This window comes from Myotis daubentonii, chromosome 6 (assembly GCF_963259705.1).
Source record: "Myotis daubentonii chromosome 6, mMyoDau2.1, whole genome shotgun sequence".
Classification (NCBI taxonomy): domain Eukaryota; kingdom Metazoa; phylum Chordata; class Mammalia; order Chiroptera; family Vespertilionidae; genus Myotis; species Myotis daubentonii.
Window position 1 is genome coordinate 92,351,152 of NC_081845.1, and position 140,455 is coordinate 92,491,606.

At 53.9% G+C, this 140,455-nt stretch overlaps 3 protein-coding genes across 10 annotated transcripts; 1 reads left to right on the plus strand and 2 right to left on the minus strand.

The window, feature by feature from the left end:
• Positions 1-4,619: 4,619 nt before the first annotated feature.
• BNIP5 (BCL2 interacting protein 5) lies at positions 4,620-21,537 on the plus strand. Of its 4 annotated transcripts, none has more exons than XM_059701857.1 (12): positions 4,620-4,970; positions 8,134-8,726; positions 9,619-9,744; positions 11,138-11,202; positions 11,541-11,820; positions 12,714-12,845; positions 13,843-13,904; positions 14,229-14,469; positions 15,252-15,383; positions 16,315-16,379; positions 18,151-18,393; positions 20,722-21,537. In XM_059701857.1, exons 2-12 carry the CDS (start codon positions 8,138-8,140, stop codon positions 20,755-20,757), a joined length of 1,971 nt encoding a protein of 656 aa, XP_059557840.1. In that variant the 5' UTR covers positions 4,620-4,970; positions 8,134-8,137; the 3' UTR covers positions 20,758-21,537. The 4 variants fall into 4 exon arrangements, with proteins under 4 accessions (XP_059557840.1, XP_059557842.1, XP_059557841.1 ...); XM_059701858.1 differs by lacking the exon at positions 4,620-4,970 and adding an exon at positions 7,350-7,675; XM_059701856.1 differs by lacking the exon at positions 4,620-4,970 and adding an exon at positions 7,351-7,688.
• Positions 21,538-24,499: 2,962 nt separating this feature from the next.
• PNPLA1 (patatin like phospholipase domain containing 1) lies at positions 24,500-63,671 on the minus strand. The gene is made up of 10 exons (XM_059701882.1): positions 63,086-63,671; positions 44,295-44,527; positions 42,966-43,031; positions 41,916-42,125; positions 40,568-40,628; positions 34,067-34,639; positions 31,047-31,128; positions 29,214-29,339; positions 26,157-26,262; positions 24,500-25,489 (listed from the first exon to the last, which is right to left on the minus strand). Exons 1-10 carry the CDS (start codon positions 63,288-63,290, stop codon positions 25,439-25,441), a joined length of 1,713 nt encoding a protein of 570 aa, XP_059557865.1. The 5' UTR covers positions 63,291-63,671; the 3' UTR covers positions 24,500-25,438.
• A 34,487-nt stretch (positions 63,672-98,158) lies between these two features.
• BRPF3 (bromodomain and PHD finger containing 3) lies at positions 98,159-136,867 on the minus strand. Of its 5 annotated transcripts, none has more exons than XM_059701851.1 (13): positions 136,843-136,865; positions 130,793-132,269; positions 127,910-128,066; positions 125,107-125,238; positions 121,742-121,870; positions 121,138-121,450; positions 120,101-120,403; positions 117,582-118,088; positions 114,748-114,841; positions 110,789-110,886; positions 107,444-107,541; positions 103,542-103,696; positions 98,159-100,366 (listed from the first exon to the last, which is right to left on the minus strand). In XM_059701851.1, the coding sequence occupies exons 2-13, from the start codon at positions 132,241-132,243 to the stop codon at positions 100,183-100,185; spliced, it is 3,621 nt and encodes a 1,206-aa protein (XP_059557834.1). In that variant the 5' UTR covers positions 132,244-132,269; positions 136,843-136,865; the 3' UTR covers positions 98,159-100,182. The 5 variants fall into 5 exon arrangements, with proteins under 5 accessions (XP_059557834.1, XP_059557836.1, XP_059557835.1 ...); XM_059701853.1 differs by lacking the exon at positions 136,843-136,865 and adding an exon at positions 135,528-135,720 and having other exon boundaries at positions 130,793-132,248; XM_059701852.1 differs by lacking the exon at positions 136,843-136,865 and adding an exon at positions 135,528-135,720.
• Between the last annotated feature and the right edge of the window lie 3,588 nt (positions 136,868-140,455).

Below are 140,455 nucleotides of genomic sequence, written 5' to 3' on the forward strand. Positions count from 1 at the left end.
ACCTCTGTCCCCTTACGTAAAAGCGTTGCCTTTCACCCCTGGTATGAGTGATCCAATCAACAAATGGTTATGGAGAACCTGCTAGTGAAGGGCGTGATCTTCTGGTTCCCCTGGGAGTTTAATGTCCTGCGAGGGAGACAGTCACAACCCAGGGTGACAAGTGCTAGGATGGGGGATCAGGAGGACAAGCAGAGGCCTCTGAGCCACACTGGGCGATCAGGGACAGCTGCTCTGAGGCGGTGACGTCGAAGCAGAGACCTGGAGAGTGAGAAGGAGCTGGCATGTGCAAATGGGTGAGGGAGGTTGGAGGTGGCAGGAAGAATGTTCTGGGGCAGGAAGGATGTTCTAGCCAGTTTGGCTCAATGGATAGAGTGTTGGCCTGTGAACTGAAGGGTCATGAGTTCGATTCCAGGCAAGGGCACGTACCTTGGCTGCAAGCTCAATCCCGGGCCCTGAGCCCTGGGGCATGTGCAGGAGGCAACCGATCTATGTGTCTCTCTCACATCAATGTTTCTCTGTCTCTGCCCCTCCCTTTCATGCTCTCTAAAAAGCAATGGAAAAATAGTCTCAGGGGGGGATTAACATAAGAAAGAATGTTCTAGGCAAAGAGAACAGCATGTCTAATGGCCAGAGGTACCAGAGTTGTTGGAGGAACTGGGAGATGTTTGCATTATGGTTTGCATTATAGGGTTATTTGTAGATAACTCAAGCTTAGTTTGCATAGGAATAAATAATTGCCTATATAAGGGCTCTTGGTGGTATGAGCAAGGAGGGGGAAGGTTAAATATTGATTGATTCACTTCCTCTTCATTCAATCTTTATTTATTCAGTCATTCAGTGAGAATTTATTGAGCACCTTCTGAGTGCTGAGCGCTGGGTTACGGATACAGAGGTCCCTGTCCTGCAGGTTCTCACGGTCTAGTGAGGAAAACAGAAACACGATTTCCACAGTGTGAGGACCGCCCACACTGCATGGCAGGGAGGATGCACTCCTCTAACCCCCTTCTCCCTGGCCACCGAATCATTTTCCAGCCTCCCTTGCAGCTAGTGGTGACCTGTAACCAGTTTTATCCAATACGACAGGACAGATCTGCTGAGAAATGTCTGGGGAAACTCTTCAGATGAAAGGTAAAGCCACCCAGGACTCCATCACTTTGCCCCTCTTGCTGCCTTTGAACAGGGTTGTGATGGTGACAGGGAACTGGGCAGCCATCTGTGCTCATGAGGAGATGAGCATCAGCACAAGACTGGTTCTTCTTGGCCTCATCGGGCTGCTTCCCCCAACCTGGAGCTACCTACCTTCAGGGCCTCCTATAGGCGGAGACCATTACATGTCGTTATTACATAAGTTCTCAGCTGGGGAGGAGGTCACCCTCCAGGGAACATTTGGCAATGTCTGCAGACATTTTTGGTTTCCACTACTGGCATCTGGTGGACAGAGGCCAGGGATGATGCTAAACATCCTAAACTACACAGGCCAGGCCACATCCTATATAATAAAAGGCTAATATGCAAATCAACCAAATGGCTGAACGACCGGTCGCTGTGATGTGCACTAACCACCAGGGGTCAGATGCTCAATGCAGGAGCAGCCCCCTGGTGGTCAGTGTGCTCCCATAGGGGGAGTGCCACTCAGCCAGAAGCCCTGAGCTGGGCTCATGCTGGCGAGTGCAGCAGCAGTGGCAGGAGCCTCTCCCACCTCCGCGGCAGCGTTAAGGATGTCCGACTGACTGCTTAGGCCCGCTCCCCGTGGGCATCCCCTAAGGGGTCCCGGACTGGGAGAGGTCACAAGCCAGGCTGAGAAACACCCCCCACACACACACACTTGTGCACCAATTTCATGCACTGGGCCTCTAGTAATGAATAATTATCTGGTCTAAAATGTCAATAGAGCCAATGTGAGACACCCCGGCTTCAGCCATTGCTGACCAAGTGCTGTCTCTACTCAGACAGTGTGAGAGCCTGGCCTGAGCCCTGCAGGGTGAGCAGACCAGTGTCCTTCTTGGGGCACAGGGATTATTCCAGCTGGTCTTACTCCTGCAACACTGTGCGGCTTGGACCAAGTTTCGTGGGCCCCAGCCCCTCAGGTGAGACCTAAGTGTGGGCTCCTCTAAACCTGATGCTGCCACTGCCCGCACGCCTCATATGTGCCTGAGGATGGTGTTCATGAGACTTGCCTCCTAGAAGTTTCCTAGCAACCCTGCAAGGCCGGTATCATTTGTTCCCATTGTACAGCTGCGAAAACTGAGGTCCAGATGAACAATGGAGTGCGTGCTTAATGACGTGCCGTGGAGACTGACTGACAGGTCTTCATCTGCCATTTAGCAGTGCCACTTAAGCATTTTATTTTACCTTTTTGAACATCACTTTCCAAATCTGAGGAATAAAACAATATCTACTTTATAAACATTATTATGAGATAACAATAGAGAATGCATGTAAAAGCTCGCAGGACAGGGCCTGGAATAAACACTTCGCAAATGGCTGTTGTTGTCACACTATAACTAGTGTGCCCGCTGCGGGGAGGCGCTGGGGGCAGTCAGCTCTGGCCAATGTCAAAGCTGCCAGCTCTCAGGACGGCCACTGAGTGGCCCACTTGCCATGGGGCCCGGGAACTCCTGAGAGAGGGGGGCTGCTGGGAGCCACCGGCGAGATGGGAAGAGTCGCTGAGACAGGAGAGCCTGGACGGGAATTGAGATTCATTGATCACTTTGGGCGCGAGACCTAAATTCAGTCATCGGGCACGGGAACCGGAATGTCTGAGACGCCCTTCTGGCCAGACAGCTCTCCAGGCGGCCCAGCGGGTGGGAAGGCCGCACACAGGGTCGGGTTGGACCTTGAATTGGTGGATTCCAAGCAGAGGGTGTGGCCCTGGGAAGGACGTCTCTTCTACTTGCTCTTTGCTCCCGGGAGTCACCGAGGAGGTGAGCTAATTTCCATAATACAAATGATCTGGCTAGAACGCAGGCAGACTTCTGGGAAATGGGCTCCAGCCTCAGAGGGGTCGAGTGTCTCTGGGAAAATTCTCCCTCTCTCAGATATATCACTGACAAGTGCCCACCATGGCGCCTGAGACGGGGCCTTCTCTTAAACTGACGCCTTCATTTCCACTCAAGACCAAGTTAACCTCTGTGTCCCCCTGTTGCACACCCAGGGCACCCAAGAGGGTGAACAGTCTTTCTAAACAAACAGACAGACCCTGAGGGAAAAAACTTCTCCGTTTTGTGAACATAGCACCGTTTGCTCAACGTGTCGTTACTGGCCATTTGAGTAGTTTCAAGTGTCTGGGTGTGGGCCTATGATAAACAGTGCTGATCGGCTGCTCCCATAAACGTTGTTTTGGGGGCGTGCGCATGCGTTTCGGTCTGTGCGTGTCCAGGAGTGAAACGCTGGCTGGTGGGTGGGTGTCTGCTCAGCCTCAGCAGATGTTGCCCCTCCATCTTCCAGCGTGTCTGCGCCCCCTGCACGCCCACTAGCGGGGGCCTTCTGTCGCCCCACATCCCCTCCTACAGTTGGTATTGTCATCTGAGAATTTACAACAACAGGCCACACGGATCTCATAAACATGAAATATAGTGGGGGGAGGGAGGGCAGACATGGAAGAAAACAGTCCGATTCCCATCTGTATACAACCTGGAACGGGAACAATAACCCCCCGCGTTCAGAAGCCAGGAGAGCGGGGCCGCGAGGAGCGCTGGGTCTGTGGCGCACGGGCGCCAGGGACGCGGGTTTATGTATTCCCTTTGTGGGAATCCACCAGGCTGTGTGCTTACCACTTGTGCACTTTTGTATGTCATGCTTAACTTAAATTTTTAAAAAGATGTTTTTTTCAGTCTTTCTCTCGCCCTTCTGTGGCCCTTCCCACCGACCTGGTTGGGAACCATCAGTCCGCGCCCTGGCGGCCCGGGGACCTGCACAAGCTGCGCGGGCGCCCTCAGCAGGGCCTGTGGCTGGTTCCGTGCTCCGCTGCTGCCTTGAAAGCCTTCACACCTTCTGAAAAGGGCCCTTCGTTTTTTTTGGCCCCAGGCTGCACGCATCACGCAGCCGGCCCTGGCCACAGGCCACGCGTGTCTCCGCAGATCCCTGCCCAGCTTGGTCTTTGAGGGGCACGGCGGACAGGGCCAGGCGGCCCCTCTGCCTGGTGAGAGAGGGCGCCCAGTGGCCACCACACTCAGGATGCATTAGCCCAAGAGCCATGACGGGACTTAGAAAGAGCCTGGCTCTCGGTACATGTTCTTCTTTTCTTTCGAATATAATGCATCGATATGTATCTTTATCATATAAACAAGAGGAGGCAGGGCTTTTTGGTTAGTCCTCACCAGAGGATATTTTTTCCATTGATTTTTAGGGAGAGTGGATTTGGGAAACTTGCCCCTTATCAACTCCTTCGTCTGAATTCCGTCTCCAGGTCAAAGAATGTATGTGTTCCATCCAGCGGCCTTTCTCTCAGATCCTTCTTTCTTTGGGGTGCTTCCGAGGGGGGTGGAGGTGATAGAACCGCAGCCTCCTGCTTCCCCGTGACCTGTGCTTCCTATAAGCGCTTGTTTTTCACTCCGAGGATTGGCCTCTGGCCAGGCAGGGCTGTGTTCTGAGCGCTGGTTTCTGGTTGGGTTTGAGTGTAATGAGGAAGTTGTCAGGCAAAACTGTTTTCCAGGGTGGCTGAGGTAAGCCTCCTATCTCCACTGAGCGGGAAGCCGCCTGGGACGGGATGGGACGGGACAGGGCGGCGTAGTGGGCGGCCCCTGGCCCGGGGGCCGTGAGCTCAGCTATATATGACTGTGCCCGAGCATCTCTGAGACACTCGGGAGTTTGGGGGCGGCAGCAGCAGCCCCAGCAGCAGCATCCTCTCCCCGGGAAGCTGGGCCTACCATCCCCCATTGGATACAACTTCTGGCAGACGGGGCGGTGCTTCTCAGCGGTCCCTCCAGAGCCCTCTGGTCGGGGAGACAGGGGTGACTTCGTGGCCCAAGGTTGGTTGGACGATACTCTCTCCTTAGGGGCTGGAGCGGTGGGTGGGTTTCTTGGGGTTCTGAAAGGAGTATAAGCCCAGAAGGCAGACGCTGAGGCCAGGTCCAATATGGCCTCTACTTGCTGGGCCTCCCTGGGCCCCAGTTTCTTCATCTCTGAGGGTTAGCAGGGCTCGGTGATGCGATCCCAACCCAGTGCCTGCGAAGAGCTCTGGACTAACTTGGCCCGATGAGCTCTGACCCCAGCCAAGGGACTTCCCTTTCTTGGGCCTCAGTTCCTCATTTGCAGAATAGACGGTGCTCGCACTCCACTGACTTTACGTGAAGACGCGGAGTAAAGGGAAGCTCCCCATCAGAGGGAGGTGATGCTATCACCTGCGGTTGGACTAAGGGTTAGATGTTGAGGATTTTGGAAGTTGGTCCAAGAACAGGGACATCTTCTGCTGCCCTGACTGGGATTGGAGGGGGGCCATCTAACACCTGGGAGCAGGGCCTGGGAGCCGGGCGGGTCCTGAGGGGAGAGGAGACCACCTTGGCCCCCCGGAGACTCAGGCCAGGGGAGGCTGAGTGTCTCCCCAGCAGGCCCCCCTCCTTCCCCTGTGGGGGGTGTGACCTGTGATGGACCAGCACTGCTGAGGGAGCCCAGGTTGAAGGCTTTGAGCTCGGACGAGAGTGGCTTTCATCGAGGGGCTGGGAGTGCCCATGGGCTGCCTGTGCTAAGAAGTAAAGTTCCGGGTGCAGCCCTTGACCCTCTAGCCCACTGACCGGCTTCCTGCCCAGAGTCTGTGCGCCCCGCCCGGAGTTGACCATCTCCGCCTCTGGCGCATAAGTGTGTGTGGGTCACGGTGGGTGTGGGCAGATGTGGTGGTCTCCCTCGGTGTGAAGCGGCACCGCTGCGCACCTCTCAGGCCCTGTGGGCGCATCTGCATTCGCTGGGGGCCCCTTGGCGAAGGAGAGAGAAGAAGTTAGAATCCAGAAACATGGATCCAAGCCCCCATTCTCTCTGATTCCCAGTGAGCGGGGGGGGGGGGGGGGGGGGGGGGGGTGGGGGGGGTGGGGGTGGGGTGGGGAGCGCTTGGGCAAGTCTCTTAGCCCTTTGGAGCTCCGTTCCCCTCGCAGCCAGTCTGATTGACAGGCACGGCCGGCCGGGAGGACTGAGATGTGTAGATGAGAGGCTTTCTGGATGCCCTACGGCTGCACCCAGGGCGCTGGCCATGCCTGTGCCTGTCTGAGTATCATTCATTCATTCCCCAAACCCCAAGGGTCTGCAGGCAGTGTGGGCGCTGGCCATGCCTGTGCCTGTCTGAGTATCATTCATTCATTCCCCAAACCCCAAGGGTCTGCAGGCAGTGTGGGCGCTGGCCATGCCTGTGCCTGTCTGAGTATCATTCATTCATTCCCCAAACCCCAAGGGTCTGCAGGCAGTGTGGGCGCTGGCCATGCCTGTGCCTGTCTGAGTATCATTCATTCATTCCCCAAACCCCAAGGGTCTGCAGGCAGTGTGGGCGCTGGCCATGCCTGTGCCTGTCTGAGTATCATTCATTCATTCCCCAAACCCCAAGGGTCTGCAGGGAGTGTGGGCGCTGGCCATGCCTGTGCCTGTCTGAGTATCATTCATTCATTCCCCAAACCCCAAGGGCCTCCAGGCAGTGTGGGCGCTGCGGGAACCACGCAGCTCCATCCTCTCCGGGACTTGGAGTTTAGTGGGGCAGACGGCACACAGATGCTCAGATAATTACTCCGTGCACTTGGGTCGGGGGAAATGCAAGGGGCTCTGAGTCCCTGTAGGTTTGCGGTGCGTGTGCGTGTTTCTGTGACACACGAGTGTCTGAGCCGTTCGGGCTGCTGTAGCACAGGAACTTCTTTCTCACGGTTCTGGAGGCGGGAAGGCTGAGGTTGAGGTGCTGGCAGGTTCAGTGTTTCCTGGTTCGTAGACAGTCTCCTGCCCTCTGTGCCCCCACGTGACGGGAGCGGCAAGGGAGCCCCCGGTGTCCTTTGTAAGGGGCACTAACCTGGTTCATGAGGGCTGTGCTCTTGTGGCCTAATCACCGCCCAGAGGCCCCGCCTCCTCATACCATCACCTGGGGCCTTAGGATCAACAATGAATCTGGGGGCACAGACGTTCAGTCTACAGCAGTGAGCGTCTGTGGGTGCTGGCTCCGGCCCACACGCGTGTGCCACACACACCGTGGCGGCTATTGGTTAAATTCTATTGTGTGGCGTCCAGGGTGGAGAGGGCAGGGCAAAAGGGGTCTGGGAAACAGTGCCCGGCGCCCGAGCAGTGACAGAGCCCCCAGCGGGTGAGTAGGCGAGGGACGGCCTATAGAGGAGGCCATTGTACGCTCAGGTAACCCACCAGAGGCGGCAGCCGCTCGGGGGACGTGCAGACTCCACTCCGGCTCCGCAGTAGCTCGCGTCAGCTGTGCCCTCCCTGGTGCGTGGGTGTGTGTCACCTCTGAGCCGAGGTCCCGTGACCAGCAGGTCACTTGGGTGTTTCCGAGCAGGCTGGACTTTGCTCTGAAACCACTCTCCGCCAAGGCGATAAACACGTTTACAGGAGCGGCTGGGTTCCGTGCAGTGAGGGGGTGCTGTGTCTCGGGGGGACTGGCTGGAAGCAGGTTCCCCTGAGCGGCCAGGCTGCCTGGGACGGAGAGGACAGAGGGGAGCAGGCGAGCAGCGAGGAATGGTCCAGCTGAGCAGAGAAGAGGGTGAGGAGGCTCGGTGGGTTGAGGCCCGGCCATGGTTGAAAGGGCAGCCGGGGGCCGTGCTGGTGGGTGGATGTGGGGACTGAGCGAGACGCGGAGACGGGGCGACTTCACGTTTCTGTCTTAAGCAACTGGAAGAACGCAGCTGCCATTTACTGAGCTGTCCGGTGCAATATTCTTAACAGCCTCTGGGGTGGATAGGCAGGTGTTGGCCCAGTTCAGATGAGAGCACTGAGCTGTCCGGGGGCGGGCGGGGGGCGGGGGGCACGGTGAGATCTGGGGCACGACCTCCTGGGCCTCAGCTTCCTCCTCTGGAAAGTGGGGCCAGGACACCGCTTCCTCTCAGGGTTGTTGAGGAATGAAAGTGGGAGGAGCTTTGAGAGCTGAGGCCGCTGGCGTTCGCGGGGGGTGGCCCTGGGCGGCAGGCGGCCTCTCCTAGGAGCCGTTGGTCTTGGTTGCAGCACCATGGAGCTTCCGCAGGGCCCGAGGAAGCCTCTCTCACAGAGAAGAGCCCGGTCCTGGGACAGGTCGCAGAAGCCCAGGAAGGACCCGGAGTCCCGGGAAGGCCAGTACCTCTCCCTGCCCGCCACGCCCCCCAGACGGGCGCCTGCGGGGAGGGCCCGCGACGGCAGCCGGCACCTCGGCGGCCCAGGGTCCCCGGAGGCTCCGGGCCCCGAGGCCCTCAGCCTGGAGACGGCCAGGGAGTGGCTCACCAGCGAGCAGAGGCCTCCGCGGGACAGGAAGGACAAGGCCCAGGGTCGCAGCCAGCAGGGATGGCTGAAGACGATGCTGAACTTCTTCCTGAGGACAGGCCCCGAGGAGGCCAGGGACAAGGCCGCCAGGAGGGCCAGGGCGAAGGAGGGCCTGCCCCCGCCCGCGGACGCCTCGGAGCCCAGGAAGAAAGCCCACGACAAGAAGGCCGGCCGCAAGAAGCATGGCCACAGGAAGCACGGGGATGGGGACGCCAACGGGCCCCCAGGCCAGGAAGCCGGAGGCCAGGACACAGCTGCTGCCTGGCGCTCCCAGGAGGCCAGCCTGGGCCCAGGACCCAGAGGTGAGCAGACCTACCCGTTTCTATGGTAACCCCATTGCCCACCCCAGGACTAGGGTGCTCTAAGCGGCTCCTCCAACTGCTCAACAGAGGGGACGGACGGAAGGTGGGACAGCTGGCAGGAGCCCCACCCCTGGGAGCTCCCTCAGACTGGCTCCACCGCCAACCAGCTGTGTGGTTGAGCCTTGATCTTTTCCATCGATAAAGTGGAGATGATGACAGTTGCTGTGTCACGGGGTGGCCACAGCCCAGCACTGGCCCGGGAAAGTGCTCCACAATGATCGCTGTTCCTGTGAAGTGCTCTTGTTCGAGGAGCATGGGCCAGGGAGGAATGGGAGGCCGGGAGGGAGGCGAGGGTGGACGCCCGCCCTCCCCACTAGTCCTCAGCTGAGCACTGGGGGTGTCTGGGAAGTGGCAGGCCAGTGCTGGGGGCTGGGTCTGACGTGGCGCCAGCAGGAAGAGGTGGGCTGTGTCACCTTGAGCCGGTCGCTGCCCCCTTTGGAGCCTTTGACTCCTCATTTGTAAAATGAGGGAGCGGGTCCGAGGTGCCTTCCTTTCCTGACTCCGGCTCCTGGAGTCGAGGGCCCCCCTCCCCCGCCCCGGGCACCTGGAGGGGAGGGCTCTGCCCAAAGTCCCCATGTTTCCTGGGGAGAAGAGACGCAGGGAGGCCCAGGGTGGGTTGGGGCGGGGGAAGGAGGTCTGGGTTGAGGCGGCCTCTTCGAATGGAAGCCTCATGGGGTTCCTGGTTCTCTGGTGAGGCCAGAGCGGGCTGCAGCAGCGCCCACCTGCGGCGAATGCTGAGCTGTTTCCTTGTGTCCATTAACGAAGTCAGGAGAACGGCACTGACATGCCCCCGCCACACACACACCCTCCCTTGCTTCTGCCTTCATTCCAGGCGGGGCGGACCCTGGCCCCCACCAGCCGGTGCTCATGGAGGGCCAGGGTGCTGGGGCCTCGGAGCCGTCTTCCCAAGCCACGGGCCGCCGGCCGGAGGAGCCCCAGAAGCTTGACCAGCTTGACCGTGAGTGAGAATCTGCTGTCCTCTGGCCGCAGCTGGGGACTGCCGGGGGGTGGGGGGGGGACAGCGTAGGCCTGCCCCCTGGGCTCCTGGCCACACTTACTCTAGGGTGCCACGAAGGGCGTCACAGGAATTATGTGCTAATGAGCATGGGACTCTTTGCTATTCTCTTTAAACTTATAAGAGGAATTTAGAAGAGAGGAAGATAGAATTTATGTATATATTTATGTATATAGTTGGCCATATTTGCTTTGTGTGTATGTGTGTGTGTGTGTGTGTGTGTGTGTGTGTGTGTGTGTACTTTCGTTGCTGAACCATTTTAAGTAAAATAATGCTTCATCCTTAAATACTCGGCCCAGGTCCCCAGGAAATAAGGACCGTCTCACACACACCCACACGCCTGGCATTGGCCATAGTAAAATCAGTGCTGCCCCATTAATCTACTTGCCTGTACAGAATGGGCATGTTTTTAAAGCTATGAAACAGGAGCTCTCCGCCCATCCAAGGATGAGTAAAAGGCATCCAGCTGGCCATTGTGCCAGGTGTTTATTTTACATGCTAACTGGTTCTCACCTGAGGGGGAATCAGCAGGTAGACAGAGTCCGGGAGTGAAAGCCAAGCAGGGTTTCTAACTGAGAGCGAAGAGAGGGGCGGGGTTGGGGGGAGGGGAAGAGTCTGCAGACATCCTGGGACCAGCTGGCAGCTAGCAGGGGCCGCTGTGGGCTCGCTGTCCTTGCAGAGTGGCCGGGGCTGATGTTGCTTGTGGCTTCTCTGCAAAGACTGGGTAGCGTGGTGATGCATCAATCGGCCGGCTGTCTGTCTTGTGGGCGGGAGTCCCTCCGTCCTCCAACCCCACCCGAGGCCAGGCCGGCACCCTTTCAGCCATTTCTCCGACGGCATTTTGCAGGTGGGAAGGTCAGCGTTAGCCTTGAAAAGTATTTCCAGGCGCAGCCCGTCATTTGATGGCCTGACAGCCTTCGGAGGGAAGCAGAGCAGGGATTACGATCCACATTTCACAGGGAAAGAGAGGAAGGCCCAGAGAGATTAGGAAATGTACCCAAGGTCACACAGCTTGCTCAACCCGAGGCAGATATTCTCAGATCTGTGCGTTCTGAGGAAACAGCAGGGCACCAGGTGAACGTCTGAAGGACTGACCTGCAATGTCTTGCATGAAATCTCATGCCTTGGCCCAGTGCCCTTCCCCCGTGGACCTCCCAGCCTCTCAGAGGAGCAGCCCTGGGATCTGGTGCTTCCCCCCACGTCTGAGGCCTCAGGAGATGCTCTAGGGCACCCCATTCAACACAGGAGGCCCATGCTGGTCTCAGAGTCCAGCACAGTCATTAGGGAGCGCGCTCTGTGCATCTAGAAAGATTCACCGGAATCCGCTCTCTTCCAGAGGACACTATCATTCAGATGATAGTGCAGCTGCTCCGAGACGTGGGAGATGAGTGGGATGAAGAGGTGAGGAGCCAAGGAGAGGACGAGGTCCCCGGGGCTTGATGCTTCTTCCCCCTCCTCCCCCCTCCTCCCCCTCCTCCTCTCCCACCTCCTTCCCCTCCCCCTCCTCCTCTCCCACCTCCTTCCCCTCCCCCCTCCTCTCCCTCCCACTCTTCCTCTCACTCACTCTCTCCTCCCCCTTCTCCCCCTTCCCCCCCTTCTCCTCCTTCTACCTGCCCTACCTGCCCTCCAGGCCCCCCAGCCCCCCTGCTCTGGACTCTGTCACCCCCTCGCCTGGGGACACCCCCTAGCACATGGCTGCCATTGAGTTGCTTCTCAGGGAGCTCTCCTCTCTCCTCAAGGTCAGGGACCTGGCCCAGTTTTTCCCATGCCCCCTACAACTTCAAGGCTCTCAGCGAGAAGTGGCCCCACAAAACCCGGCCCCAGCCGCCGTCAGGAAGAAATCCCAGGAGAGAAAGCCCAGCCTCAGGAGAGCCTCTTCTCATAAGAAGCAGGGCTCCGAGGAGCCCAGGAGAGCGGGGGCTGCGGATGCTCCCAGCCCGGAGTCCCGGCCGGCCAAGAGGCCCAGCTTCCTGTACATGTGCGTCGGGGGCCACCGGGCCTCCATCTCCAGCAGCATTGGTGAGCAGGCTCACGGTTACCATAGCAACACTGCGGCTGCCTCCAGCTCTGGACGCTTCCCCAGGGCCGGAGCTGGCTGTGAAGAGCAGCCAGCCCCGTTGACCTTTGCTCTTCCCTGAGCAACGTGGGGAGGGGAGGGGTCCAGCAGGCCACCCCCACACACCAGACCTCCCCGCCGAGGCCACCGGCGAAGCCCCCACTGGGAATTGTATTCAGGGACCCCCAGCGTCCTCATCTCTGCACCTCAGCCTCCACACCTGGCGGCGGGGAGCTGTGCAGGATGGAGGAGACTGGGAGGCGGGAGGCCTGGGTTCTGAGCTGTGCTTCCTATGTCGTTCTCCATCTCCGTGCCTCACTCTCCTCGCCTGTAAACTAGGACACCTGCCCACTGTGGACCTAGATCAGTGAGCCCTCGGCCTTTTATCACCTCTATTTTACAGATGAGGGAACTGATCATTTGGGAGGCAAAACAGTGGCCAAGGTCATGGCCCATCAATGATGGAGCCAGAGCCAGAGGGAGAAGGATCTCCTGGGTGTCAGCGGGAGCAGCCTATTTAAAAAGGAGGGGCAATGCTTTGAACCAAAGAGTGGGTTTTCCTGAAGGGGATTCTGGCCCGGAGTGCTGACTCAGTCTATGTACCTACTCTAGTGGATCAAGCCAGGCTGGTGGAGGGGTGAGGTCGCTAGGGGAGGGAGGCGAGGGAGTAAGCCCAGGAAGCCAGGTGTCCACGTGCAAGGCCCTGCCCAGCAGCTCACGTCCACCCCGGCTCACTCCCCAGCTCACTCCACGGCGATCTGGCCACAGAGCGAACGGTGGAGGCTCTGTCGCATCTGTGCAGTAGGTAACACCTCGCACTAACAAAACACACTCACCATTTCATTTTGCTTCTCAGACTTGGAAGAACCTGAAGTCCAAGAGGCCTCGTCCACAGATTGTGGGGGTCCAAGTCCCTTCGAGCCTCCCATCCACACAGGAAGCCGGGCGCCCGGAGAGGACTTGCAGCCGGACAAAGCCTCGGAGTGCAGTCAGTACCCCTCGCCTTCCCCCCGGGTCCCTTCAGAACGCCTGGCCTGACCCCTCCACTTGCAGAAGGGACACTGAACCAGAGAGGCAGACACTTGTCCTGACCCCTGAGTGCGGCGGGCGCCCAGCCACACCGGGTCACCCCCGTCTGGGCCTCCGCTGCGAACCGCCCTCCTTGGGGGGCGGCCATAGGCGCTTCGAGGGAGCCATTGGCTCACGGCAAAGGCTGGGTAGACGGTGTGATTTAGGGCCTGGGTTTGAGTTTGGGCTCTGACCTCTTGCAGCCGCATCAACTTGGACACGTTGCTCCTTCTCTGGCCTCAGTTTCCTCATCAGTGTAATGGGGACAATAATAGTGCCGGCCGCATAGAGCCGTTGGGCGCACTAAAGGAGTGGATGCCCGTGCAGCATTGAGAGCAGTGCCCTTCGCAGCTGATAAACGTTAGCTGTCATTTGTTGTTGTCACTATTGTTGAGGCTGGTCAGAGCCGCAGGGGAAGCAAAGAGGATGGGAAGGGGGAAGGGCCCCAGGAGAGGAGCTCAGCAAGTGGCAGCTGCCCTCACGACCATTACTGTTTCATGGGGGGGTTGTGGGGAGGGGACTGGGGAGGGTGAGCTTGGAATCAGAATCCCTGTCAGCTCTGGGTGCTGAGGATACTCCGAAAGGCCTGCTCCCACCCCCTCTGCCTTGTCTGCTTTTCACAAAAATGTGCCTGGAAGGGGAATGGAGAGGGGCCCAGTGCCTTTTCCTGTTTTCCTCTCACCTAATGGGGGGGGCACCCCTAGGTCCTCCCTGGGGAATGGTCATGACTGTGTCCCCTTGAAGCTGCCTCTGCCCTCGGCCCCGCCTGAGGGATCTGTGAGTCCCTCGGGTCAGGACTGGGACGGCGCAAATGCAAGCTCCTTCGCACCTAGGAGACCGGAGAACCGCCCACCCGGGGCCTTAGGAAATGAAGACTGACCCACACTTTCTTCTGCACTTTCTTTGTCCTTTTTTAGAAGAATTTATCCAGAAGATCGTGGCCCTACTCCAAGATGCAGAGGAGCAGGAGGGGGAGAAGGTGAGGAGGACGTTCCCCGCCTAGGCCCTGACCCTCACTATGGACCCGGATCCCTGCCTGGCACCATCACTTCCCTGCCCTCCCCAGCTCCACATCCTGCCAGAGCCCTGCTCCGGCCCCTCCTTCCCCGTCGCTGCAGGCTCCCGCTTCCCCCCCCCCCCCCCCCCCCGCCCCCAGCATCAGCGGCTCTTCCCTCTGGGCTGCACACACCCTCTGGTCCGCATGGGTCTCCCTTCGTTCCAGGGGGTGCTGGTCTTTCCCCAGCTCACTTGCAGTTTCCTCCAAGTCCAGGCCCTGACTCGATCTCTCTCGTCTCACCTGCAGCAGCTCCAAGCCCAGGAGCCAGAGGTGGCCTCGGAAAACCCGGCCCCACCCTGCAGGAAGAAATCCCAAGAGAAGAAGTCGAGCTTCCGCAAAGCCTTTTCCCATAAGAAGCATGGCTCCAAGGAGCCCAAGAGAGCGGGGGCTGCAGGTGCCGCCAGCCCGGAGTCCCGGCGGCCCAGGAGGCCCACCCATCTTCCCCTGTGTGGGGGGGCCCGTCGGCCCTCCATCTCCAGCAGCGTTGGTGAGTGGGCCTGCTGCTGTCATGGTAGCAGAGGCAGCCTCTGACCCCTGGCTTCCTCCAGGGCAGGGGCTGGCCAGCTGCATGGCCTCTGGTTCAGTCTTGACTTTTGCTCTCTGCTCTGAACAGAGCGGGAGGTGCGGGAGGACCGTGGGGAAGGAGAGGGCGGGCTGCTGGCAGGACCCACCACTCCCCACACTCCCGCATCCCCCACACACACTCCAGCATTTGAAAGCAAAGGTGGAAGGAGAACAGTGCCTCTGTGCGTTAGGCGAGTGCACCCGCTAAGGGAGGAGCCCAGGCCGAGGGCTGAGGGAGGAGGATAGGCCGGGGCTGTCTTTCGCTGCTCCCAGTGAGGACCGCTGGTGCCCAGTGATCCCCTGACCGCTGGAGTGATTCTCCGTGCCACGCGCACACATAGTATCTCATTTAACCAGCTCACAACCTGCGAGGCCCGTCTTGTTACTCCCATCGGACAGATGGAGAAAGTGAGGTTCCCACAGGCTAAGGGACTGCAGGGTTACAGGGAAAGTGAGCTCGCCTGGCGGGACCTGTTGGCAGGCCTGCTTGTTTCCCTCCAGAGCAGAGAGGAGGCCGAGGGATTTCGGGAGGGGGCAGGTAGAGTCCCATGAACTCCTCTGACGTGAGCCCATGGGGCGGGGCTTACCTAGGAACAGCAGGCCCCACTCCTGCCAGTGCCTGTGGACACTGCTGTCAGCCCTGGGCGCAGTGACACGCTTGAGGACTTGGTGCAAACACATTCACACCAGCTCCTTTTGCCCCAGATCCGGAGGATCCTGAGTTCCGGGAGTCTTCGCCCGCAGAAGGGGGACGAGTCGGATCCTCAGCATCACCCTCCGAGGCCAGAAGCCACGAGCCAGAAGGGAGACCTCCGCCGGGCGGAGCGTGTGAATCTAGTTAGTACCACCTGCCCTCACCTGGGACGGTGCCCCGTGGACTTACCAGGCTGAGCCCGAGTAGGGAACCGGGGGGCAGCTGGCAAGTGCCCAGGAGACTAGAAGGCAGGGAGGGGAGGGGAGCCTTTCAGCTGGGGCTGCCGGGGCCGAGTTGGAGACAGAGCCTTCTTTAGGCAGAGAGCACCGTCTATTCTAAGGGATGTAACTTCACCCCCCCCCACCCCACCCACCCCACCCACCCCACCCCACCCACTCCACCCACCCCACCCCACCCACCCCACACCACCCACCCCACCCCACCCACTCCACCCACCCCACCCCACCCACCCCACACCATGGGTTTGCTCGAAGATTTCATTAATTCCTAGCTTGCTCTGGGTCCCCTAAGGAGAGGTGTGCTGGCAAGCAGGCTGGGCGGAGGGCAGGGGCGGTGTCACGCAGGGAAGCCGGAGCTGCAGCCTTTGCAGATTTCTGTGGTACAAATATCCCCACTGTGGCCAATTTCAACTGCTAGCAGTTGATGACCAGGGCCCACAGCCTCCCCGACCATTTGCAATGAGCCCTTGGTCTGAGCAGCCCCCGCACACCGCTGCTTACAGCCTGGCCGGTGGGGACAATCCCGCTCCATCCGTAGCCAGGACGTCCCCCTCCCCCTTTCTGGTCCCAGCTCCATTCCTGACCCTGCTGCTCTGAAGCCTGGGTGGGGACATCGAGGGCTCAGCTTTTGTATTTGTCAAGTGGCTGTGGGGGAAGCGTGGCCGCCCAAAGTCCCTTCTATTTCCGTAAAGCAACCAGGCCCAGCGCTCAGGCTCAGCGCTAGCTCGGGGAAGGCGCCCCTCTGCCCTTCACGACCAGCCTGTGCTGTGTTAGACACAGTCGTGTGTAAGCCATGTGTGACGGCACCCTGAGCCCACTCTCCTTTATCTTCCAGAGGAGCTGGTCATCCAGCAGCTGGTGGCGCTCCTCCCAGCAGTGGACGGCCGTTTGGGGGAGCAGGTAAGAGCACTCAGTCCCCCCGAGGCCCACTCCGGGGCCTCAGCAACCCCCATCTGTGTCTGGGTGACCTTGGGCGTGTCCCTTAGCCTCTCTGAGCCTCACTTTCCTCTTTTGCAAACTGGGGGATAAATACCTACTTAGCAAAGTTTAGTGCATAGATAGAAAGTGCCACACAGCTAGCAGATGAGATACAGGTTAGTTCAAAATAATATAAAGCTCGTGTGGCTCCCTGCCAGCCCGACCACCCCATCCGAGTCCTCCCTGAAGCTCAGCTCAAGTCCCACCTCCCGGGAGCCTCCTTCCGAGTCCGGATGGACTTGGCTGGGGGAGGTCCTGGCACACCCTCAGCACCTATGTGACCTCCAGCTCGTTCAGGCTTTTATTTTTTTTTATTTTTTTTAAAAATATATTTTATTGATTTTTTACAGAAAGGAAGGGAGAGAGATAGAGAGTTAGAAACATCAATGAGAGAGAAACATCGATCAGCTGCCTCCTGCACATCTCCTCCTGGGGAGGTGCCCGCAACCCAGGTACATGCCCTTGACCGGAATCGAACCTGGGACCTTTCAGTCCGCAGGCCGACGCTCTATCCACTGAGCCAAACCGGTTTCGGCGTCATTCAGGCTTTTAGATGTCCCTCCCCTGCTAGACAGCCTCTCTGGACGGTTCCCTGCCCTGGAAACCTCCGTCTCCTCAGAGAGACACACAGATCGCTCATGAAGTGTCACTGGTGGGAGTGCAGGTCGCAGATGGATGAGTCGTGCGGCAGACCTGTAGGTACCTGTAGTAGCCTGGCCCAAAGCGCCTGCATCCTTTGCCTGAGGACTGGCCCCAGACCCACTTTGCCACCCACGTGGTAGGTTAGAATGAACACCCGCCACCTCCCAGGAGCTGTCCTCCACCAATGGCTGATGGGAGCTGGTGGGTGCACACCCCAGCCCCTCGCTCCGCGGCTTGTTTCTTGAGTGCCCGAGGGGACTGTGTGGCTGCTCTCCCATCCGGCCCCAGCTCCTCATTTCCCATCAGGGTTTCCCCGGGGTCATTTCCCCATAAGAGAGCTGCACCCCCGACCTGTCTCTGCTCACCCTAAGGCGAGGGGTGGGGGGGGGGGGGGGAAGGAATGACCCAACCTAAGACATTTAGGTAGTAAGAGGAGGAGGCGTAGGGTGGGAACTAAAATTCATCAACATCTAGGCCGACACAACATTTTACATAAACCACCTCATCAACCCCTCGCCCGGAAATCAGGGCGGGGCATCCGCCTCCCGTTTCTACAGACCTAACAGAGGCTCCGAGAGCTCACAGCGTAGGTGTGGTTAACCCAGCTGTGGGCAAACTACAGCCCGCGGGCTGGACCGGATCCGGCCCGTTTGAAATGAATAAAACTAAAAAAAAAAAAGACCGTACCCTTTTATGTAATGATGTTTACTTTGAATTTATATTAGTTCACACAAACACTCCATCCATGCTTTTGTTCCGGCCCTCCGGTCCAGTTTAAGAACCCACTGTGGCCCTCGAGTCAAAAAGTTTGCCCACCCCTGGCCTAGACCCAGCTGTCCCGCTCCACACGCCTGCCCCTCACCCCCAGGTTGTCCTGCTGTTTGCAGCGGGACCTCAGAACAGATTCTGAGCGGTGAGGGGAGGAATGGAACCGGGAGCTTATCCCAGGGACAATGAGGCCCGGCCGGGCTGCCTGGAGTTGAGGGAGAGGCGGTGGGTGGGAGGGTCGCCTGCCAGCAACACTGATGGCTGCCTTCACTTCTGCTTCCAGATCAGGCGACACCCCAGCCTTAAGAAGTTTTTCTACCAGCTCCCAGACTCGTCCCTCAGAAAGCTGGCGGCCAACCTGCGCAGACGGGGCGCCTGCTCCCCTGAGCCCGGCAGGGGCCTCACGGAGAGGCCCTACCAGTTTGCCTTCGACTTGGCCAACAAGTACGCTGGCAGGAATGGGCACACCGCCCTCAGCCTGATGGGCCTGCGCTACCCCCGGCTCCCACACACGGAGGCCCCGCAGGTGAGACACGCGATGTGGCGCGAGTGACGAAAAGGGTTGACAAGGTCGGGGTCCCGACGGGATCTACTCACTGTCCCCTCCCTCTCTGCCTAGTTCAGGACTTTTGGGGTCCAGCTGAAGTGCCACCCCCTTGCTGAGGCCTTCTGAGGCAGTTCTACGCCACAGTGACCTTTTTCTTTCCCCAAACCCTCACGGGCTTTACTTGATAATTAACATCTTCATTTGGCTCTGGTCTCAACTGTGTGCGTTTCCATACTTTTTGTTAAAGGAATTCATCTTTTTTTAAAAATATTTTTTAAAATAGATTTTTATTGATTTCAGAAAGGAAGCGAGGGGGAGAGAGAGATAGAAGCATCCATGATGAGAAAGAATCATTGATTGGCTGCCTCCTACTGGGGATCATGCCCGCAACCCGGGGAAGGTGCCCTTGGCTGGAATCGAACCCGAGACCTTCAGTCCGCAGGCCAATGCCCTATCCACTGAGCCAAACTGGCTAGGGCTTTAAATATGTTTTTATTGACTTTAGAGAGAGAGGAAGGGAGAGAGAGATAGGAACATCAATGAGAGAGAAACATCCATGACCAGCTGCCTCCTGCACGTCCCCTACTGGAGATGGAGCCCGCAGCCCAGACACGTGCCCTGCCCGGGAATCAAACGGCAACTTGGTGCACGGGACAGCACTCAACCAGCTGAGCCACACTGGCCGGGCCACTTTCATGCTTTTTGATATCAGCACGGGATATGGGACTGGCTGCTGTCTTAGCTCACCCTCTTATCGCTCCATGGGTTCTGCTGCGTGGCTTCCCAATGTGAGACCGCCATAAAACTGAAATAACGAAGCAGCGTAAGGTTGCATATCAAACAAGGGCTGGAGGAGTGAGCACCCCGGGTGCTCCTTCACAGGCCTGGGTCCTTGGTGAAGACCCTCCCCTGCCCCACGCTCACTCTTCTGATTGCCTCATGCTGCCCCCTCCCCTGAGACTCTGAGATTCCCATTTAGAAAGAACACTCACCACGGATGTTTTTGAAAATCTGAGCTTTCACATGTACTCTGGAAGACTCAGATAAACAGTTTCCCCCACTCCTTTCAAATCCACTTAACATAACCTGCTTACAAACACTGGGCCCAGATCCGCAGAGCAGAAGCCACTGAATGAGGGTGTGACTTTAGAGCAGCGGTTCTCAACCTTCCTCATGCCGCGACCCTTTCATACAGTTCCTCATGTTGTGGTGACCCCCAACCATAAGACCATTTTCGTTGCTGCTTCATAACTGTAATGTTGCTACTGTTATGAATCGTCATGTAAATATCTGATATGCAGGATGTATTTTCATTATTACAAATTGAACATAATTAAAGCATAGTGATTCATCACAAAAACAATATGTAATTATATATGTGTTTTCCGAGGGTCTTAGGCGACCCCTGTGAAAGGGTCATTTGACCCCAAAGGGGTCGCGACCCACACGTTGAGAACCGCTGCTTTAAAGGAAAGAAGTGTTCTGTTTGTTGATGTTGGACACACAGAACCAGAACTTCTACATCCTAATGGCCCCCTGGGAAATGGGAGGTCATTGCAATGTCGTTACCATCACTCAAACACTCTGTCTTCCTCTCCTGGAATGAACTACCCTTGGAAGCCGTGTGCTCAGTCTTACAAGCTACACATATCTGCTGCTTGTTATTCAAATGCTCTGCCCAACAGTGGCTTGTTCTCCTGGTGAGAACACCTTGTGACCTCACACCTCTCCTTTCTCAGCCTTACCGTCTTCTCCCGAGAATGGGGATGTTACAGGCCACTTGCCCTGTAGGTCATAGTTTATAGAGCGATCTGAGTTCTTTGTGGAAGATATTGGAAACATCAGTTCTGACATCCTCAGTAGCCCTAATTCCTTCCTCTGGTTCTATCATTCCTTCACTCATTCATTCATCCACTTACTCATTCAACCAGTAGATAGTGTGCAAGGTGCTGTGAGGGCCTGTGGAAGGTTCTGCTAGTGGAAAAGACAGACTGATCCCTGCTGACAGAGTTAAATATCGATTACATGCCAAATTACTGGCAACTGAGGTCAAGAAAGCAAGTTGGCTCTGGGAGACTTCCAGGAGGTGGCAGGCATTGATTTTCACTTTCGAGGCCGGAGAGGCTGTAGATGGGGAGAAGGGACCAGGAGGGCACTGTGGGCAGAAGGCACTGTGTGAGCAGAAGGCACTGTGTGGGCAGAGACCCGGAGGGGGAGCTGGTGTGGTGTGGTGATGAGCGAAGGAGACGTCTATTGTTATCAGACGCCTTGGGCTCTGGCTAACACCTATGTTCCTTTTCTCCTCAGAACATCACAAGTCTTGACATCCAGAGTCCAGATTGAAAGCTGTGCCTTGCACTCAAGTGCCCTTGAACTAGCCAAGCAATTGGTGGCTTTGCCAGGAGACCCCGAAGATGCTCCATGATTGTCCCAATCCACTGCTTCCCAGACACGACTGCAGACAGAGGACAGCCTTCCGTGTCCTCACATCGCCGTGGGCGTGAGACTGAGAACGCAGGACGCATTCTCCCACAGAGCGAGAGGCGGACACACCCTGTTGGGAGAAATAGCACTGGACTGGGACTTAGGAGACGCCGGGCTTCAACTGCTGACCTGCGTCAAACTTGCTGCAAGACCCTGCATGTCCCTGGCCCCGCAGACCTTGGATTCTGGGTGGAGGGGACCCACTGTGTCCCTTCGGGTCCTGTGCTCCGAAATCTGTCTAAAGAGGGGCGGTGAGTGCTTTTACGCTGCGGCTAAACATAGCCTCCCCCCTGAGCTGGAGGCACTCGCCAAATGAATGAATGAATGAATGAATGAATGAACAGAAAGTTGGAGAACTCCTGAGATTCAGGCAGCTTGGCAGGCATCCCTAGAGGCCTTGCTCCTCAGCTGGAATTGTACAACAAGGGGTTCTGTCTCTGCGCTGTGGGGTGGGGAGGAAGTGGGGGAGCCACCTCGACAAGCACTGGACCAAACTCTACATTCTGGGACAGCCCTGGTGCCGACTTGTGCCCTTGAGTGTCTCCTGGTTTTCACTTTCATGTAAGAGTTACCAAGTCCTTAATCTTATTTTTTTTTTTTTTACCGGAATGTATTTTATTGATCCACAGGGAACACCTGCTGACATTTTTTCAGGTGCTAGTTTTAGATGAGTCCTTCAATCCTTAGTCTGAGTACATTGAACCTCTCGCCAGAACATCCACATGCATTTGAACAGGTGCGCCTCTATGTGCGACACATCATTTATTCAGTTGACAGGGTCCACAGGGACTTGTAGACGCCGCCCAGGAACTCTGCAGGCCAGAGAGGAAAGACCTACGCACTGGGGCTCGCTGTCTCAGACCTTGCAGCCCTGCGTCCTGTAATTCTATGGGCAGAGAAAGGAAGCCGGTGCCTTGCAGCCTCGCATGGGCGTTTGCCGAGAGCGAGTGAGGAGTGAGTGTGAAGGTTCTGAAGATGGCATAGTGCCTTGTCCACTGTGTCATCGTCAGATAGTGTTATTATAGCCACAGTGCCGTAGTTTTCAGGAAATGGGGAGGGTTCCAGCTGGCTCACCATGGGCTGCACGGCGCGCTGCTCAGGGGCACCTGGCCCAGGAAGTGCTGGTCACCTCTGGGCGTTGTGCATTTGTAGATTTCTGACGACAATTTCCCAGATCATGCAGCGTCTCATTTGTGTCCAAAGATGAAGTGTGGGCCGTCAGGGGCTCTGCCGTCTACCCAACTGAACAGTTTCAACAGCTTGGCCCCAGGGAACCATTCCCACTGCCATCACCTACATGCACGCCCGCAGGGCTGGGACCACAGCCTGGCCACAGGGGAGGGTGCTGACACCTGGCTGGCAAACTCAGTCTTGTCAATGAGCACCATGGGGTGGGGCTGGGGAGGGGAAGCCCCGGGCAGAGAGGCCTTGGGTGTTCAGATGGGACTGACCTCAAACCTGAGGCAAAGTTTAGGAATCGCAACTAATCACATTCTGAAAGTCATTTAGTGTTATTGCTGCTAAGAAGGGTGTGTGTGTGTGTGGGGGGGGTGCTATTTATGGGTGTATCTTAGGTGGTGTGTAGGAACACAGCGCCAAATGTGAAGGATGGGAACCAGTTTTAAATGGGGGTCAGGAACCTTCCGTGCGTGGTTTCTCATTCGGAATGATGCTTTTTAAGCTGCATGCGTGTTTGGTATGAGCTCCCGATGCTGGCATCTGTCTCATTTTTGTACTGTGTTATTTGGACAAATAAACAATTTGCACAGAGGCCTCAGGTGGGTCATTCACAGTGGAGACAAGACGGGGACCCACAGCCACATTCAGGCCGGTCATGTGCCCGCAAGGCTGCGGGGTCAGCCCCCTCGTCCAGCTGGGGTCCCTGTCTGGACGCTTTCCCGGTGTCCCCTCCTTGGGTGCCACCTTGCTGAGGCAGTGACAAAGGTGCTCCGGGCTGGGCCTCGGGCGGGAGAGGCTGCCCACAGGCTGACGACCTTGGAGACAGACACTTGCCCTCCAGACCTGGCATCCTGCACCTCTGCGGCTCTTAGGGTGACTGTTCCTTGTTACGTCCAGCAAAATGTGGGCCCGGCCTCATTCTCAATCATCTGTTTTATCCGTCCTTAAATCCTGACGCCCAAACTGTCGCTCAGAAGCCAGTGCCTGGTTTGGGTCTGGAAATGTGGTCTCCACCCGAAGGCATCGCAGGCCTCCTTTCCCCACTCAGATCACAAGGGAGTTCTGCCGTGGCTCCTGTGGGAGGCGACCCTGTTGTGTGGTGGCTTGTGTTCTTTTCAAACCACATTTCCGTTCCCCGAGCCCGGATGCTCACGGGAATGCTCTGTGGAGGGAGGAGCGGGCAGCGCTAGTATCCTCACCTCCCAGACGAGGAAGCTAAGGCTCAGAGTGGGCGGTGCCTTGTTCAAGATCACAGAACCCCTGTTATAATGCCCCCTCCTTAATGTCTAATCCAGCGGTCCTCACGGACCTTTAACCCATTAACTCCTATATCAAACCAGCATTTATCGAGCACTTACCACGTGCCAGGGCTGATGTAAAAGACACAATCCTGCCCTCAGGATGCTAATGGACCTCAGTGGTTATGGGACTTTCGTGCCATTGGGAATACAGGGTGGGGGACACCGTATGAGGGTGAGCCTCCCTCGATTCAGACCAGGGAGGTTTGCAAGTGCCCTGCAGTGCACGCGACCGCGCTGCTTTGAAGGCTTTGAAAGGCGGGCAAGTAACATCAGGACATAATTAAGCTAATTTCTCACCCTGAGCAGTCAGGAGGCTAAGCGGGTGAGTCTGAGACAACGGGGTCAGCAGAGAACTGGTGAGGTGGGGGTGTTAGCTGGTCACAGAGGGCCGCACCGCCGCTGTCATTCAGATTCGCTTGTTTGGAAAACCAGTGTGTTCTGGCCTTGGCCCCAGTGAGGCCTCCCCGTTTCAAAGCAGGTGACTGGCTTCAAAAACAATCCATTCGTGTGTTTTTTGTTGTTTTTGTTTTTAAGAGCATAACAAGGAGAAAGGAACTACTTAGGGTTAACAAATTTAGCAAGTAAAAATATGGTGGTCCTGTTAAATTTGAATTTCAGATATACAAAAAAATAATAATAATTGCAATATTGGGGACATACTTATACTAAATAAATACTCATTATTCACCTGAAACGCAAATTTAACAAAGCTTCCAGTATCTTATCTGGCAGCCCTGAAACTAATGCAAGAACAATTCTCTTGATTACCTCAAATGGGGGAAAAGGAAATTAAGGAAAATGAAGGAAAAGATATAAGGGAACTTACTGATACTTATAACTACAGCATGAGAGCAGCTGGGCTCTGAGCTAGACAGCAGGTACTACCCTGTGCAGCTCTCCCCTGCACACCAGGGGACACGCACTCCTGAGCTGGGCAAACTGACCCTCCCTCCCCCTCCCCATGGCTCGGGCCTCCGGGCACAGCCATCTGCACAAGGAGAGGCCTGCAGCGGAGGCCCGGCCCGGAACCAGGCGCTCCCTGGGCCACAGAACCAGGCAGGCAGGGGTCCAAGTACACCCGAGGCTTGACTCTGCTCAGGCCTCTCCCAGGCACATCCGGGTCTTGGTCTCCTTACGCGCAGGCTCCACCAGGGCCCCCTTCCTTACGGCCCCCTCCCTCCGTGGCTAAATCTGCTCCGTCCTCCTGGTGCCCAGCCCCGTTCAGGGCCGCCTCCCACCCCGCCCCTGGGTGTGGGGTCCGAGGGCTTGTTAGGCAAATGCATCTGAGGCCTTGCCCAGCCTGGGCACCCTCACTGGGCCGGTGGGGCTGGAGGGGCTCCTTTCCCGGGACAGGCTGGGGAAACTGAGGCTGGAGGTGTCCTTCTTGTGGCACATTTCACTTCGTTTCGGTGTGAACAGCGGAGTCTGCCCTCTCTCGGGCTGGGGGAGGGGGTGACGTCTGGCCCCATTTCCTCTACAGCCACAGGACTCAGGGAGGCCAGAGCCGCCAGCCCCGCTCGCTGCCCCCAGTTCCCGGAGCCGGAGCCGGGGAGGCTGCCGCCGCCTCAGCTCCATCAGGGGCTCCAGAGGCGGCCGAGGCGGCGGCCAGTCCACGTGGAGCCTCAGTGAACGGAAAACAAAACTCAAGAACTTGGTCTCTTGACCCCACAGGAAACGGGAGCACGTCCATGGCTCAGCCCTGCCGGACCCTCCAGAGTTTTGCCCCGTGGACTAGATCCCGCGGCTGGGACCCATCTGGCCCACGCTGGGGCTGGGGCTGGGGCTGGGGCTGGGGCTGGGGCTGGGGGGGAGCAAGGCCCCCCGGGCCCGCCAGCAGGAGGGCTGTGCTGCGTGCTCCTCAGTTCCCGTCCTTGTCCGCCCGTCCGTCCAGAGCAGGGGAGTGGAAGCTGAGAGGATGTGAAGACAGGAAGGTGCTCGCCCGGGGAAGCAGGACCCTCTACACCAACAGGCTTGATAGTGGGTGTCACCCTGGTCCCCCAAAGGCCAAGGGCGAGGGGACAGCTTCCGAGGACAGTGGGGAGAAGGCTCGGCTGGGCTCGTCAGGTTCTCTCCCGTTCCAGCTCGAGTTCTCGCTCTCGGCTCACAGCTTCCTGGAGAAAGGACACAGACTCATCATTGCTAAGTCCCTCGCCTCGGACTTCCCTCCACGACTCCCAGGGAGAACATTCTCACAGCTGCGTACCCTGGGGCGTCCTGGGCACGTGCCAGGCCCCACCATGGCCGCCTGACGCGTCCAAATCGGAACTCTCCATTTACACCAAAAGACAGAAGTTCACTTCGTTACTAAGAGTGCTTGAAACGTTACAAAAGTCCGGTAATACGTGGGTTTTCAGGAAGGGGAAGAGGCGGGGGCCCGCACGCTGGCCAAGGATACACTGCCAGCACAGGCGTAGGCCCCGCGCGAGCCGTATGGCACATGTTATTGTACGGCTTCCCACGCTATTTACACAGCTCTGTCGCTGTGTGTCACTCATACAGATTTCTGCAGTTAGCAGGCAATTGTCCTGACAAAAGCAGTGCATAGGGCAACCTTCCACAGCTGGCAGCCAAGTTCTCAGGGAAGGGGTGCTGTTTTCTTCGTGCACGGGCAGTGCATGGGCTAGTGTTGGCCTTGACTGTGACCAGGAAGAGGCCAGCGGGCGGGGGGCGGGGAGGGGCAGGAAGGAAGCTGGGTTGAGGGTGCTCAGGGGTCACCACAGCATCCCGGGACAGGGCAGCCGTGTCTGGCCCCCAGGGACACCCTGGGGAGTGCCGCACCTCGGGGCTGCTGCATTCCTGGGTCCCGCTGGGGCGAGGCCTGTAGGTGACCCACACAGTCTTGGAAGCGGAGAGCGCAGAGAAGTCGAGTGGGCAGGGAGCAGACCTGGGTGTGAGGAGAAAGGAGACAAAAATGGGGGATGGGAAGACCTGAGTTCCAAATGCTCCTCTACCTGCTGTGTGACCCTGGGCAAGTCACTTGCCCTCTCTGGGACACTGCAGAAAGGGACCTGCCGAGCCCCTTGGAGAAATGCTGGATGTGAATGTGCATGTTCCTGGATACTTTCCAGTCTGACTGTGTTATTCTAGTGTTTAAACCAGCCGTGGGCAAACTACGGCCCGCGGACCGGATCCGGCCCGTTTGAAATGAATAAAACTAAAAAAAAAAAAAAAAGACCGTACCCTTTTATGTAATGATGTTTACTTTGAATTTATATTAGTTCACACAAACACTCCATCCATGCTTTTGTTCCGGCCCTCCGGTCCAGTTTAAGAACCCATTGTGGCCCTCGAGTCAAAAAGTTTGCCCACCCCTGGTTTAAACCCTGTGATGACTCCTCAGCACCACAGGCAAAGCCCAACCTCCTTAGCAAGGCACCCTGCCCCGCCACATCTTCTGTGCACCTCCAGGCCTCTCCCTGCCCAAACAGAGAAACAGGACTAGACCCTGCGACTTCCGACTCTGACTCCAGCTCTGGTGGCTACCATGGGTGGCCAACACCTGGTGACAGACCCCTGGATTTGGATCCTGCCTCTGCCACCATCCAACTGTGTGACTTTGAGGATGTCCCTTAACCTCTCGGCACCTCAGTGCTTAGAACCTAATAACTGCTATATAAATTTTAGCTGTAATTTCTACACTCACATTCAAACAGGTGGAAATTCCATAATGACTCAAAGGAGAGGCTCTCCAGTGTGGAAATTGGGGGAGTCTGACAGACTTGGTAGCAATTAGGGAAATCTGAGGAGCAGGTAGCAAGATGGACCTCTTCCCGTTCCACTTGCAGCCTGCAGGCAGTCTCTCAATTTATCCTCTTTCCACTTGGAGGCCAGTTACACAACCCGAGTGAGATGACAGACAAGGTGAGCAGAGGAAAACTATGCTGACACATATATCTGGCCATGCTCAGAGAAGGACAGTTGGAGCAAAAACTGCTGGTCCTGGGACGAAAGGGCCAGGGAGCAGGCTTGACCCCAGCCTGTGGCCCAAGTAGAGCTAGTCCATCCAACCCATAGGCCCAGAAAGAGAAACACGAACGTTTGCTTTGTAACGCATTGAGATCTGGGGTGGGTTGTTTGTTATGCAGCATTATCATAGCAGCAATAACTGACTAATACAACTGCATCATAGTATGTGTGGAACACCCACACTGTGGCTTTCATTCTAGCCTCTCTCGTTTTTTGGGGGAAGAATATCAGCTGGGGACCAGGAGTTTACACAGGACTAGCCCGTGGATGAGACGTGTCCCTGGGATTGTAGTTTGGAAGACAATGAGCAGCTCGCGCCTTCTTCTCTAGGCCTAGCATTTTTGAGCTTCTCTTTTCTGCACCCTACCCTGGTCTTTGAAGCTCAGAGCAGTGGAATTACTTCAGCTCAATTGGTGAATTGCCTCCAGGCAGTTTCATAACCTGATCTGGAAAGGAGCATTGCAGACAGAGCAGCACATGTGACCACCGACCACAGAGTCTCCCACAACGTTGTTGTCTGTCTGACCCCAGCCCGCTTCTTCCTAAAGCACCTGGGTTCCTAGGAATTTGTCACCAAGCAGCTCTGGCTGAACTGCAGAGTTCCCGCTGCTCTGACGTGTGGGGAGAGGCCTGGCCCGAGAATCAAGGGCCTGAGTCGGGGCTGGCTCCCAGATGGCACTCCCACGCCCCCGACAGACCTGCCCCCATGCTCCTGGCCTGAGCTGCTAGGGAGAGAGATGTAGACACTCAAGGTCAGGGAAGTCTTGGAGTTGGATACCAAGGTGCAGAGTGAGAATAATCCCAGGCTGCACTGACCCAGTGGCCACCAGGGGCCGCCAACGGCTTGCTGGGTCCTGAAGCCTCCCTGCCCATCCCGAAGGTGCCTGGGGGTCTGCCCTGGTTCCGGTGGCAGTTCTGAGAACCTCCTCCCCACCATACCGCTTCCCACCACCCACCAGGTACCTCCCCGCCCCAATCCCTCTGCCTACCCAGGGACCCCTCCCCGGACAGGAGCACCCTGGAAGGATGTCCCTTAGAATGATTTAGGGATTTTTTCTCTGAGCAATAAACGCTTGAAGAAAATTAAATAGCAGCGCAGGTCTGTTCCTTCAGAGAATACTTTGATAATCCAGCAAAGTAATTACAGGTGATACCAGCTTGGTTTGTGTTTGAGGCTGGTGTTCTGGGTTTGCCAGTGTGTATGTGTGGCTCCATGTGACTAAAACAGAAGCTTGGTTAAAAAAAAAAAAAAAAAAAAAGGCTTGGTTTCTATGGGGCTCATAGTTCGTCAGATCAGTAGGTTTTATTCTTGTCTTTGGCCTGAAGTTCAAAGTTCAAGAGAAACTCTTGGAAGTTGGGATTGAGTTTAATTCACCTTTGATTTCCCCGGAGCCTGGAAGAGTGCTGGGCACTTACTGGGTGCTCGGTCAATGTTGATCAGTGAAATCAATGACAATATAATATAGTCAAAGAGCTCTAAGCAGCCGGCCTAGCCTGGCGAGGGCTTTTCGCTGTAGGGTGGGAACCGTCAGGCGCTCTACGTGTTGAGGGCCACGTGGGCATCGACCTGCCTAGTTTGTTTTCTAGTGCAGTTCTACCCAGGAGCTGAGAGGCGCTGGCCCACCTCCGGGAGTTTATAACCTTGGCCTCTGCTAGTTGTTGGCTGCTGCTGCACACCTTGCTCCCTGCGAAGCAACGTACATAGCTGACGTCACTAAACCCTCACTGAGTGAGACCGTGCTGATCGTGGATCTCATGTCGGGCGCGTCCTATTCCAAAGCCCAGCTCCTAGCCCCACCCGGTAATCTTCCTGCAGCCCATGCCCACGCCGCTCCTGCCCGCGGATGTAAGAACGTTAGCCATGCTCACTGCACTTTGCTGCCTGGCTTTTTGGGTCGCGGATGTCTCGGGAAGCCTTTTCTGGTGCCGCTTGTCTTTGGTTTGTTCTTCTTGAACGCCTTGTTCACCCAGTTGGAGTCTCCGGGAGGGCTCACCCTGGGCAGAGAGAGGCGGTAGTGGTTTGTTAGTGACCGTCCCGTGTCCCCCCGCCAGGGCCCTGCTCCAGCTGAGGAGGTGTCAGACACACCAGAGCGTGACTCTGGGCCCGGGAGCGTTGGAGTTCCCCGCTGCCTTTATTTTGTAATCAATGAATATTTGTCTGAGGAACATGCCAACTAGTCAACAGAAACTCTAACTTTTATATGGTTATATGTCAATGCAATAAAGTGTAAATCATGTGAACAAAATGCATACTTTATGCCCAAGCACAAAATTATTAAATGTATGCAAACTCTGCCCTGGCCAGTTTGGCTCAGTGGATAGAGCAGCCGTGGGCAAACTACGGCCCGCGGGCCAGATCCGGCCCGTTTGAAATGAATAAAACTAAAAAAAAAAAAAAAGACCGTACCCTTTTATGTAATGATGTTTACTTTGAATTTATATTAGTTCACACAAACACTCCATCCATGCTTTTGTTCCGGCCCTCCGGTCCAGTTTAAGAACCCATTGTGGCCCTCGAGTCAAAAAGTTTGCCCACCCCTGGGATAGAGTGTCAGCCTGCAGACTGAGGGGTCCCGGGTTCAATTCTGGTCAAGGGCACATGCTCGAGTTGTGGGTTCCATCCCCTGGAGGGGGCATGCAGGAGGCAGCCAATCAATGATTCACTCTCATCATTGATGTTTCTGTCTCTCTCTCCCTCTCCTTTCCACTTTGAAATCAATCTATAATAATAAAAGGGTAATATGCTAATTAGACTGGATGTCATTCCAGAGGAGTTTCTGGATGAAGGGGGGGGGGGTGGTTGGAGGGAAGTCCGGGTCCCAGGTGCCAGAGGGAAGCCGGTGCCGGCAGCTGGGGGAGGGAAGGCCGACTCTTGCACGAATTTTGTGCATCGGGCCTCTAGTAAAAATATATTTTAAAAAATTTATGCAAACTCATTCAAAAAGTTTTATATTGAAATTATACTGGGAGAAGGAATCGACTCTGTTTTAATGTATTTGCTATGACGTGATATGGAGGGGCAGCATGAAAAGTAGGGGGCCCTGCTCTCCCAACCGCTGCAGCTGTGGCCAGAGAGGAGCCCAGCTACCACCAGAGCTGCCCAGCGGCAGGGGGGGTGAGGCTGGGGAGGAGGTGCCCGGTCCACCCTCTGACCTCCTGCTGGTGCCTTGCACTGGCTCGCCCACTGCTTTCCAGCCAGTGAGGGAGCCTGGGAGCTTAAAATCATAGAGGTCCCCAGACCCCCTTGGAACGGCGGCAAAGATAATCACGGAGCACGTGTGGCACGACCCCGACCGCTGACGTGTACCATGAGAAAGGTTTTTCTGGGGACCGCCCACAACACAGGCATGTTAGCCTCTTATCGTGCTGGCAGCAATGAACTGGGTGAAGGGAGGCCCTCAACTCATCGGCGCAGCGGCCGCTAGGGCTGGGGTGCTCTCGTGAGCCGTCACCAGTGTCCCTCTGCACTTGAAGGTGCTGCCCAGTGCGCGGAGCAGGGAGCTGAGGAGAAGGGCACCGTCGGCGTGAAAGGCCCCTTTCCCGCGCAGGGTCCCCACTGAAGAAGACAGAAGAGGGTGGCGGTCTGTAACCACACGGACTGGAAAGGGATCCCAGTGTCCCCGGGCGGGAACGAGGCGGAAGTGCCCCTTAGCTTTCCCGCATCACAGGCGAGAACCCCGTCCCGGCGGAGGGGAAACTCACGCGGCGCCCGGCGTGCTGCTGCTGGTGTCCTGCACGGCCGCCGGGGGCGCGGTGCTCTGGGGACTCGAAGAGGCCAGAGGAGCTGCAGCCAAAAGGAAAACCGCAGGAGACAGGAGTCAGACGGCGCGGGGGAGGGTGCTTAGTCTTTTTATTTATTTGTTTGTTTGTTTAATTTTTTTTGTCACCCATCACGTCACCGGCATGCTGCTCAGCCAATAGGAGGCAGGCCATTTCATAAACAGCGCAAAGGCGGGGGAACTTTCCCATCATGCAAAAGCTACCGTCTGTACCGTATTGTGTAGGTTACAAAGCGTTTTCATCTACATTACCTCATTCAGGGCAGGCCTGCCTGTCCCCTCCCTTCCCCTGTTTTTAAGAAAGACACAGTGAAATGATATGACCAAGTTCTAGACAGGACCGAGGAAAGACCAAACCCCTCTCTAACCCCCAAAGTAGATAAGGGGGCCCTAAATCTTAAAACATGAAAAACAAGTCTGTCTCCATTTCTACTTTACCTTTTTTTAAAAAAAATACATATATATATTTATTGATTTCAGAGAGGAAGGGAGAGAGAGAAATATCACTGATCAGAGAGAATCATTGATTGGCTGCCTCCTGCACGCCCCCTACTGGGGATGGAGCCCGCAACTCGGGCATGTGCCCTTGACTGGAATCAAACCTGGGACCCTTCAGCCCGCAGGCCGATGCTCTATCCACTGAGCCAAACCGGCCAGGGCCATTTTGCTTTTTGCCAAAGTTTTCCTCTTTTGTCCTGAACTACCTGGGCAGTTGTGTCTTCCTCGTTTTTTTGTTAGTGTGAACCTGGAAATTGACGAGGTGCTCGGTAGTGCTGCCCAGTGGTTAACAGCGTGACATCGGAAATCTTTAGTCTTTTCTGATATTACAATCGGAAGTAAGCGAGAGTGTTCAGAAAGAACAGCGAACTGTCGGTTCTCAAATTCTCGTCTGTGGGACCAAAATCTTATTGCAGCCTTGACCACGATGCAGTGGAAGGACTGAGGCTGACCCTCCATGCAACATCATAACGTCCCTCACAGAGCAGCCGTGCGAGGGAAAGTGCCAGAAAAACCCACAGGGTCCCCGACCTTCCATCACCGGCTCCGTGGACTGCTTTTCTCATTTTTTTAAATAAAAAATATTAATACTTTATGACTATGCTCTTAAGTGCATTGCATGTTTTCAGGGTCTGGGGATATATAAAATACGAAGATTAATATGTAATTATGTAACTAAAAATAACATGGACTCTATTTAGATTCCCCTACCTGAAGTTCTTTCATTTGGGGGCCTGGTGGATATCACAAATCTACTTGCAGTTCCTTTGTTGGGGGATTTTCCCAGGGCTTCTTGCAGCACCCCACCCCCTGCCACATGGCCCTCACTGTAGGACTGACAGCGCTGAGCCTGGGGGGTTCCTCCCTGCCCACCCCCCACAGCTGGCTTGGAATGCCACAGCGGCTCGGCCGGGGCCTACACAGGGGTCCCGCCTCAGCAGACTGAGTCGAGGGCGGTGCTGGGCACTGTAGGGTGCTCAGCAGCATCTGGCCTCCAGGCATGGCCAACGCCTCCGGGGTAATCGCCCCTAGCTGAGAACCGCTGGGCTGTCTGCACCTCTGTCCACCCCAGGGGGCGTGAGGAAGCCCGGGATGGCTCCGGCACCTGAGGATGGCTACCTATAGGCACCGGTGTGATATAAAAATACATGCATTTTATTTCACAGGAAATAGAGAGCGCGTGAAACACTTGGACCAATTTTCTGACTTTTACTATCCTTAGACTTTTTCTCATTGCTAATCTGTGCTACTTTTTGCCCTAATAATATGGAAGTTTGGCTGCTGGACTGTAAGGACCCTTCATCCCATCATCTGGGCCCTGTCCCTTTGCCCCACCCTGACCATCCTCTTCATCCTGAATGTACTCTGCACTTTCCTGCTTTGCACCTGAGCTTCTCGAATAAACAAAACCTGACCTGCTCTTTTCATTCAGTCCAATCCATCCCACAGACCAGGATGGTCAATATCGCGCCTTGTCAACCCGCCTGTCATCTCCCAGAGGCCTTCCTTCCTCCCCCGAGAGCAGGGATCACATCCTCCATAAGCACCCCCACCAGGTTTAGAACCGAATCACGTATCTTGTATTGTTGAGTTGGTTTCCCGCCACCCCCTCTGCCGGAGGGGAGACTCCCCGAGGCGAGGACGTGAGAACTGCTCCTCTTTGCAGCCCCAAGAACGTGCTTCTCAAACAATCTGCAGCAAAGAGCCCGTTTTTAAAATCTTATTTACGACCCATGGACTCGTGCTTCGGTGGAATGCAATCAAATGGAGGAGGGAAGCCCTTCCTCGCCATGGCTCTATCTTATTGCCACCGGGGGTGGGGAACGTCCACCGAGGGCCTTACACGGCCGAGAAATCAGTGGGTCTGGCCCTGCCAGGGCATTGATTAAATGTTTGACCAAACATGGCAGGCTAATTTTTAAGTTATAATTTTGAATGGCCTGCGAATGCTGTGATAAATACCCAAGTGGCCGTTGGCAGAAAAAAGGTTCCCCACCCGACCCGCTACACATTCCTAAATGCTTCTCTCAGTTCCCGTGCCCATTTCATCGTGAACTAGTGACAGATAGTAAGGGGACCGGCAGGGTCCACAGACCACCCTTTGAGGAGCACCGTCCTGGACTCAATAGCACTTACCAGGACAGCAGTCCCAGAGGTAAGCGGGCAAGAGAGCCACCTGGAGGGCTTGTAGAAAGGACAGCTGGCCCCACCCCCCGAGTCTACAGCTTAGCAGGTCTGTGGTGGGGCCTGCAAATTCCCGTTGCTGCTGGTTGGAAACCTCACTTGGAGACTCACTGGGCTGCAGAAACGAACAACTATCGGGTACACTGCCCTGATGTGGCTGCCTGCCCTCGCAAGCCATGGTTTGGGCCACCATGTTGTCAAGCTGAAGGGCTGCAGACAAGAGGAAACCCCGCGAAGCCGTGAGAAGCCAGAGGCCCCTACCTTGGGGCTGTGCCGAGCCCGGCTCCTCCGCAGCTGGCTGAGCAGGCGACGTCGAAGAACATCGAGGCAACGAGTGAGGTGCCCCCGCAGCTGAAGGCCCCGGAGGTGGCTGGGAGGGTGGGGACTCGGGTGGTGATCCAGGCAGCTGTACCTGCTGCTGTGGTGACACAGGTGACGGGCCAGGTGAGGAGCTGGGCGGCGAGGGCACAGCTGGGAGTGATACAGGTGGCAAGTCAGCTGGAGAACGCGACGATGAAGAGCCGAGGGTCGATGCAGGTGACTGCTCAGATGAAGAGGCAGGTGGTGAAGCGGGTGACTCCACAGGCCGCTCGTGTGTGGATGCAGGCGCCTGTACAGGTGGGGACACAAGTGGGCCGCGGCCACCGCTTTCTTGCTCTTTGCGATCGCATTGTGTGGGAAGTTGCGTGGATTCTTCCAGACTGGCCTGCTCTGATGGGAGGCTTGGCTCACTGTGTGCCGGGCACGCGTTGCCAAGGGCGAGTTCTATCTGGCAGTACACTTCCACCCGGGGGAAAATCACCCTCTTGGAGGGAGAATTAAGGTAAGCAGCGTCTAGGAAACACAAGCATGGGTCACAGGTGGCATTTCTAACCTCCGACATCAGCATGGTGTTTGCAAAAAACGCGTTTCCAAGTTACTGTCATAAACAGGATTATTTCTCACCAGTGGCCTTTCATTACATTGATTATTTGTGGATTAATCCATGTATTCAGTGGATATTTATTGAGCATCTCTGTGCAGCAGGCACTGTGCCTGGCACTGAGGAGGCGAAGGAGACAGAAACAGGTGTGATGGTTTCTCCCTCCGGAGCTTACAGCCCAGGGTGGGGGCAGGCCCTGATCTCAAGTTTTAATCAAGACAAGTGTTAGGCGGGGGAGGAACCTGGCCCTAGCAGAGAGGGACGCAGGGAGGACTTAACTGGGAGGCTTCCCCGAGGGGGGGGGGGGCATTTAAGCTGAGATCTGAAGGCTGAGTGAGTGGTCCAGGGGATGGTCAGGCAGGATGGGGAGGAGAGGTCAGGCAGAGGGAGCAGCATGCACAAAGGTCACAGGCCCGAAGGAGCACCAGACGTGGGGTCCTGAAAGGTAGTGTGGCTGGAGCCTGGAGCGCAGGGGGGGGGGGGGGGTCTGAGGAGCAGGGACCAGGTCGCTCAAGGGCTGGTAGGCAGCACTGAGGACTCTTAATTTTCATGGGGACTGTGAAGCCTTCTAGGCAGGGAGGCGCCACCCTGACTCTGGCTTTGACAAGGTCGCTGTGGCTGGGTGTGGAGACTCACTGACAAGGGCACAGGGGGCCGGGGAAACCTGTCGGTGGCTGCGGAGCTGCGCGGGGCTTGCGCCTGGAAGAAGGTGAAGGAAGTAGATGTTCTGTTTGGGAGGTAAGAGGGTGAGGATCGGTGAGGGACTGATGGGGGCTGCGGGGGGATAGGTGGCGTGTACAATCGGATGGATGCTGGTGCTATCGGCTGAGATTAGACCATGGGAGGGATGCGGGGGGCGGTGGGGAAGGGGGGAAGAGAGCTCAGGTTAGGAGCTTGTTTTGGGACACGTTGAGTTTAGGGGCCTTGGAGATACCCAAGGAGAGACCAGTGGGCAGTGTGCGTGTGGATTTGGATTCTAGAGACGAGAGTTAGAGATACATATGTATCAGGAGCCCATCCAGGTGGGAGGGTTAGAGGTTCGTATGTATTGGGAGCCCACCGGGCAGTCACTGGGGCTGTGGTGGTGGCTGCGCAGGAGACTCCTAGGGAGGGAAGGCAGGTGAGAGGAGGCGCCGGGATTAAGGCAGACAAGCAGAGGGGCCCAGGGCAAGTTTCCTAAAACACGCAAAACTGGGAAGATTCCAAAGCCGCTGGGAAGAGGACCCGCACGCAGCCCAGGAGAAAACATTTACAAATAGTATTCCTGACAAAGGGCGTTTATCTAGAATTCGTTAAAGCTCTTAAATGAGAAACAAACAATTCCGTGTTTCAGATGGGCAATGAGCCAACTGCAAGAGCTCCCTCTGGCCAAAGCTGGGACAGTTTGAGTAAAAACTTAGCATTGAATAATAACCCAGAGAATAAGATACGTGCCCAGGAGTTCACACATAAACAAACAAGACGGCTGCCTACGTGATGCAGACGAGACCCATCGTCCACGCAGAAGCAGCCCACATGCTTTATGGGGCGTCCTGACCTTAAGGACATGGAGGAGGGTTCCTCGCCTTTTCCGTGTGCGCTCTGCATAGACTTCCTCCCGGAAAGCACAGGGTGGGAAGAGGAGAAGGGGTGACTTCACCAGGAGAACCTGACCGGCACCGCTGCAGCCAGGTGACCGCGGTCACAGCATCCGTGACCGTCAGGTGGGCGGCAGGGCCCTTGGTGGAATGTGCTGAGGCGGCACTTTGCCTCTTCGGTCTTCCTTCCTCCAACCCATGTCCCCGTCTACTCATGGGGCAAACACCAGACGGACCCCAACTGAGGGGCAGTCTACAACGTCTCTGGCCAGGACTAAACCCTGCCAGTCACTAAAAACAGGGGGAGTCTGAGGGGGCATGACAACGGCACGCGGCGTGCTCTCCTGGGTGGCGTCCTGGGTCAGAGTGAGGTCCTCAGGCAGCAACTCAGGAAGTCTGAGCAGAGTGCAGCCTTGGTTCCGAGGCACACTGTAACACCTAACAAAGGGAAGCCTGGGTGCGGGACGTACGGAAACGCTGTACTGTTTTTATATTTTCCTGTAAATCTAAAACCGTTTTAAAAACAAAGCTTATGAAAGGTGTAGGGGGAAATGGGCAAAAGAGTTGAACAGACACGTCCAAGGAAGCTCTTTGGATGACTAATAAGCAAATGAAAAGATGCTCAGCCTCATCAGCCACTAGGAAGAGGCGACTTCAAGCCAGTGAGACGCCGCTGCACGCCGCTCAGGACAGCTCAGATGGAAAAGACCTGCCACACCAGTGTCGGTGAACACGGGGGGGGGGGGGGCGGGAAGGGGGGGGGACCTGGAGCTCTCCTCACAGCCGGAGGGGATGGAGAATGAGACAGCGCTTTGGAGGACCGCGGGGTGGTCTCCTAACAAGCTAAATCCGCATTCTGGGAATATGCCTCAATCTGCACATGTCCAAACGAACTGAACCTCGAATCTCAAAGAGATATTTGCACACCCATCCATTGCAGCATTATTTACAATAGCCAAGAGGTAGAAGCAGCCATATGTTCACTGATGAACAAATGGCTAAATAAAATGAGGTATATACACACGTTGGAATATTATTCAGCCTTAGAAATGAAGAAAGTCCTGTCACACGCTACAACATAGATAAACCTTGAGAACATTGTAAGTGAACTAAAAGGCAAATACTGTGTGCTTCCCTTATGTGAGGGATGTAAAGTAATCAAACCCGTAGAAATAGAAAGAGGAGCGGTGGTTGCCAGGGCCTGGGGGAGGGAGAAATGGGGAGTTTGGGGCCAGTGGGTATAGTTTCAGTTTTGCAAGATAAAAATTTCTGGAGGTTAGCTGCACAACAAAGTCAACATGCTTAGCACTACTGAGCTGTCCACTTACAAGTGGTTGAGATGGTACATTTATGTTATGTGTTCTTATCACAATTTTATATATGCAAATTATATATAATTATATTATATAACGTAATTATCATAATTATATATATAACACATCTACCATGTGATCTAATCATTCCACTCCTGGGTATGATCAGAGAAGTAAGAGCATATGTCCATACCAGGACATATATATGAGTATTTATAGCAGCTTTATTCATAATAGCCTGAGGTGCATACAACTTAAATGTCCATTAACAGGTGAATGGCTAAATGATCGGTGGTGTAGTCATACAAAGGAATGGAACGTAAAAAGGAATGAACTATTTATATCACGCAATGACATGGGTGAATCTTTGAATAATTACGCTGAGGGAGAGAATGCAGCCAAAAATAAGGTTTCACAGTATAAGATTCCATTTATCAAAAACTCTAGAAAATGCAATTGATCTGTAATGACAGAAAGTAGATCAGAAGTTGGGGTGGGTGAGGGGAGGTGGGAGGAATCACTGAGGGGCACGAGGAGACTGGGCGTGATAGATTGTTCGCCATTCTGATGGGGAGCTGTTTCACAGGTGTGTGTGAGTGTGTGTGAGTGTGTGTGTGTGTGTGTGTGTGTGTGTGTGTGTGTGTCCTCAAGCACACGGCAAGCAGGAGGCTGCTGCAGGGAGGCAGATGGAGGGAGACTTGCCGGCAGCAGGAATAGTGAGGTGGAGGTGAGCCCTTAGGAGAGAGGGGGGTGACACCTGTGGGTGCAGCTTCCTGTGGAGCTGACCACCCTCCAGTGGGGCGGGAGGCTGGAGTGGACTCGCCTTTTCCGTTCCCGATGGCGGGTGGGGATTAAAACCGCACTTACTCAGGCTGGGTGGGTCCCTCCGCGCTCCCTGTGAAGGAGGCGGATCCAGCCTGTCTAAACCCCAGGGCCTTGGGGTGGGGGCGCTGAACCCTAAGCTGAGAAAGCCGCACTGGCAGATGGAAGCGGAAGGAACCCTGGCCGGTGGCCAGCAGGAGACAGCAGCGTCTCCTTTAGCGTCTTTCCTACTGGGGGTGGTTCCAGGGCCCCTGGGAAATCCCGCCACCCTCCATATACTGCCCGGGTCGGGAGTGGATGCTGAAATGTAGGGTTTCAGCCTTGTGCTTAGGGCACCATTCACACCAGCTAAGGGGGAGGGGTGGGGGGAGGGCGCTGGGTTCCTCCCGCAGGTGGAAGGGTGGGAGAAGGTGCTACTGAAAAATGGAAAAGAAGGGAAAGTTCTAGAGGAGAGGCAGGTATGGAGTAGCCTGGTAGCCAGGCTGCAATGGGTGTAGAGGGGTCTCCTGGGGCAGGGAATTGGTGTCTGCTCCAAGATCTGAGCCCCAAATCCGGGGGTCTCCCTAAGCCCCAAGTCCCCAGCCTACACCATCATTGAGGAGAGTGGAGGGGCTCCCCAGCTGGTAGCAGAAAGGACCCTTGGCCCCAGCCAGCCCCTCCTATTCCTGAGGCCCCATCTCTACCCCCCATGACACCCTCATGTTGTTCACCTTTTGGATACTTGGGGCTCACTTTTCACAGCTGTCGCCTGTGTAAATGAGGATGGGGGGTTGTCAGAGGAGGCAGGGCCAGGAGGAGTCTGTCCTGCCAGGGGTGAGAGGAGGGGCCTGTTTCTGGGCTCTGAGGGGGCAGAGACTGGATTGGCCCCGGCAGGGACATGGGACTCTGCTGTCCTCAGTAAGAACCGCCAGCTATTGGAGAATGGTGCTGAGGGCTCTGTGGCTTTGCTCCTCTGATCTTCACGATAACCTCTGAGGAGGGTCCATAATCAGCCCCTTATACAGATGAGAAAACCGAGGCCCCAGGAGGTTATCGACCTGCTCAAGATCACACAGCGGGGGGGTGTCAGGAATGGGGATCTAAACCCTTCTCACTGACTAGGAAACCAAGACTCGGGAGGGGGAGTGGGTTCCCTGAGCTCACGCAGCTGGAGGGAAGGAACCCTGGCCCAGGCCGTGTGCCTCGGGGCCCCCATTCTCTCCCACCCCCACCCTTGTTGGGAGAGAGGACCCAGGAGAACGTAGAGTCAGGACAGTGGGAGCTTGGGAAAGCAGGAAGCAACTGTGAAGGGGAAAAGTGACTATATGCTGGGGGGAAAAACCTCATTCAACACCTTAATCTCACTCTCAAAGTATTTAAATCTGTACACACAACAAGCACAACACAGCATTGCTGATCACAGTGAACGTTTGGAAACGCAAAGGGATGATCAGTTTTCTGCACAACCCACTGCCCAGAGGACAATCGTGAAGACCCTGGGGCACTATGGGAAACACTTACGGTTTTTACGGGGAACGCCCTTTGAGCCAGGAATCCCTTCTTTTGGAAATTAACTCTAAATATGGAAAAGCTTCTTTCTTTCCACTTAACAGAGACGTTTGCCATGACCTTCCTCATGTTAAAGCGTGTTATACATGTCACCGGAGTCCTCCTCCTACCAGATCACGGAGGACACACAGGTGCGGGGCCACGACCTCCACACCAGCACAGGCCAGGGCGCCTCTCTCGCCTGTGCTGAGCCGCACGCCCTTCAGAGCCTCAGATAAACATCAACCTGTCGCATGTAGTTTCTACATTAACAATACGGCCCTTTTGGAAAGAGAATGAAATGACACGAAAATGGAAGATACGAGCTATGTATTTCCTACATATAGTTTTTCTATCCAGAATTATATCTGTGCAAAGCCCCAGACACTGTCCCCTCAGGTAACCGAAATGCGGCCTTTGCACGGAGATCCTCATTTCTGGCCGCAGTGGCCTGTCCTGGACAAGGCAGCGGTCAGGCCTGCACCCATATCCGGCTCTCCAGGTCTCCAACGTGGGGGATGCTCCCCTACTCAGCTCTCCTACTTCCTGTCTTTGCCCACCCTCCGGGCCTCCCTTCATCGGGGCTCCACGTGGTACTTACTCAGCCGCCTCAAGTACAGAACGGCGTCTTCGTAGCCTCGGTAGTAGTAATTGTGCAGGACCTGCAAGGGGGGCACACCGGGAAGAGACTCAGGCTGCAGCAGCAGCGACAGCGCGGTCCCCGCCCCAGAGCAGCTGTTTTCGCCTTTTATTTGACGGGCTCTTCAAATGTGCCTGTCCGGTTCCCCTCCCTCGCTCTCTGCCAAGGACTGGGAGCAGTTCCTGTGTCCATAGCGACACTACACCAGTGTGCTAGACCTTGCGCAGCTGCCCACCAGCTTCCCCTGGTGGGAGACGCCGAGCTGCTTGTAGCAGAAGCAGGGAAAGTGCATTTGGACCATATGAACAGCCAAGTTTGGAGACTGGGTTCGAACCCCAGTGCTGCCACTTACTGGCTGTGGGGCTCTGTGGGTGTAACCTCTCACAGCCTCAGCTTCTTCATCTGTAAAATGGGGTAATAATAGCATCTATCACAGAGGATGCTGAGGGATCACATGAGATATTGCCCGCAAAGTCTTTTCTGTAAAAGGCCAGGTAGCAAATATTTGGGGCTTTGCAGGCCATACATGGTCTGCCATTTCTTCTTCTTCTTCTTCTTCTTCTTCTTCTTCTTCTTCTTCTTCTTCTTCTTCTTCTTCTTCTTCTTCTTCTTCTTCCTCTTCCTCTTCCTCTTCCTCTTCCTCTTCCTCTTCCTCTTCCTCTTCCTCTTCCTCTTCCTCTTCCTCTTCTTCTTCTTCTTCTTCTTCTTCTCCTTCCTTCTTCTTCTTTCTTCTTCTTCTTCTTCTTCTTCTTCTTCTTCTTCTTCTTCTTCTTCTTCTTCTTCCTCTTCTTTTTTTTACAGTCATTTGTTTTATTTTATGTTTTATTTTTACTGAATGTATTGGGGTGACACTGGTTAACAAAATTATATAGGTTTCAGGTGCACAACTCTACACACATCATCTGTACACTGTGTTGTGTGTTCACCGCCCATTTTACAGCCTTTAACGGTAGAAAGCCCACACTTAGCTCACAGGCTGTACAAAAACAAGGCGGGGGGGGGGGGGAATCTAGCCCCCGGGCCACAGTTTGCTGACCTGACATCGCACATCAGAGTGGAAGAGCTCAGTTACCATCCCATCAGCGATTCTGACATCACCTTATTTACAGGGGAGGACATTAAGGCTGGGACCCCTTAGGGGACTTGTTCAAGGTCACACAGCTCATTAGCGAAAAGGCCAGGACGCAGGTCTAGGAGGAAGTTTAAGGGAACATTCGAGAGGAGGAAACATGGGAACTGAGTGGGCCCCACTGGCTTCCCCATTGCACCCCCACCCCCACCCCAGCCCCTCCAGGCCCCTCTCTCTCACCATCAGGTCTGGGGGGAACAGGGCGTGGGTCATCCTGGCGATGTTCTCCAGGGAGAACTGGAAGGAGCAGTTAAACATGCGGAAGTCGTGGAAGATGGCGGGGCAGTCCCGGGGGCAGATGTCCTGCTGGCCGCTGAAGGTGGAGATGGTGATGGAGTCGGTCCAGAAGGCGCAGGGCTGCATGCCCGTGAAGCCGCCGTCGATGTACCGCTGTGGGGCAGAGTGAGAAATGCACGCCTGGCCAGAGGGCCTCTCCCCACGCGGAGGACACGAGGACAAGCCCTACACTGAGGCCCAGGGGCTGGGTGATGGGCTCAAGGTCACTCGGGTCCAAGCTGCCCTTCGGCCGAGCCAGGCACCCTGACCGGCCACGTGTCCACCCTCCAGGCCCTTCCCCTCTGGGGTTTCGGTTCCTCAGCTGAGAACAAAGGCGCCGACCCTCTCGGGGTCACTGAGAACTACACCGACGTGCAAGCTGGGCTCTATCTAGAGCTGAGCCTTGTCCGGACCTCATTTTCTCCGTAAGATGAGGAGGGGGTGGGCTAGACCCTCTGACTCGGAGTGTGGTCTGGGGACCAGCAGCGCCGGCTCAGCGGAAGCCCGTTCCAGGCGCAGTCTCGGGCCCTGCCCCTGACCTACTGGGGCAGGATTTGCATTATTTTACAAGATCCCTGAGCGATTCGTGGGCACGTGGAAGTTGGCGAGGCACTAGCCTAGGTGACCTCAAAGGTCCCCATCACTCAAGGTTCCAGGTCCCCACGGTGCAGGGCCTGGGAAAGTCTGTAAAGTCGGAGGCATCTTGATTTGCTGGGCTCAGGAACGGGTTGGTGCATCCAGAGAGAAGCCCAGCCTCATTGGAAAAGTTCCTCTTAAGGCCCCAGAAGTCCATCTACTATATGGGGGGATTCTGAGTAGGAAAACATGAGAACCTTCCCAACTCCTGGTCTTCCCGCTGAATTCTGAGACCACCCCCTGCTGTCCCAGCTGTGGTCTCAGGGGCCGAGGCACCCCTGGGCCCCGGCTCAGCCCCGCCCACGCTTCAGCACTCACCACACCGCGGTAGGTCGGGGGGATGAGGCCGCAGTACACGGGGACAAAGCAGCTGCAGTACAGGGCCTGCGGGGGAGAACAGGGCTGAGACGCCTGAGGCCCTGGGGCCCTGGGGCTGGGGGTACCTGCAAGCCCCCGGGACGCGGCCAGCCACGCTTTCCTTAAACCCAAGGTGGAGGCCCTGCCTTCCTCCCAGTTCAGTCCCTGTCCTGGCCCTGACTAGCTGGGTCCTTGGTGACAACTTGGTCACAGCTTTAAAGGCAGAGGGTGACCTCAGTGATCTCCAGGGTCCCTTCTGGGTCCAAAGTTCCATAAAGCCAATGGGATTCAACCACCATCGCTGTGCATCTGGCTTGGGCCAGGTCCTGGCATCAAAGGAGGGTGAGATACCCACCCTTGGGAATGCTGCAAGAGGGGAGTAAGCAAGCAGGTGACAATACAGGGTGACAGGTGCTGTGGGGGAGGTGAGCAGGGGCATTGTGGCCCCAAAGGAGGAGCACCCAGCTCAGGGGGGTGTGGGGCAGGCAGATGGAGGAGAGGCATGACTGGAGTCTTCTACGGCAGAGTGAGAAATGGGAGAACGAGAGAAGGGCATCCCTGGTGGAGGGCACAGCAGGTGCACAGGCATGAAGACCTGCTTGGTGTGTGGTCTGTGCTGGTTGGCCCGGGTAGAGGAGGAAGGTGGTAGGAGGCTGGAGAGGAAAGTCTTGAAGAGCTGGTGCCAACAAACCCAGGGACACGAGGTGGCGGAGGAGTATCAACGTGCATTGCCTATTCACCCTCCACCCCAGGATCATGGCCAGGCCAGTGTGGGGATGAGAGGATGGGTGGCAAGGGCCTTGTCGTCAGAGGAGGGGAGGGGACTAGAAATGTGGGACAGAGTCATGCAGCACAACCCCTTTGTCAGGAAAGAAAATTGGGTCCACTCCCAGCCCTCCCCAGCAAGAGCAACTCAAGTAGGAGCTCTGCTAATGAGGCTACAACAGTGCAGCTTTGTGTGTGGTTTGCTCTGGTTGGCACAGGTAGACGAGGAAGGTGGTAGAAGGCTGGGGAAGCAGGACCAGCCTGCCCTCCAACCTGCCCTTCCGCACCGCACTCCACAGTCCCGCCCCCACAACACAGCCCCGCCCCAATCCACAGCCCCGCCCTACTCCAGGCCCCGCCCCCACCCACAGCCACGCCCCACCCACAGCCACGCCCCTCACCCCACAGCCACGCCCCCACCCACAGCTCTGCCCTACTCCAGGCCCCGCCCCCACTCCACGGCCCCGCCCTACTCCAGGCCCCGCCCCCACACCCACCCAGCCCCATGCCGGCCCGCCCTCTTGCCTCGATGAGCTCCTCTTTGGACGTGTACTCAGAAACCACTACGCTCTCTCCATCGGTGAAGCGGGTGAGGCTCACGTGCAGCCTCCCGGTGGCGGCCTTGTAGGAGTCCTCAGGCAGGGCCTGGTACAGGAACTGCCGCATCATCTGCACCATCCTGCAGGAGGGCGCCAGGGGCCCCAGGAAGGACTTCTTCACCTCGGCCACGCCCACGTTGAGGACCCGGAGGTACTCATCTGTGGAGGAGGCAGAGAGGAGCGGGAGCTCAGCGTGGCCCAGGCAGGTCAAGGCATCTCATCCTGCCGCCAGCCAATGGGAAGACCTAGAATTCTGAGGCAGGGAGGGGACCCACCTGTCATCTGCTCAGGAGGAAAGCAGACATGGTGGGTCCGAGTCGCTGGCCGCCGAGATCCCAGGGCAGAAGAGACCCAAGCACCCCAACTCTGCTCACTGAGACAAAGGACCACTTTCCGACCCCAAGGAGCTTTCCCAGCTCCCTCACATGCCTGCTGTCCCCCAGCAGACGGCATTCTTTTGGAGTCTTAGAGACTTTTTGTCCTGAGATTCCCATCAAAACACACACACACCCACCACTGACACAGTGGAAAGCCTTCACCAAGTGACACCTGGGACACGGGCATAGTGCCAGCTGCGTCTGTGTGCAGGGAGGGCGTGTTGGCCTTGGGGCAGATGAATTACAGGGAGGGGTGAACTTTGTCCTGAAACTATTGCATCATCTTCCCTTCCTGGCCCCCCGATAGGCTGGAAAGGGAAGATCCTGAACCCTGGAGATGGCTGTGCCAGGCTGTCCTGCAGGCGCCCAGGAGGGGGACACCTCCTCTTCCTTTTGAGAGGAGCACAGCCCGGGCACTGGGGCCAGACGGGCTCGGAGGGCAGGTGTGCTGCTCAGGAGGTGGCAGCGGGAGGTATAAGTTGCCTCCCGGGCCCTGAGAATCCCACCAGGGAAGTTGGGTTGTAGACTTGCTAAGACGTGCGATGGTGCTGGAGCCGCACAGCATTACTCTGAGGCAGGTATTTCTCTCCTCATCCCGCTGGTCAGGAAGCGGAGGCTCGGAGAGGTGATATAATTTGCCCCGGATCAACTATGTGGCACGTGGACCAAGTGGGCTTTTAACCTCGAGTGCCCCCAGAACCCGTACTCCTTCCACTAAGCTAAGCTGCAGGCTCCCAGAGTCCGGCCTGTACCTGCTTCCTGCCCATTGTTGCTGTTTTCTACCTGGTGGAAGCTCCCTGGGAAAATCAGGAGTGGAAATGGCTCTGAAAAGGGCTGCTAAAGCTTTAAACAAACATTTAATTGTAAAACCTCCCGTACAGAAAAGCGTCCTCACAACCAGCTATCAGGCAGCAATGGCTATTTGGGAGGTTGTGTGGTCATGAGCTCTCTGCCACTGGAGGTAATCAAGCAGAGGCAGGAGAAGCTCCCCAGCCAGAGAGCTAGCTCATCAAAGGGGTTCCTGGGTGGACCATTAGGGCTAAGATCCGGTCTCATGATGAGATTCCGGGACTCTCACCAGAGCCCGACCACGTCTCCGGGGAGGCATGGCGGTGAACCTGTTCTCCGTTATAAATAGAGCAGCTGAGGCACAGGGACCTTCAGTGATTTGCAGCAATCGGGGGACAAACCAAAGCTGGGGATGCGCTCCTCCTCCTGTGGTTTACAGGCCCCAGGCAGGTCCTCCCTAATCCTGGAGGCGGACAGGATAAGGAGCGTCCGCCTCATTCCTCAGATCCAGAAACCGAATCAGGGAAACCCTACGTGTCCTCCCTGAGGTGAGAGCGCCTGGCGGTGTTTGCTCTGACTCCCGCCCACCGTCTGTCCCTGGGTGTTGGACTGATCCCAGAGGCTGGGGAGCCTGGGTTGCCATGGCGACAGCCTTTTCTCACCAACGTGTAGAATCCCAGCTGCGTATGTGCCGTAGGGACGGGCCTGCGCAGCAGAGCACCTCAGCTATCACCCTTTAGGGGGGAGGCCCTGCCGTGGTGGCGAGGTTAGCGTTCCGTGTGCCGGCTGATACAAACAGCCTTTCCCTGAAGGGAGGTGGCAGCCAACCCACCAGCAGGTCATGAAACAACTGGGCATTCGGATACCAAGGTTTTGGGTCACTGAGCTCTCTCCTACAAGACCAGCAGGATGGGGAGTCGAACCGGGGTGGGGATGTGCTGTTTTGGGAAATGTTTTTCAATCCTCACTTGAGGATACGTTTTTATTGGCTTTAGAGAGAGAGGAAGGGAGAGGGAGGGAGAGAGAGGGAGAAACATTGATCTGTTGCCTCCTGCATGCGCCCCGAATGGGGATCAAACCCGCAGCCTGGGTATGCGCCCTGATCGGGAACCGGATCTGCAGCCTTTCAGTGTACCTGACCGTGCTCCAACCACTGAGCCACCGGCCAGGCTGCTTTTGGAATTCTTAATGAGCAACCTGAAGTGGCCACAAGGAGTTGGTGGCCTTCCCACATGCCTGGGAGCCAGGAGCACCCAGCTCTGTTTGCCCAAACGCTCCTTGGGCGCCCAGCAAGAGGAGCTCGCTGGGACGGACGGGAGGACGTTTGTGCTTATGGCACAAGAAATACGTGTTCACGGTGGGAAATTGCTTTAAATGCAGATAAGCAAAAGGAAAAGATTAAAACGACTTGGAACCCCTCCACCCAGAGATCCGCATTTGGTTTATGTCTCCCTACACTATATATTTCATATTTATTCTTACTTACAAAATACTTTAATGGGGTCAATCTATTTACATTATTTTGTAACTTGCCTTTTTCACCTCGTAAATCAGGTCTTTCCCACCAATAAGTACCCACTTAGAACCTCATTTACAAGCAGCAGGGAAAGCTACTGGAAGGCTATGAGATTATTTATTGGGCGGGTCCCCTGGAGGAGTTGAATATTTAGTTTGTTTCCTTGCTTTTATAAACAATGCTGCGATTGATAATCTCATGCTAAATTCTTTGCCCGTGTCCTTCCTTATTTTCCTCAGGATGGGGACAGAGGTGGGGGTGCTAAGTCAAAGGCCTGTGTACATTTGGCCTCATAATGCTTATTTTGATCATGGCTTTTGTGTATTATCCATTTAGAGGCAACGCGGCTGTTCAGGGGGTGGTGGTGACGGGGACTGAGCAGTGGCCAAGATAATAGAAACAGTATCGACATCTCCAATATAGCAGTTACACCTGGAAGCTAGCAACACTCTACCAGGGGTCCTCATACTTTTTAAACAGGGGGCCAGTTCACTGTCCCTCAGACCGTTGGAGGGCCGGACTATAGTTTTAAAAAAAAAAAAAACTATGAACAAATTCCTATGCACACTGCACATATCTTATTTTGAAGTAAAAAAAAACAAAACGGGAACAAATACAATATTTGTATTTGCATGTGGCCCGCGGGCCGTAGTTTGAGGACCCCTGCTCTAGCCAGTATCTCATATCCAGGGAGGGAGGGGACAGGAGATTGTCTGATTTCTCCCACTCAGGTGCCTAGTTTAATATTCTTTCCTGCTGCTCACCTGGGATTCGTACCAAGGATGCCTTTATCTCCGCTTCTCCTTGCTTCTCTTCAGGTCCGTCTGTGTGTCTCTGTCTTCAGAGCCTCTCTCTCCCCCCCTCCCAACCCCCTTCTCTCTCTTCCTAGCTGAGGCAAAAGCAACTAATCTGGTTAACAAGTCTCTGTTGGGAGAAAGTCAGATGCTAAGCATAGCAAGTGCTGGGTGCTGTGAGGGGGGTAAATTTAGTTTGCTTCTCTACGCATCTGTCCTTTCCAGCGACGTCTCCCATTGAAAGGGCTCCTGCCAGGCTGCCGGGCTCGGAGACACGGTGTCCCACACAGACCGCAGCCAGGCGGGATTTGCAAGCAGCACAGCAGGAAACTCAAGGTTGGCTGCTCTCACCCCGGCCCACACTCGCACGTCCTTTCACAACTTTGTGTTATCTAAGGGTGGTGACTGCCTCCCAAGCCAAGAAGGAGATTCTCTGAGGGCCGGTCCTTCCCTCCCTCTGTGGCCGGCCTGGCGCTCTGCCCATAGAAGGCCCTGGAGCAGCCTGTGTTATAAGCTGGGAGCCCCGCAAGGGCAGGGACGGGCCATACTCACCTACAGCCACCAGGCCTCCCACGACACTTGGTGGCCCAGTGATTGTTCAGTGTGCGAACAAAGGAAAAATAAGAGCCGACAGGGAGGAAAAGCGAATGATGGAGATGCTCGCAAGGAAGGGCTTCCTGACTTAATGACCCAATAAAAGCTTGGAAGCAAGATCATCCCAGACAGACGGCCAGATAGCAGAGTTAGCATCGGCAAGTGTGGCCCATTCCGCAGGTTTTATGAATCCACGGTCCTAAAAACTTCAGTAGAGAAATAAATAACCCAGATCCTGGGACTGGGAGGCTTTGAGGCCATTTGGACGCTGCTCTGAATCTGAGTCACTCTTCTCTAAGACCAGGTCCATGTCTTGGAAAGAGCTCAGACTGAAGCCAGACAGATTTGGTTCACACCCCAGCTTTGCCGCATGCTATCTGGGCAGTCACAGAACTCCTTCCAGCCTCAATGTGCCGTCTATGAAATGGGACTAATGATACGTTACTGGGTTGCTATGAGGCAGGCATGTTGAAAGTCCCGCACACAGAAGCGCTCGGTATCAGCCTGCCAGCTGCTCCCCAGGCGGCCATGGAAAAGCCGCGGCCTGTTCCTGCCTTTCAGCGTTCCCATCTGAATGGGGCCGTGATCCCTGCCCCGCGCCTTCCCCAGGTGTGCACAGGCTCAGGGTGGGTGCAGAAGAGCAGGGTAAAAGCACTGAGCAGAGGAGGGCTGCACCGGCCTCAGGGCTTGGGGAGGGATGGTGTGAAGTACGATAGGCACAGATGGCCACAGCACTCCTCCCTGTCAACTTGGGGGGCCCTACAGAGCCAGTTGGTAAAGGGGGAGGTAGAAAAACCATGGAAGGGAAGGATGTGAATGATTAGATGTGCGTTTATCTTATGTACCTGCTTAAGTGCCTAAAGTTTCCCCTCTTCGTGAGAGCAAGGATGGTCTCTGTCTGGCTCATCCCTTTGTCCCTAGCACCTGCTATGGTGCCGGAACATGATGGCACTTAATAAACACGAATACATACGTGAATAGTGAATAAATGAGTGAACCCCACAATCGAAAGAGGACACTCAGGTCCAGGCAGAGAAGCAGCTACTCAAGGTGACTCAGACTAGAAGCGGCTTCTCTTCCCATCCTCCACAGGCCTCTCGCTAAGCGGAAAATCCTAGAAAGACAGGCGCTTGTCAGCTGACAATTAAAATAGCTGGGGATCCCGTTCAGGGGGTGCCCGAATTAGGTCTCTGCGGAGGAGGATGGGACTGCGCGGGGTAGCCTAGCAACAACCTCCGGCTCAGCCAATCACTGTGAGGCGCCTCCCGCTGTGAGCAGCAGGGACCACGATGGGCGCGGGAGCCCGGAGCAGCAACCTGGGGAGGCGCCTGCAGCAGAGCCGGGTCCCAGGGAAGCCCTGCGAGTCTCCGCCTCTGCCTCCGTTTCAGGCCTAGAAGTCTGCTGCTCCCACCTGGTCCCTATCGTAACCTGGATTATAGGCTGCATGTCCCTGTGGGTAACAATTATTGTCTGAACAGCAGTCGTTCGCTAGAGCAGGTTTTCACACTTATCATCTCAGTTTATCCTCACAGTGACGGGTGCGGCCCCCTGCAGGGGCATTGACGGAAAACAATGGCTTCAGGCTGCCGTGTGGCCCCTGGACGGCCCACAGAGACCCCCTGGGCAGTGGTTCTTCAGTGTGTGTGGGGGGAACCTTTGTTCAAAAGAAAATCCCAGTGGAAACCCATGCACAGAACAGCTCATCACAGGCTGCTCTGGTGGAAGCTGACAGAGTCTCAGACCCGCCGGGATGCCCACCGCACCCCAGAGGGAAGCCCCTGAGTGCTCAGCCCTGAACCCCCTAAGACTCTAGGAGCCTCGGTCACACCGAAAATACAAGCCGAGGCTAATTCTCTCAACTTACGGGCAAGAAGACCAGCTCAGGATGGAGGTTACGCCCCATGACGGTGGCCGAGTGGCTGGAGAAGTGAGTAAAGGCTGGGCATACCCTGGGTCCCACAGTCCGTCAGCGTGAGCCAGAATTAGAACGTCTAGAAAACTCCTCTTTCTACTCGGTCTGAATGCACTGTAGGCTTTGGCCAGAAGCAAAACAACCGTGACCTAGTAAGCACGGAAAACACAAACTAAAACCCCCAGTACTTCTTTATGGCTAATCGTCACCTGCCACGCGCACCTTTTTCTAACCCTAAGAGTTCACTAAAGATCTGGCTTTAAAAGTTCAGATTGTTGCCTATCGTGTTGTCATGGAAACAGCAGTGCCTCCCACTGGGTCATCACCAGGATTCCCATCAGGGCGCCTTGGCTGCTCTCCCCCAGGCCCCGGGCCCTCACGCTGCCCCTGCGAACCTCTCCCCCGGGATCCAGGCACGCTCTCCCCCGCCTCCCACCGAAGGATCCAGGAACCACCTTGAGAAACAGGCAGCGAGGAAAAGTGGCCAGAAAGTTCTCTGGACCCTCACGGTGTTCTCGGGGGCATTGCCCGGCTCCGTTCTCTCTGACTGTCTTCTGTGGTGGACCCCAGGATTCCCTTTGAGATTCTGCTTCAAGGTGGAAACCACACCCCCTTCCAGGCTGTGGCCCGTCCCACCGTCCGACCACCCCACAGACGCCCCTGCATTCCTGAGGGGACGCGGGGCTGGCGCAGAGCTGAGCTAGTCACCCTCCAGTCTTCCGTCTTAAGAGTTGTTTTGGGGGTGTGTGTGGGGACCTCCAGGTGAGGCTCTGCTACACAGAACAAAGGCCATCTCAGGCACCTCCTCATTTGGGACTTCCCAAATCAGGACACCTCTGCAAAGGAACCCCGCCCCCTCTCCCAGAACCACGGTCACTGAATTCATTTCTGCTGACGAAGTGGTTCACTGTTCCATCTGCCCAAGACTTCAGTCAGTTGGGTCTTTTAACCGTGTCTCTCGCCATCTGTGTTACATGAGTCTTGAGGTTCCCATGAAACCACCGCGCCGTTCCTGCTCTTACAAGCTACCACCGTTTGGGTCCTCCGTGGTGCTGGGCGCTGGGCCAGGCTCGGAGGCCTCACTGTCTATTTCATCTTCACGATCGCCTTTGAGGTACGCTATGTCCTCTCCTCTCTACAGATGGGGAAACTGAGACTCAGCCAGTAACTTGCTCGAGGTCACCCAGCTGGGAACAGCAGGGCCAGGCTCGAAGTCCTGAGGGTCCCAAAGTCCTGAGGGTCCCAGACTAAGGTTCTTTGCACCACGGTTCTCTGCTCCACCAGAGAGGACACCCTGTCCATCCCTCAGAGCTCTGGCCCCACTGTGAGGCCGGGGCTGGTCTGTCTAGGACAGCGATGGCGAACCTTTTGAGCTCGGCGTGTCAGCATTTTGAAAAACCCTAACTGAACTCTGGTGCCGTGTCACGTATAGAAATTTTTTTATCTTTGCAACCATAGTAAAACAAAGACTTATATTTTTGATATTTATTTTATATATTTAAATGCCATTTAACAAAGAAAAATCAACCCAAAAAATGAGTTCGCGTGTCACCTCTGACACACGTGTCATAGGTTCGCCATCACTGGCCTAGGATTTAGTACAGGCCACCTCCTACGGCTCAGGTGTCACCGGGGGACAGGAGGACTCCCTTTAGAGCAACAGAATCCAAATTGCACCTTCACACACATCACATGCTTCTCTACCTCCGACCCAAAGCCCCTCCTCAAGCCAGGTCAGTCTCTTCTTTCACAGTAAACACACCGTTCGCAATCCTGCTTTTCTGCCCTTACTCACGCGTTGTGGTTGTTGTTGTTAATCCTCACTTGAGGATATTTTTTCCATTGAGAGAGAGTGGAAGGGGCGGGGGCAGGGGGGAGGCGGAGAGAGAGAGAGAGAGAGAAACATCAATGTGAGAGAGACACATAGATTGGTTGCCTGCTGCACACACCCCGACCGGATCCGGGGGACGAACCCACAACCCAGGTACGTGCTCCTGATGGGAATCGAACCTGAGACCCTTGGGTGCAGAGGCCGATGCTCTAACCACTTAGCAACACTGTCCAGGGCTCACTTTTTTTTTTTTAACCATCTGTGCAGCCCTCACCCTAAAACCCAGCTTAAGATCTGGGCCTCCTCCTGAAAGCCTTCCCCATCACCTCGCTGTTAGCTTCTTCTGACCCCTCCAGTGGGCACCAGTCACCTCAGGCTCTGGCCAGCTGCATGCCTTGAGGACTGGGGGCCCCTTTAACAGGAACACCCTTCTCCCCTATTATTGCCTAGCTCAGTGTCGAACTGAGCAGGTATTCTTAGTCGGTATTCAAGAATGAATAAATGAGCCCTGGCTGGTTTGGCTCAGTGGATAGAGCGTCAGACTGTGGATTGAAGGGTCCCAGGTGCGATCTGGTCACATGCCCAGGTTGCAGGCTTGATCCCTGGTCGGGGGGCGGCGGCAGGGGGGCGTTGCAGGAGGCAGATGATCAATGATTCTCTCATTATTGATGTTTCTATCTCCCTCTCCCTTCCTCTCTGAAATCAATAAACATATATTTTTTAAAAAGAATGAATAAATGAACTGCAGGGACTATTTCTTTTTTGTTCCCACAGGGATGGACACAGGCCCTGGGCTGTGTCTCTCTCATGTTGATGTTTCTCTCTCTTTCTCTCTCTCCCCATCCCCCTTCTCCCTCCCTTCCACTCTCTCTAAAAATCAATGGAAAAATACCTTCACTCCTCAGGTGAGGGTTAAAAATAATACTAATTTTTTAAAAAAGACCAAGAAAATTGAAAAAGAAAATAAAATAAAAACCAAATCCTTGTTCCAATTAAAGCCCACATTAATCAGACCCGGTCAGAGTCCATTGGTCTTTGTTTTAATAAGCTTGGTAAGTTCCACAGGACATTCTTTAATTAAATGAAAAATGCTGCTTTCCCTACCTATGCTTTTCTATTTCAAGGTGATTTTTTTTTTCCACTTACTCATCCACTCATTCAACATTCATTCATCAGACTTATTTTGTGACTGCCATTTGCCAGGCACTGTGCCAGGAACACCCATGGCTCCTTTTGTCCCTCACCATAATGACCAAGGGGTGTGGGCCCACCCCAGGTTGAAGGCGGGAAAAATGGGGGTGCGGCAGGTCACTGGCTGGTCGGGGACCCACGCTGACAAGTGGCAGAGCCATCTCCTTCCTGAGATCGCGGGCACAATACTCCGCAGGGATGTCACACCTACTCCTCCATCAGCCCTGGCGTGGCTTATTCCTTGCCTGAGTGACAAAGGCAGGCACACGGGTGACCGAGGGAAAGAATTCCCAAGCCACGGTTCTGGCAGAGGTCGCCTTGTCCTCCCAGCGCTGGCTCAGGAGTCCCAGTGGGCCCACTGCCCAGGCACACCTGACCGCCTGCCAATGACAATAACTCCAGCTGCCGTGGCTCCGGGGCCCAGCAAGCCTTTGGCCCCTGAACGACAGCAGCTGCCGGAGGCAGCACCTGACCAGGTGTGTGAGGCCAACAAAACACCTGTGGCCTCCTCCACCCCAGAGGAGGCGTCGGGCTGGGTCCTGCGGCGCCCTCCCGGGTGCTTGGCCAGGTCCTTTAGAGGCCCGGTTCCCGCCCACGACAAGGCAGGCAGGGTGGTGCCCAGGGGAGCCGCCTCCGCTGGTCTCAGCCTGGAACTCGCTTCTCGCAGAGCTCACCTGCTGTCCCCTCCTGCCCCGCCGGGAGGCCATCCTTCGCCGCCCAGCACGCCTCCTCCTGCCGGTTCCCTTTGTGCGTGCATGCTGACACTGTTCTATACGTTTGGTTATTTGTGGCTTGATTTCCCCAGGAGAATGTCAGCGCCACGAGGGCAGGCCGCGGCCTTGGCCACCACGGCTCCCGGGACCTAGAATGGACTGACGGCGTCTGTCTGATCTCTGTCAGCCCGCCGGAACCTGGCCCTCGACTCCTTTGTCTGCACGCTGAGGGGATTAGGCTCAAACCGTGGCTTCCAAATTCAAATGAAAAATCCCTGCAGCACTTCTTTTTAAATGAAATTTCAGACAATAACTCATGTGTAAGGTGGACAGCAGCCCGATGGACTTGCCGGCCCCAGGCCTTCGGTGTGTGGCCTCTCCCCGCTCCCCTGCTCCTGCTCCTCCTGCCCCACGGAACCCTGGGGCTCCTGGGAACCCAGTTTGGAAACCACTGGCCCGAGTTCCGCCTCCAACCGGTCACTTCCTCTCCCAAAGACTAAACACAATTATTTGTAAAACGAAGGCGTTGGACTCACTGACCTTCCTTCTGCGACGTTCTAGTATTAGAGTCAGATCCATAACAGCAGAAAACTGTCTGAGAGCCAGGTAAACCCCAAAACAGAAATGGCAAAGACGTTCAGTGGCATGCCTGCCAACAGCCAGCAACTGTCAGGAGTTTGTCAAGTGCCCTTATTTGAAGAGCACGTTGTGGCAGCCATGGGCCCGTAAGATCTCCGATGGCTCAGCCCATCTAGCTGATGAGATGAGCAGCGAGTCTGAAGCAACCAGGCAGCACGGCATCGGGCGCTAGAGACCACGGAGAGAGCGAGGGGGCGAGACGGGGGGCTGCTCGGGAGGAGGTGCCATCTCTGGAGAAGAGAACAGAAGGTCGTTCCTGGGAGGGGGCACCCTGGTGCTGTGGCCACTGCCCAGGCCCCTGCAGGACGGGGGCGCCTGCCGATGGCTCAGAGCCCAGCCCTCCCAGCCAGCAGACTGGACTTGGCCTTGGGGATATGGGGTCACGCGTTCGGTCCCGCATCACATCTGTCCATCATCATCACGTCACCAGTTACAGTTACTGTGGCAGAGCCTGCTAGTCGTCCCCAATACCCATCCTTTCCTCTTCCTTAGCAATTGAACTCCCAACACAAAGTCTGCATCCACGCCCCAGCCTCCCCTGCAGTCAGGCGTGGCCATGTGACTAAGTTCTGATCCATGGGACGTAAGGTGACGAGATGTGTGTCACCTCCAAGGCTGCCCTTGAGAGAGGTGTGCTCTCCCCCCCCACCCCCTCCCTTCTGACTGGCTGGAATGCAGACATGGCGGGAGTCCCTTGAGCAACAGGATGGGAGGGCCCAGTCCTAACTGTGGGGCCACCACACAGCCGGGGGGGGGGGGGGGCGGGGGGGGGGCTGGTGCACGGCCACATGGGCCAGCAGTGCTCCTCTGTCTTGGTGACACCAGTGCAGTGACAGCATCACCTTGCAGCTTACAACGCACTCCCCGGGCCCCTGTGGCTCCCAGGCCGCACCGGGGACGGGGACAGGGAGGCATCCTCCTCTCGCCCTGCACAGGGCTGGGCTGAGGCTGCCGGGTTGGTCCAAGGTCACTCGCTGCTGAGTGGGTTCCCAGGACCAGCTTGGTGGAACCCCACTGCCCTCCTTCCTCAGCCCCACTGGGCAGGGCCACTGAGGAGACTGACTGGAGGGCAAGTCCGTAGCCTTTGTTCCCAGGAGCCTGCTTCCTGGTCGGGGCTCTTTCTCACGGGGATTCTGGTCTCTGTGGCGAGGGAGGCGGGGGGGTGGGGGTGGGTGGCAGCAAGGATTTAGCGCCTGCTGGGAGTCAGGAGAGGCTCTCAGGGGAGGTGAGGTCTGAGGTTGGCCTTGGAGAATGGGGGGGGGGGGCATAACAGAGGGAGAGGGAGCGCTGGTGCAAAGACACAGGGAGCGGGCACATCTGCACAGGGAGGAGAGCGCCCGATCCCCGCCTACCCCGCAGCCCTGCCCTTGTATGATTGGCTTGGTGGTTTGGGTGTTTGTCGGAGGAGGTTGAGGTCGGTGTTGTTGAGAGGGCAGGGTGGGAGCTATAGGAGAATAATGACAGTTAGAGGTCTACACAGAGTCACCTGATGAGCTCAGCTGAGGGTCAGCTCAGTCCCTCTGTCCCCCTCACCCAGCAGGTCCTGTCTGTGAGGTCGGCCAGCCTGCCCCCCGGCTCTCGGCTCTCAGACTCAGTCCTCATCCGCAGAGAGATGCCCGCCTGACCCTCCCGCTAAACAAGGCCAGTGAGCCTGCCCGCACCGTCAGTGGGAGTTGAAATATTTCCAAATAAAAATCATAAGAGAAAACCAAGCAGGGTGGGGAGTGTACAGATGAAACCCAGTAGGTAAATGCTGTCATTGTTTGTTAGATGATGGGTTCTTGCAGGTTCATTATGTTATTCTTTCCAACATGTTTATATGTTCCCATTAAAAAGCTATTATGAAGTTTTAAAAATGTACACAGATGTTCAGAGCAGCATTATTCAGAATGGCCCCGACTCTCATCTGAAGAGTGATAAACAGAATGTGACCTGCCCACGCAATGGACTAGGACTCGCAGCAAGGAGTGAGCCGCCAGGCAAACCGGGAAGCAAGCTGAGTGAGAGGTCAGGGTTAAGGACCTCGCGTGTGCGGCCCTTTCTACAGGGAAGGCGCGGAGGAGGCAACTCGATAGATAGAAAGTGCTAAGGGGCACGGGGTTCCTTTGAGGGTAATTGAAATGTTCTATAATTGATGGTGATGTTGGAGGGACAACTGTGAACATATTAGAAGCCATTGAATTGTATGCTTCAAATGGTGAACTGTCTGATATGTGAAGGACATCTCAGAAAGCTGTTCTAAAAAACTGAAAAGCAGAGGGTGGGGGAGAAAACCACCCGGGAGAGGCCGTGGGCCCAGGGCCGTCACCCTTCTCTGAAAGGCGGGCTGGGTGTGGGGATCGGCCACGGGGAAGAGATAGACCAGCCCTAGCCGGGTCAGTCTTCCTGATTTATGGCCCAGCCAGAGGCCTTCATAGGAACGAATCCAGCCTACAGCCCCCGCGGTGAAACTTCTCTCCGCCCCGGAAAAAGCCGTTCCCCGTGGACAATCAGATCCGGAGTTTTCGTTAGCACCGTCCGTGATGGGCATGTTGCAGGTTTGCATGTGAGATGCCGGACCCGTTTGTTTCCGCTGCCTAGGCACACAGCGTGGCCTCTGAGGTGGCACTGCCTCTTCGTTTTCCAAAGGGCCCTGCGTCTCAACCAGGGCTGCCCCCGAAATTCCCTGGGTGCCCCGGCTCCGCCCCAGAAATCCTGACAACGTGTTTGGGGAGAAGCCTGGGCAATGAACATTTTAAAGCTCCCCAGGTGATGTGACCGTGCAACGGAGATTAAGGACCTTTAGCTTAATGAAGTTGTTTTTTTCTAACAACTAGAAGAAAATATAGAAATTATGGCAGAGCAAGGGTAGCAGAGTCATTTTTCTGCCAAGCCCATTTGGATATTTATAACATCATTTGCGGGCCATACACAATTGTCAACTTAAAAATGAGCCTGCTGCACTTAATTAACGCACCCCTAACGCCTTGGCAGGGCCGGTCCAAATGACTTCTTGGTCCTTACACAGCCCGCTGGCCGAGCGCTTCGTACCCCGGGCATAGAATGAGTAAGTATTCTATCACAAGACTTTCCACATCGACCCCTGACACCAGTGGGCCGCACTCTTCACGCCCTCTGGAGGCGTCACGCCCCCGTGTGACTGTGTTTGTTGTCATGTCTGACCTCAGCAGAGGCCAGGCTCCTGCCCAACCTGTCCCCGCCTGTCGGACGTCTACTCAGCTTTCCAGCACCAGCTCAAATGCCACTTCCATGGGGCCTTCCATGATTGCAGGCATTTGCTCCCTCCCTCTGCACTTCTGTGCCTTTTCATTTGCGAGCATTCAGTGGGAGCTTTCTGGTGTTATGATCACCTGGCTGCCTTGCAGTCTGAGCAGAATGGACGCTTCTGGAGGCCAAGGGCAGAGTTGCCTTTTGAATGCTACCTCTGTGTTTTCTACAGGACCTAGTATGTGCTCAGCAAACATGCTGAATGAATGAATGGATGGATGATTGGATGAATATGAATGACTGCCTTGCCATGAAGTTTTTATAGAGAGGAAAGTGCCTACTAACTTAAGTGGCGATGGGGTTTTAAGTCCACCAAATCCCCATTCTTTGATAAGAAAAATTTTATTTTTCAAAATTATGCAAATGCCCATCCCCACTTCTGCCAGATTGGAAATCCCAGATCCCCACTGGTTGTCATGGAGAGCACCTCTCCTTGGACGAGTGAATCCGTCAACAAACGTTTACTGCAGCTAATAAAAAACCAGGCACTGCGCTGGTTTCAGCATTTTCATGCGGCCTCACATCGGCCTGTCACAGAGCGAGGCACACATCTCCAGATGAGCCCACTGCTGCTGGTGTCCGCAGAACAAAACCCAATCTCAGGACAGGGGGGCCCAGGCTGGGAGTGAGAGGAGGAGGCCCTGGGACCCACGCGCTGAAGAATATTGTTAAAAAGAGGCAAACCTCTGATTCTATGCAGATGGTCTGATGGTTTACGCATGAACTATGAGATAGACTGCCAACAAACTTTTAGCGCTAGTAAGAAGTTCAACAAGGTTGCTCAAAACAAAATTAATACCCAAGAGTCAACATTCTTTATATCAGCAATAATCAGATTAGAAAATGCCATAGAAAAAAAGATCCCATTGCCCATAGCAACAAAAACTAACACATCTAATAAAAGACGGACACAACCTTTATTAAAAGGCAAAAAAGGCCAGAAGAAATAGAGAGATAGATGTCAGTTCGATCAAAATCCCAACAGAGCTTTTCAATGAGGGGAGAGGGGGAGATAGGGTCAAGAATAACAGAGTCAGTATTTGAAGAAGAAATTGAAGAGGAGGAAGAGGCGGAGGAGGAGGAGGAGAGGGATCGCTATATAAGGCTCCAGTGATGGGAACTGAGGGTGGTGCAGAGGTAGACAAGTTAGCCAGAGGAAGAGGGAGAGACTCAGGGGCAGACTGAGAACCCAGGAGCTGGAATAAGCTGGAGGCAGCATGCCAAACAGGTGCGCAAAGGGCTGCTGATAAATGGGGTGGGACGATTGGTTCACTTAGCACTTGGCAAAATCATTAAAATGTGGGTTTCTACCTCAAACTAGCCACGACATAAATTCCAGCCTAAATATGAAAGAGCAAAACTTAAAAACCTTTGAAAGAAACTAGAGGAGAAATCATTATAACAAAGTCAAGATACTAAAAAAAACACAAGTTGTAAGAGGAAACGACTGGTACATTTGACTCATTAAAATTTTCTGAAGGACAAGAGCCCTCATCATCAAAATAACAACAAACCATGGAGTGGAATAAGACGGCCGCAGTGTCTGTAACTGACAAATGGTTAACGTGCAGACGATGGAAAGAACATCTACAAATTAAAGAGAAAAAGCTAACCCCGTAGAAAAAAAAAACAGGAAAAGGTCACCAGCAGGCAAGTCACACAAGAGCAAACACGAGCGATCAATGAACACAGAGATGCTTAGCCTCACTAGTAATCAGGATATGCAGATTAGATAAAGTGAGACATCATTTACATTCATTAAATTGAATTAATACTTTGCAGTCTGACAGCACCAAGGGCTGATGACATCGTGGGGAAATTAGTGGTTAAATTGGTACAACCACGTGGGAGAGTAATTAAGCCACGTCCGGCATGGTTAATGCGATGCATACCAGGGGGAAACATTCCACGTGGGCATGGCCGACACAAACATGGACGCTCGGTGCGGTGCTGTTTATAACGACAGAATGGCGGGAGGGACCCTGAGAGAGGCCGAGAGCCTCAAAGAAGTCAGGAGACCAAGTCCCGGCTCCTGGTGTGCTTCTAACTGGTGACCGATGTTACACACGTCACTGGTCCCTTTGAGTAGAGACTATCTCCCCCCACCCCAGGTCTGAGTTCAAATCCCACCTGCTCAGAGAGACCTCCCTGACCTCACTAGTGACACCACCAGCATCCGCAGAGCAGTTTAGAAGGTGAGCGCGGAGACGCTGGCCAATCGGGGTTCAAACCCCAGCTGTAGCAAGCGCTGTCTGTGTGCCCGCAGGCGAGCTAGCTAAGCTGTCTGTGACTCAGTTCCCTCCCCTGTAAATGGAGATGATCATAGTTTCCCCTCAGAGGGCTGTTGTGAGGGCTGAATGAGTTGAGACCCCGAGGCCTGAGCACCGCCTGAAATAAGGAAGTGCTGGGTAGTAGGAAACGCCGTGGCGGGAAGCCGGGGGAAGTGGGCTGGAGTGACGTGGCTCAGCGCGTGAACAGGCTGCTGAGCAGAAGCGCGAGCCCCCTGCATCTCACCCCTCCCTGGACTGCCCTCCCCGTCAGGGCAGCACGCGGCCCAGCCCCGGTCCAGCCAGCTGCCCCTCTCCCGGCCCCGTTCCTCTCCCTGCTGTCCGGGCCCGTCACAGCCTGGCCAGGTGGGTTTGGGGCAGTGTTCATGAAGTCGATCGAATTGGGTTAATTCTGTAAAGTCCTTGAGTGCCAGAGGATGCAGCCATCTCTGATTCCCTCAGATGGTCATTTTAAGTGGAGACACGACACGAGGGGGCGGGCGCAGTGGCCCAGGTGAGCGGCACAGACACCGGAAAGGGAGGAAATCTGAGGCAGGGATTCTGTGAGCCCAGGTCAGGGAGAGGGGCGGCCCTGCCCCGCTCTGGAGGCCTGTCCAGGGCCCGTTGTGTGACTGAAGCACTAGCTGCCTCACGCGCAGGATCCTGTGTGAAGAAAGATCCAGAGCAGCGGTTCCCAACCTTTCTTTGGCCAGGCCCCCCCCAAGCATCTCTAAACCCTGATGCCCCCGCCCCGTGACATATAATTCTTATTATTCAAAAAGTGAGCTCCTGTTCACGTGGAGGACGCCTAACGGCCATCAACTTGGTCTAAACAAGCTTCCAAAGAACACGGCACCCATGAAAGAGAAAAATAAAAGAACGGAAGGACAGTTGAAGTTCTGAGGAAGAAATCACTAAGAAAGTGTTAAAAAATAATAATATCCTGAAATGATATGAAAAACATAACAAATAAAGTTTCAAAACATATAATAGAAAACTGAAATGCATAAATATGTCACAATATATATTTATATACTGTATATGAGGCCCCTAGAACCATAAGAAATGTAAAACATTCACTGTTAATAACTCATTCTCGAATGCCCCCCTTAAAAATCAAATTGCTCCCCTGTGGGGTGTGTGCCCCACACTGGGAACCACTGATCTAGAAGGATCCGGGCAGAGCCCTTAGCACTGGCTACAGGAGGGAGAGCGGATTGTGGTGAGTGTGGGGATAAGGGTGGAGGTCAGTGGAGGATTTTTTTACTCTATATACTTTTACTCCATATACTTTGGCATTGCTTGAATTCTGTACAGTGAGGGAGAATTTGTTTATTGCATGTGAAATATTCAAAAGAAAAATTAACGTTGCCCAGAGGAGGTACTCAATGAAGGGCATTTATTATCCTTTAAAAAGAGACGAAGACCTCCTGCCCAGCACGCAGGATGGAGCCCGGGGCATCTCCTCCTCACACACCGGCCCCTCAGCCAGGCTCACCGGCTCCAGCTTCAAAGTGCATCCCGAATCCAGCCACCCAGGCACTTCTCTCCGCCCTCCCCTCCACGCTTCCTGTTCCCACCCCGGGAGCTGGGTACTGGTAGAATGCCCACTTTACAGGTGCAGACACGGAGGCACAGAGCATGCAGTGATTTCCCCAGGTCCACGTTGTGAAATGGCAGGGCTGGGTCCACCCCTCAGGTGTGTGTGCCCTTAGCCGCCCCCACATCGCCTCCCTCACAGCCTCTGTGCCTCGCCTCTCAGGGAGGGATCAGAGCTTGTCCTCTGTCTCAGGCTGGAGGAGATCTGGTCCCTGCTGGCCTCTCAGCCTCCCCCACCCCTCACCCTCTCCTCCCCCACCCTCCAGCTCCACCAACTCCCTGGCTGCTCCTCGCCTAGAACATTCTTTCCTGCCTGACCTTCGTATGGCTTCTTCTCTCAGTCTCTGCTTGAATGCCGCCTCCTCCAAGAGGGCCTCCCTGATCACTCTTTCTGAAATAGTCCCCACTTTATTCTCCAACCTCTTCCTGCCGTCATTTTATTCATGGATCTTGCGCTTCCTGTGGTGACACCAGGTTACTGTGTGGCTGTCTATCATGTGTCTCCTTCCCTAGAATTTCTGTTCCATGAGGACGGGGACTCTGTCCCTTGTGCCTGAGCAGAGCTGGGCACAGAGCAGGAGCTCAGTACATGAAACACTGCGCCCAGGGTCCCGTATGGATGGACTCTGGGCCTCCAGTGCCCGGTGGAGGTCTGCTGTCAGGGCTGCTGGGAGCGTGCCCCCCTGCACGGACAGGGCTTTCGCCCTGGGGTCAGCGATGTGGCCCATCCTTCTCTCTGGGCCCTGGACTGGCGGCGAAAGGTGAAATGAGAGCGTCCACACTCCTTCCCAGTTCCTCCCATCCTGCCTGCACCCACTGCAGCCCCCAGGCGCCCCCTCTCCGCACCTGGAAGGTGGCCTGGCCACCCCATCCCCTCCCAGGCGGTACAGACATGGGCCGTTCACACGTGACAGGCAGGGACGCTTCCCCGACGTCTGACTGTGCCCCCTGTAAGTCCCCAGACCAGGATGTCGGGGGGACCTCCTGCCTCAAACTGAGGGAGACGGGGCCTCACAGGTGAGAGCAGAAGCGAGAGAGAGAGATGGGGCCAAGCTCCCGTGGGTCAGAGACTGGCACCCGGCAGACTCCAGCCTCAAACATCACAGCCGCCGCCAACCCACTCGACCCACCTCCTCCCCCTGTCTCCCGGGAGCCCTGGCTTTTCTCCCCTAAGCATACCTTGGGGCACCCCCTCCCCGAAGCTCCGGGAGCAGAACCGAGGCCTTACCCATCTCAATGCCGCAGATGACCAGGGCGGCGATCACGGCGCCCGCCGACGTCCCGGCGAAGCGATGGGCGGTCTCCAGCATCCGGGGGGCCAGGTCCCGCAGGGCGTCCACTGCCCCAGCCTGGTAGAAGGAGAGGAAGCCGCTGCCCGAGAAGGAGATGGAGTGAGGGGTGTCCGGGTCCCCCTTGAACACCTGTTCTTCCATCTCCTCGGCCTGGGGCTCCGGGTGGGGAGGAGGCACCCCTCAGCTGGCCTGTCCGAGCCCGAGCCGGGGCGGCCCTGCCGTGGGAACCGGCTGCCAAGCTTCCCTGGTGGCCCCGCGCCTGGAATGGGGCGGCTCTCGGGGCGGCAGGGTCCCCTGGGCGGTGCGCCTGGGCCTGCTGCGCTGCGCTGAGCCAGGACGGGGCGAAGGAGGCCCAGGTGTGAGCAGGTGCCCAGGCCCCCTGGTTTCATGGCGCGGCTACTTCATCTCCGGCAGAGTCCTGGCCTCTGCCCGGCTGGTGTGCCTGGGAGCCTGCCAGCTGCCAGGCAGGGCCGTGCCCACGGGGCGGGCACCGCTCAGCCCTCGGCCCAGAAGGCTTGGCACCCTGAGTTGCAAAACTTCCGTGATGGTATCAGAGGGCCGCCCCCCCAGGCTGCGAGGCCACGGGGCTGGGGCAGCCAAGGAATTCAACGCTGGCTCCCTCCCGGGACGGGCCCCTCCCACTGCAGCCTGGCAGCTGGCTCTGCTTTTGGGGGGGTGGGGGACACACTCCCACCACCCCTGCCCCCACCGTGACCCCGCCCCGGCTGCCTTGCCAGACCCCCGTGGTGCGCGGTGTGTGGTGTGTTGCTCACTTGTTTTCATTGTTCCTCTTACATAAGCTCCCTGTGCCTATTCGCTGTTTGTCCCCCTGTGAGGCCTGGCTGCGGGCAGAACCCTGAAGGAAGACAAGCTGAGCTTCGGGCCCACCCATCGCCCGCTCCATCCTCACCACCTCTTCTCTCCGGCCCTTCGCTGACCCGCTGACCCCTTGCCACCCTCTCACCAAACCCAACCCTTCATGCCGTCTCCAAGGCGTCCAGGGAAAAACTCCGCTGAAGCCGAGAGCATTCTAAGTGTTGGGCTTGGACCCGCCTCTCCCCACTCTGGGATGAGAAGTTGGAGATGCACCATTTGGCCCCAGGATGAACCGGGTGGAGGACAGACATGGCATCGGACCAGGCCCGAGACGGTTTGAAGCCCAGGAAGTGGGGCCCGGGGCCGGGGGAGTTGGGGGGGGCGGAGGGGGGGGCCGGGGGTGACCCCCGCTGTTCACTCCCCTGGAGCCGTGCCCACGGCTCTGGAGAGCAGAGTCTTCCTCACAACCTGACATTTTCACAGCCCCCCCCCCCCGCGGGTCCCCAGACCCTCCAGAGGCAGGACCAGAATTAGAACTGAGACACCAACTACCCCGCCCCACGTGGCCAGTCCAGCTCCCGCTCCGTGGGGGTGTGACAGCCATGCCTCAGGTCCCGGGGGCCCCCAGCACCTCTGCACCTCACTGAGCGATGGATTTCCGCAGCGAGGGCAGCGCCCGGGGCTCAGGGAGCAAGGGGTTCCCTCACTTGGGTAGGTAGCTCCACGTATGGAACTGCCTCCTCTGGAAGGAGACTTTGGATTAAATGTGTGTATAAACAGAGAACATGTGTGTGCATGTGTGTGTGCATGTGTGTGTATGTGTGTATGTGTGCGTGCATGTGTATGTGTGTGTATGTGTGCACACCTGTGTATGTGTGCGTGTGTGTGTGTGCGTGTGTGTGTGTGTACACGCAGAGATTCAGGCTTGCTGCTGGGGGGAGGGGGAGCCCGTCAGCATTGGGCATCGCCCGGCCTCCTTCCTGGGAAAGCAGGTCAGCCCCGCTGAGCACGGCACACCCCGCTCCGCCGGGGCCTGGGGGACAGGAGTGTGTGGAAGTGCCATCCTGAACTCAGACACTTCCGGTTTCTTGGGAACAAAACAGGTAGATGTGAAGCAACCAGAGAGCCAGGCGAGGCGGCCTGTGATCCGGCACCGAGCTGTGCGGCTGCGGCTCCTGCCACAAGGCTGAGGGCGAGCCGCGTGGCTGGAGCCCCGGGAGCGCGTGGCAGGGCTGCGGGCTGCGGGTCTGAAGGAGCCGAGGGGAGGGGGTGGGTGCTGTGGCAGGGAGCACCGGCTCCTCACGGAGGGCGGCGGGCAGGATGGGGGCGGTAGCACGGGTGAGACAGACACAGGTTGGATCCCAGCCCTGCCATTCACAGGCAGTGTGACCTGTGTGACCGCTCTGGGCCTCAGCGTTCCTCATCTGTAGAAGGGACAATAATGCCTCAGCTGCGCGGCAGTTTAAAGGCTGCAGATGTGGCTGTAAAATGCCTGGCAAGGGGTTTCTATTGTTATCCACGCGGAGGAGGGCAAGGCTTCCGGAAAGGTGGGCCAGGGGCTGAGGTGGAACAGAAGGGTGCCCTGTGGACACTGGGGAGGGGCTGGGCGAGTTGGCAGTGGGAGAGCCCCGCAATGAGGCCGCTGGAGGCTGGGGGAGGACCGTGCTGCGTCCTCCCGGGGGTGCGGCTGCCCGGCCAGGGCGGTGGCTGAGGGAGGCGGCAGTGAAGCCGTTGCCGCTGAGACTGGCGGGTCTGGCTGGGCAGGATGGGCCCAGGCGACGCCTTGGGGGCTGGGAGGAGCAGGCTGCCTTCTGCTGACTTGAGGAAAGCGGGTGGAGGGTGAGTGACGTGAAGACGAGTCGGAGAGGACAGCGAGACATGAGCCGAACGCCAGCCGCCTCCGGCTCGGGCTCCCGCCGAAGGGGAAGGGTGAGTACAGGGGTCTCTACCAGGGCCCCCTACACGCCCGGACCAACCAGGCGTCAAGCCCCGGCAGCAGCTCGAGCGGGCGAGTGCGCCCTGTACTGGAGGGGTGAGGAAACCTCACCCTCACGGGCCTGGGCCTGGGCGCTGGGTGAAATTACACTGCACTTTCCCGCAAGCTTCCCTCCCAGCGTCTGGTGTGAGAAACTGCTCAGGACTTCGAACCAGGTCTGCCTTCCAGGTCTGCAGCTGTTGGGGCTCTGCAGGAGGCAGGGCCCGTCTGGTTGGCCTTTGGGACGACCCAACCCGTGTGCTATCCACCCCAACGGGCGACAACTACGCCAAAGACACCCAGCTAGCACGCCACGCCGCAGAGCAGTGCTCCAGAATCCGCTGTGATGGGGACATTTCATTCTTTAAAAAGTGTGTATTTCTTACCAGGCTGGTGTGGCTCAGTGGTTGAGCGTCAACCTAGGAACCAAGAGGTCACATGCCCAGGTTGCAGGCTTGATCCCCAGCATGGGAGACGGCCAATCAATGGTTCTCTTTCATCATTGATGTTTCTATTGCTCTCTCTCCCTCTCTGAAATCAATTTTAAATTTTTTTAAAAAATATTTCTCTTCTTGTTATTGGTAGTTCTGGACATTAAAATTTTTTCCATGGGGTCAAGAGGTACCTGAGTATATGATTGCAAGTGGAAAACAGGGGACAGAAATCAGATATTGGCAGTTTTTCCATTTTCATTTGTGTGTGAATTTTTTAACATAAATGCGGGGACATGAAGCATTAATGCAAGTCAAACTGTTTCAGGAACAAGTTGCAGCGGTTCCACTTTATCACAATATAAATAAACCTGTTCATTTTTTCTGGACGGTGCCAGCATTTGGATTTTTAAAAAAATAAATGTCTTACTGGTGGCAGCCGCATGGTGTCTGTAGCATTCTCGGCACAGGGCAGAGTCCCCCACTCACTGTGCGCTCCAGCTGAGCTGTCCTGCAGGAAGGCACGCGGCCGTCATGTTGTCTGTCTTCCCTGCTGTTACTGAATGTTTGCTATTAAGATACAAAGACGAAAAAATAGACATTGGAGCTGGGAGGTGGGGGGAGGGGGGCTCCAGAGAGAGGAGCTGCAGAGAAGGGTGAGCAGCTGGAGGCTTCTAAGAAAGGCTTCCTCCGTGGTAAGAGGAGGAAGGAACATGAGGGGCGCCCCTTTTCCCCGCCACACTTTCTTCCTGACTGAGAGGCTGTTGGGTGAGAACCCGGTGCTGGGAGCTAGGGCGGTCATCTTGAGGGGAACATGGCAGACCCCAAGGGCATTGGTTACTATGCTGTGCCACAAATTACCCAAACGCTCAGGCCTTAAAACAGCAAACATTTCGCATCGCACACAGCTTCTGTGGATTGGGACCCGGAAGTGGCTTAGCCGGTAGTCCGGCTCAGGGTGTCTGACTCAGCAGGCACGCTGGCAGCAAGGGTTGCAGACATGTCAAGGTCACTGGGGTGGAAGAAGCCACTTCCAGACACACTGTCGTCACTGTGGGTGGGCATCAGTGCTCAGCTGGCTGCGGACGCGAGCTTCAGTGCCTCCCCCTGTGGGCCGCAAGATGACAGCGTGTTTTTCCCAGAATAGGCGATGCGAGGGGGTGGGGGGGAGAGGGGGGCGAGGGACATAGAGAGAGGAACAAGAGGCAGTGTGAACTCAGGGTGAAGCCATAGTCTTTGTATAACTTAATCTCAGAAGCGATGCCACCCCTTCTGCCATATCCACAGCCTCCCACATTTCACCAGGGCCAAGGCCACGCAGCCCAGCCCTGGTAAGCGGTGGAGGGTGAATGCCAGAAGGTGGAGACCATCAAGGGCCAATTGGGAGAGTGGCTGCAAACTCCTGGAAGAGCGGGCCTGGGTCCTGGAGAGATGGTTGAGCGGCCACACCAGGCCCCACACCATTTGTCCTCTCCTGCTGTATCAGCTCATCGAATGTCCTTGTTGTTTAAGCCGCTGTGCATTTGATATTTGCTGCTGCAAACCTCAGGACTAGTGCAAGGGCTATGAAATATTTCTAGGGATGTGTACGAATAGTGAGAGGAACAAATAAAATATGCCCTCTGCTTTTGGTAAAAACAAAAGAAGTACTTTAAGGTATAGATAGCTTGTTGTTATAGGTGAAGTAACTCTGATTCATGCAGATTCTGAAAAACTTAATCAGAAAAGTTGTATTAGACCTTTTGGAGATTGTTAAACAGCTATTGCTTCTGTGAGAAGAGAAAGAATACGTCTCTCTTTCTTATTCCTCCCGGGAAATAAAGCGGGGTCCTGCTATGAATCGGGCTTCCCTTTGAGCTGTGCGACGTCATTTTTTAATTCTTGACCAGCATAAGGGCATATCCTCTGTGCGGTGCGAGCGTTCACCCCTTTCCTAAAAAGTCTGCAATTCAAAAAGAATAAGACGGCTCTAGCTGGTTTGGCTCAGTGGATGGAGCGTCGACCTGTGGACCAAAGGGTCCCAGGTTCGATTCCGGTTAAGGGCACAGGCCCGGGGTTGCGGGCTCGATCCCCAGTGGGGGGCGTGCAGGAGGCAGCTGATCAATGATGCTCTCTCATCATTGATGGTTCTATCTCTCTGTCCCTCTCCCTTCCTCTCTGAAATCAATAAAAATATATTAAATAAATAAATAAATAAATAAATAAATAAATAAATAAATAAATAGAAAGAATAAGACGTCAGGGGAGAGGAGGAAACTGGACAGGCCGACGTGGGGACAGAGCTGGCTGGCACCCTTTCCTGTCATCCTTGTATAGGACCTCGAGGTCATTCCTGCAGCCTAAGTCATGTCTTCTTCTCATTATGAAATGGCTCAAATATGCAGGAAAGTGTCAAAAAAAAGAACAGCAAACATCCACGTACCTACCAGGCAGACCAAACAAATCTCAACATTTCACTGCCTCTCAGTCAAACATTTGTTTGATTTTAAAGAAATAAAACATCACAAGTAAAGGCGGAAAAGAAATGCAACATCGCGGATGCAGGTGAAACCTCCTTTGAATCCTCTCCTAACCCCTTCCCCCTGCCCCCCGCCCCCCGCCCCCCCCGGGGAAACCATGTCCCAGATTGGAGAGAACCTTTCCCTTCCATGTCTTTATGTTCTTATCATATGAGTATGCTTTGTAAACAATGCATAGTATTGTCTTATAAACATTCTCACACCTCATGTAAGGAAACCCTGATTTATTCTGCCACCTGCCGCGTTCATTCGCTGTGGCGGCCCGGGTTCTAGTCTTCCCCATTTTACCGCTTTGGTCACCCGCTGTCAGACCGTGGGACAGCGAGGTCATCATTCTCATGCTGATGGACATTCGAGTCCTTTCCAGCGTTTCTCTAGAACCAGCCAACCTGGTGTCATGTCCCTGTGCACCGTGGAGGAATTTCTCAGGCCGCGTGTGCGTGTATGAATTGCACCCGCGGAATTTTAATTTATGGAGGTGACTGGGTGATGACATGGAGAGGCTAACGCCACTGAAAGGAGATGTGTTGTTGTTGCTGTTACTTACGTTTCTGGAGACAAGGGCCGTGCCAGGCCCGCAGGGCCCTGTGGGGAAGCACCAGGGCTGGGCAGGAGGCAGAGGGCTGAGGGGAGAGCTGAGGGGAGCCTCTATTTCCCTTTCCATGGGAAAGGCCAGGCAGACTTGGGCCCGGCCGGTGTGAACAATGTCTGCGGGCGTTCCGGTTGCCTGGTACCTGGCCCGACTATCAGGGCAGAGAACACAGCTTCCTGGAGCGTAGGCGCCGGATGAGAAGTGGGCTCTGCGGGTCCGTCTGCACGAAGGGGCGCCCGGCCCTGCTGACACTGAGAACTGGAAGGCCCTGGAAGGGGCCTGTCTTTCCAGCCGGACAGGCCAGAGCCCTGGGAACACACAAACGAGAACAGACGTCCATGCAGCGGGCACTGCTTCCGTTTGACCAGGTGTTAGCAAATTGCTCGCAGAGTGGCTGGGCCAGGGTACACCCCACTGAGAGCTTATCGGAGACTTAACTGCTTTGCTCTCCAGAATAAAAAGCTTCTGCCAATCTGAGGGCTGTGCAATGCCACTCATTGCTGTTTAATTGAGATTTTCCTGATTATTCATGAAACTGGGCATCATTTCATTCATCTACTCGTCATGTGCTGGCATATGGTAAGTGCTTCCCTGTAATTCTTCCTTAATCCCCCCCATGAACTGGCCACGGCTGGGGCCCTGGGCAGTGACGTGGCCGCAGGTGGAGATTGGATCTGTGTGTGAGGTGAGCACACGAACCAAGCTCACACGCTCACACCCTCACACGCCTGATGACTAAGCCCAGCTTGCTCATTCCCAGGCCAGAGCCTGGGCAGATCCATCAACACCTCTTCTCCTCTTCCAGGCGGGAGGCCAGGCTGCACCAGAGGCTGGAGGGGGGTGCGCTGTGAGTGCTCATTTCCCCGGCTGCTCCCCCACGTGACTGTCAGCCCCTCAGGGAAGACACGGGTACATGGGAGGATCGCAAGTCATAGCTGCCTGTCCCTGTCATGGCAACAGGAGACATGACCTAAATGCTCAAGAGGAGGAAGTTGTCATTAAACTGCGGCCCCGTCACCCTGCAAAACCGAAGTCGCTGAAAGGGGTAATTCTAATGATTATACGGAAAGCTAGAGGAATGCTGGGGGTGTAACCTAAGAAAAACAAAAGAAAGCAGAATGGTCTGGACGCAATGGGGACCCATCCCTACATGTTAAGTGCAAAAGCCGAGTCCAGAGAAGGGGGTGCAATACGCTATCATCTGTGTAAAAGGGGGGAGTGACTTCACTTGCAGTCGTGAGCGTGACGTACCTCTGAACGGCACACGGGGGCTCTCAGGAGGGGGCCCAGCGGGGACCGTCGGGGACAAGTCACTGACGACACTGCTGTCCCTTCTGAATGCTGAAACGTGAGTATGTTCCCAATTCAAAAATCAAATCGTTTAAAGCACTTCCGGGCACATAGGAAGTGAAATAGATGCGTATATGTTTTCTCTGCTGCATCCCTCCCCCCACACGCAGGCATTTCAGCTCCTGACATCGGGATAGACCCCAGCCAGTGGGCGTTCTCGCCAGTTTCTTGTGGAGTTTTTCCCGAACGGGACCGATTGCTGGGCTGGTGGCCAAGTACGTGTTGTCTCGGTTTTTGACAAACTGTCCCAGGAAGGTGAGTAACTCAGAAAAAAACCAAGGAAGACGAGCCTTTCCTGTACCCAGGGCCACACGCAGGGCCAGGGCTCTGGTCTGATCATTAAGCTCACTGGGCCGAGGGAGGGGTGGTTTGCATGGGCTCACGGCGCAGCAGGTCCCAGACCCGGTGCGGGGGACGCCTTTCTCTAAAACCACTGATTGTCCCCTACAAACAGTTAAAAACCCCTTTTTAGAATACGATGGAAAAGATGACGTAAACATACCAGTAGGACCTTTTTGGAAAAGGCGGATCCCTCCAATCCCACCACACGCCACGTGTTTCTGTGCGCATTTCCTTGGTCCTGAAATTCCATCCAGTTCAGGACTCAGCATCGATTCAGCAAAAGCTTAGCCATGAGCTTTTAAGCCGGTTTGGCTCAGCGGATAGAGAGTCGGCCCGCAGACTGAAGGGTCTCGGATTTGATTCCGGTCGAGGGCATGTACCTCGGTTGCAGGCTCGATCCCCGGCCCTGGTCGGGGGCACGTGCAGGAGGCAACCAATCGATGTGTCTCTCTCACATGGATAGCTCTCTCTCTTTGTCTCTCCCCGTCCCTTCCACCTGCTCTAGAAATCAATGGGAAAATATCCTCCGGTGAGGATTTAAAAAAGAAAAAAGAAAGCTTTAACCTTGAGTTTTGGTCCAAACCATTGCCATGGTCACAGCCTGGCTGTTGAGTTGGGAACACTGACAGAGCCAGTGCTGCTGGTCAGGCTGCCCAGCGGGAAGCGCCCCGAGTGCTGTGACCACAGTGAGGCCTGGCACCTCGCTGCTTCCCGACCAGCCCACTGTCCTGAGTGTCCCCGTTCTGACACATGCCTGTGGGGAGAGGGTTTCGTAATCGAATGAACAGGCGTAAGACGTGTGTGGGTAAGAGAGTGGGAGAAATTGGAGAGCAACAAGCACACCTGCCTATGAAAGGCCCTGAAAAGTCCTGTGTGGCAAGATCCAGCGGTTTCCAGTTGTTCCCACCTCTTTCCCGACTCATCAAACCCTAATTCTGTTTACCCGCTTCAGCGCAAACAAACAAGTCCCAGAACAAAGGGGTGAAGAAAGAGCAGACGAACACAGTCCTGGCCAATAAAACAGAGTGATGTGCTGGGGGATTCTGAGAAGGCCTTTGCTCTTTCAGAGAGACTAACAAACGTGCTGCGTTCGGTGAGGGCTGAGCCGCTGCTGTGAGCCGCAGGCCTCGGGCGACAGGATGATGAAAAGCAGCCAGGCACCTAGAGCACGGCCATCGCCCACAGAGAGGACGGGAGTCAACACTGGAGAGAGGGGAAGCCCGGGACCAGCTTTCTATTTTTTGTAGCTTTTGGCCTGAGGGAGGGCCGCAGCCAGGCCAGGTGGTGGTGAGGACAGGACAGAAGCCACAGCTGTGCTGGAGTGAAAGGCCAGAGGGCAGAGCCCTGGGAAGGAGAGGGAGGCTGAAGGCAGAGCCCCACGCTCTGTGTGGACTCCGCTCAGGTCCCGGGGCCCCACCCGAGCAGGGCAGACGCTGAGGTCCCAGCTCCCGTGCACCAGAGAGGAGCCGATACGTGCAGCCGGCGAGTTCAGCCAAGTGAGCTGACGGCTAAAACAAATAAAGAAGCAAATCAAAAATAAGTGAAAAGGCAACACTCTTCAGAAGAACAAACGGAGTCCGGAGTGTCTGCAACCTGTTAGGCAATGTTCAGAACGCAATCAAAGGTCCCTGGCATTCGATTCGAAGAGTAAAGTGACACGGACACCGGGTGCTGCTAGTCCTATCGTCGGGGGAAGGCCGCCGGTCCACTGTCCATCTGCACCGCTTCTGATGCTGCAGACATTTGATGTCTAGCCAAACTGGGGGGGTGGGGAGGACTGGGGTTCTTCTGAGCGTCCTTTCGCAGTCTCTCTAGGTCTGTGCTCCTCCCTTAGGGTCCAGGGCTGCCCTGTCCCTCAGGAGGAGAGAGGTGACCGTCCAGTCGTACGCCAGCCCCTCCTGTCGGCTCACCCAGGGCCCGGAGAGGCCCAGCTCGGGGTTAGCGCACTCAGGAGCCAGAGTAATGGACCCTGGCGTGGGAAGCCAGACAGGGCCTCCCATCCACCCACAAGGGCTCTTTCATTCCACTCCAGCTGGAACGGCCCGTTCTAACTGATTCGAGGGGGTGGGGGGTTGTTGTTGTTGGCTTGTTTTTTGTTTTGTTTTGTTTTTTGGCGAGCAGGTGCAAGGGTGATTTCTTCCCCGGGTTCTTGTCCAGATAGATTCAAAGAATGAAGCCATGGGCAAACGGTGGTAGGTGAGAAGTACAGAAACCTTATTGCAAGCAGATGCCATCTCTAAAACTCCTAACTCTACGTTTCTATTCCGAAGGCTAAGGCGAGACAGGGGTGTCCCCTAAAGAGGGTGGCCGCTGCTCTCTGTCTTGAGGGATTAGACATTCTAGCCACCCTCCCTCAGCCAGGACCCCATGCTTGTCTCACTGCTCATCCTGCGACACAGCACCAGTTTCAAAGGCCAAGCCCACACGGTGCCCACCCCCCTCTTTCTTTTCCCTAATTTTGCAACGTTCTCCTATCCTCCTCGACCTAGCAACCTTATCTGGCCAAGCCGTGAGACTGAAGCCGCTGGCTCCTCTGCTCAAAGAGTGAAACGGCCTCTTCTTTCCTGTGACTTTTCTTTATTCTCCGTGAATGTGTGTCTTCCTCCCCCCTTATCTTGCTGGTTGGAGTTGCTTTGATCTCCCTTATGGCTCTCCCAGCTGCTCAGGCCAGAGATACCTCTGTCCTTGGTTTATGGCTGCTTTTGATCTAACTTATGGCGGCTTTAATTGCTCAGGCCAAGATACCTCTACCCTCTCTGGACAACGCCCCCCAACCCCCCTCCCGCCCCCTCGCCCCCCTCACCTCCCCTCCCCCCCGCCCTCGCCTTCCTGTCTACCTAATTAAGCTAGCTAGCCACCCTGATCATAATCAGAGGACCAAGACTAGGATAACACTAGACTGTGACTGGCAATAATTGGGGATTAGCAAGAAAAGAATAGAGATTTATTTCTTAAGAATCTAAAATACTGTATTACTTAAATCTAAGCGTTTACTTTTTAAATAATTCATGGTGTTGGATTGTTTACTCTTTTACTGTTTAATAGTTACTTTGTTTAGCTGTTTGGTAAAGGGTTGTCACTTTGGTTTTTTGGATTTTTTTTTGAAAGATGAGGAAACACAATGCTTTCTAGCTCAGTTAACAGTACCTACAACATAAGCACCCTCTTCAGACCACGGCTGCTCGAACGGAAGCAGCAGACGTAACTGTAAGCAGGGACAGTCGTGCGGGCTCCGCTCACCAGGGCAGAGTAGCCATAGGAGGTACCAAGTTCTTTCCATGTTGGAAAGCAGTTTTGTTACCGAATTCATGGGGCTCGCCCCTTGGGGAACTATATTCAGAAAGTGAGGCACGGTGGTGGTGGTGGTGGTGGTGGTGGTGGTGGTGGTGGTGTTTACCTGCAGCAAGTGAAGGCGGTAGGGCATTCCTATCCAAAGCTCCCCCTCCCCAGCTGGAGCTCAGTCATTGCTGATAGGCACTGTTTTGTTCATTGCATGCTGATTTCTTCTTTGCAGTTGGCAACATTTATCCGGTTGTTCCTGTCCACTCATCCTGTTTTCTGCTGCATCTATAAAATATTGTGCTACATTTTTACATTTAGCAAGAAATAACCATCAGAACTGCCCAGACCTTGAGACCCTTGTCTTATCTAACAGTTTGGCTATATGTGAAGAATCATAGCAGTTATGTCTTGGGTGAAGCTGACCGCTTTCAATTTGCCTTTGAATTCGTGATTCTACTTCTGGAAATGTATCCTGAGGAGATAATCAAAGACATAGGAAAAGCTCTGGCCAAAAGAGCTCATCACAGCACTGTCTTAAACAGTCAGACTGGGAAGCTCGGAGCATGAGAGCAAGGGAATGACCCAGCGTATATTTGCCCAATAATATGCTAAGTAGCCATGTTTTAAATGATACTCACATTTAAAGTATATTTGGTATTGAACTAGATTGTTTCTATTGCCTTTCCACCTAATACAGAGATTTTCGACCAGTGTGCCATTAGAATTTTTAAAGCATGTAATACCTGGCTATTTAGTCAGGGGCACTGACCTCTTTTAAACCCTTAGGTTGTCAAATAAAAAAATGACAACAGCCAACACAACAAAAGCTGTCTGGTATGAATGAATCAAATTATACCTTTTTTTTTGTCAGGTCAGCAAAAAATATATGTGTTATGTGCCGCAAGTTTTAGTAATTAGTTTGTGTACCGTGAGATGAAAAAGTTTGAAATTGCTAATCTAACACATGAAACTGTTTGAAACAAAGTTTTACAAAAAGGTTGTAAGGCAAAGATTATTTGTAAAACGCGAGCTATAACGTTTGGTCTCGGATCTATCAGGAAGGAGAGAAGGGTGAAAGGGCAGTCACCATGGGGTAGGGCAACTGCTTGGGTCTCCTCACGCCTTAAATCCATTCCCGACACTGCCGTTATCTACCTATAGGTTAATTTAATTAATGATGCAGCCGTTGGATTCGTCCATCATGTTTGGCTAGCTTATGTTCCAGTGACAACCTTCAGCTGCCAGTAGCTTGGACATCAGGGTTGGTTCTCACTGGCCAGGGCAGCAGGGGGAAGAGAGCATGGGGGGGTGTGGCAGCTCTTACCTGCTTCTGCCTGAAATGAACATGTGTCAGTTCCGCCCACGTTTTATTGGCTGAAGCCTGACTCGAAAGGGGCACCAAGGTGAGATCATTCTTTGTGTTGGGGGAGCAGCACCACGTTACCATGTTCAACAAATATTTACTGAGCGTTGGCTGGCGAGGGGCTGGAGGTGCACGGGTAAGAAAAACAAATGTCTGTTCTGAAAGCACTTACGGTCCAGAAGGAATCATCTGCGCTCGTGCTGCCATATAAAGACTGCAATTGTGCCACCTCTTACATTTTTATTGCATTAAAAAAAAAAAAAAGAACTTGGCTGTCTGCCTGAATAGGCTGTTAAACCTAATACCCAGGATGGTGCCCAGCGCCAGTAGAAGCTTAATAAATGTTTGCTGAATGAGGTATGAGAGAGGACGGGCCAGCCACCAGGAAGAGGAAGCCTGGATGACGGAGCTTGAATAAACAGTTTGCATTTTCACGTCGCAAGGAGGCTAACCCGGCAGCTGCTGCGGCCGCTTCTCTGTTCTGTTCACCCCGGGCCCGGGCTCCCTCCCGCCTCACACTGTGATCTGCTTGGCTTGTTGGCTCTTCCTCCACGTGATGGTGCCTCCGTCACAAGACTGCTGCCCCTGCTCCGTGGGGGAAGAAGCAGAGGGGAGATGGCAAGGGGCTCTCCTCTGGTGACTGCCCCTAGAAGCCACCAACAGTAGGTTATGTCTCACGGCCAAAGCGTGGATCACACGGCCATCCCAAGCTTCGAGCAAGACCAGGAAAGAGGATGTCTGGATTTCCAGCCTCGGTGCTTGGAGCTGGCAAAGAGGCCTGGAGTGGTTTGGGTAGCCAACCGAAAGGGATCGCCGCAAATGAAGAACATGTGCTCAGTAAATATTTACTGGTGGAAGTTCATCTTTTTATGACTTGGTTCTTTAGTAATTTTTTTTTAAAATTTCAATTACAGTTTATATTCAATACTAGAGGCCCGGTGCATGAAATTTGTGCACGGAGAGGGGGTGGGGGAGTCCCTCAGCCTGACCTGCACCCTCTCCAATCCGGGACCCGTTGGGGGATGTCTGACTGCCTCTCATAATCGGGGACCACTGGCTCCTAACCGTTCGCCTGCCTGATTGCCCCTAACCCCTCTGCCTGCCTGCTGATCACCTCTAACTGCTTCCCTGCTGGCCTGATTGCCCCTAAACACCTCTGCCTGGACCCCCACCCAGGACCCAGGATTCCCTCCTCTGGCCGGTCGCAGGCACCTGGAACCTGGGCCAACTTCGTCTGGGCCGGCCGCAGCCACTGGGGACTGTGCATGGGCGGCCTCACCTGGGCCACAGCCACAGGCACCCAGGACCGCAGGGCGGGCGGCTGTCCCTCTCCTGTGCTGCAGCCTGGCTGGTCCCCATTCCTCTCTCCCCAGTGTTGAGTGTCTGAGCAGTTCCAGCGTGAAGGCATGGAGGTGTGATGACCATTTGCATATTGGCTCTTTATTATACAGGATTATTGATATTAGTTTCAGGTGTACAGCAGAGTGGTTTTATAACATATTATATAATAACATATAAAGAACCCTCATCACTGTGACTAACCAATATTGAGTGCATCTTCTGTTTGTTTGCCAAGCAAAGTATATGAATTTTCTCACATACTCTTCGCAATACCTATGACACAGGTATCATCCATCTCTATTTTACGTATGAAGAAATTGAATCGCAGAGTAATTAAGCAACTTGTCCAACTTGTTTGATTACCGGCTAGTCAATGCTGCAGCAGAGGTTTGAACTCCGGTCTGACCCCAGCACCCAGGCTCCTACCCTAGAACTTCGGCTCATCAGAACCAAACCCGGTGCATTCTGGACGCTGAGGCCCAGAGGTGGGAGGTACCAGCTCCAGGTCACACAGCAAGCCCAGGTCAGAGCCAGGCCCCGGACGCGGGGCTCCCAGGCCACGTTCTATCGGCCGGGGCTGCCTCTGCTCAGAAACTGCACATTAGTTCACTGACCTCTGAATAGACAAATGGCCCAGCGTGGGGGTCTGGGGACAATTCTGTTTAAAAACGTGTTTGAGTTAAGGTTTGGCAAATTAGAAGAACTTGTTTCTTTTTTTAAAATCTGAACTTGATAAGTTGGTCCACACTTATACCCATCTCGGCGGAAACGCCAGTCTGTGCAATAGCTTTCAGTTCTTGGTGATAAGAGGAAGGAGGAATGTGAGGTCAGAGGCCTCGCTGGGACACACGGACGCCCAGCTCCTGACCCAGAAACGCCCTCTCCGTGGTGTTTCACCGCGTCCTGTGCGCGCAGCCTGGGAGGCCTCCTGGCCGAGTGGGATGTGTGGGGTTCAAATCCCACTCTCCCACCGACTGGCTGTGGGATCCCTGACCTGGTTCCCCGGTGAGAAGTGGGGCCACACGCAGACAGCGCCTGGCTCACGGGGCCTTCTCCGTCCCCTGCTCCCTACGCCAGCCCCAGCTTAACAGGCAGCACCGCCCCCCCGACTGTGCCTGCTTCACCAGCCTCCAGGCCAGGGGTCCTCAAACTACGGCCCGCGGGCCACATGCAAATACAAATATTGTATTTGTTCCCGTTTTGTTTTTTTACTTCAAAATAAGATGTGCAGTGTGCATAGGAATTTGTTCATAGTTTTTTTTTTAGACTATAGTCCAGCCCTCCAATGGTCTGAGGGACAGTGAACCGGCCCCCTGTTTAAAAAGTTTGAGGACCCCTGCTCCAGGCCCTTTGTCTGCAGAACTGAAACCGTTCAGGGAAAAGTTTGCTGAAATTTCGATGGGGTGTGTGAGACCCTAGACTCGAGAAGAGGTTATAAGCGCAGGCTCTTTGGGTTGAGACTCTGTCGCTTCCTGTGTGTGTAGTTGTGTCACCTCCTGTGTCTGTTTCCCTGCAGTGCAGTGGGGTTAGCCGTGGTCCCCACCTCAGGGCTGTTGTGGGGCCTGGGGTGGGACTGTCTGGACTCAGGTCAGGTGACATGGTGAGCACGTCACACCCCCCAGGCCCTTCCACAGCTGGGCCCTGGTCACATGGTGAGCACGTCACACCCCCCAGGCCCTTCCACAGCTGGGCCCTGGTCACATGGTGAGCACGTCACACCCCCCAGGCCCTTCCACAGCTGGGCCCTGGTCACATGGTGAGCACGTCACACCCCCCAGGCCCTTCCACAGGTGGGCCCTGGTCACATGGTCAGCACATCACACCCCCCAGGCCCTTCCACAGCTGGGCCCTGGTCACATGGTGAGCATGTCACACCCCCCAGGCCCTTCCACAGCTGGGCCCTGGTCACATGGTGAGCATGTCACAACCCTCCCCCCAGGCCCTTCCACAGCTGGGCCCTGGTCACATGGTGAGCACGTCACACCCCCCAGGCCCTCCCACAGCTGGGCCCTGGTCACATGGTGAGCACGTCACACCCCCCGGGCCCTTCCACAGCTGGGCCCTGGTCACATGGTGAGCACGTCACACCCCCCAGGCCCTCCCACAGCTGGGCCCTGGTCACATGGTGAGCACGTCACACCCCCCGGGCCCTTCCACAGCTGGGCCCTGGTCACATGGTGAGCACGTCACACCCCCCGGGCCCTTCCACAGCTGGGCCCTGTGTCACATGGTGAGCACGTCACACCCCCCAGGCCCTTCCACAGCTGGGCCCTGGTCACATGGTGAGCACGTCACACCCCCCAGGCCCTTCCACAGCTGGGCCCTGTGTCACATGGTGAGCACGTCACACCCCCCGGGCCCTTCCACAGCTGGGCCCTGGTCACATGGTGAGCACGTCACACCCCCCAGGCCCTTCCACAGCTGGGCCCTGTGTCACATGGTGAGCACGTCACACCCCCCAGGCCCTTCCACAGCTGGGCCCTGGTCACATGGTGAGCACGTCACACCCCCCAGGCCCTTCCACAGCTGGGCCCTGGTCACATGGTGAGCACGTCACACCCCCCGGGCCCTTCCACAGCTGGGCCCTGGTCACATGGTGAGCACGTCACAACCCTCCCCCCAGGCCCTTCCACAGCTGGGCCCTGGTCACATGGTGAGCACGTCACAACCCTCCCCCCAGGCCCTTCCACAGCTGGGCCCTGGTCACATGGTGAGCACGTCACACCCCCCGGGCCCTTCCACAGCTGGGCCCTGGTCACATGGTGAGCACGTCACACCCCCCGGGCCCTTCCACAGCTGGGCCCTGGTCACATGGTGAGCACGTCACACTCCCCGGGCCCTTCCACAGCTGGGCCCTGTGTCACATGGTGAGCACGTCACACTCCCGGGCCCTTCCACAGCTGGGCCCTGGTCACATGGTGAGCACGTCACACCCCCTGGGCCCTTCCACAGCTGGGCCCTGTGTCACATGGTGAGCACGTCACACTCCCCGGGCCCTTCCACAGCTGGGCCCTGTGTCACATGGTGAGCACGTCACACTCCCGGGCCCTTCCACAGCTGGGCCCTGGTCACATGGTGAGCACGTCACACCCCCTGGGCCCTTCCACAGCTGGGCCCTGTGTCACATGGTGAGCACGTCACACTCCCCGGGCCCTTCCACAGCTGGGCCCTGGTCACATGGTGAGCACGTCACACCCCCCGGGCCCTTCCACAGCTGGGCCCTGGTCACATGGTGAGCACGACACACCCCCCGGGCCCTTCCACAGCTGGGCCCTGGTCACATGGTGAGCACATCACACCCCCCAGGCCCTTCCACAGCTGGGCCCTGTGTCACATGGTGAGCACGTCACACCCCCCAGGCCCTCCCACAGCTGGGCCCTGGTCACATGGTGAGCACGTCACACACCCCGGGCCCTTCCACAGCTGGGCCCTGGTCACATGGTGAGCACGTCACACCCCCCGGGCCCTTCCACAGCTGGGCCCTGTTCACATGGTGAGCACGTCACACCCCCCAGGCCCTTCCACAGCTGGGCCCTGGTCACATGGTCAGCACGTCACACCTCTCCAGGCCCTTCCACAGCTGGGCCCTGTGTCACGTGGTGAGCACGTCACACACCCCAGGCCTTTCCATAGCAGTTTTCATCTGAGTTTCAGTGCAGGTTCGACAACACATCTTTGCTTCTTTTAAGGCACAGACAGCAGGCCGTGGAAGCGAGTCCGGGACTGCAGGTCAGGATACCTGGGTTCGAGTCTGGGCTCTGCCACCGGCGCCCATGTGCCCTGTCCTGCTTCAGTTCCCTGCTGTAGAACCTGGGGGTGGATGAGGTGACCCGCCTGGTCATTCCTGGCCGCGATGTCCTTGCTCTCACGGCCACCAAGCATCTTCTCGAAAGCCGTAAGTCACCAACACTTGCAACAGCTTAGGAAGGTTCCGGATCCTGTCCGTTGGGCTTGAGAATGAAGAATTCTTCCAAGACCTCCTCCCAGACCCAGGAGAGCCGGTGAGGGGGGAATAGCAGCCTCTCCTTGTGAGGAGCCGGGCCTGTCCCCCTCGTCCCGCCTCCCCCCTCCTCTAGCGTCCCCCCTGCCCCCCTCACACCCCCCCCACACACAAGTGACTCCACCTCCCACCTTTCCCCCAGACACCAGCGTAACCTTGCTCTCAGATCCTCTCCACGTTCTGAAGCTCGCTCGGCACCTTCCGGCCCAGGCACCTTCTGGGGGCGAGCAGAGGACACAGCCTTCGCGTGGGGCCGAAGCAGTGGGCCCAGACCACAGCGAACAAGCAGCAGGAGGCAGGGCAGAGCAGGGGGCGGCGGAGAGACGGCTGGAACCAGGCCGGCTCTGCTGAGGGCGCACCATCAGCTCCAGGGGCGGGGGAGTGGGGAGGAGCTGTGACAACTGAGCCTGGAGTTGAGGCTGGCCAAGGAGGGGCGAGGGATGTGCAGGGGGCGGTGAAAGGTGGTGAGGTCCGCAGGCTGTGGGCCCGTGGGGTGTCGGCTAGAAGGAAGCGTGAACGTGGGCTCTTGGGAGGGCCTGGAGCTAGAAAGAAGTCTGGAGGGAGCGTGACCGTGGGGCGGAGTAGCTGACCCAGGGAAGATGAGGTCACAGCGGGAGAGGAACCCAGAGGCCAGGGCATCGTGGGCCAGGAACGTGGGTGGAGAGCGCCCAGCAGGGTGGCAGGATGAGCGGGGGAGGCAGCGAGGGGGAGCCGAGACTCTGGGAGTTTGTGAAGCAGGGACAGCCGTGAGCTGGGGACTTGTGAGGACACAGTAACAGTGCAACGTAATGCGACACGTGGGGAAACCTGTTTGTTTGGACAATGAGAGCCACAGGAAGGGGAGCAGGGAGAGCAGGCCTGAGCGTCCAGGTGGAGAAATACCTGGGACCAGGTTGTTTCTTCCAGATCAAAGCTGCCCGCCACGGGCTAGAGCGCTGAAGCCGCCGGGAGGTGGTCAGCTTTTTAAGGGTGAAGGGACTTCCTGTCATCCCTGAAATGCCAAAGGTGGAGCCGCTATCTCAAGAGGCTTGAAGTAATATTCTAATGGTAATTTATTAGTGTCACCTATGGACAGCCACTGACTGAGAGGCAATGTGGAGAGGAGGTAACTCATTTAACCTCATCTGCACCGCCCCCTCCCGTTTCTGAGACGTAAATGAGCTACTACCTGTAGAGACCGGTCGGTGTAAGGCAGTGGTTCTCAACCTTCCTAATGCCGCGACCCTTCAATACAGTTCCTCATGTTGTGGTGACCCCCAACCATAAAATTATTTTCGTTGCTACTTCATAACTGTCATGTTGCTACTGTTGTGAATCGTCATGTAAATATCTGATATGCAGGATGGTCTTAGGCGACTCCTGTGAAAGGGTCGTTCGACCCTCAAAGGGGTCGCGACCCACAGGTTGAGAACCGCTGGGCTGTAAGGACTCACACTGTGTTGGCCAGATATTCTAACCTTTGTCATCCTCATTGCCAAACACTGGCTTCCAGGGCCTGCACCTTCAGCATTTCTGTGCGGAAACCGGCCAGAGAGTGAGCCGAGATGCAGGTCCTTCCTCCACTGGCTGCATTTCAACATTCGCCGGGAGGCAGTGTGGCCCGGAAGGGGTGGGGGGCGGGGCTGTGCTGGGAGTCAGGAGCCCTGGGTGGCCATTCCTCCTCGGCCTGCGAGCCAAAGGCCAGGCAGGCGGCTCTGACCCTCAGCTTGCCCACCTGTGAAGTGGGGACAACCACCCCGCCAGGCCACACAAGGTGGCTTTGAGGAAATGCTCCATGAAGGCAAGTGGCAACTCACTGGGAAAGTGTGTGCAACTCAGCGGCTCCCGTTCGGCCTGCCCCTCCCCAGAGCAGTACCCAGAAGACAGGACATCGATGGGTAACCAAAGTGTGGGAGAAAGTGCTGGCGTTGGGGGGGGGAGGAAGGGGTCGCGGGGCAGGGGGGAGATTACAAAAGGAAGGGGTGTTTAGTGTGTTTACAGTTAAGTCTATGAGCAAATTTGGGTGAAATATAATGAACGGACCGACTGTGGTCAGCAGTTACCTGACAGATGTTTGTGCTCATGCAACAGGGCCCGAGGTCAGGGCTGCCCGGAGGGTGTGTGGCCACACAGGGGCAGGAGCCCTGCACCCCCCGGCGAGGAGGGTGGACAGTGGGCCTTAAACAGAAGGAAAAGCTCTTTGTGACCCGACATGGAAAGACTGTCAGGAAACGCAGAGAGTTTCTACTGTTTAAATGACGCCTGTCTGCACAGACACAGCTCAAATGCCTGCTCCCCCGGAAGCCCCTGCAATCCCAGCTTCCTGCCCTTCCCCCGGTGCTCAGACCCCGAACCTGCGCCTCTCACTGCACTGTCCCCGCTTCCGTGAATGAGGAGGATCCTCCAGAGCGAGGACACGTACCTGGCAGAGCGTGAATGGGAGGCACTTGGTAAACCCCAGCCCCGGCACCCCGGTTTAATGGAAGTGAGGCTCCGGGACCTGGGTTTGCCCTGCAGGACGGCTAACAGGTGCCGGGCTGGCATGTGTGCTGGTGGGCTCTGTGCCCCCCCACTCCCCCCCCCAACTCTGAGGGTGGGGGTCAGATCTTTCCCTCCTTCAGGGCCAGGCCAAGTCCAGCCCCTCAGGGAAGAGAAATGCTGAGTGGGGACGGTGGTAGGAGGAGAGCCAGGGTCCGGCGCACTCCTGCAGGGTCCGTGCGGAGGTGGGGGTGCCAGTGCGGGCGGTCAGGTTGGCTGTGGGCTGGTGCGGAGGGAAGCGGGGAGGTGAATGCCATGGCTGAGAGAAGGGACGCTGTGCTGACTCGGGCGGGCCGATCGGTTCCCACTTGGAGAGCTGGGCAGGAAGCACATTGGCTGGAAGTAGGCAGGCGCAGGGCCAGAGGGAGCAAACATGGTCTCCCGTTTTCATCTGAACATCTCACATCTCAGAGGGTGTCTGTGTGAGAAACCTGCCTGGACTCCCCAGCACAGACACACTTACCACCTGTGTACAAACACACTTTTTCCTTTTTGTTTTGTAAAGATGCCTGATTGAATTTTATAGAGAGAGGAAGGGAGAGGAGAGAAACGTTGATGTGAGAGGGAAACATTGATTGGCTGCCTCCTGTACACCCCCTTCCGGGATGGAGCCTGCAACCCCAGGAATGGAACTTGCACATTTTGGTGCACCGGACAACGCCCAGCCAACTGAGCCACACTGGCCGGGGCTCACCCAAACAGATTGTTTATAATTTAAATTCTTTATTGCTTAAAGCATTACATATGTCTCCTTTTGCCCCCATTGACATCTCCCTGGCTGCTCCCACCCCCCAGCACATGCCCTGACCCCCCTACTGTCTGTGTCCGTTGGTTATGCTCATATGCATGCATACAAGTCCTTTGGTTGATCTCTTACCCCCTCCTCCTCCCCCTGCCTTCCCTCTTAGGTTGGACAGTCTGTTCGATGCTTCTATGTCTCTGGCTCTATTTTTGTTCATCAGTCTATGTTGTTCATTATATTCCACAAATGAGTGAGATCATGTGATATTTATCTTTCTCCGACTGGCTTGATTCACTTAGCATAATGCTCTCCAGGTCCATCCATGCTGTTGCGAATGGTAAGAGTTCCTTCTTTTTTACAGCAGCGTAGTCTTCCATTGTGTAGATGCACCACAGTTTTTAATACACTCACCTGCTGATGGGTACTTAGGCTGTTTCCAAATCTTAGCTACTGTGAATTGTGCTGCTATGAACATACGGGTGCATATACCCTTTCTGATTCACCCAAACATATTTTAAGTCAACTGGGGTGTGCCTAATGAGGGGAATGAAAATTGAAATCCCATGAGTTATAATTTCACATGTATCAGTCTGGAAATACTTTTTTAAAGATTTATATAAAGGTTTTATTTATTTATTTATTTATTTATTTATTTATTGTCTAAAGTTTTACATATGTCTCCTTTTCCCCCGATTGACACCACCACCACCACCACCCCTGCCCCCCATCCCCACAGTCCGGAAAATTTTAAAAACTGATAATTCCAACTGTTGGTGAGGAAGTGGGGCAAAGGGAACGCTCAGATGCGCTGGCGGGAAGGTGAATGACACAACCACTACGGAGACCAGCCTGGCATTGTCTACTGAGGCTGGCCAAGTGCATTCCATTCCCTAGAACCTTGCAAATGCGCTAGGAAATCCTCATCCAAGAGCCCCCCTCACCCCCCCTCAGCCCCCCACCCATCTCACAGGAACACACACACCAGGAGAAACGATTAAGTCCACTCACAACTTCCGGTCTCGATGGCAGAACAGGCAAATGCTGTGCTCGCCTCCTCCCACTGCCACATCAATATTACAATGAAATTCTAGAACAACCTTGAGAACGCCCTGAAGATTGGCCAGACAGAGCTCCTGTAACGAAGGATAAGAAGAAGCCAGAGACTGGTAGGAGGGTGGAGACACGAAATGGGTTGGTCCCAGACCCATGGATGGTGGCTGAGAACCAGGGGGATTGATTACTCAGGTGCCCACTGAGGAGCGAGGGGTCCCAGCCCCACACCCGGCTCCCCAGCCCCGAGCAGCAGTGCTGGGAAGGGGAGTCCCCGGGACATGTGGCTGTGAACATCAGGGGGATTCTGTCCAGGTGAGACGGGGACCGCTGTAGACCCAGGCATCCTCTTCAGGGGCCTGTGCATCCTTGCTCCCTCACAAACACTTGCCTGGAACTCCATTGAAGCAACAGCAGTTCAAAAACCACAGGGAGAAGCTGGCTTCAGGGCGAGGGCTGGAGGGGCAGCTTTCCCCCAGACGGAAGTGCTGGCTGAAGCCATTGTTCCTTTGTTAAGTGCCCCCTGACGCCCCCTCCCCGCAGAGCCATCAGCACAGGTGGGCGCCAAATCTGAGTCTCCATCAGCCAGGCGAACACTGCTCTTACCGGACCCAGGTGGTTCTCTGAGACCCCGCCCCACCTAACCAGCACACTAGCCTGAACCTCACAAGCAGCTGTGGGTTTCCTAAAATCTCTCAAAGGTCCACAAACCCCAAACAAGGAACAGCTGGCCTCAGTATATCCTGTGCCCCTTGCTGAGTGGCCCCGGCCCTAGTGGAAGCGGCTTAGTTCACAGCATAGGCAGCTACCAGCTGCAGATCACTTTGTAGCTCCTACCAGGTAGCCCCAGGCTGGGCACAGGCAGTGGTTGACCTGGGGCTGCACTAGAGCTCCTCCCAGAAGACCCACAACCAACACACCCATGGCAGGCTTCCAACCACCCCAGGGCACCACCCAACCACCTCTGCGAGAGTCTCACTAAAGTGAACCCCGCTCTGTGAGGTCAGTCCTCAGACAAAAGCTTGTTCACTTTGGTCCTGGCCAGTCAGCAGAGGTCAGTCCCACCCACTGACATGCTAACAGTAATCAAGGCTCCACTGAAGCAGGAGGCCACACACAACCCACATCAGGGACATCCCTGGGTCACCTGGCTCAGGTGACCGGGGAGTTTGCACCACTGGGTCCCACAGGACACCTACTGCATAAGGTCATCCGGCCAAGACCAGGAGACATAGAAGATCTACCTAATACACAGAAACAAACACAGGGAGGCAGCCAAAATGAGGAGACAAAGAAACATGTCCCAAAGAAAGAACAGTGCAGAACTCCAGAAAAAAGAACTAAAAGAAATGGAGTCAAGCAGTTTACTAGATGCTGAGTTCAAAACACTGGATATAAGGATGCTTAGTGAACTTAGGGGAAGAACAGATGAACTCAGAGAGAACTTATACAAAGAGATAGAAGCCATGAAAAAGAACCAGTCAGAAATGAAGAATACAATAACTAAAATGAAGAATACACTGGGTAGAGTCAAAGAAGATTAGATGAAGCAGAGAATTGAATCAGCAATTTTGGAGAAAAGGTAGCAGAAAATACCCAATCAGAACAACAAGAAGAAAAAAGAATTTCAAAAAATGAGGATAGTCTAAGGGACCTCTGGGACATCAAGTGTAACAACATTCACATTATAGGGAGACAAGCGAGAACAAAGGGTTGAAAACATATTTGAAAAAAATGACTGAAAACTCCCCTAACCTGGTGAAGGAAATAGACATACACGTCCAAGAAGCACAGAAAGTCCCAAACAAGATGAACCCAAAGAGGCCCACACCAACACACATCATAATTAAAATGCCAAAGGTTAAAGACAAAGAGAGAATCTTAAAATCAGCAAGAGGGACAGTTAGTTACCTACAAGGGAGTTTCCATAAGTCTGTCAGCTGATTGCAAAACAGAAACATTCCAGAACAAAGGGGAGTGGCATGAAATATTCAAAGTGATGAAAAGCAAGGACCTACAACCAAGACTACTTGACCCAGCAGAGCTCTCATTTAGAGTCAAAGGGACAGATAAAGAGCTTCCAAGACAAGAAAAAGCAAAAGGAGTTCATCATCAACAAACCAGTTATTACAAGAAGAAGAAAAAAATAAATAAAAATATGAATAATAAAATGGCAATAACTAATTACTTTAAATGAAATGGATTAAGTGCTCTAATCAAAAGGCATAGTGTAGCTGAATGGATAAGAAAACAAGACCCACACATAAGCTGGCTAAAAGAGACCCACTTCAGATTGAAAGGCACACACAGACTGAAAGTAAAGAGATGAAAAAAATATATTTCACTAGAGACCTGGTGCATGAAATTTGTGCACTGGGGTGGGGGGTGTCCCTTAGCCCAGCCTGCACCCTTTCCAATCTGGGACCACTTGGGGATGTCTGACTGCCGGTTTAGGCCCAATCCCTGTGGGATGTCTGACTGCCGGTGTAGGCCCGATCCCTCTCACAATCTGGGACTGCTGGCTCCCAACTGCTCGCCTGCCTGATTGCCCCTAACTGCTTCTGCCTGCCAGCCTGATCACCCCCTATCCACTCCCCTGCCAGTCTGATTGATGCCTAACGGCTCCCCTGCCAGTCCAATTGCCCCCAACTGCCCTCCCCTGCTGACCCGGTCATTCCCAACTGCCCTCCCCTGCCGGCTCGGTCGCCCCCAACTGCCCTCCCCTGCTGGCCTGATCACCCACAACTGCCCTCCCCTGCTGGCCATCTTGTGCCCACATGGGGGCAACCATCTTGTGGAAGGGTGTGATGGTCAATTTGCATATTACCTTTTTATTATATAGGATGCAAATAGAAACAAACCAAAAAAAAAAGCTGAGGTAACAATACTTATGTCAGACAAAATAGACTTTAAAACAAAGGTTATAAAAAAAATAAAAATTTAAATAAATAAATAAATAAATAAATAAAACAAAGGTTATAACAAGAGACAACGAAGGACATTTCCTTATACCATAAGCAAGATGTGGAAGCAGCCTAAGTGCCCATCAATAGATGATTGGATGAAGAAGAGATGACACATATACACAATGGAATATTACTTGATCATAAAAAAGAAGAACTCTAGCTCTGGCCAGTGTAGCTCGGTTGGTTGGAGCGTCACCCTGTGCCCAAAACAGCGGTCGCCAACTGGTGGTCCACGGACCACACTGGTGGTCTGTGAGGCCGAAAGCTTGGCGAACGCTGCACCGAAAGGTTACTGGTTTGATCCCCGGTCATGGTGAGTACAGGAGGCAGCCGATTGGTGTTTTTCTCATACACTGATGTTCCTCTCTCTCTCTCTCTCTTGCTCTTTCTCTTTCTCTCTCACTCACTCTCTCTCCCCACCCCCTTCTCTAAAATCAGTAAAAAAGCATATCCTCAGGTGAGGATTAAAAATAATTTTTTTAGGGGAGAACCAAGATGGCGGCGATATAGGCAGACGTGTCCCAGGTCGTGTCCCGGAGCAAACGGAGCGAGCAGCTGAAGCTAGTAACACTCACACCGAATTGGCGAAATTGCTCAGCTGGTGAGAGGGTTTGCAGCCGGGAAGAGCAGAACTCCCCTGGAAAGGAATGTTGTGAGAATTAACAAGGGAACATGTGCAAAATACCCAAAGCCTTTGAAGAAAGGTAAGCTCTCTCTAGTAATCTGAAGGTGTGATATGCTTTAACTCTCACATTCTAACCAAAGCAACCTGGGATTTGGCAGCACTTTTCAACTCTCTGCTGACAATTCCCAGAGCTCTACAAAGCCACAAAGAACCTTCACTTAATTTTTCTCTGCTTTAAATACCAAAATAATCATGGTGCTGCTGTTTATTTTTTTCCATCTAACGATGACAGAGTTTAACTGTTACCAGTGCTATGTAGCCAAACCCAACATCTAAAGAAAGGAGTTTCTCACCTAGTTCACAAATAAAACTCATCTTTTACTTGCCACTACTACTTTTTGCAAACTGCTTCTTAGACTTCTTAGACTTCCAGTTACCACAGAGCAATTTCTTAAAGAGTTCCCTCTTGGGGAACTGGGTGGAAGAAGGTGAAGGGATTAGCCAAAGAACATATATGCATAACCTACAGACACAGACAATACTATGATGATGGCCAGAGGAAAGGGGGAATGGGGCTGGATGCACGTGGACAGGGTGTGTGTGGGAAGGGAGGGAGGGAGAATGGGGATATGTATAGTGTCAATAGTAAAAATAAAGTAAAAAAAAAAAGGAAAAAAAATAATTTTTTTAAAGTAAAAAGAATGAAATCTTACCATCTGCAACAACATGGATGGACCTAGAGCAGCCGTGGGCAAACTACAGCCCGCGGGCCGGATCCGGCCCGTTTGAAATGAATAAAACTAAAAAAAAAAAAAAAAAAAGACCGTACCCTTTTATGTAATGATGTTTGCTTTGAGTTTATATTAGTTCACACAAACACTCCATCCATGCTTTTGTTCCGGCCCTCCGGTCCAGTTTAAGAACCCATTGTGGCCCTCGAGTCAAAAAGTTTGCCCACCCCTGGGCTAGAGGGTATTATACTAAGTGAAATGTCAAAGAAAGACAAGTGCCATATGGTTTCACTTATATATGTAATCCAAACAATAAAAATAAATGAACAATCAAAATAAACACAGAGAACAGATGTTGCCGGGTGGGAGGGAGGTTAGGGGGCTAGGTGAAATGGTGACGGGATTAAGAAGTACAAATTGGCAGGGACGAAGATGTAAAGTGCAGCTGAGGGAACATAGTCAGTGACGTTATATAACTGTGTGTGGTGCCAGGTGGGTACCTGACTTATGGGGGGGGGGTTACTTTGTAAGTTATAAATGTTTAACTGCGATACTGTACACCTGAAACTAATATGATATTGAATGTCAACTGTAATTGGAAAGAAAAAAGAACATTCTCACCAGCGCTGTTTCTAGAAGCAAAGATTGGAAGCGACCCAAATGTCCTTAAATAGTGCAACAAAAAGTTAGACGTGCCATCGTAGTCCAAGGAACTCCATACCAGAGTGGAAATGAACTAACCGCAGCTGCGCACCAGCATGCCTGAATCTGTAATTGTGTGTGTGTGTGTGTGTGGTGGGGGGGGGGGGGGGGGTAAAGAGGAAGTTGTAGAAGACTTTATGTAATAGACACTTTCTTCTCTTCAACATCCAAAAAGGTGAGACCACACAATACTGCTTACACGGTGATATAAACCTGTGGCAGGACTGTAAAGAGAAAAGGGCACGACCAGCATCCCACTGAGGAGAGCCCTCAGGGGAGGAGGAGGCGGGAGGGCATTTTATCTGCTCAGTATTACTGAATGGAGCCAGGAGCCCTCCAGCCAGCCCAGGAAAGCCTGTGTCCTGTGCCCTGGGCCAGATCAGACTGCTCCTGCCTGAGGACGCCAAGGACAGGCCGCTTCCAGCAGCGTCAGGGAGGTGGGGGGGCGGGGGGCCGCTGGCTCTGCAGTCTTCTGTTCCCGGACGAGGCTTGCTGGCTCTTTCCCTGGCCCCGCCTTCTCATCGCAGGCCTTCACCCCACGGGGATCTGAGCAATTCCTTTGAAGTCGCTTCAGAGTCTTCTGAGCCTCCATCCCCGATGACTGACATGTGCCTGAGTCACCGAGGTCAGCCCACAGCCCACAAACGGGCCCTTTCATCCTTCTTTCTCCTCCCTTCAGGGCCCCAGGGTCCTTGCTCTGCTGCCCACACTCTGTTTCGCTGGGACGCCAATGACTCAGAGGAGAGCAGGGTCACAGGCCTGTCCCCCGGATCATGGCCGTGAGAGGCAAAGGCAGGAGATGCCAAGGGATCTCCGGGCACCAGCCAGCGGCAGGGAAGGACGGGACCCGGGTGCAGGGGTGCTGTGGCTAGGAAGCCTCAGGACGAAGTGGTGGGGCTTGGGCTGGAGAAGAGAGTGGGCCCCTGGTGCTGGGCTCAGCCCCCCAGCCCACCGGCCAGCGGCGAGGAGGAGGGGCCAGGAGGGGCCAGGAGGGCTGTGTTACTCCGAACTAAGAACTACCTTGTTCCCCTCAGCGCCCGTGCGGACCTGGAGGCGCTGTGGTGCGGAGGCAGGCGCTGAGGGGGTGGGATGGGGAGGGGGGCCGGGGGCAGCTCTCCCGCCCCACCCACCCCCGCAGCGGGGGCTCCCCCATTGGAAAGCACCTTGCGGCTCATAGTCACTTCAGGAGTGAGTGCAGTTGCTAAGGAAGAGGGGAGCCGCGCGGTATAACGGAGCTTAGAGGAGCCGTTCAACAAGCAGGTCTGCAGCGCACGCCGGGCCGCGACACTGAGTGCTGGCGCGGAGCGGAGCCGCTGGACGCGCGCAGCCAGTGGAAAACTGTTCGGTAGCGCCTGCTGTGCTGGACACACACCTGCCCCACGGCCTGGCAATCCTGCTCCTGGGGCCACCCCTGTGTCCACCAAATGACACAGACCAGATCGCTCCCAGCAGTGCTCTCCACCAGAGCCCAGCCGGATCTGGCCCACGACTCCAGTGAGCTTATGCGGTGCGCGGCCACGCAGCAAGCACAAGGCACACTGCAGCGACATGCCAAACGGGAGGGAGTTCAGAGACGTAATGCTGAACGGAACCCTGCCTGGTCCCCCTGCCTGAGGGGCCAGAACGGGGGACCCCGCTCAGCGCCTACAGGAGTCTCGGCAGCCATCCCCGGGGAGGGGGTGGTGATGGGAAGAGCCCGAGCTCCTCTCTGGGTCCTGGAAATGCTCTGTATTGGGAGCTGGTAGTGGGTTCCTGGATGGAGACACATGTAAGACTCCATGGAGATTAAACTTAAGGCTTGTGCACCTTAATCACTATATGTAAGGTTGTGTCTAAAGCAACAATAATATTCCAGGCCTAAAGTCCACCGCTCCTGCCCCGGCCCTGACTGCTGGCTGCTGGTCTCCCCCTTAGACGTGTTGTGCTGTGCAGGTGCTGGGTGCTGTGCAGGTGCTGGGGGCTGTGCAGGTGCTGGGTGCTGTGCAGGTGCTGGGGGCTGTGCAGGTGCTGGGGGCTGTGCAGGTGCTGGGGACTGTGCAGGTGCTGGGGCTGTGCAGGTGCTGGGGGCTGTGCAGGTGCTGGGGACTGTGCAGGTGCTGGGGGCGGTGCAGGTGCTGGGGGCTGTGCAGGTGCTGGGGGCTGTGTAGGTGCTGGGGGCTGTGCAGGTGCTGGGACTGTGCAGGTGCTGGGACTGTGCAGGTGCTGGGGGCTGTGCAGGTGCTGGGGACTGTGCAGGTGCTGGGGGCCGTGCAGGTGCTGGGGGCCGTGCAGGTGCTGGGGGCCGTGCAGGCGCTGGGGGCGGTGCAGGCGCTGGGGGCTGTGCAGGCGCTGGGGGCTGTGCAGGCGCTGGGGGCTGTGCAGGCGCTGGGGGCTGTGCAGGTGCTGGGGGCTGTGTAGGTGCTGGGGGCTGTGCAGGTGCTGGGGGCTGTGCAGGTGCTGGGGGCTGTGCAGGTGCTGGGGGCGGTGCAGGTGCTGGGGGCTGTGCAGGTGCTGGGGGCTGTGCAGGTGCTGGGGGCTGTGCAGGTGCTGGGGGCGGTGCAGGTGCTGGGGGCTGTGCAGGTGCTGGGGGCTGTGCAGGTGCTGGGGGCTGTGCAGGTGCTGGGGGCGGTGCAGGTGCTGGGGGCTGTGCAGGTGCTGGGGGCTGTGCAGGTGCTGGGGGCGGTGCAGGTGCTGGGGGCTGTGCAGGTGCTGGGGGCTGTGCAGGTGCTGGGGGCTGTGCAGGTGCTGGGGCGGTGCAGGTGCTGGGGGCTGGGGGCTGTGCAGGCGCTGGGGGCTGGCTGTGCAGGTGCTGGGGGCTGTGCAGGCGCTGGGGGCTGTGCAGGCGCTGGGGGCTGTGCAGGCGCTGGGGGCCATGCAGGTGCCAGAGGCTGTACCTGAGGGCAAAGAGCCAGAGCTTCTCAAACTGGAGGAGAAAGGGTATGGCCCTCTGAAGGCATTCTTGTCTGGGGACTTTTGAACAAGGGGCAGAATTTGGGGTAGGACTTATTTCCATGGAAATGCACCCCAATAGCAAAGTTCTTGGGATGGAGATATATAGCTCCTGTTCAATTTCAACTGCTGGAGATTATATTTTATTTTTTAAATATGTTTTTATTGAGTTGAGAGAGAGAGAGAGGAAAGGAGAGGGAAAGAGATAGAAACATCTATCGGCTGCCTCTTGCATGCCCCCTGTTGGGGATCGAGCCCACAACCCGGGCATATGTCCTGACGGGGAATCCAACAGGAGATCTCTTGGTGCGGGGTCAGCACGCGGCACCGAGCACACTGGCCAGGCTATCTATATTTTAGTAAAACGAAGTGGCAGAGGTTGGGAGGAACAAAGTAATAACAAGTAAAGGTTGGCTTAACCCAGTTCACCATACACGGCAAGTGAGGATGAGTCAAACTTAGACAGAGGCAGTGCTGGGCCTTGGGCTCCAGTCCTGCCAAGAACTTCTGCAGTGCCAGGCTGGTGTGGCTCAGTGGTTGAGCATCGACCTATGAACCAGGAGTGTGGGATGTGCAGGAGGCAGCCAATTGATGACTCTCTCTCATCATTGATGTTTCTGTCTCTCCCTCTCCCTTCCTCTCTGAAATCAATAAAAAAATATTATACACACACACACACACACACACACACACTTCTGCAGGGATGACTGACAGCTGACAGCCTCTCAGAGCTGCTGCTTCTCAGCTACCCATTTGAGAAACTAAAACGCGTGCTCTAGACAGAGCAAGGGACTGTAAGGAATGTCGTTAATATGGTGGGAATAGTTATTCTGGGTGGTTAGGATCATCTTAGTTTCTCCTTTGCACTTCTTTTAAAAATTCCCCAAATTGGATAGCAAAGAACAAATTGAATCATCTTTCATGAACGGTTCAGATACAATCCTTCAGGGGTCTTTCTAGACTGTGAAGTTGGGGGAAGCCCTCCCCCGAGCCCCCTTGCACCCTGCCCCCTTGCCCAGCCGGAACCATCAGCTGCATCCCCAATCCTGCCTCTGTGTCCCCCAAAAGGGGCCAGGACAAAGCAGAGGGGAGAGGAAGGAACTCAGCCCCCGCCTCAGAAGTGAGGGAGTTAGACGGACACCCGCCACTCCTAGCCAGCGGGCCAGGGACGCACAGCACTCTCTGAAATAACAACACAACCACCCTGCTGAGATTTGGGGACAACCGACTTTTTAAAAAAATGGAGGTATAATTGACATACAACATTTTATTAGCTTCAGGTGTGCAACATAATTATTTTGTATATGTTGCCTAATGATTACCACAGTAAGTCTGGTTAGCATTCATCACCTTCTATAGTTACAAATTTTTGCTGTGATGAGAAGATTTACTACTCTCTGAACCACTTTCAAGTGTGCAATGCTTTATACAGTATCATTAACTGTATTATTACTATAATAGTATATAGTACTCTTATAGTACATTAACTATAGAAAATTAATTTTTTCTACTCTGTGTGCCTGTGAGTCCCAGCCCTCTTAAGAATATTAAAATTGTAGAGAATACCAGCACACACATATATACTAATAACATATTAGCATACTTTATATATATTTCTTTCCTTTCCACCCCTCGTGCCCTCTGCCACCCTTGAAGGGGGAGAGCAAGCAGAAGGGCACCGAGCTCGCCTCCAGCTCCGGCCAGCGGACACACACCTCTCCCGCCCCACGTCCCACCGCACACTGAGGCAGCAACTTCTGCCCCCGGTTTTGGGGAAACCATTTCCATCCCCCAAAGACCCCCTTCCCTTGTCCCAGCTCTGGTAAAGGCCAGACGGGGTGCAGCAGGCAGGACCAGATGTTGACACTCAGTGCATTACAGGCCCCCGGTGGACACTCAGTGCCCAAGGGAGGGGGGCCTGCAGACCCGGGTGGATGGGCCCCGCCTTCCAGCTCCCTCCCGGAGCCCGGCAGTTCCCCACTCATGCCTCTCCTCTCACAGTTGAAGCTCAGGGCTAACCAGGTCGGGAGAATCCATGTGAAAGGCACGTTCACACTCTGGTGTAAAGGGAAACGGACACATTCTTGGAAGTGGCCAACCTTGCTAGGGAAATGAGAGCTCCTGTTCCTGGTCAGAGTGCCTCCCATGTGCTCCAATATCATATGTGAGTCTCGGGTACATAAACATTAATCTCAGCATTGGTAAAATTCCTTAATAAGGACCCTTCTGCTCACCTCGAGGGCTGAGTCGTGGGCCTGCAGAGTAGAAAATGCAGGGTTCTATCCAGCACCGCCTCTTCTGCTGTGACCGCAGGTCTGACCTGCCCTCAGCGAGGCCTACATCTTAGAGCTTGATGCGGTGTGAGGCCCTCCCGCGACCAGACCCCCCTGCGGGCACCCTCTCCATCCTAAATGTCCTTAGGTCTGCCCTTCCCCCTCTCTCCTTGGCCATCTTGTCACTGCCCTGGAGGGGGCTCCTGTGCCCCCCACATCTCTCAGATGCCCTGTAGGCCAACTCATCAAAACCAAAACTCTTCCTGGCCCGGCCCCAGGTGGCTCAGTAGCTGAGTGTCAACCAATGAACGAGGAGGTCACCTGTTGGATTGCCGGTCAGGGCACATGCTGGGTCTCTCAGGCTCGATACTGATCACTGATTCTCTCTCATCGTTGCTGTTTCTATCTCTCCCTCTCCCTTCCTCTCTGAAATCAATAAAACTGTATTAAAGAAAAAAAAAGAAAGACAAAACTCTCCCTCCTCCTGCAACCCAATGCTGCTCTCTCCAGCCGCCCTGAGGCCCTGTCTTAATAATATTCCATCTTTTTTACTCTGATTTCTAATTAGTTGCCAAGGTCCAGTCAAGTCTCTTTCCTGCTCCAATTCTTCAGTGGATGCTGCCGCCTAAGCCCGAGTCATTAATGCCCCACCCTGGCCTTAGGGCCCCATTAAGTCAGTCTCCGAGAGAGGCAGAGAGGTCGAAGACCATGTTGCGGTCACCCAGCCAGAATGACAGGGCTCGTGCTCCCGGCACGCCTGGCCACCTCCTCTCCTGACGAACGAGGTGGTCATTAGCTGGAATGTGCGATCACGTCCCTGAGCCCTGCCTTTGCTTCAGCACCTCCTGGATGGACACCGCCTTCTCTATCCTGCCGCTGAAATCCCACCCACCTGGTCATTTCCCCTTTACTTGGTTCTCAAATTGTTTTATAGGATGAGCTTGTAATTTTGCTCTAAATTGCCTTTGAAATTCAAAATATTAATTTATAAACAGGGATTTTTAACCCCAGTTTTTTTTTCAAGGCTTCATTCTTTTTTTTATTTTATTGATTTTTCAGAGAGGAAGGGAGAGGGATCGAGAGTTAGAAACATCGATGAGAGAGAAACACCAATCAGCTGCCTCCTGCACACCCCCTACTGGGGATGTGCCCGCAACCAAGGTACATGCCCTTGACCGGAATCGAACCTGGGACTCTTCAGTCCGCAGGCCGACGCTCTATCCACTGAGCCAAACCGGTTAGGGCAAGGCTTCATTCCTTTGAAATTTTTATTCCCTCAACCAAACATGGTACCTCTCTCCCACCGTCTGAGTTGTCTGCGATGTAGCATCCTGGAGGGTAGCTTTGCACCCCCAGCATGTATAAGGACTGTGAGCACAATCAACTTTTTTTAAAAATTGATTTTAAGGCAGAGGGGAGAGAGGGAGACTCCAATTTGCTGTTTCACTGTGCTTCATTGGTTGATCCTTGTGTGTGCCCTGATCATGGATAGAACCTGCAACCTTGGGGACGACGCTCTAACCAGCTGAGCCACCCAGCCAGGGCCTGTACTTTGTTAGTGTTACAACAAATTGAGAACATTCACACTTTAGTGACTTCAATGTCAAGAATTCCAAAGGTCCTGTGGAGGGGCTCAGGAGGCCCGTGTCCTCTGGCCGTCCCCGAGACAGGCACAGGAGCCAGGCAGGCCCCGAGCAGGGGGTGGGGAGAAGCCCCCAGGCCCAGCCCCCGGCAGCCTGTCTCTGGGAACCCCCGGCTCTATTCTCCAGGATGTGCCTTCTCAGAAATGTTGGAGCCACAGTTGCTGAGGGGGAGAAAGGTACACAACAGGCCAGCATGGCCTTGGCATGAGTGCAGCCGCAGAAAAGCCTTGGCCAGGTCCTTCCCAGGGTTCTGCCACCATTTCTTGGCTGGCCGGCGGTGGACAAGTCTTTTAATCGTGGTAGGTTTCCTCATCTGCAAAAGGAAGACCCAATTGGCTCGAGGATCCCTAATGGACAAAGGAGGTGTGACAGGGGCTGATGTCCACAGGGCCCTTCTCCCACTGCCTGAGCACGTGCTCCAAAGGCACACAGCCACAGGGCCCTGAGGCCTGGGAGCCACACAGCGTCCCAGGGCTCCCTCTCCAGCTGGGAGCCTGCAGCAGCTGGACAAACCCAGTCTTTTTATTTTTAAGTGATTTTTAGGGGGAAGGGAAGGATATAGGGAGAGAAACATCAATGAGAGAGAACCATCAGTGGGCTGCCTCTTGCATGCCCCCTACTGGGGATTGGGCCCACATTCCCATGTCCTGCCCAGGAATCCAATAGGTGACCTCCTGGTGCATGGGTCAAGGCTCAACCACTGAGCCACACCAGCCGGGCTAGACAACTCCATTCCTAACGGCACTGGCCTGAGGAGGGCAGGCGGGGAGTTAAGGAGAGCGGTGCAGCTGCCCACAGATGACACCAACCGACACAGCAACTGCTGCCCATTAGAACATTTATTTCTCAGAGAGAAAATAATTCCAGACAGTCATATTATAGTAGGTAAAATTAACTTTTGTACTCTTTACAAGCATAGATTTTCTGTTTATTACCTCTCTTATACCATCTGTTATAAACACTTCTAGAAAGCAAATAAAGTCACTTTCTACAATAAATAGAGCATCGTGTGCTTCACAGCAGACGCGACTGGGGCACGCAGGCCCCACGCCACAGCAGGATCTGAGCCGTTTCCCATTCCAAAAGCACAGTTTTCAAAATGAGACTCAGAGAAAGATTCAGAGAGAGAGAGAGAGAGAGAGTGTCGGAGGGAAGAGATACACACAGAAAGAGGAGAAATAGAGAAAGCCCCGAGATCTTACAACACAGGTTGAGACGAAGGTCACAGAGTCACAGCCGACTGACTACCTGGGGAGAGGGGTGCACTGGCTCCTTAAATACCACACTGTGTGCACTTAAAATACTCAGCCACACAATGGAGGACTAGTCATGGAAACTAGAGGCCTGAATAATTTAGAGCAGTATTTTACAATTATATACACCGTGTCCTTCCCTAGCCATAGGCTGCATTGTATTTTGAGTATTGTACAAAAGCCAAACCCCATCCTTGGTGTTATAGTTTTGTTGCTTCCCTTTAAAACTCTGGCTCGTGTCCCAAATGTATAAGAAGTTGTGGTGGTTGGTTGATTGTATTTTTAAAAACTCGTGTGTGTAAAAATGGCAGTAATCTCCCCAGTGACTTCGTTTTTTCCAAAACTCCCCTATGAAAAATTTAAAACAATTAAAAAGAACGTCAGGTTAAAAATCAACATGGTAATCAGTGGCCTGCACCCTGGCCCGAGACTTTGGTGCCTAAGAGGTGAGAGGAAACACCCAGAGAACATCGAAGCCTCTGAAAGTCGTGGGTTGTCAGTCAGCTTCCCGTTTCACAGCTTTTTCCTTCCGTTTTTAAGAAGGTGATTGGGGGGGGGGGGGGGTTGAGGAGGAAGAGGGAGGGCAGAGGGTCTGAAACAAAAGTGCAGGCTTCCCTGGAGTTGGGAAGCGGGGCGGCCAGGCTGGGCAGGCGGAGCCCGGGCCGGAAGACACTGCACTGCAGGCACCACGCTGTCCATGGGGTGGACGGGGCGAGAGGCCGCTGTTGCAGAAAACAAAAAGCCCCGAGGAGCGGAGAGGAAGAAGGAAGGGCAGACGGGCGCCACCTCAACCTCCAAGTGGGCAGGTGGACACTCACCCGTCCAGCCCGTCTGCTGACAGGAGCCGCCCAGCCTCAGCCTGCCTGCTGGCCAGACAGGACGAGGACGAGAGGCCCCCCTCGATCCAAGGGGGAAGAGCTCACAGCTGGGTGTCTGCAGATGTAAGGGTCAGCGGGAGGGGGAGCCGCAGGGGGCGGGGGGCATGTGCTGGTGGAGGGGTCACCCGAGTGGCAGGCTGGCCTCTGTTCTGGGCCCCGAGGAGCCAGGCGGAGGCACCCACCTAGCATAGCAGCTGGCCTCAAAGGGAAACACGAAGACCGATTTGGTAATGGTTTCTGTCAGTTTGGCACAAGAGAAAGGAAAGGAATAGGGGACAGACTGGGCGGAGGTGCAGATGGGACAGGGAAGAGGTGTGAGAATGGGTGGAGGATTGGGGGGGCGGGGTGAGCTCACTGACATTCCCCACGGGACCCGAGTGTATCCACAGCACCTCTGGGGTCAATGTCAGCGCCTCGCTCACCTGAGGTGTGGTTACCTGGGAGTGGGGCGGAGGGGCCGCACACCCTAAAGAGCACGGGACCCACCTCCTGAGGCCAGGTCCCTCTCCTCGCTGGGCCTCCCAGCTGCTTCTACTTCTAACTGGTTCTTCAGTGGACCAGCCCTGAGGGAGCTCAGGCGGGAGTTTTTGGCACACAGTAGGCCCAACAGGGGGACCATGCAGTTTGTCAAAACTGGGGCCTCAGCCCAGGCAGCCCCTGGCCTGCTATGAAGGGGACAGAGGCAGGGCAGGCAGAGCCAGGCTGGCCCCGCCCTTACAGGTAGCTGGAGGGGACGAAGGAGTGGGGCCCTCGGACGCGGCTCAGGTGGATCATGGCTCGGTCATAGGCCACCTGCACCGACTTGCGGATGCTAGTCTTGCGGCCTTCCAGCATCTTGAGCTTGTCCACGGTGTCTTCCACGCCCAGGGGCAGGACTTTACCTCTCGGAAGCCACTGCCTAAAATACAAGCACAGTGAGATGCCTGGGCCTTGGTGAGTCGGTCCCACGAGGGAGCCTCAGCACCTGCTTGCCCAGGACCAGCGCATAGTGGGGAAGGGACAGGCAGAAGGAGGCAGACTGGGACACCTCAGAAAGGAGGCCACCAGGAGACCTGTTTTTGCTGTCAGCCCCCTCTCTGCTCTCTCTGCTTAGGACAGCCGTGGGCAAACTACGGCCCGCAGGCCGGATCCGGCCCGTTTGAAATGAATAAAACTAAAAAAAAAAAAAAGACCGTACCCTTTTATGTAATGATGTTTACTTTGAATTTATATTAGTTCACACCAACACTCCATCCATGCTTTTGTTCTGGCCCTCTGGTCCAGTTTAAGAACCCATTGTGGCCCTCGAGTCAAAAAGTTTGCCCACCCCTGGCTTAGGAGGTAGTCGGGGCAGGAGCTAGGACAGGCCCATGTGCTACCTCTGGGACTGGCTGAGCCATCGGAGGGCTCCGGGCTCGCCCTGCTGCGGAATCAGGGAGCTCTGCTAGGAAGTGGGGCTGCTGCCGGGCATTAATAAACTGAACCCTGGGGGGCCTGAACCTGGTACTTCACCAGGTGAATCTAACCTGTGGCTAAGAGCCCATCCTTCAGGTCAGATCTGAGTTTGTATCTTAGTTTTGACTGTGGAGCCCTGGCTTTCCTCATCTACAAAATGGGCGGCGGGGGGTGAGAAACCCAATGAATATATAAATGAGGATAAATGCAAAGTAATTCACATTAAGGACACTGAGTAAACACAATAAATGGCAGCTATTTTCATCATTATTACCGTTTTTACTAGCTCCTCCTACCTCCTCATTCTAAGGAAGCAAAGGTGAAGCTCCCCCTGGTGTTGAGAGCAGCCTGAAGTGCTCACCAGCAATGAGCAGGCACGTCTTGCAGTGGGCCCTGCGGCCCAGCCCCTGGCCCAGGACTGAGACAGAATTCCTGCAGCCACTGGGTGTGCGGCAGCTGACAGCTCTCAGCTGGGTTCTCTCCAGGAATCACCTACCACGAGGGAGCTGCCTGGCCCAAGGTCCCTCCCTCCCCAGGGGCAGCCAGCATTCAAGGACTAGCTGGCCTGGGGGTACAAAGGCACAGCCTCAATTTCTGACAGGCTGACGAGCCGCCCAGCTCTAGAGCTTCCCGTAAGACCAGCTGAAGCCGCTATGGCAAGAGCACCACAGTTCAACATTTTCTTCTCCCAGTGCTGCGTCCCCCATCCCCACAGCTTCCCCCAATGCTGGGTCCCTCACACCCCTCATCCCCACAGCTCCCCCCAATGCTGCATCCCCCATCCCCACAGCTCCCCAATGCTGGGTCCCTCACGCCCCTCATCCCCACAGCTTCCCCCCAATGCTGGGTCCCCCATCCCCAGAGCTCCCCAATGCTGGGTCCCTCACGCCCCTCATCCCCACAGCTTACCCCCAATGCTGGGTCCCTCACGCCCCTCATCCCCACAGCTCCCCAATGCTGGGTCCCTCACGCCCCTCATCCCCACAGCTTCCCCCCAATGCTGTGCCCCCCATCCCCACAGCTCCCCAATGCTGGGTCCCTCACACCCCTCATCCCCACAGCTTCCCCCCAATGCTGGGTCCCCCATCCCCACAGCTCCCCAATGCTGGGTCCCTCACGCCCCTCATCCCCACAGCTTCCCCCCAATGCTGGGTCCCCCATCCCCAGAGCTCCCCAATGCTGGGTCCCTCACGCCCCTCATCCCCACAGCTTCCCCCCAATGCTGGGTCCCCCATCCCCAGAGCTCTCCAATGCTGGGTCCCTCACGCCCCTCATCCCCACAGCTTCCCCCCAATGCTGGGTCCCTCATCCCCACAGCTTCCCCCCAATGCTGGGTCCCTCACGCCCCTCATCCCCACAGCTCCCCCCCAATGCTGCATCCCCCATCCCCACAGCTTCCCCCCAATGCTGCATCCCTCATCCCCACAGCTTCCCCCCAATGCTGCATCCCTCATCCCCACAGCTTCCCCCCAATGCTGGGTCCCTCATCCCCACAGCTCCCCCAATGCTGCGTCCCTCATCCCCACAGCTTCCCCCCAATGCTGGGTCCCTCATCCCCACAGCTCCCCCAATGCTGCGTCCCTCATCCCCACAGCTTCCCCCCAATGCTGGGTCCCTCATCCCCACAGCTCCCCCCAATGCTGGGTCCCTCATCCCCACAGCTTCCCCCCAATGCTGGGTCCCTCATCCCCACAGCTCCCCCCAATGCTGGGTCCCTCATCCCCACAGCTTCCCCCCAATGCTGGGTCCCTCATCCCCACAGCTCCCCCAATGCTGCGTCCCTCATCCCCACAGCTTCCCCCCAATGCTGGGTCCCTCATCCCCACAGCTCCCCCCAATGCTGTGTCCCCCATTCCCACAGCTCCCCCCAATGCTGTGTCCCCCATCCCCACAGCTCCCCCCAATGCTGGGTCCCTCATCCCCACAGCTCCCCCCAATGCTGGGTCCCTCATCCCCACAGCTTCCCCCCAATGCTGGGTCCCTCATCCTCACAGCTCCCCCAATGCTGCGTCCCTCATCCCCACAGCTTCCCCCCAATGCTGGGTCCCTCATCCCCACAGCTCCCCCCAATGCTGTGTCCCCCATTCCCACAGCTCCCCCCAATGCTGTGTCCCCCATCCCCACAGCTTCCCCCCAATGCTGTGTCCCTCATCCCCACAGCTTCCCCCCAATGCTGCGTCCCTCATCCCCACAGCTCCCCCCAATGCTGGGTCCCTCATCCCCACAGCTCCCCCCAATGCTGGGTCCCTCATCCCCACAGCTCCCCCCAATGCTGTGTCCCCCATTCCCACAGCTCCCCCCAATGCTGTGTCCCCCATCCCCACAGCTTCCCCCCAATGCTGGGTCCCTCATCCCCACAGCTCCCCCCAATGCTGGGTCCCTCATCCCCACAGCTCTCCCCAGTAAGCCTCCTGAATCAAATTGCCATGTCAGAGTTTTCCCGGGGAGTCTGGCCACAGTTACTATTAACACTACCAATCAGTGTTGTTAGGAACACTAAGTGCTACTAACGTGGCAAGTGCAGGCCAGCTGCTGGCAGGTAGCGCCTCACCTGCACTTCTGTGCATCTCTCAGCAACGCAGACTCTGCACAGCCCTCAGCCTGCACTCTGCACCTTCCCAGCAGCAGCACCCACTCACCAGGTGCGCTTGTTGTCAAAAAAGAGGACAAGGAAGAGCTTCTCTCCAGCCTCGGCCTGTTTCTGCTCTCCCAGCTTCAGCACATCCAGCGGGGGGACAGGGATGGGGACGCCATTGTGCAGGAGGCCCTCCCGGGGCATCTTGGGATCGATGATCTGGAGGCAGGAAAGGAGATGGCACTCAGCGGGAGGCGGACGGGGTGAGCAGGGCGGCCCGCCCCAGGACTAACCACCAAACCACCCACAACCAAGAGGCAGAGGTAAGCTTCTCCCACGACCCTCGCACCCCAAAATGAAGGCTGACTATTTCCCCAGCTCGCTGGCCTAATCCTCTGGCCCTGCCCCCAGTCCTTCAGAAGAGGGAGAAGCTTGCTCCCTGAACTGTCAGGGCCCAGAGCTGAAACAGAAGTGATGGGAGCCCAGCCTCGGGGAGTGGGTGTCTCTGATACCCAGCGCAGACAGGCAGACTCCTTCCTCCCAGTGTCCCTGAGGGGAGGGGAGGGGAGGCATTTTTCCTTAGAACCCTGCAGATGCTCAGGGCCTTCCCCGACACCCGGCTATGAAGAGGTTCTGCCTCAGCAGGGGCCAGCCTTTGGTTCTAGCCTAACAGCCTCTGGTTACCCACTGCCTTCTTGTCTGACTATAACTCTCCGTGGTGTGTGGACCAGGAACGTTTGTGCCACCTTCACGTAAGATAAGAGAGAAGCAGGGAGACTGAGCTTGGGTTGCTGGGGAGGGGACAATGGTGTGGCTGAACCCAGGGCCACTGGACTAATGCATCCTCAAGGCTGCATGTGGCACAGGGCAGGGGCTCAGCGAAATGCCCGGTAACCAACCACCACAGTTCTCCGGCGCCATGGAGCACCAACAGAGCCACCAAGCTCCTCATTAGTCACACGTGGCCAGCTCATTTCCTCCTCTCGCTGATGCTGAGAAGTCGCGGACAGGTATTAGCTGAGAGGAAGCCAAGCACAGAAGGAGTTGTGGCTGCTTGAGGCCACGGCTGGGCCTAAACCCAAGCACCTGAACCCGCTGGGGCCTCTGCTGCCCACTGCCCGCACACAGCCCCTCCTCCAGGCAACCGGCTGACCACTGCGTGTGCTAAGGCCAGAAGGACTTGGAAACCTACTCAGGGAGCAGCTTTCTCCAGAGATGGAGCCACCTTAGCTGCTAGCCCTGTCCCAGGGCCTCTTCCACAACAAACCGCCCTTTTCGTTACCTTCGGGTGTCGGCCAGCCTCTCTACATCCCTCCGAGACAAGCAGCTGAAAGCAGGAGCTCTGGTTAAGAGTTTACTCCCAGGAAGAACCACACCTACCCTGTCCCCGCTGCGTGATTTGGTCAAAACTCCACCTGCCAGCCTGTCTGTCCCTCCTGGGACGGAAGCTCAGGGGCCTAATGGAAGCCAACATGCAAGCCTCCTGAGCTTCCTCCATGACTGATGTTCCCCTGACGCAGCCACGTGGCTCATGGGCGGTGGGTGGACAGTGAGGAATGTCCCTCCCGGCCGGAGCAAAGTCGGGAAGCTGCCACCAAGGAGAGCTCTGCTCCCTTCTTAAAGCAGACAGAGGCGAATGGGCCCAAAGGAACACATGCCGGTCCATTCACTCAAATGTTACGCAGATGTCAAATGACACGGAAATAAAGTTTGTGATAAACGTTAACATAATAAATGTGTGCATTCACTATTACAACTGTAATATGTAAACAGCAAACAGAAGGAACAACACAAAATGCTTACAGTTGGCTTGTTAGAATGGTGGGGATTTATGTGGCTTTTCTCTATTTTTCCAAAACTACTATGATTAGATACATTACTTTATAGAAAAGCAAAACCCATTAAAAAATCCTTAATTTAAAAACTGTCTACCCACTATGGATGCAAGTACAGCTGACCCTTGAACACAGCTGTTAGAGGCGCCGACCTCGTGTGCAGTTGAAAACCTGAGTATAGCTTTTGATTCCCCCAAAACTTAACTACATTTGTCTGTTGGTATCCATGGGGGTTGGTTCCAGGACCCCTGTGGTTACCGAACTCCGAGGCTGGTCAAGTCCCTTGTACAGTCAGCCCTCTGCATCTGCAGATGGGAACCCTGGGTCTACAGAGGGCCAGCTGTGTGTTTATTGAAAAAAAATACAAGAGTGAGTGGACCCACACAGTTCAAACCCATGTTATTCGAAGGTCAACTGTACACATTTAAGTAAGCACAGGAGAGTATAAACCAAAATAACACAGGCTGAGTTCAGGTGACTGGATTCAAGCGATGGTTGAATTTCTTTAATCACGAAAGAAAAGGTAATTAGGAAAGGTAATTAGGAAAAAAAGATTAGTTTTAGTGGCTTTTTTTGCAGTGACATTAAAAAACACAAAAGCTGCACAGCCTTGATCACTTCTCCAGGGACTAAGCTGTGAGGCTCAGGAGCAGCAGGGCACAGCACTGGGAGGCCAGCCCCGGGCCCAGCCTCCTCAGCGGCCGGATGACAGCATGGATTCCAACGCCCGCCACTGCTAAGGCAGTGAGGCTGGCCACCTGGGGTCCAGGAGGGCTCCCGCAAGGTGTATAGCCTCGGAGCTGTGGTTTCCTTGCCTGTCCAGTAAGGATCTTACCCTCCTTTAAGAGGCTGCTGGAAAGAGCCACACATATGAGTGAGCTCCGTGTGCACACACAAGGTTGGTGGTGGTTCTCAAACTTGGCTACCGATCATCTGGGAAGCTTTTAAGAAATAGTCCTGTCAGTCTGGCCTCAGAGAGTCTACTGTGGTAGTTCTGAGGTGGACCATCAGTATCTGCATTGTTTAAAAAATTCCCCTGGACGATTCTGACAAGCCCCAAAGGTTAGAAGCAGCATCTTCCAGGGCCAGATGGACATGACCTCCCCAATACATAAAGAGCTCTAAGAATAGCAATCAACATCATAAAAAATAGAATTTTTAGCTACTGCTGGTGGGAGTATAAACTGGAACTTTCTAAAGGGCAACCTGGCAATTTGTATCAGAATTTGTATCGACTTTGCCTCAAGAAGGCACTCCTAAGAATTCCCTGTAAAGAAATAATCAGGGGTGTGTACAAAGGCAAAACTACAATATTTCTTGCTGGTTATTTATCAGAGTGAAAAAGCCAAAACAACTTAAATGAGCAATGAGGGAATGGTTAAAATAAGGTAAGTACATGCGCAGGACTGAAGACAATGCAGTCATTAATGCGATACTGAGGGAGAGTGTTTGAAGGCATGAGTCATGCAAGTGCATGGTGTGCTGTTAAGTGAAAGGGAGGTTAAATAGACCATGGTCTTACATATGCACATACCTATGCGTTGAACAACAAAAAAGGACTAAGTGGATATACACCAAGGTCATCTCTGAACAGACGGGACTATAGGTGATTTTGAACTCAGTGGCTCAGAACACAGGCATCACACATGTTAAGCTCTACCTCAAATTGCAACCCTGCCACTTAATAGCTAAATGACATGAGTAACAAATGGATCCTCAGTTTTTCCCCCTAAAAATGAAAATAACCATACCTTCCTCAGTATTTCAAGAATTAGCATGACAAATGTTGAATAAAACATCTAAGTATGATTAGCAGCTTTTAAGATTCTCTACAATGAGCACATATTAGTTTTATGCATTAGCAAATAAATTCCTAAGAGCTCTAGTCTCTGTTTTCCCAAGCTGGGAGCCTTGCTGGTTTGACCTACCCAAAGCTGGAAGGCGCCCTGACTCCCACCACACTCTGATGGCTTGATCCAATCAGATAAGCCCAGGGGCGGGAGGAGGGTGGCATCTGGGGGGACTCACCAAGGCGGGGTAGGAGGGAGGAGGGTGGCATCTGGGGGGGACTCAGACTCACCAAGGCGGGGTAGGAGGGAGGAGGGTGGCATCTGGGGGGACTCAGACTCACCAAGGCGGGGTAGGAGGGATAGCCGCGGCACTTGGCCCACACCAGCTCCAGGGGCTCCAGGTCTCCGCGGTCTTCAAAGGGCAGCAGGAGGCTTCTGCCTGGGGGTGGGGGAGGGGAGGAGACAGTGCCCAAAGGGGACTTGGAATTTTGCCCCGGAGGCCTGCCTGTGGTCTCCATTTGACTGGGGCAGCCTAGGAATGAGTCAGAAACAGCCCCTCCACCCTTCCCCTCCCTGGCCCTTCCTCGGAATTCTTTGGCCAGATTAGGGGTTGGCAAACTTGGTCGATAAAGGGCCAAGAGTAAATACTTTAGGCTTGTGGACCGCATGGTCTCTGCTGCAACTATTCAACTCTGCTTTGCAGCAAGAAAGCAGCCCTAGAGAATCTGTAAATAGATGAGTGTGGCTGTAGCCCAATAAAACTTTATTTTTGGAACTGAAATTTGAATTTCTTGTAATTTTCACATATTACAAAATATCATTTTTTTTGGTGTGTTTTTTCAATCACCTGAAAACATAAAAACCATTCTTAGCTCATGGGCCCTACAAAAACAGGCAACAGGTTATAAATTTTGCTGACCTCTGGATAGCGCTCCTTGGAAAAATATAACTGCTTCATTACCAGGGCCCCGGGGAGAAGAACCATCACGCAGCTCAGGCAGAGCCACAGACTGCTCCCTGGACCTCCAAGTGGAGTCCTCATGATGGAGGCTTCATGGAAAAAGACGCCCGGGACAGACTTCGCAGTAAAACCACTTGCTAAGTGAGTTCTTTTCTGACACGGGCGCACCTGGCCACAGGTCACCTGGATCACAGCACTCAGCAGGGCCAACCAGGTCTGCAGGGCCTTCCCCTGCCTCTTTTTTCAAACTTCACACTCGGTGTCCCACCTGAGGCAGGCACAACTCTTCAGTTTCCTCTGTTCTGCACCCAATGCACTAGCACGCATGGGTGGGCGCTTTACAAAAGCATCTGAACACACAGAGAAGCTTCCATCCCCTCTGCATAACTATAATCAGGGAAACCAAGGGAAAAGGCCCAAATCTCAGAGTGGAAATTATGTTTCTAAGGAAACATTACCACCCCCACTTATGATTTTAAAATGTACTACTAATAATGAGGTATTGTTTCTACCTACTGAGTCAATAAAATAGCAACAACAACAACAAAATAACACCCAATTCCGCAGAGGCAGGCTGAGGGAACTGCAGACCAGCCAATCCTTCCAGAATGTAATTTGGTGTAAGTCTCAAGAGCCATCAAAAAATGTATGAACCATCTGCTCCAGTAAATTCCTTCCCTGGAAACTTAGTCGAAGAAGATAACTTTAAAATCAAATAAAAAGATTTTGAACAAAAATATCGGTTTACTATGCATAAAGTTGGAAATAATCAAGTGTCTAACAATTGAAGGGCTAAATTTTTTTTAATCTTTTTTTTATTCTCATGCAAGGACATTTTTCTATTGATTTTTAGAGAGAGTAGAAGAAAGTGAGAGAGAGAGGGGGAGAGAGGGAGAGAGGGAGAGGGAGGGAGGGAGGGAGGGAGAGAGAGGGGGAGAGAGAGAGAGAGAGAGAGAGAGAGAGAGAGAGAGAGAGAGAGAGAGAGAGAGAACATTGATGTGACAGAGACACATCAATTGGTTGCCTCCCGCACACACCCCAACCAAGGCTGGGAGTCTGCAACCAAGGTACATGTCCTTGACCGGAACTGAACCCAGGATTCCTTCAGTCCTCAGGCCGAAGTTCTATCCACTGAGCCAAACCAGCTAGGGCTGAAGGGTTAATTATAATGAACTGATTGAAAAATACATTGTTCTAATGATGAAGACACACAAAGATTATGTTGATATGAAGAAAACACTGAAAAAGGGAGAATACAGAAGAGCATGTGTTTTAGGTTAGCGTTTTGTTAAAAACGTCTGAAATGAGTAGAAGGCAACACAGAAATGAAGACAACTATGCTAAGGTGATGAAACAGTGGGAGGTCAATTTCCTTCAGTTGCATTTTAAGAAGTATGTGGTTTTAAAAAGAAGAATAAAATATCAAAATGTCACCAGCAGAAGCACAATCCTCTCCTAATTTTGTATCTAGACGGGAGCCTTGCCTCCTGGGTGCTGACAGTCGGACAGTAATGAAACACGCAGGCTTGCATTCATCAACACATACAAGAAAAACAGGGAAGCCAAGGGAAGCTAACGCGGTTGGGAAAAGGAAAGAGAAGAAAAGCCCTGCAGCCTGATGAAAGCTTTACCGACAGGCATCCAGGCGGGCGGACAGGTGCTCAGAGAACTGCCCGCTCTGCATCTGCTCGTCCTGAGCAGCGCCCAGGCCTGTCCTTTGGCCCGCCCCGCCCTTCATCCCCTCTGTCTAAGGAGAAAAGACCCACACGTTTGGACCAGCTGCAGTGTGTGTCATGAGAAGGCTGGAAGCACTGGATCAGGTGAAATGACAGGTCACATGTGTGACTCAGGGATACAGGCTGTCACAGATGATTCCAGGGAGGGAAGACAGGCAGTATTGGCCGAGACGACAAATGCACACTTCCTTCAATACCGCCACTCCACTTCTATAGATACACCCCCCACGGATACAAAATGATCTCTGCACAAGGTTGCTCACTGAAACACTGATTATAGCACATCAGTGAAGACAATCAAAATGTGCATCTGTAGAGGGCTGGCTGGGTAAATGATGCACTCCGCTATAATGGGACATTAGGCAGACGATAAAACCCACAGAAGGGTCTCTAAGGATATATTATTGACTGAAAACAAAAAGCGTGGTTTAGAGCAGGGGCAGGGAAACTTTTTTCTGCCAAGGGCCACTTACAAAATTATCAACTTACAAATGAGCCTGCTATGTTTGGTCAAACATTTAATTAACTCACTCCTAATGCCTTGTCTGGCCCAGCCGAAATGATCTGCAGGCCTTACACGGCCTGCGGGCCCAGCAGCCCCAGCCCTGGTTTAGGGGGCACATGTAGAGCAGGCTTCTCTCGTCACCCTCCTACATGTACCCGGGCGTCTTGGCTTGTGTGTGTAAGGGTTACAGCTGGAAAGACGAAAGAAACTGCCAACAGTGGTTGTCCTAGGGAGGGGAGCACTGGTTTTTCATTTCACACCCTTTATACCTTTCTGATGATTTTTGTTACCATGGGCATATATTACCAATTCAAATGTAAGAGGAATTGGGGGGAAATAAAAATGATTATGAATGACCTGGGAAGGAAGACCCTGCCCAGTGCCTGAGGGTTTCGAAGAGCTCACAGTCTAGCCAGACCACAGAGCTGGTTCTCTGGAAGGCCTGTCCCCAACCCCCCAAATCCATCTGTATATTGCTCCTCACCTGAGCCACTGTAGTCAGAGTCTCCGTTCACACTTTCCAGGAAGGGCACTCGAGACAAGGCTGGCTTCCCACGGCTGCGTTTGGGGGGCACCAGACCACTGCATACAGAGCAGGGAAGGAAGGAGGAAGAAACGAGCAATTTCAATGACTAGCATCCCCACTCCTATTCTCTAATGGCTGACAGGAGTGGAGCTGCATAAACCCTTCAAGAGAATGGTTTCTCACCTTCCCCTGAAAACTCACACTAAGCCATGATACATTTCAGAAAGTTCCCGTGAGGCTTTGAGCAACCATTTCATCCATGTGAAAGGACTGACCCTGGCAAGACATGCCCGCTCGCCGCTTCCCTGTTTGGGGCCTTGGATTTCATCCAGAGCAAAGCTCATCCCAGGCAACTTGAGGAAGGCCCACCTCACATCTGCCCAGAATTCTTTGCTCTGTGGCTCATATTGCTTGTTCTTTAGAAATCAATTTACTTTTTAGAGGTATAAAAATCTGCCTCTTCCCCAAATTTTTTATAAAGGCCATGTCCTACATCTTTAATTAGAAAAGACATTTTTAAATTGGGAAAAAATCCACTTCTCACTGTCACTTTATGTATGTGAATTTTTCTTAGACGAAGACGGATTTTTTTAACATGGCTACTGTAAGGAGATAAAAAAAAAATTAGACAAAGACTAAAGGTAATAAGCAAAAATGAGAACAGTAATACCAGAGTAATGGTATAACTTGAACCCACAGAGGCATCAGTATTTTTAAGTATCTCCCAATGCAATTCTAATGCTCAACCGTAGTTGGGAGTCTGGTAAAAATAATGTTGACTAGGGCTTTCTTTCCATCCAAACTTTAAAAAAATATTACCACTATATAATTTTTTCAACTAAAAAAATGCTTAAAAGACAGGCCAACCATTTGCAGAAGGACAGAAATGCTGAGAGACCTCTGGTGGGACAAGAGGCGGCCAGGGTTAGGCCTGGCTGCGAGCAGGTGCTCCTGGTTATCGAATCGTAACTGTCTCTATCATGTCAAATACAGGACACCTGCACAACCAGACCTCAATGAATCATAATCCTTCAGTGAGTAGTAGGTTGGGAGCTTTTTTCCTGCCAGTCAAAATGAAGGCTTGTTTGGAAAAACACAAAGAACACCCAATTCACATTTAGGCTTCAGTTCCCACTCACCCCACAAAAATCTGTCACTGAGCCCAGAGACTCTGAGGCCTTATAAAATGTAAGGTACTAGTAGTTTCATTAGGAAAGCCTCTCCCAGCTCACATCATGGATCTGAGAAGACATCTTCAAATACAACAGAAGAGGGCCCAACAACGTGGTTAAGAGATTAAACTGGGGAGCCAGACTTCCTGGGTTCAGAACCCAGCTCTGTACTCAATAGTTCTGTGACCTTGAGCAAGTTACTCAACCCCTTTGATACTTGTGTCCCCCATGTGTTGCTGTGAGGATTTAACGGATTAATACAGAGGAAGCACCCAGGAAGTGCACATACAGCGCATACCAAACACTCAATAAGTGGCAGTTCTATCATATTATATGAAGGACAGTAAATTTTAATCTCTCATTTTAAATATTATAAACTACTAATGTACTATTAAATGATGAGCGCTGAGAAGGATAAGCTCAAGAAAATGGTTACAACACCAAAACTAGGTATTTTCCTGTTTCATAGGAAAAAGCACAAGTGTGCCCTCGTTGGGTAGCTTAGTTGCTTAGAGCTTCATCCGATACACCAAGGTTGTAGGTTCGATCCCCAGTCAGGACACATACAAGAAGCAACCAATGAATGCATAAATAAGCAGAACAAATCAAAGTTTCTCTCTCTCTGTCTGTCTCTCTCTCTGCCCCAGCCCTTTCCCTTCTCTCCCCCTGCTACCTCTCTCAAATCAACCAATAAATTTTAAAAAAGGAAAAGAAAAAAGCACAAGTGACTTGATCATCATCACCTGCATTTCAGCCTCTCTCTCACGTTACCCAGGCCTAAGCAGACAACCCAACCTATAATTACTCTGTCTCCTGGTTTAGCATTCAACTCTGCCCTTCAGAAGATAAGCTCCATGAGAGCAGACACCTTATCAGTCCCTAGTATAGTTCCTGGCTCATAGTAGGTGCTCAATTAATAATTGAAGTACTGACCGATAGAGAGATAGATGGTGCAGCCCTAACCTGCTCAGAAAATCATTAGGACAGATAAACCAAGGGGCACATGGCGGGTGGGGTGGGATTAGTGACCAGAAGTTCTTTCTAATTCTGGGATTATATGATTATGGAGTTAATGATTGTCCTTTATGTACTTATCACCATAGAATAGAAAAAAAAATTTAAGAAAAAACCCTGGCAGCCAGAGCCCCTGAATCTCGTGTTAAACCTTGAAATGCCACTGAGTTAAAGAGGAAATGCCTCCCAACGGCACAGTTTCCATGTTGAGTAGGGCCCCAGAGAGACCAGCAGCACTGGACTGGAGGTCTGCTCAAGCAAGCACACTGCAGCCTGGCCGGCTTGCTTCTTGTCCAGAGCTGGGAAGAGTGCCCTTCACAGAGGGAAGAGCCCAACACACCTTCCACCTTTAGTCAAGGTGTCGGAAGGGACACTCTTACCCCACCCCCAGTGAACTGGGTTTCCAGGCGCTATGTCTTTGAGGGGAGTCAGGAACCCCACCCCAGGCCCAGACTAGAAGCATCTTATAAAAGCCTGAAATCACTGCCTCTTCTCTGACAACGGTGTTCTTTCCCCCCCCCCCCCCCCCCCCCATATCTCTAGAGGGCAGCACGGGAAGGAGTAAGAAAGGGCAGCTCTGAGGTTTGGTGGGGAGGGACACCTCAAAGGAGCCACTGAAAGCCGGGCCTGCAGCAGCGGGAACCGGTCCAGGCCCAAGGGGTAGGGGGCTTCCCATGGGCCCACCAGGAGCCCAGGAGCCAGGTGAGAACAAGCACCTAACAGAACGCACACCCCACCGGCCTTGGCGGTGCTTCAAGCACAGACACACAGCCTTCTGGTGCTCATTCCCAGGACCATCTCCCCTGCTCTGAACGCAGAATCCATTCAGGAGCCACATGGAGGGACCATGAGGTCAGCCTTTGTGGCACTGAGGGTCGCCCATTTCCAAGAGTCCCACACTCCTTGGTTCCTCGTACAGCTCTCAAGACAGAGCGGGGGTTCAAGGAACTCTTGCATGCAGAAGAAACATTAAGGCTCTGGTATCAGAAATCCTCCCTTCAGGTAAAAGAATGGGAAAAGAAACTCACCCCCCAGCTCAACAAAGAGCAGGGACCTTTGGCTAATAAAAGGCAATTTCAAATCTCCTATCAGCTCATTCTTATCCCCACACCACACCTCTAAAGGGGCCATAACTATGACGACCCAAAAGGCACAGGGTGAAACCATGTCTGTAATGAGCTGGTTTATCTGAGTGGGTCGGGGGACAGGTGGAGGATTGGCTCAAATATTAACTTCTCTGGGCAATAGAGATATGGCTGGCCTGCTTTCTAGAGCCAAATTCAGCTCCACAAACCCTTAAAGCAGTGGTTCTCAACCTTCTGACCCTTTAAATACAGTTCCTCATGTCGTGACCCAACCATAAAATTACTTTCGGTGCTACTTCATAACTGTGATGTTGCTACTGTTATGAATCGTAATGTAAATATCTGATATGCAGGATAGTCTTAGGCGACCCCTGTGAAAGGGTCGTTCGACCGCCAAAGGGGTCGCGACCCACTGGTTGAGAACCGCTGCCTTAAAGCATCAGCGTCACCCCTCCCCTCCTAGTCAGATCAGGCCTGAGGGTCAAGGGTCATGCTGTTTCCTAGGAGCTCCCAGTTACAGACGAGAGGCCTCAGGAAATAGCAGGGCTGGGGAAGAAAACATCTGAGATAAGCAGAAAGGTTCAAGCTGTAGCCAGACGGAGAGTAAAGGGAGAGGTGGTGAAGCTTTGGGGACAAGTGTTCTTACCTGCAAGCTTCAAATGCCAGTCCACCACTGAGACCCAAACTACATTCCGAGTCAGACCCGCTTTCCGTGTGTTTTCCGAAGCCGTTGGTTACACCTGCCAAGGACACACCGCGTGAGCCTGTGTGCGGCGCCCCACCCACCCCGCCCCGCCCCCACCCCCAACTTGCGCTACAGCATGGCCACCACAGGAGGGCTCAGCGAGGAGGGGTGGAGAATGGCTGTGCCCATCCCTGTGGAAAATGGTCTTGGGTGGTAGAATCTGATATAGATTTGGGGGAAATGTTGGCGGGGGCAATGAGCAGACACTGTGTTCTTTCCCTTCCTCTGGTTTTACTGTAAGGAAAACACAGCTCACTCGTTATTGTCATCTGGCTACAAAGGGAAATACCAAGACTTCCCCCACTCCGGCTGGCTTACAAGTCCCTGGATCTGCTTTCCATTTCAAGCCTTGATTATCAGGGAGTCTCCTCTGCCTCTTGGGGAGCCCACCCGCCTGGCCTCTTCAGATAAACACTCACACACCCTATCCATGACACAGCTGGCAACAGCTGCTTCATTCTTTAGGGATGGCGTCAGGGAGGTTGGGGCAGGATAAGGGCTGTGTAACCGCGCCTGGAGATATCTAGCAGGGCCTGTCAGACTTGAGGATGGGGGCCTTTTCCGCAGAACAAAGCAGACCAGCCCTTCCTGGGACAGGGAGTCAGCATTCCCTGGGTTCTAACTGGGCTCTTAAGTACAGGCCCCCTTTCCTCTTTAAGCCTTGGCCTCCCTTCTGGGAAGATATGTTCTCACTCACGGAGGATGCTATTAAGTATGGATGAGAGGAGGTCTGTTTACAGCAGGCAGCCCTTTGGAGGCAGATGAAGACTACCTGCTCATCTCAGGGACACGACTCTCATTGGCTGTGAAGGCTTCACCTCTCCTGTCTCCCCAACTCTTAACCACAATCCAGAGAGCTGCAGGTCAGAGGGATAAGTCCAGAGCTCTATGTCACCTTGGCCAGTAAACTGTAAGGCACATCACACCTGTGAGAGCAGGTGTGAGCCAAGATAGCTGGACTCTGACCTACCTCTGCCTCTAATACTGACCTCAATTTAAGTCACTAAGCCAGCTGTGCCTTAGGTGCCTCATCTGTAAAGGACCGATACCTGTTTTCATGAGGGTCAAAGAAGGGTGTGCAGAAGCATTCCCGAGCATAGGGCAGCTGGACTAGAGGAGGAACAGGCTAGCGGTATCCCCGAGCAGTGGCCCCCTGGGCTTGGGTGAGCCTGATGTCCACCTTCCCAGTAGCAGGACTTGTCATTTTTAACGCAGTGTTCTCAGTGCTGCTTGGCTGTGCCCTGCAGAGCAGGTGTCACTAGCCCCAAATTAGAAATAAGGAAACGGCCTGTTCAATTTGCCCCAGCTAATTACTTTGATGCAGAGCTGGTAAGAAGACGGAATTTGAACTCAGGTCTGCCTAACTGCAGGCCTCAAGCTCTTGACTATACCAACTTACTCCCCTAATACAGCAAAGCTTGGGCCAGATGGGAAGGGAAGGTATTGTATTACTGGTAACAAAGTGATAGGAAGGAAGAGAGAAAAGCAGAAATAACATGTGCTGGCCATACAGCCCAAAGCCACCACATAAAAGGACATGAGAGAGACATGAGGAGCAACAACCAAGAGCAGGCCTCTCCCCATGAAGCAAGCTGGCCTTCCATATCCCACTGAGACTCAACTACTCTGTCTGCCAACGTGGGCCTTGCCCATTCCTGCCCACCTCACCATCCAGCCTTGGCTCCCGGCTCTCCGAAAGCCCCTCTCCAAACTGTCCCTCTCAGAGACTGTCCTTGCTTCCACACACACCTGGCCTGACCCCTTTGTCCCGTCTACTCCTTTCCATTCTGCCCTTAGCCCTTAGGGACAACTCAGGCATCAACTCTTCATGAAACCTTCCGTACGCCTCCAGCCCATGGTCCCTGGACACCTCCAGCAGTGCTGTCACCTGACATACTGTCCAGCACTGCGGCACCTCTGCACCCCAGCAGGCCATCCAGCCTCCTCACTAGCCTGTGAACCCTTCTGGAGCTGGAACTAGCCTGACTAATTACCTGCCCCTCCCCGAGGCCAGCTGGGGCTGGACATGAGTAAGGATTCTTTAGTGACTGAGGCCCTGTGACCCACTTCTGAGACTCATCTCTACCACCCCTGGCTCACTCGCCTACAGCCACATTGGTTCCCTCGCTGTTCCTCAGGCGTGCAGGCACGTTCCCACCCAGGGCCTGTGCACCTGCTAGTCTATCTCTGTCTTTTTGGAACGTTCTTCTCCCAGATTCCCACCTTCAACTCCTTCAGATCTTTAGTCAAATGTCACCTCCTCGGAAGGCCTCTCCTGGCCACTCTCTAATACCACCCAGCATCCCTTATGCCCCTTCCCTGTTAGTTTTTCCTCCATAACTTCTACTATAAGATACAATCCACTCACTTGCTTCTAATGTATCTTCCCTCCAAGGGAGGAGACTTTTGCACCAGTACCTAGAAGAATGCCTGATACAAATCCCTGATGAATGAATGAACTCAAATGAAGACAGGACCTATTTTACCATGTACAGCTTTGCATCCCCATCAGGGCCAAAGAGAGCCCCAGACACAAGCTAGCCCTCTCAAAATACTTGCTCAAAGCCTATTTCCCCAGGCCTCTACTCGTCATGTGCCAGGCCCAACTGTGAACCGGGAGCCCTCAATGCTACCACTGGCATCCACAGGAGCTATCAGGGAGGTGGCCGACGGGGGGAGGTGCTGGCTGGCAAGGCAAAGCAGAGGAGTAGGGAGAGAAGTCACAGGAAGGTCACCTGTTTCTTCCTCCTGCTGGGAGGACCTCTCCCCGTCACTCTCGCTACAGCTCCTGCTCCTTGGCCGCTTCCGGGAATGCTGCTCATCCTCGATGCTGCCGGGAGAGGCAGGAGAGCCGGCTGCGCCATGGTCCTCGCCGTTCTCCAGGGCACCATCGGGGCTCCTCTGCAGCTTCGCCCCGTTCTTGGCCTTCTTAAAGAGGACCGAGGTGCGGCGGCCCACACTGCCGAGCGGGGCACCCTCAGGGTCCTCGGAGGCCATGAGGGACAGTCTGTTGATGTCACCGTCACTGAGCAGGTGTGGCAAGGGCTCGTTCCCTAGCTGCAGAGGCGATTTTCGCAAAAGCTCATCTTCTTCCACCTTTCTGGGTTTTAGGAACCGGCTTGGAGGTTTGTTGTCACTGATGGGTTTTAGAGTGGGGGGATCTGGAGGGGATTCTTGCTCAGACAAGGAAGGTGCAGGCCCAGTGGGCTCCAGGGTTGGTGGGGGAGGCAGTTTGGAGTCATCTGTTAGAGAAAAAGAGAACCTGCTTGAACATTTTAGATAAAGTCTGCCCCTACGAGCCAGCTAATGACACTGATAACCAAGAACCCAAAAGCACTAGCTGCTACAGGCTTGAGAAGCACCCCGGGTCTCAGTCTGAGGTGAAGAGAAGGTAGGGCTAAGTTTTCTTAACACTAGTAGTCCTCAACCCTGGCCATGAATTAGGATCACCTAGGAAGTTTCTTTAAAATTTCAATGCCAAGGTCCCATTCCAGACCCACTGAAACCAAACCTCCAAAAAGGAGGCATTCTTTTTTAAGCTTACCAGGGGAGTCTGATGAGGTGCGGGTACACACCACTGCTCCACACCCGAGAAAGCCAAAGGCTGCCTACTCAATCAATAATTAGGTGAGTCTCAGCTGCACAAATTAGGAGTCTACAGTTCTCATTAGATTCAAATGTTTTCCCATCTTTCACTATACAGCATTTTGGTCCCTATCACCCAAATGAAGGAAACAGGACAAGCAGAAAGAATAAGTTTATAGATATGGGAAAAATGAGGCCAAGTAAGTTAAATCGGGGATTCCCAAACACATCTGTTCACCTACCATCTTGAAACTTTTATTTTTTAAGAATTTTTATATTGATTTTTAGAGAGAAAGGGAGAAGGGGGGAAGAAGGGGGAGAGAGAGAGAGAGAGAGAGAGGTATTTGTTGTTCCACTTATTTATGCATTCATTGGTTGATTCTTATATGTGCCTTGACCAGGGGTCAAACCCACAATCTTGGCGTACCCGACTGCACTCTAACTAACTGAGCTATCTGGCCAGGGCCGAAACTTCTAAAAACTGAGACTTCCAAACCACAGCTGAGACTGCCCTAATCTGAGTATCTGGGAGGTGAACCCTGGAATTTTGTTTGAAATCCTTCAGGGGTGGGGAACCTTTTTTCTGCCAAGGGTCATCAGGATATTTATAACATCATTAGCCTGCTATATTTGGTCAAACTGTAATTAACTTACCCCCAATGCCTTGGCAAGACCAATGACTTCACGGGCCTTATATGGCCCACGGGCCGGACGTTTCCCACCCCTGCTTTAGGAGCTGCTGCGAGCTGGGCCACGGGGCATGACCCTGTGCTGCCACACCCGGGATGGGGGTACTGTCATGGGGACACATGCTGGCTGCCACCACATGGGGAGTGAGGAAGAATCACAGTAAACACAAAGCCCTCTAAAGCCAAATATGACCTCTCAGCCATGTCCCCAGTCTTTGCCAATCTAAAATGGGCCATTCCCTGTAATGTGGCCCCCTTCCCTCTGGAAATAATTCTCAACATTTTGAACTGATGACAAGCCATAGGCTCAGATCCAAGGATAGGTAGGAGGGGGACAATTCTGTCCCCAGTGACGTGGGAGAATGGGAAGCAGTTCAGGTTTCAAGCCCTGGAGTCTCTGAGAATCACTTCCCAGCTGTCTTTGCAATCTGGCCTTTCTGCTTTGGGATGGGCCTATAGACTTGGCCGGCTAGGGTCAGAGCCGTGAGGCAGCTTGAGAGCCCAGACTATCTTTAGGGTCTTTCTTTTCTATAACCCCCCGCCCCACCACAACCTAAGCTGCTCTAAGAGCCTCTCTACATGATGGTATAAGGTGAACTGATATTTAACTGGTATGTGCAATATGACCATATCAGGTGCAAAATATTTCTTTACTGGTTAATAACAGCTGCTGAGCCCCAGCCTCTGAAACTCCCTGAACCGGCCCACAATCCAGCAACTAAATATCCACATCAGTGGCCACCAGGAGTTCATTCCAATACGACAGCCAACACCTACTCTGACTGATAAACTTCGGTCTCTACTGATGGTTAAATATTTTGAATATCAACCCTGGGCGTGTGCAGAAGTGTGACCCCCCCCCCCAAGGGCTTCTGCTTGCCCACAACGATCAGACCTCAACTCTTCTACTCAGGATTTCAGCTGAACCCTTGCTCCCGTACCCTGCCCCCGCATCCTGCCTGTCCGTGACCGTCTCTCACCTCTGTCCCCATCGTCTTCTGGCTCCTCCTGCAGGGCCTGCTCCAGCACAGCCACATCTCCCCGGGGCCCTGCTAGAAGCTCCTCATGGGACACAGCCTTGTTCAGTGAGGGCGGCTGTGGTGGCGGTGGCTGTGCCAGCTTCTGCCGAAGAGCATTGATCTCCCGGCGCAGCATGCGGACGCGGCGGGTCCGGGCCCCACTGGACCGCATGGCACTCACCAGGTCCAGTTTCTCCAGCAGCTCCTTCAGCTGCACCTCCGTGGACAGATGAGCCCGGTTCTCTGGGATGAGGATGTTGTCCACTGCCAGGGAGAAGGGAGGAGAGAAGGGGCTGAAGGACCTGCCTAGCCCAGGGGAAGGGGAAGGGGCGGAATCCTCTGGCTGCAAAATACTCTCCTGGAATGCCTGAGCCTGTGGCTTCCAGCAACATCACTGTGGGGCCTTGGCCCTGGCACCACAGCTGTCCACAGGGCAGCCACAAGGACAAGGTCAGAATCTGGGAAACATCTGCAGGAAACATTCCACAGTCATGATTATGGGCTCTATGGAGCAGGCACGAGGCAGCTTGGCAATCCCCTGGCCTGAGTGACTGTTTGGCTGCTGCCATTGAAAAGCAGAAAACGGGCCGGCAGAGCGCGGGCTCCAAGGCAATTCTGGTCTCTGCACTCTCTGTATCCTCCACCTGCACTCTCTGAATGAGCCAAACACACAGCCGCCTGCCTTCACTACCCCATGCCCCAGCGCCACACAGAGGGTCTGGGAGAGGAAGACCCCAGTGAGGCTTTAGCTTTTCAGACAGACAGCTAGGACCTGATTCCCCTTTCCTACCATTCAGGAAGTGCTCAGTGAATTAGTTAAACTTTAATCCTCGGAACTATTCCAGCCACAAGCAGATATATTCCAGCCTGCGCCTACCCCCAGCTTTGCTCCTGGAATCTACCCTACAGCCCCAAGGTCCACTCTGATCCCTGGCTTTCTGGGCTCTGTCCCTGTGCCTCCTCCTAGCCCATCCTCCCCACCCGCCCAGGCTTCTCACCGTCTTCCCAGGAAAAGCGATAAAAGTCCTCCAATTTGGGTGACTCGGGCAGGTGGGTGCCCCTCTCGGGGTCATAGCCGATGTTCTCTGCCTGCCGCCGGGCGTGCCGCAGGATGGCCCCTCCCAGGTCCCGCAGGCGGACAGCTGCTCGGTGGAAAATTGTGTCTTTAGCATTATACTTCATGCAGTTGGAAACTATAAGGTTAAAGTCCTCCTCAAACTCCTCCAAGGTGTGGTACAGATGGGACTCCAGCTTCCGCCTCATAGTAGAAAAATCCATTGGCTTGGATATGAATTCCAGGTAATCTGGAACCTAAACATATAAAACCTGTACAATTACAACAACCATTTACTAGCCAAACAGGCGTACCCTTCACCGGCACTCCAGCCTCCCCATTCCCTGGTTTGACCATTCTGGGCTCACTCAGAGCCCCAGGGCCCTGGCCCACTCTGGTCTGCTGACCCCTTACCATTGGCAGTCTACTGGCCTTGCCAGACACCTCCAGTTTTTGTACACTGTCATTCAACCCGCTCCTGGCCTTCGCAGATCATTCCCAGTTCTTGAGGGGATCACTGTTCAGGAACTGGGGTGGGGGGAACTTGCCTCACTCAGGTTGACGGGTTCAGCAAAGATGTGTGCGGGATCCTTCTCCTGCAGCAAGTCCAGTGTTGTCCTCAGCAAAACATTGAATGGCATCAGCTCTAGCTCCATGGCAGCCTGCTGGACCTTGATCTGTGGGAAGGTGGGGAGAAATCAGGACACCCCTCCCCTTGAAGAGGCACTAAACTTTTCTTTATAGCTTGACTTTCACCAATTGTGTATAACAAATTTTCACAGGCTATTAAGCTGACCACTTTATTAGGAGTGACCACCTAACCCACAGCCTAGAAATAAAGATACCAAGAGCTACCCCTATGTGGATATTTCCTATGTATCAAGCAATGTGCTTCTCTCACATCAGTGGTAATAATTATATAGTTGACCCTTGAATAACACAGGTTTGAACTGAGCAGCTCCATTTATACATGGATTTTTTTCAATAAATATTGTTAATGTATGCTCTCTTCCTTATGATTTTAACATTTTCTTTCCTCTAGCTTATTTTAGTGTAAGAATACAATATATAATACATATAACATTCAAAGTATGTGTTAGTCAACTGTTAGCAGTAAGGCTTCTGGTCAACAGTAAGCTACTAGTAGTTAAGTTTTAGGGAAATCAAGTTATATGCAGATTTTAAACTACGCTGGGGGTCGGAGCCCCTAATGCCCACATTGTTCAAGAGTCAACTGTAGCCCTAACCGGTTTGGCTCAGTGGATAGAGCATCAGCCTGCGGACTGAATGGTCCCGGGTTTGATTCCGGCCAAGGGCATGTACCTTGGTTGCAGGCACATCCCCGGTAGGGGGTGTGCAGGAGGCAGCTGATTGGTGTTTCTCTCTCATCGATGTTTCTAACTCTCTATCCCTCTCCCTTCCTCTCTGTAAAAAATCAATAAAATATATTTTTTTTAAAAAGAGAGTCAACTGTAATAATGACTACTTTTATAGTCCTTTCTAAGTGCCAAATAACATTTTAACATTATATATAAGTGAGTACATGAGGTAAGTATAGATGAGGTATTTTACGAAAGGAAACGGAGGCACAGAGGGACTAAGTAACTGACTGGCCCCAGGTCACACAGCCAGTAAGCGACAGAGCTGGGACCACACCCCAGACAGCCTGGTTCTGCAGTATGTGTTCTTGGTGGCTATGCCACACTGCCTCTCTACTCACATTACCTCAATTAATCAACACAACAACGCTGAAGGAGAAACTTATTATCCCCATTTTATAAATATGGAATCTGAATCATCATTAACCCATGGTCACCTGGCTAAAGAGCAGGGTCTGACTTAGTCCAAGGAGCACAGTGATGATATAAAATGTGCCTTGGGCCAGAATTCCCACCTGGTGTGCTGAGATATTGATCCCACTGGCCCCTGGAATGTCTGGGTTGAGCTGGGCTGACCTGGGCCTCCAGGCTCATCCCCTCGGGCAGCAAGCAGCTTCGCGTATTTACAGTAGTATGCTTTACTATGTTATATTCATGTGTGTCCTACTATGAAAAGGTTGGGAAGCCATGGATTAGACTATGAAAAGTCTTGTCTCTTGGCTGCATCAAACCAGGCCTGCCTGCTTCCTTTCCTCTTTCATTTCTGTGAACCAGAGGCAGGAAAAAAAGCTGAGGTGGGAATCCAGGCCTGGGATGGCAAACAGTGGGAATCAGGAGAAGGTCCTGAGATATCCTCCATGCCACCCATGCTAAGTAAGCCAAGAGCTGCCAGGTCTCAGGTAAACTCAGGCCTTGCGTTGGGGCTTAACGGAGAAGTGGGAGTTTAGAGAAAGAGAAAAAGGAACATTCCAGTAACAGCTGCTATTCCTGTACCAGAGAGAACAGTTTTAGCTCATCATTCATTGAATTAATAGTATTTATGCTTTAGCCAGTTTGGCTCAATGGATAGAGAGCATCAGCCTGTGGACTAAAGGGTCCCGGGTTCAATTCAAGTCAAGGCCACGTACCTTGGTTGCAGGCTCCTCCCAGGCTCAGACCCTGGCCGGGGCACATGCAGGAGGCAACCAATCAATGTGCTTCTCTCACATCAATGTTTCTCTCTATCTTTCCCCATCTCTCTAAAAAAACACACAACAAAATCAATGGAAAAATATCCTCAAGTGAGGATTAGAAAAAAAAATTTCTTTTAAAAAAATAGTATTTGCTTTCGTGGACTTACAAAGTAGGAGGTCACAGTTTGATTCCTGGTCAGGGCACATGCCTGGGTTATGGGCTCAATCCCCAGTGTGGGGCGTGCGGGAGGCAGCTGATCAATGATTCTCTCTCATCATTGATGTTTCTATCTCTCTCTCCCTCCCTCCCTCCCTCTCTGAAATCAATAAAAGTATATTTTTAAAAACACAGTATTTGCTTTATGCCATGTGTAGAGAACTGCAGTAGGTACTTCAGGGAGGCAGAGTGTCAATAATGATGATGACAGAAGCTGGCACTGTAGCCCCTCTGCTATAGGCCAGGCACCGTTCTATGCTCTTTGTATACACAAGTCATCTAATCCTCACAACAACCTTATGTGGTAGGTTCTATGATTACCTCCATTTCACAGTTGAGGAAACTAAGGTATAAGGAAATTAAGCAAATTAATGTTATACAAGTAGTAAGTGGCAGAGTCAAGATTTAAACCCAGGCGGGATGGTGCCATAGTTCATATTCCTAACCCCTATGCCACACTACCTAACTCAGCATTTCCCCATACTCAAAGGCTTAAAATATCCTTGAATAGATGTTGGGAAATTTAAATGGCTTAAGACCAAAAGTGTTTAAGGGCCTAGTGAGGACCCTCAGAAGTTCCCAGGCCAGAGGTGATGGCCATCAGAATGGCCTGAGAAGCTTTTTATTGTGTTTTTTTTTTAAAGTTTTTTTTTTTTTTAACATATTTTTATTGATTTCAGAGAGGAAGAGAGAGGGAGAAATAGAAACATCAATGATGAGAGAGAACCATTGATCGGCTGCCTCAGGCACGCCCCTACTGAGGATTAAGCCCACAACCCGGGCATGTGCCCTTGACTGGAATTGAACCCGGGACCCTTCAGTCCACAGGCCGACGTTCTATCTACTGAACCAAACCAGCTAGGACAGCCTGAGAAACTTTTTAAAATACTCAAGGCCAGGCTATCCCTAGAGTCTGAGTCAGAAACTCCAGGGACTGGCCCAGGCATATGATATTGAGCTTATGCTTGAGGCCACCAGAAGCTGAGTCCCCAGAGAAGCCATCAGCAGCACCACAGAGCAGTCAGGCCTTCGAGCCCATAATGCTGGGCAAGCAAGGGGGAAAGCTCGTACCAGGTCTCCTGCTGACACACTGACAGGGGAGAAAAAGTTCCTGAACGAGAGCCATGGGGCTCAGAGCTCCTCACCTGCTCCCGCTTGAGCTTCTCTCTTTTCCGAATCAGCTCGATGAGCAGCCGGGCTCGCTCCAAGTCATGCCGCAGCTTCTGCCAGTATTTCAGCTCTTCCTTCACGGCACTTGTTTTCTCGTCCTGCTCTCGCTGCAGGAGGGAAGGGAAGGGAAAGGAAGGAGCTAGAGGCCTCCTTCCTGCTCAAAGTCCTCTCCCTAGTCAAGCTTCATGAGGCCTTGGCAAGTAAGAGCCCCAACCCCTTCCTTGACTCACAGTCCCCGAAAGCCCCGCCACCCCTCTCCTTCCTCCTGGGCTCCCCTGACCCTATAGCAATGTTTCTTCACTGCAGCACAATTACTGCCAGGGTGAGATCTGGACCACTCCCCCTACCCTTGGGGGCACCAGAGAGCACCTGTGCCCCTCGGGGCTGGAAAGAATTTCAGAGGAAACTAATACACACCTCAGGATAGAATTTCACCCTAGAGCTTCGACTTCGGGCTAGAAAACCAAGTGTTCTTACTATAAGCTTATACTAACTGACTTTAAAACACCTCCACCCCACCAAATACAGGATTGCAGACCTAGAAGTTACAGTGCAATCGGGAGAAGGAAGAGTGTCAGGGTTTGATGCATGAGGGCACAACAAAAAGACAACAAAAAATGATCAGACAGACTGAATATAAGATGCTGAGAGGATAAGAAATAGAGAGGACCTGAGTGGGCTGGGGTTAGGTCAGGAACGGCTTCCTGGGGGAGGAATCTTACTAGGTTTTCACATGTGGATATGGATGAATAAAGCAGTAAGGAAGGCCTCTCTTGTTTTGTTTTTAAATATTTATCTTTATTGATTTCAGAGCGGAAGGAAGAGAGTGGTAGAAACAGCAATGAGAGAGAATCACTGCTCAGCTGCCTCCTGCGTATCTCCTACTGGGGATTGTGCTTGCAACCAGACATGTGCCCTGACTGGGAATTGAACCGTGACCTCCTGGTTCATAGGTTGACACTCAACCACTGAGCCACGCCGGCTGGGCAAGAAAGGCCTCTTTTGGAACTGAAGGAACCATAGGGCCAAAGTGTGGAGGCATACTTAGTGGTTCTTTGCTTGGAGAAAAATGAGCTGGCCAGAGAAGAGAAGCTGGAAAATCACAAAAGCCAAGAAAGATCCAGAACCCAGCTGACAAGAAGCCTCAAATGCCAGGCCAAACAGCCTGGAGCCTGGACATATCCTGGAAAAGGAAGTGACAGGATGGAAAATGGTGTTAAGACATCACCAGTTGTAGAGCAAAGAAAGAATGAGAGGCTGGTGACCACCTAGATAGAAAGCTATTGCTGAAATTAAAGGGATATGGGTGAGCAGTGTAGCTGGAGAAGGAGACAAAGGGCCATATACTGATAAACCCCCCGAAAAGCTTAGGGAGGATTAACTGTGGCTTGTTATGGAGGGAAGAGTCAAGAGTAACTATAAGGTGGGGAACGTCTGAGATCATGACAATAATGGGGAAATACGTTTACTGAGAGGAAGGAAGATAATGAATTCAGCTTCCAATACCTGAGCTACAGGAAACATCTACATGGACATCTACAGTTCCTGTGCCCTAAGCGACTGAGGGCAGAAAACGAGGATGAGGACAAGAGGAGAAATCTGGAGTGACTACTCCACAGTTATTTACAGCTACGAATGTACAAGTTCTCCAATCAGACAGGCAGGCAACTGAGCCCCTGGGAATGTTACCATTAAGGAGTAAGAAGTACGATGGGCACAGGGTGCAGTCTGTGGGGTGGGTGAGGGGGGAAATGAAGTCACAGAGAAGTTCTAAGACAAGATGACCGGCGTATCAAATGTAGCCCAACAGTCAATAAAGTGAGAATCTAAGGAAAGACTTGCTGAGCTGGGAGGAGGTCACTGATGTTCCATGGGAGGCTTAAGGGGAGCACATGGACCATTTTGAGGAGGGATCAGATATAGAAATGCACCTCAGTACTCAGTTACAAAAGGCAAAAGTGAAATCAGACAGAACGCGGTGGGTAGCATGTGTGGGAATACTTAAAGGCGGAAGTAATGGAGCAATGAGTAGGGAGAGAGAACTAAAGATGTTAAAAGTCTCTCAGGCCCAGCTGGCATGGCTCAGTGGTTGAGCGTCCACCTATGAACCAGGTCACAGTTCGATTCCTGGTCAGGGCATATGCCCGGGTTTCAGGCTCAACCCCTAGTAGGGGGCGTGCAGGAGGGAGCCTATAAATGATTCTCTCTCACCATTGATGTTTCTACCTCTCTCCTCCCTTCCTCTCTGAAATCAATAAAAAATATGTTTTTTTAAAAAGTCTCCACCCTCGCAGAAAACATTAAACAGATAGCAATTCCAGTTGCTAGTGACTAAAAGGTCATGACAATTGGGCAGGCTGTGCACTACAACTCAGGTGGTAAATTTGTGTATTTTCTATGAAACATTTTTTTGGCACATGGCAATCGTGTCTTGAGTAAAGTGTGCCTTTTCCTAATTCATGCAATTCAGTGCTGCCTGGCTCTCATTCATCCCACTTCTCCCTTTCTGCCACATCTAAAGGGTTTTCTCCACATACACAGAAAGCTGGGCTTGCTCTCCACTATGCCCTACAATTTGCTCCAAAGTCAAGCTTCTCCCATCCAGAAGGAGATGCTTCTGGTCTGAAGAGCTCTATAGTGCTGGAGGTCGTTCCTGGGATAGACCACCTAGAGGGGTGATCACATATAGGCAAAGGCTCCACAGAGGGTTGGGGGAAGGGGGAGCCCCGACCATCACTCCTTCTTCACTCTCCACCTCCAAATCACCATGTCACCTACCTGCTCGGCATTTCTTTGGGACTGCAGGTGGGAATGCAGGCGCCGAATGAGGGGGACACCGTTCCGTGCCTGCCGCTTCAACAGCCAATAGTTGTGAAGCCGCTGCATGAACTGGTTTTTCCTCTGAAAGGAGAGACCACTACAGATCTTGTTCAACCTTGAGTAGAGGCAAAGGGAAGTGACAGACAGGGTCAGTGGGCTGACCAGATTATAGCCTCCTCTCCAGACCCTGGTTCATTTATGAACCTTATAAAGGAAGACAGAATAAAGTGGCCAAATGCCTCACCTCAGAGAACGGCTTGAAAAGGACAGCAAAGTTAAGCAGCTCAGATTCACTTGACTTTCCACATCCTGCATTGCAATCCTGAACCTCTAAAACAACCCTCTTCTAGAAACCCTGTTTCCTGCAGTTATGGACTCCTGAGAAACAGGTCTGTGCCCCAATAACCCAGCCTTCTCTTGATAAAGGCAGCAAGAGAATAGGAACTTGAGTAAGCTATGAGCAATGTGGTCACTATTTCCTGTGGCGGAGGGTCTCACCAGACCAGGGAGTAGTCCGGGGCCAAGCTGGAAGGAAAACCAGCAGGCTACTCCCAAATGCAACTCCTTGGAGTCATCTGACCTCTGGTTTTTTCATTAAAAACCTCAGCAGCCCCAAAATGTCTGATTTTGAACCAAAATATATATTTACATGGATCTAAGGTATACAAGGATGGAGAATCTGAAAACTTAGCCTTAGCCTTACGGTCGGGGTTTGTGACAGGAAAGGAAAGAGGTAGGAAGGGAATTAATGAGAGCCTACAATCTCTATCCTAATGCCCATACTGAAAGGTGGGTTAACATTATTCCCATGTTATAAAAGATGGAAAGGCAGCCTAGGAACAGAGGCTGAATAAATTGTTAAAGTCACTAACGCAGCTAATAAGATGATGGAGCTGGGGTGGGATCTGAATCCATGATCTCTTGGCTATTCCATGCAGTGTTCCATACTGGTTATCTACCCGGTAAGCAAAAGGCCTCAGCGCTCCTGTGGTGTTTCCACTGCGTTTCTCTTCATCTCACTCCACTGAAAGGAAGATACGCATGGCTAAACAAGAAGGTAGACCCTAAGAAGAATGGGCATCTTGGACTGGACATAGCTCACCTGGGCTTTGCGCCTTTCCACAGTCAGACATTCTTGCCCCAAAGCCAAGCTTACAAAATCAGGGCCTAGGGCTTTCCCCAAAGGACAGATCCCCCACCAGTGCCCATGCCAAGCACACCTGCCCAGATGCAGGCAGCCCCCTCCCTCTGTAACCTCTTGGCCATGGAGGGTCCCAATAGCATTTGTGCAGATAGGAAAAAGAATAATAATAAAATAGCAGCAGCAGCCATTTATTGACAGCTTACTATGTGCCAGGCACTGTGCTAAGTGCTTTACTTGTATTATCTTATTTCTCACAACCCTATGAAGTAGGTTTACTTATAAATAAATACAAAAAATAAGTAACTTGCCAAAGGTCACACAGGTAGTGACAGAAACGGGATTCAAATGTAGGTCTGTCTGGTCCTTAGCCAGCCTGCAAGACACATCTTAAGAGCAGACATGGCAAAAAGTCTAGCGCCAGGGCATAACACCCTCTAGATGTGGACTAAGCATTCACCCACTCATCCTAGGCAACAGGGTAGCCCGGAACAGTTCTCTGACTAGAAGATACATTTCCAAGTCGACGGAATTCTAACTCAAGCCATGGCTTGCAACAAGAGCCTCTCCCTCCTGACCTTCCATGCTCTTGTGTCTTCTTTCCAAATGACAAGTCTAGTTGCCTGTTTCCCTTGTATAACTCATTCCCTCTACCCTCTAGTATTCCTTTATCCCTATTCTTCTCATCAAGTGAGAGAGACAGCAGGTATAGAACCCACAGTTGAGCCCAGTTGTGGTCCAGAGTCAGCCACTTTCCACCTGGTTCCAGCCCTTAGAACAGGACTTGGCATATAGTAAGTGCTCAATAAATACCTCAATGAATAAATAAAGGAGTGAACAACTTTACCTCCAGTGGCCGCGGTTTCTTCATCTGGGGGTGTGGGAGAAGGTGCAAGGACTACATTAGATGAATAATCGCCAGGATTCCTTCCTGCTCTAACATTGTATACTTATTTATGAATATCACTCTAGAGATGAGCCTCCGCTGGACAATCTCCTGTCTCTTGTTCTCCGCCAACCTCCCGCCCCTCCAACAGTTCCACAGACTTCTCCGATGGTGTAACAGGCACACTGGTCTCCCGTACACTCAGCAGGCTTACACACAGCTGAACCGAGTGATCCTAAATCTAAAAGCTTCTCAGGAGGAGGAGTAGCATGTACTCCCCACACCACCGCCCCTCCCAGAAAACCCTACCATTCCCAGGACCAAGCTTTCTGGACAGCAGAAAACCATACTGACCCCGCAATGGGAAGTAACTGGATCACTGTAGGGGTATTTAGAAACATTTGGGTGGGTTTGATGTTGTCACAAAGACCAGGCAATGAAGGAGGGGATTCTACTGGTATTTACAAAGACCACAGATGCTAAAATAAACACCTAGGAACGCATGGGACAGTCCTAATAAAGAATTTTCCTGTCCAAAGTGCCACTTGTGACCCTATTGAAAAATACTGCCTTAGACATCCTGTCACCTGAGCTTCTAAGCAACTTAATTGTTTGTCTCACCTTGAACCAAAGGAAACACGTTGTTCTGAGAACACAATCAAAACCACAAACCAGACTAGGTAAACCCAGGGCCCAAAGGAGAAATTTGAGGGCACAGAAGAGAACAGACGTTCATCGACAGTGCATGGGAAAGGCCCCCACCAGCCCAAGAAGAAACCATTGGTCCCTAGGGCACCCTCCTGGGCAGATGTACCTGTAAGAGGGTATCTGTGGGACGGTGACCAAGGGGACAATGGAGGGCATGTCTCGACCCACTTCCTCTGGTTCCTTCTTGATCTTTTGCTTCAAAGTCATCTTGTTCTTCTTAGACACTCCTTTGAGGGGGCCACCTACTACACCTTGGCCTTCATCTTCCTCCTCCTCTTCCACCTCTTCTTTGTCTTTCTCCTCCCCACAGCCTCCCTTCAGCCCTTCCTCCTCCCGAGGCTCACTAAGGCTTCCAGGGGAGTCGCCCTTCCTCCTAGCAGTGGCAGCACCTGGGGGTGAGTGGGCCTCACAGTAGGCAGTCTTGCGCACTGTGAAAGTGGTGCCGTTTAGGCTGGTTTCGCGCATGGGCTCGATCTTCATGAAGAGCCCGGCCCGCTGTGCACACGTCACATGGAAGGCTGTGTAGCAGTTCACCTTTTGGCACTGGATGGCGGCACCCAGCCCCTTCTGCTTGCAGATGTAGCAGGTCAGTTTCCAGCGGGCAGGTGGGATGTTGTCAATGCCCTCAATGGGCTCCAGGAACACGGTGTTAGCAAAGCAGACTTCAGGGATCCAGATAGCACACACCACGTGGGCCCAGTGCCCGTCGCTGGTCTGTTTGAAGGCGCCACCTTTGTTGGGGCAGAGGACACAATCCACAGGCCGGGAGGGAGACTGCAGGCAGCAGCGGCATAGCCACTGACCCTCGGGGATGTAGGGGACGCCGTAGCACTCCTGGTGTACAGCCAGGTTGCAGATGTCACAGAACAGAATGACGTTGCTATTGTGGCATTCGTCATCCAGGCACACACAGCAGAAAGCATCTTCGTCAATGAGTGACTGCTGGGCCCCACTGCTACGACTCTCCAAGTAGGACTCCTTCTCAAGCCGGTCTACCAGCAGCTCAAAGGTGTCTGCCGACACCAAACTGTACCCATCTATTCGCCGCTTCTCATTCACCATGTCCAGCCAGGCAAGGTCCTCCTCATCCATGTCATACTCTACCTCTGCATCCAGGTCTTCAGGCGGTTTCTCAATGTAGCGGTAGTAGGCGGCAGGCAACGGGGGTGCTTCGGGCTGACTGCCCGAGTCCACCAAGCGGAAGCTGGGCTGCGGGAGGTGGAAGGATGTGCCGGATGCATGCTTGGAACAGGACTCCTTCTTCTTGCCCTTGGATGAGGGTTTTTTGGACTTGCCAGGGAACTGAGGCTGCTCGCTGTTTTCCTTATTACTATTACACTCAGTGATATCCTGGGCAGTCAGCTCATCCTCCGTGATGATCTTGAGTGGGTCATAGATGCTGATACGATGCAGGCGTCCATCAATGTCCACCTCAACAATCCGCTGGGCCTGGGCATATGTCAGGGTCTCCCGAGTAGGCGAGCACTTGAGACTGTAGGGGGATGGGGAACGCCGGCCCTCGGCATTCTGCCGTGACTTCTGGCGAGGCTTCCTCATGGCACCTGGGAAGAAAGGGGACAGGCCTAAGGAGAGAGACCAGGAGACAGTGAAGAGGATGTAGTCATTCACCCTTCCATCCGACCAAGCGGCCACCAAGAAAGAGGACTGGACACTCCCTCTGTCTAAACACTCTGTTCCGCAGATGTCCCCATGGTTTATTCCTTCACCTCCTTCAAGTCTTTCCGAAAACATGACTGCTCAGTGAGACCTTCCCTGACCACTCTCTCTAAAACTGCAAATCCAGCCCTAGACAGTTTGGCTCAGTGGATAGAGCGTCAGCCTGCAGACTGAAGGGTCCCAGGGTTCGATTCCAGTCAAGGGCACATGCCTGGGTTGGGGGCTCGATCCCCAGCAGGGGGCGTGCAGGAGGCAGCCAATCAATGATTCTCTGATCATTGACATTTCAATCTCACTCTCCCTCTCCCTTCGTCTCTGAAATCAATAAAAATACGTGCGTTTTAAATACGTGCAAATCCCTCTCTTCCACCACAATCTTTCACTCTGCTTTATTTTTCACTATCCCACTCACCATCTTTTCCTGTGCTATGGAATTTACCTCTTTATCATGTACGTCTGCTTCCTCCTACCAGAATGGAAGCTCCCTGAGAGGAGGGATTTTTGCCTGTCTTGTTCACTATATCCCCAGCGCCGGGAATGGTGCCTGGCTCCTAAGTAAGCACTCAGTAACTGGTGAGTGAAAGGAGAAATCAGACGTGCACGATCCCTGCCTTCTAGAAGCTCTGTCTGATTGAAGGGACAGAAAAGTAAACAGGTCATTACAATGTAACATAAGGCTGTGGAACAGCTATCTATGGAAAAGGAAGGGGGGGGGGGATTATAGCTTTAGAAAACAAGAACAGCATGCGTTTTCAAGCTCTGGACATGCAGTCCCATCAAAGGATCCAAAATGCACAGGTTTAGAACCATCCTACTATGATCAGAAACCCTACCCAGGGATGAAGGAGTGGGGGCACATGAAATGTCTATCTCATGTAGCCTAAAGGTTTCAAACTAGTCTTCAGGGTTTTATCTGCAAAAGGCGGCATTTGTGATGCACTGGCTAGTACACCTCTGAGCAGAAGCTCTGGGAGTGGCCCCAGGTGGCACTGAGTTATAAACTGAACTATTGGGACCCTCACTAGACCTAAAGCTAAGGTGACCGGGGCGCTATCGGAGGTAAATGCTCGATGCATTCTGTTTCAAAAGTTCCTCTCTCCCAAAACACTTCTATCCAGCCCACCCTTGTGCAGCCGAGAGGGACTGAAGTTTTCTACATCATTCTCTGGGAGGAGGGAACCATGCAGTTAGTAGCAGGAAAGATCTCTGGGGAGATGCTGCCCAGGGTGCGGGTGGGGACACAAAGGGTATGAACAGGGACAGGATTTCAAGGAGAAAGAGAGTTGGTCAGCTTGGTTGAAGGGTCCACCATCCTTATCTATAAAGCAGAGACGGTGATGGTGATGATTAGCACACTTTTACAAATTGCAGGCCCTTTTACTTTTAATACTTCTCACAACCAGTCTGGGAGGCATTTTACAGATGGAGATAATATCTATCATAAAAGCTCAGGAAGATGTCACTCAACCCAAGTGATAAAGCTACAAGTCAAACCCAGACCTTTGACCTGCTGAACGTATCCGACTAGGAGGCACGAACCCCAGAGGCTCTAATCCTGCCCCTCGACGACCGGAAGTCAGTCGCTCGATCTCTCTGGGCCTCTATTCGCCATCAGTAAGGCCAAATCAGTAACGTCTACCTCGAAAGGGCTGCTATTTGTCAGTGAGGTATTAAGGTCCTCATTTATAAGGCCGTCTGCGCCCTAAGCGCGGAGGCCTGCGGACTGAAGGGTCCCGGGTCCGATACCAGTCAAGGGCACAGGCCCCGGTTGCGGCTGGATCCCCAGTAGGGGGCGTGCAGGAGGCAGCCGGTCAGTGATTCTCTCTCATCATTGATGGTTCTCCCTCTTCCCCTCTCCTTTTCTCTGAAATATATATTTTTAATAATAATTAATAATAATAATAATAATAATAATAATAATAATTGGCCTTCCAATCCCAAAGTGTGACTGAAACATTAAAAAAAACGTGGCTGAGGAACAGGGCCAGGCAGGCACACATCCTCCTTGGAGCCAAAGCAAACCATCACCCCAGCAAAGCTGTCCGGGTTCCAGAGGCCCTTGGCCACCTCCTGCCTGACAAATGCCAGCCCCCAGGGCAGCCTGGGCCAGGGGCCCGCTGACGGCCTCCCCTCACGGGCCTGGAGACCCCGAGGCGGGCGTGCACATCCACCTCGACGCCGCCCGCTTCAAAGTTTCAAGAGGCTGCGGCCCCTTGGATGCAGCTCTCCCCTCCCGCCCTCCCACCTCCCACCTCCGGGGCAGCTCAGGTCTCCCCCTGCCCCCCCACCCCCAAGCAGTAAGTAGCTAAGGCGCCCTCTTCCGCCCACCCCAGCTTCTGGACACAGGGGCGGGCTCCAGAGGGAAAGGGCTGCTCTGAGGAACAAGAAACGCGTTTCGCCCGCAAGGCGCTTACAGTCGTTTTTTGGCGGGAGATTCTCATCCCACACAACCCTTTCCGCAACCACACCCCCAAATATCTCTAACACCTCAGAGGTCTTCTCGACACCCCCTGAGCCCCCCGCTGGCCCACGTCACCCAGGTCCCAGAGAATGAGGAGTTTCTGCAAGTGGACTGGACCCCTGCGCCCCTCAGGAGGTCCTCATGAGACGAGGACCGCAGCCTAGGCTTCCGCCCCGACACGGGGCCACCATTTCCAGAAGCCGGACCCTTCGGAGGAGAAAGGAGGGGATACGATACCCTCCCCACAGAGCAGGGGGCGAGCGCGCCACGCCGACTGACGCGAAGTGTGACCCTCGGACAGAGAGCTCGCACCGGGGAACCAGCGGGGCAGAGAGGCGAGCCCCCATTGGTCGCCTCGCCTGCCGCTCAGGGGAAACCGGAGCGCCCAGGGCCACTCAGGGGGCGGGACTCTCCGCAGGCCTGGCCAATTGGAGAGCGAGGCGGGGGCGGGGCCCGGGTGCTCCGCTTCCAGGGCCGGGGGAAAACAAGATGGCGGCTGCGGGAGGGGGTCCTCGCTTTTCTGCTCCCCCCTCACCCGCCTCCCCCTGCCCCGCCGCCGCCCTCGCTCCGGGACAGGGCTTCGCCCGCCCGCGTCCAGCTCGGAAAGTCCCCCGCTTCCCTCCCCCACCGCGCAGCCCCTGGTCCCCATAGGCCCCGCCGCCCCCGCCCCCGCTCCGTCTGGCCCCGCTGCCGCCCCCATTACCTCAGCCACCGGCCCGGCCCCAACGTTCGGGGGATCCTGGGCGCGGGCTGGCCGGCCGTGGAGCAGGACGGCGCGGCCCGGGGAGCGGAGCGCGGCCTCCTCCCGCGCTGGCCTCCGCGGCCACAGCGTGCCCCCTCCCGGCCCGCGCTGGGGCCCCAGCCCGGCCGCCACCGCCGCTCCCGGGGGAGGAGGGGGAATGGAGCCGCCGCTGCCGCCGCCGCCACCGCCACGGAGCCCGGCCGAGGGGAGGGAGGGATCAGCCCCCAGGCAGGATCCGCCCCTCCGGCCTCCCCCCGCCACCTCCACCCCTTCCCTCGCTCCCTCCCCGGCTCCGCGGGCTCTCCCGCTGAACGGGAGCGAGAGCGCGAAAGAGGGGGAAACGGGAAAACATCCCCCCGCCCGCGTCGGGGGCGGCGCGGAGAGGCGCGCGGAGCCGCCGCCGCCACGGGGCCCCGTCCCCGGCGCGGCCTCACGGTGGCGGTGCGGGCGGGGCGGGGACGGGGTCTGCGCCCGAGTCTCCCCGGCCCGGCCCGCGCGGGCGAGCCCGGCCCGGGAGCGGGGACTCGGGGGTGTCGCCGGGAACGACGGGGACCCCGGCCTCCAGTCGGCCTGCCCCTCCCCCCGTGCCCGCGGGGTGCTGGCTCCGCTTTGGGGCAACCCCCACCCCGCGGAGCTCGGGGCCCCTCCGAAGGTGAAGCCGGGGCGTCAGTCAAGTCCAAACTGGCGTGTAGTTTCCTGGGGCGCAGGTGCCCGCCCCCCCGGGAAGTGGCCGGCCCCCCTCGAGCCGGGAGGACGCCGGTCGAGCGATGTGGGTCCCCCCTCGTCCCCCGCGGGGACGGCCAGGCCAGACCTGTGCGGGACAGGTGGGCGCCGGCTCCCCGCGGGGGCCCCCCTGCAGCAGGAGACCTGCCGTCGGGGGCCCCGCTCCCCGGTTTGAAGGAGTCAACCGGAAAGTTCGCGGGCCCCCGAGGGCGCCTGCAGCTCGCGCCCCTCGCGCCCGGCCGGGCTGGGAGTCGGTGCCGAGCGACGCTGGGCGAGGGGCCACTCGGCGCTCTCAGACGCGACCGCGCTGGCTTCCGACGTGACCGTCTTGAGGAGCCGGCCCCGTCGCCTCCCCCGTTTGGTCTGCAAACCGGGAAGCTCACCGCCCGGGACCGCGGCCTCCGGCACCAGCCCCCGCGGACAGCAGCCGGTGCGCGCGGAGAGGAGGGGCATGTCGGGGAGTTTGTCCTCGGCCCGCCGGGCGGGCTCCGAGGGCCCCGGAGGCACCCTGTGGCGGGTTGGGGTCTCGGGTCCCGTCCTCCCGGGGGTGGACCCGAACCGTGTGGCTCCTTTTGAAGTTTCGAGATGCCCATTACCCTAAGGAATTTGGACCCATTGTGTTTCTTATTTGATAAAAGGAAACTCGTTTGTATTACAAAGATGTGTTCCTGATTAGGTAGGTGGTTGCACCTCCTGGCGAAGTGATAGCCCGAAGGCTTGGGTTAACCAATTTTTTTTTTTTTACAAAAGGGAGTGGCTTGAGCAGCTAAGCCAGGGCCAGGCAGTGTTTTGAAAACTGAAGGATTCTGTGAATTAATGTCCTGTGTCCCGAGGCCAAGGCGGATCATCATTGGGAGGGAAGGTGTGGAAGGAAAGAGGATTAATTGTGAAGGAAAAGCCCTAGAAGCAAGAGAACATTACAATTACTTTTAAGAAAGAAAACTGAAGACTAGTGCAAACAAGGGTACTGAATTTTATTTCTTATTCTTTTACAATGTGAAATATAACCATTTATGCAGATGGTTAGTAACTTATTTTCTTGATGGGTTTTTCTCAAATTGTATTTAACACAATTCCGTTTGTGTGATTGGGGGCTATATTTTTCCACTAAAATTAATGCATAACCTTGAGAAAAATGCATTGGTTTCCATTTGTAACAGTAAGTAAAGTAATTATTTTAATGCTATTGTAAAAGCATCAAGTTAAACCTAATACATATAATTTCTAGGTTTTTCTATTCAAAGGTTTCATAGAAAGACATTCAACCTGAGTATTTCTCTTCCATTTCCAGGTTCCACTTTCTTAGTTTAACATTACAGTTGTCCTCACGTTTACTTTTGACATTTGGGATTGTTTTCTAATAGTGTAACTGCACAAATAACCAGTTCACTGTGATGTAATTAAGTGTAAAGTGGGACAATTACATTATTAAAAACAAATTTGGAACATATCAGAAATCCCAGAGGCACTAAATTTAACACACTTTAATGTTTATCTATTTTAAAGAGTTTAAGTTCACCAGTCCCTGGCCTTTCCATTAAGCCATACGATAATTAAGTTCAATGAACAGAGGCAGTGACTGATTCCAAATAGTAGTTTTAAAATCCTGCATTTCTAAGTAGAAACTAACTTAATTGGAGTAGGAAAATGTTTTGCCATTTAGAACTAAAAGTGGAAACGTGAATACAAAAAGTACCACCCACCCCACCACCCATTTAAAAAATGTATTATTATTATTATTATTATTATTATTATTATTATTATTATTAGCATCTCAGGATATCTTTGTCAATACTTTGCTATTACCTTAGTTTACCAAGGCAAGAAACCTCTGAGGGGTCAGTTGCAGGGCAGTTGGCTCAAGTTTTCTGGGGGGAAACACACACACACAAAAACCCCTCCTAGAGCTGATGATCCAGCATGAGCAGAGAAACACCACTTAAGGTAGATTCAGGGAACAGTGGGTAACCCCATTTGATCCTCTCTCCTACCCCTCCCTCCCCCACCCTCCACCCCCCGCCCCCGCAAATGGGAGATGTGAGAGAAAAGCCTGAAACAGTAAAATCAGAGCACGAGGCTGTTGGGTAGGGAACTGGAAGCAAAGGGACAGTCACTGGTGATTTTGGGAACAGGGAAATGAGTAGCTCCTTGTTCTGAGATCTAGTCAGGCTAGAGAGCGCGGTGGTACCGCATGGTTAATATCCATCTAGCAGGGCTTGCATTATCCTCTTTGGACTTGTATTCTAGCTAGAACATACCACAAGCCTGAAAGCAAATAGTGGCAAGTGTAAATTATTCAACCCGAGTTGAAGTCTTTCCATTTCAACTGTTAATTAGCACTTCCATTAAATCCTAAACTCAGTCATGTGTGAAGTTACACGATAAAATATGTTATTTTCGTGTTTTATCAAAAGAACTGACCTAAGTAGCCATCTATTTGGTATAATTTGACTAAAGAGAGAAAAAATACACAAAAAGACTAGCACTTCACAAAACAGAATTTGCATTTTAACAAGATTCCTGTAGGTGATTCATAGGTATGATGGTTAATTTTATGTGCCAACTTGACTGGCCTAGGTCACCATGGTTGGCAAACTGCCACTCGAGAGCCACATGCGGCTCTTTGGCCCCTTGAGTGTGGCTCTTCCTAAGCCTTAGGAGTACCCTAATTAAGTTAATAACAATGTACCTACCTCTATAGTTTAAGTTTAAAAAATTTGGCTCTCAAAAGAAATTTCATTCATTGTGCAGTTGATATTTGGCTCTGTTGACTAATGAGTTTGCCGACCACTGGCCTAGGAGTTACCCAGATAGCTAGTGAAACATTTCTGGATGTGTCTCTGAGGGTGTTTCAGGAAGAGATGAGCATTTGCAAGGGTAAATGGAGTAAAGAAGATGGCTCTCATCAATGTGCACCATTCAATCCGTGGAGGGCCTGAGTAGGACAAAAAGTAGAAGAGGGTTGAATTCGCTCTGTTTGAGCAGCGACATCCATCTCCTGCTCTTGGACACTGGTGTGTCTGGTTCCCAGGCCTTTAGACTTGGACTGAATTATACCACCTCCTTTCCTGGTCCTCCAGCGAGCAGACAACAGGCCATAGGACTTCGTGGCCTCCATGATTGCTTGAATCAATTCCGATGATAAATATCTGCATTATAGATATAATGAAGATTGAGAGATAAATGAATGCTCAATCTACACATTTTATCATAGCAGATGTTTCTTGGGAGAACCCTGCATATTAAAGTTAGAAAGTGGTGGATTAGAGGATAATTAGAGAATTCCAGGATTAATGTGTTTTAAAATCCTTGCATTGTCTGGGAAAAGGGTAAAGTTCTAGGGATAACAGTAGCTTTAGATTAGTCAAGAATACCTGTTGTAACATAATCTGTGATTCCATTTCTATGAAATTCATGAAAATGCAAACTATAGTGACAGAAAACAGATTGGTGGCTGTCTGGAGGTGTGGAGGAGAGGACTGACTGAAGGCATGAGGGAACTTTTCGGATGGAAAAATTCTGTCAGTTGGTTTTGCTATGGAGAAGCAAAGGTATATACATTTGTCAAAAGTAATTGAAGTACTACATAGCTGTAATTTGTTTTACATAAATTATACCACAGTTAAGTTGATAAAAAGAGCATACCTATTGTAATCTTTATTTTTTTTAATATATTTTTATTGATTTCGGAGAAGGAGAGAGAGATAGAAACATCAATGATGACAGAGAATCATTGATCAGCTGCCTCCTGCACACCCCCTACTGGGGATCGAGCCTGCAACCCAGCATGTGTCCTTGACTGGAATCGAACCCAGGACCTTTCAGTCTGCAGGCCAACACTCTATTCACTGAGCCAAACCAGCTAGAGCTGTAATTTTTAGACTGATCATTAAGAGAACAAACAAAAAGGATATTTCACAAACAGGAAAAGAAATAATAAGTCAGAAGACAAGAGAAAAAAGGAACATAGTAAAGGTAGAACAAATAAGCAATGAAATGATGGCAGATTTAAACTCAATCTATGAGAGAGACATTTCTGGAAAAGTGTGATGATAGATGGCTAAAATGTGTGGACTAAGCATGCATCTATCCCCTAAACTTCACTCATATGTTAGTAAAGGATTAAAAAGCACAAGATAAAATTCATAAGAACAAAGAGAATGGGG

What these genes read in the sequence shown, in the direction of transcription:
- BNIP5 (XM_059701856.1), top strand. Translation starts at nt 7,651, where the DNA reads ATGGTCCAGCTGAGCAGAGAAGAGGGTGAGGAGGCTCG. An exon ending in CTCCATCTCCAGCAGCGTTG is followed by an intron (nt 14,470 to 15,251) that starts GTGAGTGGGCCT and finishes CTTTTGCCCCAG; the next exon opens with ATCCGGAGGATCCTGAGTTC. An exon ending in CACACACGGAGGCCCCGCAG is followed by an intron (nt 18,394 to 20,721) that starts GTGAGACACGCG and finishes TTTTCTCCTCAG; the next exon opens with AACATCACAAGTCTTGACAT.
- PNPLA1 (XM_059701882.1), bottom strand. Translation starts at nt 63,290, where the DNA reads ATGGAAGAACAGGTGTTCAAGGGGGACCCGGACACCCCTCACTCCATC. An exon ending in CCCCGACCTACCGCGGTGTG is followed by an intron (nt 42,126 to 42,965) that starts GTGAGTGCTGAA and finishes TCTGCCCCACAG; the next exon opens with CGGTACATCGACGGCGGCTT. An exon ending in TCTGTACTTGAGGCGGCTGA is followed by an intron (nt 34,640 to 40,567) that starts GTAAGTACCACG and finishes TGTGTTTCCTAG; the next exon opens with ACGCTGCTTACCTTAATTCT.
- BRPF3 (XM_059701851.1), bottom strand. Translation starts at nt 132,243, where the DNA reads ATGAGGAAGCCTCGCCAGAAGTCACGGCAGAATGCCGAGGGCCGGCGT. An exon ending in AGAAGCTCAAGCGGGAGCAG is followed by an intron (nt 121,871 to 125,106) that starts GTGAGGAGCTCT and finishes ACCTTCCCACAG; the next exon opens with ATCAAGGTCCAGCAGGCTGC. An exon ending in CTGGCATTTGAAGCTTGCAG is followed by an intron (nt 110,887 to 114,747) that starts GTAAGAACACTT and finishes CTCTGTATGCAG; the next exon opens with TGGTCTGGTGCCCCCCAAAC.